General features: G+C 56.1%; 1 protein-coding gene across 2 annotated transcripts; it reads right to left on the reverse strand.

Moving 5' to 3' along the window:
- Positions 1-25,613: 25,613 nt before the first annotated feature.
- Positions 25,614-117,356, reverse strand: NUP210 (nucleoporin 210). Of its 2 annotated transcripts, none has more exons than XM_027523923.1 (40): positions 115,948-117,356; positions 101,472-101,608; positions 99,452-99,583; positions 95,109-95,205; positions 90,772-90,922; positions 88,087-88,219; positions 82,349-82,507; positions 81,727-81,795; positions 80,574-80,680; positions 79,518-79,658; positions 78,568-78,705; positions 77,458-77,613; positions 75,534-75,732; positions 72,034-72,179; positions 69,557-69,778; positions 68,892-69,065; positions 65,742-65,934; positions 65,155-65,261; positions 64,486-64,590; positions 64,295-64,396; positions 55,997-56,125; positions 53,761-53,888; positions 53,527-53,662; positions 51,942-52,004; positions 51,606-51,785; positions 49,824-49,904; positions 47,935-48,066; positions 46,148-46,306; positions 43,092-43,183; positions 41,206-41,380; positions 39,241-39,416; positions 37,031-37,251; positions 35,719-35,855; positions 33,634-33,757; positions 32,165-32,311; positions 30,463-30,713; positions 29,011-29,227; positions 28,348-28,443; positions 28,183-28,266; positions 25,614-26,990 (listed from the first exon to the last, which is right to left on the reverse strand). In XM_027523923.1, the coding sequence occupies exons 1-40, from the start codon at positions 116,118-116,120 to the stop codon at positions 26,890-26,892; spliced, it is 5,670 nt and encodes a 1,889-aa protein (XP_027379724.1). In that variant the 5' UTR covers positions 116,121-117,356; the 3' UTR covers positions 25,614-26,889. The 2 variants fall into 2 exon arrangements, with proteins under 2 accessions (XP_027379724.1, XP_027379723.1); XM_027523922.1 differs by having other exon boundaries at positions 65,712-65,934.
- Positions 117,357-141,794: the final 24,438 nt, after the last annotated feature.

Consider the following 141,794-nt stretch of genomic DNA (forward strand, 5'->3'; position numbering starts at 1 on the left):
GGTACCCAAGGCTGACGGGTGCCTGCAGACCCGAGCAGGGCTTAGCAGCTGAGGCGTCATCATGGGGCCGCCCAGAGGGTCCCTATGAGGCTGGGGAACGTGGATTGCAGAAGGTGTTTAATAACCTCAAGGCTGCGGCTCTTCACTCAGTAAAGCATAAGCACTCAGCATCCCTAATAACTGGTGTGGCATCGCCCGTCAACACGGCACTCCTGGAAGAGCAGGATTCGGACACTGAAGGTCCATGGCCTTGGGGATTCCTAGCAAGGCCGTCGCTCTGGGAAGCTTGCTCTGAAGTCAGGGCAGTATCCGCTGCAGCCTGACCTGTGTCTGCATGGTGGTGGGGCGCGGGGTGGCGGAAGATTCGAGGCCCCTTGATTTCCCGGCTGCCTCGCGACCTCCTCTGTGGCTTCTGCTCCGTTTCAGTGAGGTCAGCTCGCGTCCCCCTCCCAGAGCCTGCCCGACACCCGGCCGGTCACTTTGTTCCTGCTGCTCTGTGGCCAATTACACAGATGACACCCTGACTCTCTCAGAACGGTGCCCTCCCCAAGTCGGGCAAAGCTTGGCTCTTTCTTACAAAAGCAGAAATCAGGGAACAACAACAAAAAAAAAACCCAAGATCAGCTGTCAAAACAATGTCATCGACAAAGCAGCTGACAAGCAGCCACACCGCTGACCAAAACTGCCCCTGACCCCAGACTCCTGAGTGCAAACCTCACAGGCACAGCCCTGAGACCTCCGCAGACTCGGAGGCCTGAACCAGATTTATCTCAGGACTTATCCTCCAGGCTGTAACAGAATCACTGGCTTAGTGTGTCAGACGGCCGGGAGACAGCGTCAGAGAAGCATCTCCTTGTTTCTGTGGACTTGACCATCTGCCTGAGAAAGAACGGCTCGCCCCGCTCCCCAGGACGTGACCACGTGTTCTTCAGCCGGACTGAGGCCCTGCAGGCACAGAGCAGCCCGTTCCCAGCGGGGGGACGTCCTCCCCAGCACCAGCTACTCGGCTAGGAGAACAAGAGCATCATTGACCGAGAACGGGAGCCCAGTATCTCCCTTGGCCGCCCCCTCCGCCCTTGCAGATCTTCCTGCCTGTGTGAGGCCCCAGAGGTAGAATCAGAGGCGGCCGGGACCTCCGACCCTGCGGCCCGGGTCTGGGGTTCCCCAGCCACTCTGAAGATAAATGTGCTCTCGGAGGCTCCCAGCCAGGACCCGCCCTGTAAGGTGCTCGGGTCCCCGCCTCCAGCCCACCCCTTATCACTGGTCACCCTCGAGCGTCACCCCTTCCCTCTCCCCCGAAATTGATGCGCCCTAGTCATGGTTAATGTCAGCACAGACCGGAGGAGCGCCTGTTTGGAAAGTCAGCAGAGACTGAATGCCATTGGAAACCTCCCCCGGAGTGAGTCACCAGCTTGCAGCTCCAGAGAAACGTCCTCTCTGGTGAGCTGACAGCCCTCGAGGGCTGGAGGGGACGCAGGCGCCGAGGGAGGCGGCTCCATCGGGCCTCCCAGCCTTGTCAGGCCAAGGCTGACTTCTGCCAGAAACTCAGGAGCAGAGGCTGGGAGGCAGCGTCCCATGCCACCCTGGGCCCCTCCGCACGGCAGCCTTGGGCTATGCTGCAGACCCCGCCTGGGTATCAAGGGCCCAGGAGGCAGGACAAGCGCCATGCACGCTGGGCCTCCTCCAGCGCTGCGGGCTGGGAGTCACGCAGGACCATGGAAAGATGTCTGATCACGGGGGAGCGTGAAGGGCAGGTGTGGGCGGCGGGGTGAGAGCAGGGTCCCCAACTCCTGGCTCCACACTGGACAGGCGGGAGGGCCAGAGCCGGTCCCGGGACCTCTCTGAGCATCAGTCTCTGCATCCGTGAAACGGGAGAGGCCACCGTCCCCGCCTTGTGGGAGCGCTGGACCCACAAAAGGAGCTGGTAAACGCGAAGACCCGGAGCAGGGTGGGCGCCTGGGGTGCCCTCGTGGACGCCGCGGCGACGCCCGCACCGGCTTCCCCCGCGTCCGGGTCCGCATGTTCATCGGCACAGCTGTACCCACGAAAGCCCACACTGACTTTCTAATGGAGAACACACGGATCCTAATCAAGCCCCCCGTGTTCAGCAGGATCTACCGAGCATCTATAATGAGCCCGAATTCCTGGAGGGTTGGGAGGGGCCGGTTCTAGAAACATTAGGATGGAGCTGACTGAACACTGGATGTGAATTTTGATGTCACCAAAAACAAGCAGTGAGACGCCCAACGGAACCAAAGGCATCCCATTCCTTCCCTGTTATTACCCTGTTTTCCTCAAAGCTGAGAGACTCATGAGGTCAACCTTCAGCAGAGATGGAACGAGGACTTCCTGAGAAAGGGGTTAAAGGTCTCTGGGTGGAAAGGTTTCCCCCACACCCAGGAACTCCCCCGAGGACTGCCTGGGGGAGGCGGTCCAGAGACGACCGGCGTCCAGTGTGAGCCTGTCCCGCAGCCTCCCACTGTTCATTCCCCAGCAGGACGCTGCGCCTGCCAGGCAGGTGGGGCACCCTGTCCAGCAGCCAAGGGGCCAGGGGTTGCTGACTCAAGCCAGGCCCAGCCAAGCCTGCCTGCTCACTGGACCCTCAACCTCAGGGGCCCCGGTCTGCAGGTGGGGGGCAGGGCTGGGAGACACTGGGGGTACTACCGCTGCAGAAGGTGCAGCAAGTCCCCCAGCAGGAAGCAGTCTCGACGGTGTGCACTTGCACTGCCCGTCGGCTCGGGCCAGCCAGGCACAGACCTCCTGGTCTCTACCCCAGGGAGCCGACCCCCACCCCGCCCCACCTTCTGGACCATGTCCTCCAGGGTGCTGTGCCCCACTCCACATGCCCCAGAGGTCTCACCCGCCGACCTGTGCTCACCTGGCCCCCCAAAACGAGAACCTGCCTGACAAGGAAAGAGTGTGCCGTGCATTAAGCACCTACTGTGTACGGTTCCTGCACACCCTTTATCTTCTCTTTATCCTTAGAGCCTGGTGGCAGCTGAGTCACCCCTGTTTCTGTGAATTAAACACCCCGAAGCTAAGAGAGGAGACCTGTCCCGCAGCCCCTGGGGCCTGACTGCCTGCCCACGCTGAGTACCTCCTGGTTGCCTTCTCCGCTCTCCGTTTTGGGTCACCAGCACATCACCAATGGCTCCGCATCCAGTAGGTGCTGAATAAAAGCCAGTTGCTCTCAGGGGGTTGGTTACCCCCTTGCTCCTTAGGCATAAATCACCTTTCTCCACGGATGGGCAGGGGCCCCTCAAATCTGAGCTGGAAAAGCAGCCCACAGCTCACTCCCCCCACACTGCAGGGGCCGGAATACACCCTCCAGAAGGGAGAAGGCACGTATGTGCCACCAGCCCAGGGCACGGGCCCCGTGGAGGGAGAGGGGCTCCGGCGCCCTCTCTCCTCAAAGACTGGGGAGAGACACGGTCAGGGAAGTAGGCCCCCAGTCCTGTCAATACGCTCGAGCCTCCCAGCCTGACTCCTTACTCCTCACGTGTGGCCCCAAAGCCACAGCACCCCCACCCCCAGGAGTCTGTGAGACCCTCGGGCCCTCCAGCTGCCCCGCCCCCAGACCCACTGGTCAGCATCTGCTGCTTAGCACCATCGCCAGGCCCCTGTGCGCACCTTCCGCCCGAGACGCTCCCCTCCACCCAGAACTCGGTGTTGCCACCGTTTCTCTTGAAAAAGATGCGACCACAGGCTCTGAAGCCACGCTGGGGACTCGTGACCCAAGCCCCACCTCAGCACCCCCAGCTCCCTCCCTCCGAACCCGCCGCCCACACCAGCACTGGGGGTGGGGGTCCCCAAGCAGGCTCGCAGCATCCTCCGGCCACACCTGGTCACTGGAAGTGACTGTGAAGGGGAAGAAGGAGCGCTTGGACGCTGCCACGAGGCACCTGCCAACATTGCGCGGGCGGCCGGGCTGCGTGGCCCCGGGGCCCTGCCTGCCAAGCTGCTGGCGGCTTCCTCTGGGCCCGGCTCTTCCATGAGTCCCTGCCTTGGGGGGGTCAGGGCTCAGGCCCTGCAGCCAGCACCAGGCAACCACAGAAGAGACGGAGGGACAGAGGGCATCTCAGAGATGCTGGAGAGCCAGGGGCAGAAATACAGAAGCGGCGTGGGGGGTCTCTTCCTTCTCCAGTGACCCCGGCTGAGAGCTGTTCCATCCTGCCTCTGCCCTCCCAGCACACAAACAGAAAGAAGAAGTTTGCCACTGGCCTGGCACCACAGAGCCACCGGGCTCACCCGCGCCTTGACCCACCCAGGCACCCCTCCTCCTCCAGGGCCCACTAGAGCCAGGATCACGGCCGGGTACCACGCAGGAATCCGGGCCGCAGGGAGGCTTCTCTGTCCCCTGACTACAGCCTGCACAGCCCGGCCAGGGGCAGAGGCACACGGGGTCTCAGGTGACCAGAGGACCAGATAGCCACACCTGGATGCCTGGGAATCAGTAGCCCCTCCCCCGAAGGACTTTGGAGTCAGGATAACTCTCCCCTCATCATTTCTGCCCACCCCTAACCTCCCAGAAAACCTCCCCTGAAGCTGCGTACCATGGGCATTCCAACCCCTACCCCAAAACCCACGCAAACAGTTTCTCCTCCGCCCCAGTCCGTGGTGTGTGGGCCAGGCGGTCCCAAAGACACGGGGACCAAGGGGTTAGACAGGGCGCAAAGCACGCAGGAACCCCACCCCCAGGAACCCCGAGCCCCAGCGACCCCGAGCCCCGCGCTCCCCGCCTCGCCCAGATGGGCATCAGGACTTGTGCGGAGCGCGGCCGCGCACACGACTTCAGACCCACGGGAGGCAAACGCGCGGCAGGGACTCCGGGCCCCGCGCGGCCAGGCTGTCCTGCCCCATCCCGTCTCCGGCTTAATCCTCGCTCTGAAATAGCCCCGGGTAATCCCAGGGCCGGGCGGGTATTAACCAGGAGCCGCGAAGGAAGACACGGAGGCGTCCCGAGGGAGGAGGGCTCGGCGCGTCCTGGGCTGGAGGCAGCAGAGAGTCCCTCCCCGAGGGAAGCTACCCGCGAGGGACCCAGGCCCGTTCGAGGGCGGGATCTGCGCCTGCGGCGCCCCCGCGCTCCGGGCCTGGGGTCTCCGGGTCAGGGGTTCCGGACTCGCCACCCAAAGCCCCCGGAGCGCCCGGACAGCCCTCTGTGGCGAGACCATCCCGCATCCGAGCTCCCGGGTCGCTGGAACCCGAGTCCCGAGCCGGCCGTCCGTGGAGAGCCGGGCGCGCGGGAGCGCCGGACAGCGCCCCGGAGCCCCTTTCCCTGGGAGCTCAATCCCGCAGAGACCGCGTCCCAGGGCGGGCCGCGACCCCGCCAGGGGTACCCCGAGGTGCCCCCCGGCCGGGCACCCTCCACGCCGAGCCCTGAGGGGCCCCCGGGGGCCCCCAAGAAGTTCGCGCGCCCCCGACACGCCCGCCGCCCCCGGTCCCCACTTACTTGTCGCGGTGGCCGCCGAGCTCCGGGGCGGCGCCGAGCGGCTGCGGGCCGGGGCCGGGGTCGGGGCGGTGGGCGCACGCGGCCAGGTGTCGCCGGTGCCGCTCCAGCAGGCCGGCGTTCTCGCGGCTCAGCCGCGCCACTTGGCGCTCCAGCTCCTCGATGCGCCGCCGCCGGCGCGCCAGCAGCTCTTGCTGCGCCGCGACGATCCGGGTCAGCTCCTGCAGGTACTCGGCCGCCTGGCCGGGGGGCTCGGCGGCGCTCGCCATGGTCCCCGCCTCAGGCGCGCGGGCGGCGGGGCGGCGGCGGCGGCGCGGCCGTGGCTGCGCGGCGGGGACGGCGGCTCTGCGCGGCGCGGCGCGGCGCGGGGCTCGGCCCGGGGGGCGCGGCGCGCGGGGCCCAGCGCGGCCCCGCCTCGGCGCCCGGCTCCCGCCTCCGCCCGCGCCCGCCCCGGGCGCCTCCGCGCCGCCCGCGGCCCCGCGGCCGCACCGGAGCGGACAGGGCTCGGAGCTGCGGCCGCCGCGGGCGGGCGAGGAGTTTGCAAAGTGCCGGCTGCGGCGCGGGCGGAGCGGGAGCCCGCGCCCGGCGGCCGGCGCGGGAGGAGCGGGCGGGAGGCGGCGGCGGCGGCGGCGGAGGGAGGGCGCCGCCTGCCGGCCCTGCGTCCCGCGCCCGCCGCCGCCGGGGTGCGACTCGCGCCTCCTCGCCGCCGCCTCGGTCGCTCTGAGATGCTAGTCTCACCAAGAAATTCGGCAACACAGACGTTCCTACATATTGTCAGCCGACGACTGGGCTGTGAATAGCAAAATAAGGAGCTCAGAAGCACTCTGGCATTTTTTACCAAGTGTGATAAAAACGCGGGGTTCGTTCTGTTGCCCAAGCACGACAAGTTTCCTAGGCCGTCCGTTGTCCTGGACGGCTCTAGGCGGCTGGCGGCCCCGAGGCCTCCACGATGCGGCTGTGGATCAACTCCCAAGGCCCGGGCAGGGACCTTGCTTCACACCCCGGGTCTGGTGTGCCGGGCCTGCAGTCCCAAGACCCGCTGTTACCGCGGCCCTGAGCCTTTCAGCGGTTCCTTTCGTCTCTGAGCCTCAGGTTGCCCAGCGATAGTATTTTCTATTTCTTGACTTTTAATAACCTTCTATCATTTTCATGCTCTAAATTTCCTTAGGACTAACCTTGTTCTTTTCCTGCCTTCGGGGGAGTTTAGTTCTTTCCACTGTTTGTTTTCTGGCAAATGTTATAAATTTGCCTCTGGGTAAAGCTTTAGCTACATCTCATGACTTTCTAAAAACCTTGTAATAATGTACATTTTGATGGTATAGTGTGTCTGTTAAGGCTGGCGTCACACTGGCTTCGATAAAACTTGGTTTCCCACACCCACGATTGTTGACACCCCTTTACCTGGAGGAGATGATGGGCCCCACCTAGAGAGACCCCTGACCCTCCAGGGCCCTAAGGCCTCCTTGGGTGGCCCCTCGGCATGGCCTGTGAAAGACAGAATGGCAGGAGGAGCTGTTTCGAGGTCCTCAAACTCACCAAGTGCTTTTCCTAGGTTACTTGTGATGTTGTAGAAATACTGTCTTTATAAATCCTGTAATTATTTTCTCTAGGGCAAAATTACATCCTGCTTGTGTGTGTAAATGTGTTTATCATTTCAGTTTATATTTTGAAAATATACCAACATCTTTGCAAGCCGGTTCTATAATATTTCCTCCCTTTATAAAGATACCAGGAGCTTTCCCAAAAGGGATACGACCTTGGCATCTAGTGAGTTCTTTGGGAGACCTGACCCTCGGGCCACACATATAGGGGTCTCTGCCAGTTTGGGAATGAAGGAAACTCAGGTGTAAATCCTGGGGCACTTGAGTGAGGAGTGGGGGTGGGGAAAAGCTGATGGGGGGGTGAGGAGCAGCTTCCCACATCCCCCCACCCAACCGCCATATCCTGTCCCCACCCCCACCCCAGCACCCTCTTGCAACAGTTCTGGGTTGAAGCTGACCTCATGGTTCTATCTCCATGCTGCCTCCCCCTGGGCCCCCCAGATGCAGCGAGCTAACTGACCTCCCTCTGCATGAAGGACGAGACTCTGGACTGTTAGCCACCCAGACGTCCTTTACAGTCTCCCCACGCAAGCCGATGATGTCAGAGCATTGATGGGCAAGGTGGCAGATGGTGGAGAGAGAGAGGTAACCCAGGGTGCTTTAACACACCTGCAAAATGAAGCAGCGAACACACACACAGGTCATCCCGTTGTGACACTGCCTCTCATCTGGATCCCCGCAGGGGACAACAAAGGAGGTCTGTGTGTGGACGCCGCGGCAGCTGACAAGACCCCGCCCCAGGACGGGGCTCTCACCCGCCACCCACCAGACACGTCGGCATCTGACAGCTCAGCAGTGTTCCTCTTTGGATACTGCCCCGTGCCCACGGACTCGACCGCATCCAAAGCTACGCCCCTGCTTCCCTGAGGCTGTGACTGGTCCACGCAGGGGCTCAAGAGCCCAGCGCCTTTGTCCAAACTCGGCCAGCTCTGCAGGGTGGTCCCAGCTCCAGAGCCGCTGATGGGACTCGCGGAGGCCTCTGCTGGGACAGGCCCGTCGGCCGGCCCTCCTGCTGCCTGGGCCTGGTGCTGGTCCTGAGAGCTCGGCCAGCAAGCCTCCTGCACCAGCCTCACATCCCCACCTCTCCCGACCCTGTGTCACCCACATGAACATCCCCTTGCTTTGTGTGGGGAGATTCTAAACCTGAAAAGCCAGTGATAGGCTTTTCCAGGGTTATCATTACCTGAATACAAGGCCAAGGGGCAGAAAAAAAAAACAAAACATATTACTATTAGCTGTAAAGAAAAGAGAGGTAACAGAAGTTTGGAGGAGAGAGGGGAAGGAGAGGCATGTTATAATCATCTATTAGCTTTTACTGTCATTATCCACATTCAGCTTCTCAGTGAGACCATCTATCTTTTAAATATCACCCTTTGTTGCAGAATCCTCATTTTTCTCCGTAAAAACCCTCCTGAGAGCTCTCTGACTCACCGTTACAACTTGGCCTGGTGCCTCCTTGGCCTGCTATGTGGCTATCGTCGGCGATTTCTTGGCACTTCCCTCCTGGATTGGGTCCATGCTTTCTTGGATTTTATGAATTCTCTTTCTTGGATTAATTTTGTATTTTGCTGTGAACGTCCTCTAGCAATTCTCCCAGAGACAGCCTGTGGTAAGGTCTCAGAGTCCTTGGGTGTCTGAAATGATATATTTTGCCCTCGCACTCAGTTGACAGTTTTTCTGGGTATAGAATTCTAAGTTAAAATCAATTTCCTCAGAACTTGGAAAGGTTTCTACCATTTTCCTCTATCATTTAGTGCTGCTGCTGATGCTAATCTGATTCCTCTCCCTTTGAGGAAGAAATTCTCCTGGAGGGGGGTGGTACTGCCCCCAATCACAACTTTTGGAAATCTGGTGGGGGGGTCTTTTGATCATCACAGTGACTGGGTTCACTCTGGTATTCAGTGCAGTAAAGTTTCATCTAACGAAAGCTGCTCCATTCAAATTGCCAAAAAGAGCAAAGTTGGAGGGGCACGCTGAATGAGCTCAAGCTTCACTGTGAGGCGACAGCGATCAGAGCAAGCGGCCCCGGGCAAAGCTGGACAAAAAGGCCAACAGAAGAGAGGAGAGGGTGAAAAGAGACCCCCACACATGTGGTCAACTGGTCTTAACAAAGATACCAAGAAGCCTAATAAGGGGAAGGATAGTCTTCCAACAAATACTGCGGGCACAATTGGATATCCACATGCAAAAAAATGAAAGCTCACACTTGCAGCATCTACAAAAATTAACTGGGGACAGAGCATGAACCTAAATGTGAGACTTAAGTATATATACCTTCTAGGGAAAAAGACCCAGGAGAAAGTCATAATGGCCTTGAGTTTGGCAAAGATTTCTTAAGTATGACACCAAAAGCATGAACTCTAAAAGAATAAAAAGCAAGACATTGGACTTCATCATGATGGAAAAAAAAAGAAACACTGTTAACGGTCTTTCCCATCTTTTGATTGGACTGTTTGTTTTCCTGATATCGAGTTGCCTATTTACGATGGAATATTACTGAGCCATAAAAAGAACAAATTTGAGGTGGATTGTTCCAGTGAGGGGGATGAGCCTAGAGCCTGTTATACAGAGTGAAGTAAGTCAGAAAGAGAAAGACAGAGTATATTAATGCATATATGTGGTATCTAGAGAAACGGTATTGATGAGCCTATTTACAGGGCAGGAGTGGAGACAGACGTGGCAACCGCTCGTGCACTCTGGGGAGGGAGAGGGTGGGGCGAGTGGGGAGCGCGGCGACAGCACGTACGCACAGCACGTACGCACAGCACGTACGCACAGCACGTACGCACAGCACGTACGCACAGCACTTACGCACGTACGCACAGCACGTACGCACGTACGCACAGCACGTACGCACAGCACGTACGCACGTACGCACACCACGTACGCACAGCACTTGTGGGGCGGAGAGCTGGTGGGAAGGTGCTCTGTGATGACCCGGAGGGGAGGGATGGCGGAGGTGGGGAGGCTCACGAGGGAAGGGGAACGTGTGTAGTTGAGGCTGATTCGAGTTGTTGTGTGGCAGAAACCAATGCAACATTGTAAAAAAAAAAAAATTTTTTTTAAAGACACTTAAGGGGACGTTCCTGGCAGTTCAGTAGTGAGAGGCCTCCTCGCCTCCACTGCAGGAGGTTCGGGTCTGGTCCCTGGTCAGGGAACTAAGAGCCCACATGCTGTGTGAAGAGCCCTGCATCCTGGTAGACGTGCCTCAGGTCATGGCGATGGGCCCGGCTCCCAGTCACCGCCCTGGGTGGGGACGTGTTGGTTAGCACTGCGCCTTCTCTGACCTGGAGTCAGAGTCGGTCAGTCAGGGCCCCCCGGCTGTAGTCCTGCTGCTTCTCAGTCCTCACCTGGCACCACAGAACTAACCGCTGCTGGCTCTTCAAGACTGCTTTCCCTTGGAGTTTCCTTTGAAAAGGAAATCCTCTACTTAAACAAAAAAAAAACACTGTTAAGAAAAAGAAAAGTATGGGAACAAATATTCACAAAATGTACATTCAACAAAGAACTTGTGAGTAGACTGTATAAAGAACGCTTACAACTTAATAATAAGACAAACAACCCAATTAAAAATGGGGAAAAGATTTGAACAGACATTTTACCAAAGAAGATATATTAATGGCAAATAACCACACAAAAATATGCTCAGCTTCATTACTTGCTCGGGACATGCAAATCAAAATCATAATGACTTATCTATGAAACCAAAACCATCAGGAGGGCTTCCCAGGTGTGACAGTGGTAAAGAACCCACCTGCCAATTCTTCAAAGGACAAGAAATTGTCAAATCAGTCAAGAAATTGAAATGACAACCCTCCGAACAGAAGAAAATTTTTGTGAGTCATACATTTGATGAGACTTTTGTTTCTAGAATAAGTAACTTTCTTCACTCAACAATCTAAAAAGACAACCCAGTGTAAAATGGGCAAAAGCTCTAAATAGACATTTCTCAAAAAAATATAATAAGCACATGAAAAGATGCTTGACATCATTAGTGATCAGGGAAATGCAAATCGAAACCAAGCTGACATACCACTTCACCCTTACTAGGTTAGCTAAAATTAAAAATACAGAAAATAATAAGCGTTGGCAAGGATGTTGAGAAAGTGGACGCTCATACATAGCTGGGGGGAATCTAAAATAGTACAGCTGCTTTGCGAAATAGCCTGGCAGTTCCTCAGACATTTAAGCACTTATATGATCCAGAAATTCTATTCCTAGATGTATAGCCAAGAGAATTGAAAACATACATCCTCGCAAAAACTTGTACACAAATGTCATAACAGCATTGAGCAAAAATATGGAAACAAGTCTCCATCAACTGACTGATACAAAGCGGTCTATCCACACAATGAATACCTCAGTTCAGTTCAGTCGCTCAGTCGTGTCCGACGCTTTGCGACCCCATGAATCGCAGCACGCCAGGCCTCCCTGTCAATCACCAACTCCAGAGTTCACTCAGACTCACGTCCATCAAGTCAGTGATGCCATCCAGCCATCTCATTCTCTGTCGTCCCCTTCTCCTCCTGCCTCCAATCCCTCCCAGCATCAGGGTCTTTTCAAATGAGTCAGTTCTTCGCATTAGGTGGTCAAAGTATTGGAGTTTCAGCTTCAGTCCTTCCAATGAATATTCGGGACTGATTTCCTTTAAGATGGACTGGTTGGATCTCCTTGCAGTCCAAGGGACTCTCAAGAGTCTTCTCCAACACCACAGTTCAAAAGCATCAATTCTTCGGCGCTCAGCCGTCTTCACAGTCCAACTCTCACATCCATACACGACCACAGGAAAAACCACAGCCTTGACTAGACGGACCTCTGTTGACAAAGTAATGAATATTTACTTGTTAATAAAAAAAGAATACAATACTGACACCTGCTATATGGACGAACCCTGAAAACATGATGCTAAGTAGAAGAAGCCAGTCACAAAGGACCAGCTATTGCAGGGCTCCATTTACACGAAAGGTCCAGAATGGATAAATCCACAGAGAGAGAAATCGGCCAGCAGCAGCTGAGGGGAGGGGCTGGGTGACCGGTGGGTAGATGAAGATTTCTTTATGGGGTAATGAAAATACTCCAAAATTGATGGTAAAACTCTGTGAATGTGCTGAAAAGCATTGACTCGTACACTTTAAAAGGGAGAATTGTATAGTGTGTTAATTATGTCTCACTGAAGCTATTAAAAGGAAAAACACTCCACCATATCTGGTAGCACGGCTTTAATTAAGGAGTCTGACCGCTCTTCCCGAGTCTTATCTGAAGCGGGGCGATGCGGGTGGGTGGCCGGGAGGTGGGTAACCAGCTTCTCCAGGCTCAGCATGCAGCCCCGCTAGGAGCTCCCCACCCCGCTGGGTTGGGGCCTCTCTCGAGGCTCTTCCTGCTGCTGTGTTTCAAAGACAGTCTTCAGTTTGATGGAGCTCCGGGACGACATGCACTAAGCCTGTCACGGCTGGGGTGGCAGCGACACACACGCCTCGGAGAACGCGCTCCTCTGAAGACAGCTGGGACTCGAACCCTCCTCCACTCTCACACGCACAATTCCAAACTCAGGGGTTTGTCCCACAGTAAACCCACTCACGAGCTCCAAGGCATCATGGACAGTGCCTTTCATGGAATGTCTGTGGCCTCAACCAAGGCTGTTCTCTACGGATCAGCAAGGGTGACCTTCAGGATAAAGGAAGTGATGAGGGTCAGGCACACGGCAGGCATGGGTTTCTCCCAGCAGCGCCAAAACACAAAGGAGCGTGCAGAAGCGTGCGCTTGAATTTGTATAGACTCTTTCCACAAGGATGCGCTCCAGATAATGCCAAAGGTAGGCACTGCTGGATTTTTTATACCTCCTCACGTATATTTTACCTTTTATATAACGACATCATCCTAGGGGTGGAGAGAAGGCTGACTCTATAGCCTTTTGTACAGTTCAGATATTGTCTTCCATGCATGTATCACCTTTTCAAAGTATAGCCATAATAATAAGGAACAAAGAATCTCCAGGCCCTGTTTCCTCTGCACGGCTCTCCACGGCTCGCCTGGATGCCTTCTGATCCCCGAACCACCCCCCTGCCAGGAACTGCCACCAAGAGGCGCTCAGCAAGCATCTGATGAATGAGTGGCAGAGAGAGGCAGCCCCCACCCCAAACCAGCACAGCGGTTCTCCCCGGAGCATGTGGGCAGGAGGGCGTGCCCCACCAGGGCTCGGTGCAGCTCTTAGACACCCCGAACCCACTGGCAAGAAGCAGGCACCAGTCAACCACAGGGAGGGCTCTCCCCTCTCTCCCCTGCACATACTCACCTCTGACTCTGCCTTCAGACTCCAGCTCACTGGCTCTTTGTTGAAGAAGTACAGACAAGCGGTGAACCGTACAGACAGACAGACAAAAAATGGCAGAAAGAGCCAGGACTTAGAACTCCTGCTTGGCCGCCCACTTACTGATAAGCCCTGGACCACCGTCTTCGGCTGTTGAGCGTCACTTAACTCATCCATGAATGGAAGGATGAATCCTTTCCAGGCAGCTCTAAGGATAAATAAAGGTCATACGCGGAAACAGAGACAGTGCTGCGGCCCCTCCCCCATTCCCTAATCCCTGCCTCGGGGATTTATCAGCTTTCACAAAGACCAGGCTGGAACAGAGACACTGTTAAACGATAAACATTATTAGAAAACTAAGTATGTGTGTTGAAAATATACAGTTATTCATTAGGCAAACAGAGACAGAAGGCATAATTTTCAAAGCAGTTGAGGGGGGGAAATGAAATAGATACTTTGATCAATTTAAAAATGTAACACAATGAAATCATGATGAATTAAAATAAGATGGCCAAGTAAGTCTAAACAAACAGTACAATAAAGGTTAATGTCTTCCACTCTCCTATCAAAAGGCAGAGACTCGGGCGGGAGGGTGCTTACCTGGTGGTTCAGTGGGTAAGACTCCAAGCTTCCACTGCAGGGGGCGTGGGTTTGATCCCTGGTCCAGGAAATAAGGTCCTACACAATGTATGGCGTGGCCAAAAAATAATAAAAAGGGCAGAGACTCAAACAGGACTCCCAGGAGATCCAGGAGCACAAGTTTACGAGAGTTAAGGTGTCTCAGGAGCCCCCTGGGGATTGGAGTCTCTGCTGACCACCTCCCCGCCACCTCACCTGTCCTGATGCTCCACGTTGCTAATCCTCAGAGATGGCCATCAAGCCCCTCTCTTTCTGAGTAGCTGAGGAGCAATTTGTGGTTCTTCTAGATAAAGCTGCTTGGTGATTAAAGTCACCGTATCAATCACCTTGTTTCTGCAAATCAGGAAGGATCCTCATTCCTCGGTCATCTCACCTTGCAGGAGCAGGTGGCTGGTCTGGAGTTGGTCCTGCAACATTGCTCCTTGCAGTGACTCAGAGCACCTGTGCACAACTGCCACGGAACTGAAGCCCTTCCCCGCATTTCTCACCCCCAGTGCCAGGCTCCTGGTGCCTGCGTGCACAGAACTGAATATCAGGACGTGGGCCTGCTCCTCCACATGCCTTTGGTCCACTGTCTGCGGGACCTGTATGGCAGACGTTGACCTGCCCTTTAAAGAAGGGGAAGACCATCAGAAAAAGGAGTCTTTAGCGTTAGATCCTTAGCACTGGACCTTGTCTGCATTAGCAATCCTTATCAGGAATGGGACAGCCCAGAGAGGTGGACTGACTTGTCTGAGGAGACACAGCAGAGGGTGAGCTGGTTGGATGGCATCACCAACTCTGTGGACGTGAATCTGAGCAAACCGGGAGACAGTGAAGGACAGTGGAGCCTGGCGTGCTGCAGTCCACGGGGTCGCAAAGAGCCAGACACAACTTAGCCCCTGAACAGCACACGGCATGCTAACTGCAGCCCAACCCCATGGAACCCTCAATTTGGCCATTCAGATGCGGCCTTCATGATGGCCACCATTAAAGAGTCTACAAATATTAAGTGCTACACTGTTCGTGGGAATAGCCACTGTGGAAAATGGTACGGAGGTTTCTCAGAAAACTAAAAACAGCGTTTCCAATTAACCCAGCAATCGTGATCCTAGACATATATCCAGAAAAAACTACAATCTGAAAAGATACATACATATACAGATGCACCCCTATGTTCACAGCTGCGCTGTTTACAACAGCCAGAACACGGAAACAAGCTAAATGTCCGTGGAATGGATAAAGAAGATGTGACATGTGTACACACACACATACATGCAATCGAATGATACTCAGCCACCAGAAAATGAAGTAATGCCCCAGAGATGATCATACTAAGCAAAGCAAATCAGACAGGAGAAAGACACACGCCACATGGTATCAGCACATGCGGAGTTTAACGCACAACACACATGAGCCTGTCTGTGAAACAGCAGCAGACGCGGACGCGGTGAACAGACGCGCGGCTGCCGAGGGGAGAAGAGGGAGGGATCGGGAGCTCGGGATTCGCAGAGGCAAACTGTTATACACGGCACAGATAAACACCACGGCCTCCTGCCGAGCGCAGGGACCCATTCAATATCCTGTGATGATGCCTAACAGGAAAGAATATGAGAAAGAATATATATGTATGGATGACTGAAGCATTTGCTGTACAGAAGAAATTAACATAAAACACTGTGAATCAACTATACTCCAATAAAAAATGTTTAATGCTGCCTTCATGAATTTTGCTGTTACTGGGTATACATGAAACACGTATTTAATTTTTTTCTTTACTGTTTTAAACAAAAATACTTTTAGGGGCGTTCCCTGGTGGCCTCGTGGTGAGGATTTGGTTCGTTCACTACAGAGGCCTGGGCCTCCCTGCAGTAAAGACCACATCTGCCAGTGCAGGAGACTCGGGAGATGTGAATCTGATCCTGGGTCAGGAAGATCCCCCGGAGCAGGAAACGGCAACCCACTGCAGTATTCCTGCCCAGGAAGTCCCATGGACAGAGGAGCCCGGTGGCCCACAGTCCAGGGGGTCGAAAAGAGTCTGACACGACAGAGCGCACACCCAGCGGGGCGTTGAAGACCCGTCAGCAGCTCCTTCACACTGTCAGGACTGAAGGGTAACGGGCCTGCCCCCAGGGTGAGTGATGCGCTTCGGCCCACACCTCCTCGGGCAGGCCAGGACCCCCCAGGGCTGTCCGCACCTCCCAGCCTCTGCCTTTCCACCTGTAAAGTGGGCATAGGAACAGCTGCTGATGCTGGCGCCCCCGGCAGTCAATGGCCCTGTGAGGGCGGCAGGGACTCTCACCCCCTGTCTCTGAAGGAAGCGGGAGGGCTCTGACAAGCCTCCGCGTGGGAGGATGCGCCCAGGTGGTCACCGCATCCACCGTCCCCCTTACAGACAGGCTGAAGGGGGCACTGCAGCCCCGAGACAAGGCCACCTGCTTAGCCACGGGGCAGAGCATCGGTAGCCGGGAGGCTGTCGGGAGCCCAGCAAAGTTTTGCAGATGGGGGTCGGGGGGTGGAGGACAGAGGAAAAGACATACTAACATGTCAAAATGAATAAATGTTCAATTAAGTGTCCACAGAACAGAACCTCAGTCGACTAGTCCACAGCATCTCCACTCATTGCCGTGTCGTTATATAGAAATTCTATTTAATGAGGCACGTGGGTGCCTTTTAATCTGTTTGCTGTGACGTGGAGTGGAGGCGCCCACACAAGGCCTAGGGCGAGGCTTAAAATAGCCCAGCCACGAGAAGGAGGGGGTGGCCAAAGTGCCCTCACTCATTCATTCTTTCTTTCATTCATTCATTCAGCAAGTGCTGAGCCCCGGGGGGCCGGCAGAGCCCGCGTGAGGGACCCAGACGCCGCCTCTGGGAGCCTCTCCTACAGCTGACTCTGCCCCCATCCGTCCCCCGAGGCCCGCAGGGAGCAGTGCAGGCCTGACGTCACGGACTCTCGCCGCCAGCTGCAGAGCAGTGTGCACACCCAGCCCCACCTCCTGACCCCCCGTGCCCCTCCTGGGCACACAGCATCCCCTGAGACCCTCTCCCGGCTCCTCGTGAATGCACACGTGGTGGAAGCCCCTTCCAGAGGGCTGCAAGGAAGCCCGTTACAGATTCCTAGGGCTCCGACTGCATCTGTAATTAGGAGAACACAGTGGTTCTAATTTTAACATCACTCCCACTACTCCGACCGCCTCCCCTCCCTGTCGTTTCTGGGAGGGATGCAGCCTGAGATCTAGTCTGTGACTTGCGATGAGTCATCTTTTGGAGAATTCTCCATACAGCGAGTGGCCCAAACCTCTTGTTCCGGGGTCCCTGACAGGCACCTTCCCCACTGAGCTGCAAGCCCACCCATTTTAGTGCCTGGGCCAGCATGCAGGTTGGAGCCCTCGGCCCTGTTAACCCTGATCCTTAGAAAGAAATCCAACCACTTCCCCAGGCCAGCCAAGCCTCCATCAGGCTGATGAATCACTACCCCCCCACACAGCTCCTCCCCCGAGCATAGGACTGCCAGATAAAATAGAGGTTCCCAGTAAAATCGGAATTTCAGATAACAACAAGTGACTTAGGCAACGTTTGGAATACACTTATATTAAAAAATCCTTTTAACCAAACCAGTCAATCCTAAAGGAAATCAATCCTGAATATTCATTGGAAGGATTGATGCTGAAGCTCCAATACTTTGGCCACCTGGTGCGAAGAGCTGACTCATTGGAAAAGACCCTGATGCTGGGAAAGATCGAAGGCAGGAGGAGAAGGGGACGACAGAGGGATGAGCTGGTTGGATGTCTTCATTGACTCAATGGACATGAGTTTGAGCAAACTCTGGGACATAGTGAACAACAGGGAGGCCGGGCGTGCCGCAGTCCATGGGGTCACACAGAGTCGGACACGACTGAGCAACTGGACAACAACAGCAAAAATCTTTTGCTGTTCAGGTCTTTAACTGGGTGCCCTGCATCCTCGTTGGCTAAAACCTGGGACCCGACTCCAGCCACGGGGCCCCTGCTCTGTCCCACAGTCAGGCCCAGAGCGCTCCTACCTCAGGGCCTCTGCACACGCTGTTCCTCCGGCCGGAACACTCCTTCCCTGTCTCTGCCGATTCCTTGGCTCTGAGATCTCGACTCAAACGTCGCTGCAGAAAAGTCTTCTCTGACCACCAAACGGAAGCAGGGTCCCCTCCGCCATCATCCTGTCCCCTCCCATCTTGTCTGGTATTTCTCGGGGTACTTACCACTATCTCTGCAACCGTGTTATCTGTTTATGCTTTTTCCGTCTCCCCCACTACAGTGCCAGCTCAACGACAGAAGCCAAGCCTGCCAGGCAGAGGGCCAGGCACATGCCTGTCTGTTGGCTGTTGAATATTCACAAGCAGCCCTGCAGGAGAGGGCGGCCCTCACCGCCGCTGAGGAAGCCGAGGCTCGAGGCAGTGGGCCACCTGGCCTTGGGCTCCAGCTGGCCGCTTACACGCCAGGAACGCTTCCCAGTACTTTCCATGGATTCCCTCATTTAATCTCACATCCTCTCGAACGATGGAAGCACCTCTGTGGGCTCCATTTGCGGGGTAAGGAAACGGAGGCACAGATCGGATTGCTCGCAGTAAAACAGCACGTGGGAAGTGGAGTCAGAATCTGGACCCAGGCTTTCTGACTTCAGAGCCCGCTCCTAGAAAACAGTGGCCTGGTCCAGCCTTTGACTTCACTCGCTTCAATGTTACAGCAGACCCACAGAAGCCCTGTCCGAGCCACACCACCTCAGCCCCCTCCTGACCTCGGTGATGCTCTTCCCTGGAACCGCCGCTGTCTGTTCAACGCAGACACACGGACACACCCACCCCCCACCTCCTGGTTCCCTCTGGTCATCTTTGCAAGGGCTGTCCCCTCCTCTTGGCGACCCTTGCCAGATTAGGAGTTTGGGATTAACATTGAATCCAGGGAACTCGACTCAACGTTCTGCAATACTCTACATGGAAAAAGAATCCGAAAAAGAGTGGGTATGTGTGTAACTGAATCACTGTGCTGTACACCTGAAGCCAACATAACATTGTAAATCAACTAAACGCCAATATAAAATAAAGTTAAAAACAAAACCCTTGGGAAGAAAGCAGGGCAAATTGAAAGCAAATCGAGTCAGCAATCAGCAGAGGGGCTACAGGTGAGGCTGCGGTGTTTGGCACTTTAATGAACTCTGATTACCCTGTAATTAGAGAAGTGCACGAGTCACCCGGGGGGCTTGTTGAACTGCAGGCCCTGACGCAGCAGGGCTGGGGTGCAGCCTGAGAGCCCACATTTTCTCACAGGCTCCTGGGGGGCACCCACGCTGTCCATCTGAGGACCAGAGTCTGAGCAGCGAGGCTGTAGGGTGTTGCGGGAGAAGGATGGGGAGGAAGAGGAGAAGGATGGAAAGTGGGGGGAGGCCGGGGGGGTGGGGTGGGGAGGAGGAGGGGGATGGGGAGGGGTGCAGGAGGAGAAGAGGAAGAAGGGAAACTGCAGAAGAGAGGAGAGCCCTGCCCTGGAGCAGGGAGTCAGGCCGGCAGAGAAGGCAGACGACAAGAGCAGCAGGGCAGGCTGACGGATCAGCCCAGGCTGCCGGGAGCATCGCCCCACTTGGGGTGGGAGGAGCCGAGGCAGCTCAGGTGTTCTGAGTCGGGCAGGAACGCGGAGCGGCTGGCACTGCCCTTCAGGGCCTCACTGTGCCATGCCATGCCGGTTAAATCAGGCCACCGTTGGCAGAGGAACCGGCCCGCTGGGCTGCCCAGCGCACCGCCCCCCGCCACCGCTGGGGCCTCTGCAGTTCCGTCTCCCACCTGCCAAGAGCAGGGCGGCCCCAGGGTGGCAGCTGTGCTCCCTGGGGATGCGGCTGCGGTGGGCAGGCGGGCAGGCAGGGCCCAGGCCTGGGGTCTGCTCCCTTGCTGGACCCACAGGCTTTTGGAGCTGGGGCATCTAATCAAAGCCGAGGGGGATGCTGAGGCCCAGGGAGGGGAAGGTCCTGGCTGGACAGTCAGGACCGGAAGTCTGGGGGAGCCTGGCTAAAGGGCCAAGGGGCAGAGGTGAGGTGAGGGCACGTGTTTCCCCCAAACACGTCCCGTCCACTCTCCTTGGGCGGAGCAGTCATCCTGCCAACTGTCCCCGGGGGACTCCACTCACACATACAGTGACCCCAGGGTGCCCCTCCGAGCAGCCGCTGGCCACAACACGCCCACTCAGGCACCTGCCATACGAGGGGCAGGCTCCCCACCGCATACAGCGGGGCTCGCAGCTCTAGGCATGCTCCCTCAGAGCCTCTCGATAAAACTCAGTGCCCGCAGGCTTTCCAAGGTGACACCTGTGGTCTTTCATCCTTGGTTTAAAGGTGTACTTTTATGAGTAGGACACAGAACATAGTAAGCACTTTACAGGTTGAGATACAATGAGGATTGACCCATAATCAGAACATTTTATACCATGACTTGATATAATAGCTTTCAACTGTCATATGAAATAAGCTACTCAGAATCTGAAATTATGTGAAATTGTACTGAAAGTGGGCTTCATCCGTTTTGTCACTCAAAAAGTGAGAAACTTAAAAAAAGTAAGAGTCCAGTTAGATTGGGAAGAATTAACTTAAGAAGTTAATTAACTGACTTCTCTCCAGGTCCTGAATTCAGAACATCTCAACCCAGCCATGCACGCCCCTGGGGAATGCCACAGGCCTGGGGGACGCAGGAGGCCTTGTTTGAATGCACTGGCCCATCACCCCAAATCGGCACTTCCCTGCACCCCCTAGTTTGGGAGCCGAGAGCTTTTTATACCCAGAACAATAGGCCATAACTCTGTCCCAAATGGGTGAGGATATGAATCCAGGCCCCAGCGTTCCTTCCCACTGCTCAACACTGCCCTCAGAGGACGCTGGGAGTTTCCGATATGCCTGGTCACTCAGCCATGTCCGACTCTTTGCGATCCTTTGGATTATAGCCCGCCAGGCCCCTCTGTCCATGGAATTCTCCAGGTAAGAACACTGGAGTGGGTTGCCATTTCCTATCCCAAAAGCAGCTTGTGACCTGCGGCTCATACCAGCCCCTCTGACGATGTACCACGCCTGGTTCTGACTACCCTCCTCCTAGGAGCCTCCTCCAACCCAGCTGCGTCCCTCCCCTGAGGCTGCCGCACGCCCACCCACAGGAGTAGCTCTGCGCCTTGCTGGGTCTCCCCCTGCCCCACCGAGAGAAGCCTTGTCTGACTCATCCCTCCAACTCCCACCCTCCCAGCTCCTGGGGAAGCAGAGCGTTGACAAAGGCTGCCAGAATCTCCTGGAGGTGGTAACAGCACCTTACCCCTCCCGGCTCAGGGAACAAAATTACCAGCTTGACAGCCGACAGGAGTCTGCCTCCAACTTGGGCGCCTTGATCATTTTCCTTTGATTTAGACCATGAGCTCCTGTTCTCCTCCCCCACAGGGGGGCGAATGGCGTTTCTGTGGTTCCTGAAAATAAAGTATTATGTTTACACAAACACCCTACCTCTGTCTATCAATGCCCTCCACCTGGACCCAGTGGGCAGTAGGGGCAGGAAGTGGGGCCTACATCTTCTGCATTTGAAGATGCTTCGGTCCCAAACCTATACTTTTGAAGAAAAAAAAAAAAGACACACTCCAGCACACAAAACATCCTTCATCCAGTGCCTCTGTCTTTGTCAGCTGCCAAAGAGAAGCTGATCCTTTCACGTCTGGTTATGAGTGAGCTAAAACTAGTCCTTTCCTGCCTCTGAAATGAGTGGCTTGGGAGTAGGTTAGTGGGAAAGGTGGGACTCCTCACTTCTGTTGATACCGGCTGACGGGCCGTGGCTGCCAGAACGCTGGACTGTAGGGAGTCCAAGGCGGAGTCCTGCCTGAGCAAGAAAGAGAGTTCTGGGAGTGATCAGCAACGTCTGCCAGGGACACAAGAAGGGGCTGGGGGCAGGCACGTGCCAGAATGCTTACTGTTTATGGAGAAACTCAGAGACTGAAAGCTGGTGCCCTGAGAGCAGGTTTCTTTGGCCCCCACAAGTTGGTTTTTCTAAAAAATACATATATATTTAAACGTTATTACCAATATGTATACACTGGAAGGTTTTACCTCCCCCGAGCTGGAATTTCAGAGTCTCTAGAAAACCAGAAGAACGGGCCTGCAGGGCTCTGCTCCCACCTGGCAGGTGAGCCCAGTGGGCAAGGCCATCCACCCTCAGCCCCGCAGTCTCGGGGCCACGTGCTGGGCTGTCCCGTGGTTTGTGAGCCTGCACCTGCCTGTGATTTGACTCCATCGGCCTGGTGAGCGGCAGCAGGGACTCCGGCGGGGAAGCTTTCACGGGGCCCCCAGGAGAGCGAGGACGGTTGCCTCCAACCCCCAGGGAGACGAAGCTAGAGCAGCTCACAGTTACTGAGCGCCACGCGCTTGCTCGCCAGCACGCTGGGGGGCCAGCAGAGCAGCTCCTGGAAGCCACACAGCGCATCTGCCGCTTTGCAGATGGGGGCACTGAGGCTCCGGGAGGTGACAGGGCGTCCTCAAGGCCATGGCCGCCCGCTGGTGAGCGGCAGAGGCAGGCAGCCTGCGGTGGCCGGGCCTGTGCCTCGGGCCCTGGGCTGCTGCCCTTGGCCTCCCGACACGCCCCGCTCCGTGGAGAAGGACCCAAGGGGCAAGCCACCGCCACCCCGAGGCGACGGTCCCTGGGAACCACGGAGCAATGGGAACACGGGCTGCCACCTCCCAGTGCTTGCAGTCGTCTCCACTTGCTTTCAGCAAATACTCCCCACGTGAAAGCGGTCACCTCATGAGTCTGCTGATGAAATCCTCCCCGCGGGAGTTTCTGTGCACCACTCAACATACAGCATAAAACCCAACAAGAGAACAGACGATCCCCAAACGCACGGTTCTGGCTTTGTTTCCTTCCCGTCTCTCTCTTTAACTGAGATCGCTCACCTCATGTGACATTAAAATTGGGGCTCCAGACGGGCTCCTTGAGGGTTAGTCGTGGGGGAAAGGCCCCCGCCATCCACCAATGAGTCCTTGTGTCCTGGGTGGCTACTCCGGGTGGAGGAGGAGCAACCTTGACCATCAGAAGGGCCTGGTGTACTAACCAGGGGGGGGGCCCCCGCTAGTCCCTTCCTGTCTCTGGACCTCAGTTTTCCCATCTGCACGATAAGGCAGTTGAACAAGAAAAAGTACAACCCATGATTGTTCTCTGTTAATGCCCTTGACTCTCGACCCCTCCTCTCACACGGTGACTTTGCAGCGCCCCCCAGCCAAGGTAGCCTGTCCCCGAGCCTTGATTCTAGATTCAGATTCATGACTCGCTTTGTTCAAGAGGCTGGAGAGCAGCGGCTCGCAGCCCAGCCCCGGGGGTGCTGTGTGCCCCCACCTCCTCTCCTGGTCCTGGTCGTCACCTGGCCCACTGGGGTGATGAGAGAACAGAAGCCCAAGGAGGAGAAAACCAGAGCTCCGGGGAGGAGCGCCCTGCGTGGTTAGCCTCCACAGCACATGCCTGAGTGCCTGGTCGGGGCGCTGACGCGGGGCACGCTTCCCACTCCTGTCAAGGCCACCAGGAAGGCCTGTCAAGCTCCAGGCAGAGCCCAGGAGCGAACGGGCTGAGGGGAGGGGTCCAAGGCTGCAGCCGCGTCACTCAGACTCTGAGACAAGCGGCAGAAAGCCGCCCCTCAGGGTTCGGCCAGAAGGGAATTCATGCCGTGCTCTGTAGCAGGTCACCTACTGCTGAGTAGTGCTCCTGACAAACCGTCCCCAGCGTCGGTGAGCTTGTAACTGCCGTCACTCACGCCCAGGGCCAGGCGGCCGGGGGTAGGGATGCATGTCTCTGGTGCCCTGGGCCCCCCTGTGATTCTGTCAACGGCAGAAGCACACGGAGGGTCAGGGGAACTGGTGAGGCCTCTAAGCCCAGGCTCTGAATGGACACGTGGTCACCTCCACCCACATGGCCAAAGCAAGTCACATGACCTCCACGGCGGCGGGGTCACGCGTTCAGCCTCGGGGGAGGTGCAGGGAGGCGGAGGGCTGGGAGGAACGTGCAGCCCACGTACCACCTGTTACCCTGGTGCCACCGCGGGCTGGCGGGTAGGGAGGCCCCCAGGTGTTAGGAAGGCTGCTCTGCAGACGGGGGAACACGAGCCCCCTCCCACCGCAGACGGTGGGCCTGCACCTCAGCCACCTCATCTGTAAACCCCGTGCCTTTCCCACCCACCTGGACGCCCAGGCTGTGGTGTGTCTCAGAGCTGGTGTCTCAGACCTTGAGATGTAACATGTCTAATACGGCCCCCTCCCCGCCCCCAACACACACAGACACAGAGAAACAGGAGGAGACAGAGAGAAACAGAGTTATTTTTTTGGCCAAACTTAGGAATTCTAGAGGGGAAAAAAACCCTATATGCAATACTATATTTTTAGCACGAAATGGTGCTGAAAGCATTTTTTGGCACCCTTGAGAGAGTGCAAGTTGCTTGGTTAGCTCGGGAACAGAAAACGGAGGCAAGTCACCGGGTTTTGTCAACGCCCTCGCCTCCGGCCGCGTCTGGCTGTTTCCAGTAGCACGTGCTTTAAGATGACGGTGACGTCCGGGGAGAAGAAAGCCCAGACCTCTCGGCCGTAGGCCCGGGTGTCCATCCAGCTCTGTCAGGGGTCAGAGTGCCTGAGATGAGCAAAGGGAGGAAGACGCAGCGATCAGGGAGGAGACCAGCTGGGAGCTCTGTCAGGGGTCAGAGTGCCTGAGATGAGCAAAGGGAGGAAGACGCAGTGATCAGGGAGGAGACCAGCTGGGCAGACCCTGACACCTCTCCATTTTCATCTGAAAGAAGTTGAGGGGGTCAACATCCAGACCTCCAGTCAACCCTGAAGGAATACCATACATGATCATTTCCTGAAGGAACAATCATCCGTGGCCCTCACCTCCAGGGGCTGGGAAGGGCCATGGACACAGACTCTGGCCAACAGGTAAGGTGGGAGCTGTTTGCTGAGGAGCCTTCCACAAGAGAAGCCTTCAGTCCTTAGAAAGAGACAGGGAGGGTTTGTCTCTGTGCTGCTTCTTCTGGACGCTGCCATGTCCAGTCGTGATGTGACACCTGGATCCTGGCGGCCACCTTGTGCCACTGAGGGCCGTGCCTGAGGGCTGTGCTGACTTGTACTGAGTGCTGCGTGCCAGGTGGGCCCTGTGCTGAGCATGTGTGCGTGTGTGAGTCACTCAATTGTGTCCAACTCTTTGCAACCCCATAGACTGTAGCCCGCCAACCTCCCCTGTCCATGGGATTCTCTGGACGATCTCTCTAGAGGAGATTCTCCATTCTCCTCTGTCCTGGGTCTCCCACATTGCAGGCACCTTCTTTACCGTCTGAGCCACCAGGGGCATATGGTATCATTACATGCTTTCTAGGTATTCCTGTGGACCAGACTGTGGAGACACACCAGGTCTGCTCCCATCCTCGAGGCTGGACCAGCCAGGGTGGGGCAGTGGGGTTGATGATGGTCACAGAGATCCCTCAGAGGGGAGGGAGGCCTGGGTGTGCAGCCAGAGAAGAGGCCCATAGAACAGACCCGCTCCCCACATTCACACAACGGGAAGTGGCAATGCCAGCCTGGGTGGGCTCCGGGCAGGACGCAGGGGACTCCGGTAATAATCACACTCGTGTTAAGAAATTAAATCGAGCTTTATTAAATAAACCAAGTAGAAATGTGCCTATTTACATCCAAGTTGTCAGTTTGAGCTCAAGTAATATGCCAAGGCACAATTCTTCCTGTCTCTAGCTTTAAAAAAATAAATTGCATGGTCCAGCCCCGAAGGACTGAGGCAGATTCAGGCATACGGCTCAGGTTCAAAGCTGGAGGCCCCACGGCAGGGTCCACGCACGCCGGGCTCTGGGGCTTCCTGGGGGCGGCCCGGCTCCCTGGCCACGGGAGGGCTGCGTCCTGGAGGTCTCAGCTGCCGCATGGACGAGGGCTGGGTGGGAGGCTGTTTTCCGAGCTGCCTCTTCCCTGGCCCGTCTGGGGAGCTGCCTTGAGGGAGCCTGTCCCGCAGGGCGGTGGAGGCTCAGATCGGCAAGGTGCTTCGTACAGAAGGAGGGGCGGAGAACGCGGGCCTGTGCGTGGGCCGAGGACTGAGCACACGGGCGGTGCCTGGCTCCAGGTCAAGGACGCCTCCCTGATTCCGACTCTGAAGCCCCTGTGCTGATAGTGAAGCCGGGACAGGCAGGTCGGGCTGTCCCCTGGGGCGGAGGCCAAGTTCACCGCCGGGGAAAACAAAGAACCACAGAGGACACTGTCCGTTCACAGCGGCCCTCGGTGGGGGCAGGAGGAAAGGCTCCCAGCTCCGGGAGTTTCAGGAGCCCCTGAGGCTGATCTGGGCGCCCTGGCCCAGCCCTGAGGCTCCTCGTGTAGCCCTGGGGTGGCCCCGGTCACTCGCGACCATTTGCTCCAATCATTTCCCAGTAGGAGCCGGACGGGGGAAATGTCGGGTTTCCAGAGAGAAAAGAACTGACACAAATAAAAAACATCACTGACAAAGTCCTTTCCCTGAGAACACTGCTGTCACAGCATCTACAGAGCCCTGGTCCACAGACGGCCGCCTGCTCTAAGTCCTGAGAACGGTGCGATTCTAGAGACTCCAAAATAATAAAAGCTGCGTGTGCTTCAAGAAACCCCAGACAACAGGTCGAGGAGGGAGCCAAAGTCTTCGCCTCTGCAAGACTCAGTAAAACAAAACAATAAAAACAAAACAAAACAAAAACCCCAAACAACAAACTTAAGTTCCTACATGTAAGACTGAGCTCGTGGGCACAGCCTAGACTCCAGTTACGGCAGGGGCGGTGCTGATGGTGGCAGTGGCGGCCGGGGCCAGGGCTCGCTCCAGGCTGGACCCGGCAGGCCTATCCCCGGGGGCGGTGGGGCCCAGGGTCTCGGCCCGCTGCCTAGTGGGACGGGTACCATGGGCTCCACAGCCCTGAGGCGGGGCTGGTTCGGCGGGCAGGAGGGAGTGCATTGAAAGGTGGTGGCGATGAGGCAGCAAAATCTAGGTGGGAAGAGAGACGCTGTCAGCTGAAGGGAGACCTCGACGCCCCTGGATCCCGCAGGCCCACGCCAGACGATGGTCAGGAAGCGGCCCAGGCTCCCAGGCTGGTAGGCGGGGTCCACAGGGGCCTGCCGAGCTGCACAGGCAGAGGCCTGGGCCACAGCCTGACCTCCCAGAGCGCACAGCCTGCCGGGCAGAGACTCAGAATCCCAGGACCAGGTCCCATCCGGGGGCACTCGGGGAAAGGGGCCTGTCCATCTGGGCAGTGAAAGCTATAGGAACAGACTCCAAAGTGTGTGGGTGGAAGGGTCTGGGGTGCTCAGGAGGCAAGGCGAAGCCCCCGGCACGACTTCCGCAAAACAGGGAGGCGTGTGCTGGGGGATGCGGGTTGCAGGGCGAGCGCCCACTGCAGGACAGCTGATCAACAGGACAACGACAGTAAGTAACAGGACGACTCTGTGGTCAGAGTCGACACAGGGAAGCGAGCTGCTGAGCAGTCCACGGCCTCCCCTGGGTGTCACAGGCCTGAGAGCTAGCCTGGTCAAGGGCTGTGATTCTGGGGTCCAGGACACGTGGAAGGTCTGGTTACCCAGCAACGTGCATCTATACAGAAAGCTGTGTCCTCTTCCAAAAAACTCACAGGCCCCTTGAAGCCAGGCCATGCCCCGTGTAGGTCAGTAGACACCCCCTCAAGGGTTCTTTGTGTAGAGGAGGGAACCCTTAAAAGGGAATAGGGAGACACAGGGCCGCCATGTACAGCGGTGCAGGTTGCACACTGCATAGCCCCAGGGGACGCCACTCACGGGGTCACCAGGGCCTCAGGACCGCAGAGACAGCTGGACTATGAAGAGGAGTGAGTCATGCGATTCTTCTCTGAGCATCATCTCCTCGAGACCGCCCAAACCCTCACCTCTGAGTCAGCCCATCCGCCCCTTGCTGAGAGCCCTAGGAAGCGGCGCCAGTGTGCTCCGGCAGACCCAGGGTCCCTGGCCCCAGCCCCTCTGCCTTGCCTGGTCTGCCCCAGGGAAAGCTCTCCTTGCCCAGGACTGACGTCCACCAGCTCCCGTTCCCCGGCCAGCGCCCGGACCTGCCCTCTGGGGCTCACACCCCAGCTGCAACTCACACCCGGGGCAGGGCCTCGTGAGACCCGGGGTCCCCCACCCCTGGACCGCTCCGCGGGGCAGCTACTCACAGTGAGGGCTGTGCTGAGGGCTGGCTCTCGGGGAGAGGGCTGGCGTGGCAGGGGGCTCCTGGGGCGCGCAGACTGCGTGGTAGGCTGAGAGAGGCACGGGCGGCTATTAGAGTGGGGGTGGGGACGGCAGGGCAGATGGAGGGGGACGCGGAGCGCCCAGCTCACCTATGATCGTGGCCGCCGTCCCGGCCAGCAGGGCGAAGAGCGTGAAGAACATGGCCTGGTAGGAGTCCAGGACGCGCTGGAAGAGCCCGGTGCCGTCTGCAGCCCAGGACACAGTCACCAATGAGCCCACAGAGCCCCGAGTGCTGTGCCCGCACTCTGGGGGAGGGGCCGGGCCTGAGCCCAGTCAGCCCAGGGCCCGCCCCGTCCATCTCCTGAGCCCACCCCCTGGGCCCGGGGCCCGCCCCATCCATCTCCTGAGCCCACCCCCTGGGCCCAGGGCCTACCCCGTCCATCTCCTGAACCCACCCCCTGGGCCCAGGGCCTGCCCCGTCCATCTCTGGCTGCTTGACCCCCCCCAGGCTGGGCCCAGGACCCTGCCTCCTGGAGCAGGGAGGAGGCTCAGCTTCCGCCCCTTCAGGGGCATGCTGCCCCGAAAGCCAAGGCCGTGCTCAAGGGGTACAATTCAGTCACGTTTAACAAGACCTCCGGCTGCCCTGTGAGCGCAGATGGGGGTGAGGGGAGTGAAGCCCGCCTGCCAGTGACTCGGTCACTCGCTCCGGGGGGCACGTGCGTTTCTGCTCCTCCCGCCCCCAGATTCCCGGTTCCGCTCCTGGCTGGACCACGCTGGCCGCCCTCCCCCCGGGGCCCTGTGCCGTGACTCACGAGCACCCGGGCCTCGGCGGTCCATTACGAAGGCCACGGTGACTGGGATGGTGACAGCCTGGTCAGTGCTGGGGCTGGAGAAGGTCAGGGTGGTGGACAGAGGGCCCTGGCTGCCGGCCGCGGGGTCGGAGATGCCGACTGTGTAGGTGACGAAGCTCGGCAGCCCCAGCGACTTCTCCTTCACGAAGGCCAGCACAGCTGGGGACCCCGACTTCACCTGGGAGAGACATCAGAGCTGAGGATGTGAACGCCGGCTCAGTTGTGTCTGACTCTCCGTGACCCTGGGGGCTGTAGCCCACCAGGCTCCTCTGTCCATGGGATTCTCCAGGCAAGAATACTGGAGTGGGTTGCCATGCCCTCCTGCAGGGGATCTTCCCGACCTAGGGATCGAACCTGCATCTCTTGCATCTCATGCATTGGCAGGTGGGTTCTTTACCACTGCGCCACCTGGGGAGCCCCAGGGCTGAGGGGTGCACCCCCACTTCTTCCTGACACTCATGGTGCCCTGCTAGCTGGGCATATCCAGCCGACAGGCACGCAACCAACAGAGTCAGAGGAGCACGCTGTCTAGGCCGGGTGTTTTTTAAAAGGACAAATCAGTACCACGGAATTCTAATCAACAGCTCCTTTTAAATAACGCTGCGCTACGTGAGCCATCCCCAAACTCGCTTCCCGAGGGGGCAGCCGGAGCTCTGTCATTGGGCTGTCAGATGCCAGCAGCCCAGCCCAGGGCCCGGCAGGTGCTCCCCCGTCAGCAGCCAATTCATCTCTGCCTCACTCTGCAGCCAAGGCTGCTGCAGCGAGACCAGAGAAGGCCGAGGAGATGCCGGCGAGCCCTGCACACGGCGCCCCGAGCTCCTCCACCCTGCCGGGCCCTGGAACCCCTGTCCTACACCACCCTTCGGCACACAGGGTGGCCCAGGCCCAGAGCTGGGGACCCGCTGTCGGCAGGCGTGCAGGATCTGCGATAGGTGAGGGCTCAGCTGCTCGCCCTGCTCTCGGTCACCACGCGTCCTGCCCTGAACTCACTCGTGGACACGTGACGTGCTTACTAGCACGTGCTGCAGAGGAAAGGAGCAGCCACACCCCTCACACAATCATACGAGCCGACAGACAGGCCCGGAAAGACAGAGGCAGGAGAAGAGGGGGCGACAGAGGAGGAGGTGGTCGGATGGCATCACTGACTCAATGGACATGACTTTGAGCAAGCTCTGGGAGACAGTGAAGGACAGGGAAGCCTGGCGTGCTGCGGACCACAGGGTCACTGAGTCGGATACGACTTAATAACTGAACAACAATAGACAGGGATTCTGCTCTGGGGAAAAAGAACGGTCAAGATCATTCAGCTCTGTGCTCATTTCCAGGAGAGGCGGCCCAGGACTTCACGGCTGCAGCTGGTCCTGCCCGCCTCCCCCTCCCAGGGGCCTTGGCTCCCGCCTGCTCAGGGCTCACCTCCAGGTGCTCCAGAACCTCCATGGCGCCAAAGACCTTCACCTCGGAGCTGGTGTAGTGGTTGCTCAGGAGGATTTCGGCCTGGTCGGCGTAAAGCCCCGGGCTGAAGGGCACCTCGGCCCCGACCTGCTCCGCCGGGGAGGGGCTGCCTGGGAGGCTCGCTGTGACCAGCAGCGCCGTCCGCTTCAGGCTGAGGTGCTTCAGCTGCCGCTCCGTCAGCGGGAGCATCGTCACGGAGCACAGGTACCGGCCTGCAGAGACAGGGCCACCGTTCCGCCCGGGCCCCTCCCCACCCAGGCCCTGCCGCCGCCCCTTCCCCCTGGAGGCGCCCGGGTAAGGCATGCCGTCCTCCAGGGGCCTCCTGGGAAGGCCCTCTTCAGTGTCCCCGCCCGCCCTGGGCCCCCTTTCTGGGCCCAGAGCTCTCGAGTATCCTGGAATCCTCCGTTCACGGACTCCCCTGGGGCAGGAACGCCAGGTCCATGTGTGAGTCTCGGGGCCCCACCAGGCTGGCTCAGGGCGGGGGTGAGGGACGGGTGAACCAACACCATGGCCCAGCGCTGGCCCCACGCCCGGCAGGGCTGACCCCTCCACAGCTGGCACCCCAGGTGCTGCAGGAGGTCCCACGGCCGCCTGGCTGGGACTGTTTGGGGTCCACGCCTGGCCCACAGCAGGTTCCTGGGCTGAGTGGCCACTGCTGAGGGGGCCTTGGGAGGCTTGGTGAGCGGGGACCAGGGCGCCTGGGATGGTTCACCCCGTGCTCCTGCCAGCCAGGAGCCTCGAGGCCAGTCCCTTCCTTTCCTCCTCCCCCACTGCCACCAGCTGGGAGCCCCCAGCAAGTCGGCATCCTGGCTGACTCTTTGTCCTTCAAGTCGGGGTAACACTGACCCCGTGTGGGGCCATGCAGGTGAATCCACAGGGCCTGGGACAGCTGAGGGCCTACTCTGTGCTAGGCCTGACTCGGTCCTGCACACAGCACGCCCACAGGTGCACCCTGGATCCCAGACGGCAGCCAGAGGGACAGACACGGAGTGGACAGAGGAGGGCCTCGCCTCGGCCTGCAGCCACACTCGCTGGGTGACGCCGGGCCGTGCGTCCTCAGGAAGAGCTGAGCGACGCACTGCACGCCTGGCCACAGAGACTCTCACGACAACACTGACTCGAGCCGGGCGCCGAGCAGGCTCGTCACGGGGACCCTCCTGAGCTGTCGCTTGCTCCCATGATGGCGGCCCTCCTCTCAGAGCCACCCCATGGGGCCGGCCGCCAACTCCCCGGCTCCGGTCAGCAGGTCTGTGGAGCAGCTCCACTCCAGAAACGCCCAGGACTCTAAGAGTGAATAAAGGCCCTGCCTCTGCGGAGCCCCCTGCCAGAGCCTCATCATGCTGGCGGTGCAGGGCACCACCCTTCCTTCCCAGGTCTTGAAGGCAGCAGCCCCCAAGCTCTGAGCTGAGAAGACCAGGAAAGGCCTTGGACCAGGTTTCTCAGCTAGGAAGCGCGTCCTCTCCCCGGGTGGAGGCAGCCACTGGGGGAGGAACGCGAACCCTCCCGGAGGTCGCAGTGACCCAGACGCCAGGATGACCACATTCGTCCCCAGGACAGGCTCCTGACAGACACGAGCCCCACAGAGAGACCGCCATCGTGAGCCAGACACACCACAGACACACCCAGCGTGCAGGTCATGTCCCCTCCAGACCCACAGGCTCACCCAGGGCGGCGTCAAACTCGGGCTCCGCGGTAAAGACCTCTCGTGCCGGGAAGTCGAAGACGTCCTGCTTGAACTGCAGCTGGCAGCCGAGGAGGGCTTCTGGGCGCAGGGCCGCGATGCCTTCCGCCTGGCCGGGGGAGCACTCGCCTGCACACGGGGGAGCAGTGAGAGGTGCCACACGCAGGCCCCCGGCCCCCGCCTCAGCCCTAGCCTGCAGAGCCCAGCACAGGACGCCAGAGCAGACCACGCGGGGGCCGGCTGCTCCGAGAACCAGACCTGCGCCACAGCCCTCTTGACGACCACAGCTTATGGAGGCTGAGGGAACGGGCCATGTCAGCATTTGCTCAGAGCCTGCATCCAGAGAGCGTCCAGAGGCTGGGCAGCTGGGTCTGCCCCTGGCAGCACGTGTGCGTGTACATGTGCTCAGCCGTGTCTGACTCTCTGCGACCCCGTGGACTGTAGCCCACCAGGCTCCTCTGTCCATGGGGATTCTCCAGGCAAGAACATTGGAGTGGGTTGCCAAGCCCTCCTCCAGGGGATCTTTTGGATCCAGGAATCGAACACTCGACTCCTGAGTTTCCTGCATTGACAGGCGGGTTCTTTACCACTGAGCCACCAGGGGAAATGGGCAATTCACCCCTGGACACCGGTTCCCCACTGGCACCCTGAGCGCTGTTCCTGCCCAGGTGCCTTGGAGTGGGGAGAGGCCGCCACGACGCAGCAAAGCTGCCGCAGATCGACAGCACTGGCGTTTAATTCTACTGGTTAAGTGGTGTTTTGCTGTGTTTTTTTTTTTTTTAAACAACCTGTATGGATGCACTTGGGTTTCCCTGGTACTCAGCTGGTAAAGAATCCGCCTGCAATGCAGGAGACCCAGGTTCGATCCCTGGGTCAGGAAGATCCGCTGGAGAAGGGAAAGGCTACCCACTCCAGTATTCTTGCCTGGAGACTCCCATGGACAGAGGAGCCTGGCGGGCTACAGTCCACGGGGTCGCACAGTTGGACGCGACGGAGCGACTGAGACAGCACAGCCTGTGGACACACTTACTTCCGGCAGCTGCTGTCCAGGACTGTCGTGGGCAGGGGAAGAGGTTGACTATTCCATGCAGGACTCGAATTACGAAAATCAGAATGAACAGCGAGGCCGGCTAGGCCAGCTTTTCAGGGCTGTGTGGTGGCAGGGGGCGGCTTTCTCTAGTTGGGTGCCCGGGGCTGACATTGCATCGCCAAGCCCAAAAACAGGCAGTTTCTCAGCACTGGGCCTTCAGAAACATCTCTCACGGCTTCTGCCTTGGAGGACTCGAATTTCTAAAGAGCTGGAGGGGGGGTTAAATGGGCCAGCCAGGGTTAAATGCCCTCTCAGGAGATGGGGAGGCGAGTCTGAGCAGGAAGGACACAGAATCCAATCTGAAGGGCCCACTCCCCAGCCCGGCAGGGCCCCCCAGGCCTCCTAGCCCCTCACTCCCTACCTCTCAGGTTGGAGCTCCGGTCTCCCACTGTGACCATCACTTTGAAGGCTGAGACCTTCTGGAAGCTGCCCTGGACAGGGCGGGCGTACCGGGCCACAATCCTCTGAGGCAGGCTGACCACGATCTGGGGAGGAAGCCATGGTGGGTCGTTGAGTGCCCGGGAGCAAGTACCGCCCTTTCCATGGTACAGGGGGCAAGGCTGAGGCTCCGTGGCCACGTGATTTGCGTGGATGGGGCAGAGCTGGGCTAGACCCCATGGTGGCTGGACGCCCCCATGGAACCAGCTGCCTCTCCCAGCATGGGGCAGGGTCGATGTCAGGCCTGAAATCACGTGGCCTCTTCTCTGAACGTCAGCTCAGTTAATTAATCTTTCAGCGAAGAGAGAAGGACCTGTTTTACTTCAGTGCCATTCATTCAAGAAGAACCAGCCTGACCAAATGCAGGCTCACACAGGCATTTTGAGGGGTGGTCTCTCCCCGCTCACCCCTCCCATGCAACGCCTCCTCCCCCGCCCCGGGGAGAGGCCCCAGACCCAGCTCCACTGCTCCTGCTCCGGGAGGCCCTGTTTGTTCCCACCGCCTCTAGGGCTGCAGACCCCCCACGCCCCCACCCTTCGCCGTCTCCAGCGTTCAGCCCTGGAGCTCCTAACACAGCTGCCCAGCTGCGTGGTCCCCAGCTCCGCTGAGAGGAGCCACAGCCACCTCAAACCCCCATCACCCGCCCCCAGCTCCGCCCTTCCTCCCTGCTCCCCTCTTTGCTCCCCTCTCATCGCCCAGGCCAGACCCTGACACTCACTCCCAAGGCTTCCTCCTCCTAAATGGTCGCCGAGCTCCGATGACCCTCCCTCCTGAGTGTCTCCAAATCCTTAGTCTGCCCCACCTAGGGGCCCCAGGCCTCACTGCCCCCTCCCTCGGTCTCCTGGACTGGGCCAGGTACCAGGCAATCTTTCCAAATGTACCTCTCATCGAAATCACTCTTTGCCTTAAAAAAATTCTCTGATGAATCCCTACTGCATCTGGCCTAAGTTACAACGTCCTTACCCTGAACAGCAGCAGCTCATGTCTGTCCTAAGGGCTTCACACCCGTGAACGACTCATTTATTCCACACAACAATGTCAGCCCCGCTTTGCCAGTAAGAAAACTGAGGCACAGAGAGGTTAAAGGACAACCCGAGGTCACACTGCCTGTCCGTGTCCAGCCGGGATTTGAACCCACACAGCCTGGCCCCAGAGCCCGCACACCTAACCACGCTAGGAGCTACCTGGAATTGAACGCATGTTCTGATGGACAGGGAGGCCTGGCGTGCTGCAGTCCGTGGGGTCACAGAGTCGGACACGACTGAGCGGCTGAATTGAGCTATGATCCGATCGCAACGTCAGCCTCTGCTGCCCCAGAGCTGGCTCTCAAAGCCTGCACACGTTTGCTGGGTGGTGCCCTGCTTTGCCAGCCCCGCCCCTGCCCCCACCGCCCAAGCCTGTCCAGCTGACCCCCGGGGCTTCTCGGGGTGGGGGGCACCGCTCTGTCGGTCACACGGTGCCTCTGTCTGCACTAGCTCGCCCCAGCAGCAGCGCTGAACACGCCTGCTATTAGGTCACACTGCTGGGTTCCACGGAGCACACGCTGCTTGGAGAATGAGACAGACGCGTGGAAAGCAGCCAGACTCTGCTCATTGATTCATTCTCGGCTGGAGATAGACAGGAGAGAGAGCGGTCTTGTTCGCCTCCACAAAGACTCCAAAGGTGACTCGCTGGGGGAGGCTGGCTTTGCTGGTGATGCCAAATGGCTGCACAGGGCCGCCCACGGCCGCCACGCCCGGGGGGACACCCACGAGGACAGTCCTGCCCACGGGGCTCCGTCAAGGTGGCGTGGGCGCGGGGATGCCTCCAAGAGGCTGCCTCTGTCCTCCCACCGCTGTGGACGGGGGTGCCAGCAGCCTGTGAGGAGGGGCCGGCCCCCCACCAGGCTCGTGACCCCCAGCCAATTGCCTCGCGAGGCGCTGGAGCTTCTTACATGAAGAAGAGAAGCAGTCAGCAGGGAAGATGAGCTCTCCACCCCCCGGGAGTCAAATGTGTGCCCAAGGCCCACCTCCTTGTAGGTCCTCAGGTGCCCGGAGACTTCATAGTAGACAGTCACGGAGCCTGGCTGCCAGGCCACGGCCACGCCTGTCTTGGGGTCGACGTGGAGGATGCTGCTGGCTGACGAGCTCCAGGTCCCGGGGACTCCTGGGAGGGGAAACTGCGCGTGACCTCTTTCCCACACCTCACACTCCAGTCGTTCCCGTCGCGTCTGTCTCACCGGGCAGCGTCCCCGCTGCCCCAAGCCTGCCCCCACCCCCCCAGCTCCTGGCCACGCCACCTGCTCCCCGAGTGCCACCCCGCAGGAGCATGCCACCTGCTCCTGCCCAGTGCCTCCCCGCCGGGAACCTCACGGTCATTTCCCATTCTGGGATGACCCAGGCACTGGTCCTCCAGGGCCGGCCCCCTGCGTGCCATCCCCCAGCATCACCCCCGCCCAGCCACCCTGCTACGCAATCCTTTTTACACAAACAGAGCAGGTGGCAGACTCTGAGCCGTCACTAGACCGCGGTCCTTAGTGAAAAGCCAACCTCGTTACATAATAAACACGATGAGAACATTCAACAACCACCTTCTATTTGCGGCAAATAATATTTGCTTTTCCTTAAAGGCAGTGTGTAACTTCGTTTTAAAATGAGTTTGTTGTTATCGTTGTGGCTCAGACGGTAAAGCATCTGCCTACAATGCAGGAGACCTGGGTTCAATCCCTGGGTCGGGAAGATGCCCTGGAGAAGGAAATGGCAATCCACTCCAGTACCATTGCCTGGAAAATCCCATGGACAGAGGAGCCTGGTAGGCTACAGTCCATGGGGTTGCAAAGAGTCAGACACGACTGAGCGACTTCACTTTCATTGACTCTTTTGCAACCCCCTGGCCCATAGCCCGCCAGGCTCCTCTGTCCATAGGAGTCTCCAGGCAAGAACACTGGAGTGGGTGGCCATGCCCTCCTCCAGGGGATCTTCCCAACTCAGGGATGGAACCCAAGTCTCCTGCATTGCAGGCGAATTCTTTACCATCTGAGCCACCAGGTCCCTGTAAAGGGCCAGACGGTAATATTTGGGGTTGGACATGTCTGTCTCTGACGCTGCCACTCAGCACACAGATGAAAACGGCTGCTGACACGGGGAGCTGGAGTGCAGCCGAGCACCACTTATAGCCCAGTGCAGGGAGAGGCCGCGGGCTGGCTCCGGTCGGGACAGCAGTTTTCCGACGCCTGCTCCAAAACCTCACCAAGCTCCACATGCACACCGGCCCCGGGGGCAGAGCAGCCCTTCCCGCCTCCCAACCCAAGACACGCGTCCCTCGGCTGGAACCCCTCGTACCTTCTGGGCTGACGAGGGCCGTGGCCAGACAGAGTACATCCCCCACCACCACCGCCCCGGACAGGTCGGGAGAGATGGCCTGCAGGACGGGCAGCGGGACGAAGTCGGAGAGGCCGCCGTGCGCCGCGTCCCACGCCCTGAGCAGCGTCAGGCCCACGCTGACCGTGCGGATCACGCAGGTGTTGTTGGCGACGCCCTTCCCAATCTGCACGAACTCGTCCCTGCAGCACGGGAGACGTGGCTCTAAGTCTCGGGAGCGGCCCCAGCTCCCAAGGAGGGTCTGGCACAGGTTCCCGGCTGGGCCCCGCGCCTGCCCACTGCGCCCTGATGCCACCTGGCTCAGGTTCACAGAGCAGCTGTTCTAGGTGAGGGGCCTCGGGCCATACCAACTAGACTCCCCCACCACCCACGGCCCAGACAGGACGCCCTGCTTCAGCACCCCCACGTCCCACGGGGAAGCCGAGGCCCAGAGCAGGTGATGAGGCTGTGCTCCCAGCCCGCCCGAGCAGGGAGCCAGGATACTCTGGGGCCACGGGCAGCCCTCAAACAAGTAACTGGGACAAGGGCATGGCCCCTGCCCACCTGCTTTCTCATCTGCTGAGTGGGGCTGACCATGTACCCACATCACAGGCTTGACGTGAACAGCAAACCCGGTCAGCAGCTGGAAAGAGCTAAGGTCAGCGCCAGGCGTGTGGGTACACCCGGGCACTCGGGAACGACAGCCCCTGCGGGCTGGGAGGGACGGCTGGGCTGAGCAAGCGGAGGGTCAGGGCCCCAGCTCCATGGCCTCCCTCCCCACGCCCCCGCCTCCCGAGCCCTGAGCGCTCTCTTGGAGACGGATGAGCCAGCCACGGAAGGGCCCATGTGACTTCCACAGGGGAGTTGGGGCCTGGACGAGGGGCGGCCTGTGCCCCAGACCTGCAGATGCCCTGCTGTGTGCACGGAGCACCCCACAGTCCAAAGGCCCTCGTGACCACAGCCTCAGCTGGTGGCCCCGAGGACGAGGCCACTTTCCCACACGACAGGTGTAGATATGGCAGCCTGGAGGGGTGACCCATCCATCCAGGCTCACAGGCCCCAGAGAGGGCAGAGCCAGGCTTGACTCAGGCCCAACTCCAGACCCTGCTCTCCCATTGCCTGGGCCCAGGTGTGCTCAGCGCAGGGCACATGTCTGCTCCAGGGCCCGCGGGAAGCCCAGGCTGAAGTGGTCACCAGCCCCTGGTATTGACCTGCTGTGCCCGGAGAGGACACGCTGGAGCCCTGCTGCCTCCTTCCGGGTCTGAGGCTCCTCTCAGCTCCTCCTGGCTTGGCCTACATCCCCTGGGATGGTGGTCCTCAGCCTTGACAATCACCTGAAGGCCTTGTTACACCCAAGTGTCCTGAGAACGTGCATTAAGGGTTCCCGGGCAACGGCGATGCTGCCGTGTGGGGACCACACTTTGAGAACTTCTGCTCCAGTGCACTCACAGGTGGGCAGGTCTAGCCTGGGGCCACAGCTCTCTTTCCTGGAGACCACTCCCCTCCCCCTCATATTTGGCCTGAGGCTGCAGTTTTATTCCGGAAGTGTCAGCCGAAAAGAACTGCCCTTGCAGCGCAAATGGAACCTGGTATTCAAACCCTGCTCTCTGGCTGTGTGGCCTGAGACACGAGGCCTGACCTCTCTGGGCCTCTACAAATGGGCAGCAGTGAGGAGTCAGCAAGACGGCACGTAGGCAGGCCTGCACACAGCAGAGGCCAGTGACCATCGGACCCCGTCCTGGCCGACCCGAGCGTTGGAAGGCATGCGCCTTCTCCGATCGGCTTTTGCAGAGGGAGCAGCGAGCGCTGCGCGTCCACTGACTGCAGGGCCAGGGCTGTCTGCATCTCCCCTGCAGCCCAGCTCCCACAAAGGCTTAGCAAAAACCTCCAGCCACAAACCCCAACCTCTGGGCTCCGCTTCCTGGGCATTAGGGGACGTCCCTGCCGAATGACTGTGTCTCATAATAAAGACTCTCGGTAACGGCCCCTCATGCCCGCTGCCTGGCCGAGCCTGGTGCTTCTCCTGGGGTCTGAGAGTGGGGTGAACGCCCTGCTCTTGGGAACCATGAGTGACGAACTCATCTTTCAGCAGCGCTGGCTTCTCTGCGTGGTCATCAGTCACTGTGTGAGTCAGATCTGGATCTGATGGAGACGTGACTCCACGTGGGGAATGCGGGGGGTCAACCGCCTACCTGTTGGTTGCAAAGTTGAGGACGGAGTTGTGAGCGTGGAAGACGTCTCCGGAGTTGTCGTGGAAGTGGACAGTGAAGGTCACGGTCACGCCCAGGGGCAGGGCCACCAGGGCCTCCTTGTTCTGAGTGTGCAGGGCAGGGCTCATGGAGATCCTCAGGTAGGAAACAGGGGACACCTGGGGACAGCAAGCAGCCGCGGTGACAACTGTACCAGGGGCGCCCCCAAGAGTCCCCCAGGACGGGCGCCCACTCCAGCTGCTCCCCAGCACATGACGCCTGGGGGCGAGACCGACTTGGGGTCTTGGAGAGACTGGCCCAGCCCAGATGCTGGCCCTCCTCCTCCCTGCGGTGGCTGGCCTCATTCCGAGGAAATCTAACCCACAAGAGTCAGAGTCCACGACTGTGAAAAATTAGATCATTATTCATGTTGCAAAAACATTCCCTGGGCTTTGAATGCTGGGCTGCGTCGGAGGACCTGGCTCTCCAGGCATTTAAAGTAGAAACAATGTCCGCTCGGACGGCGGTGGTATCTGGGGTTCACTGCATGCTGCCGAGGTGCCTGGAGGTGCTCCAGGGAAAGCGGGGATGGGAAAGGAAGGGACGACAGCTTTCGGGAGCCTGGGAACCCAAGGTCCTTAGAGAGCCACCTTGGTTCTCTGTCTCCAGTAAAATCCATCGTGGCCAAAACGCCAGCCCCTCAAAGACCCCACTTCCAGGGATGGGCACACAGCTGGCACTCAGTACCATCTGGTGACCCGAGACGCGTCCTGTCACTTTCGGTCACTTGGAAACTAGGGTTGGGGTTCCCTGCTAGACGCCCATCTTGAAACAAAAAGATACTAATAAGCAAAGACGCCCAGGACCCAAGCAGAGCCTAAATATTAATATTCAAGAGGTCATGTATTTGCTCTGTCAGCGAGGATTACACTGTGGTTGTGATGAGATGTGCAAAGAAAATTCTGTTCAGGATAAACCCGGGGACCCTATCCAGGGGCCTCCCAAGGAGAACATCCCGTCTTCAGGAGCAGAGAGGCAGGGGACATACGGGCATGCTGGGCATGGTGGCAGGGGTGGGGGGACCAGGGGGCACCATCCCGGGGCAGGCCGACATGGGCTGGAGCCCAGAGCCTGACTCCCAGCCCCTGGCGGCCTTGGCGACTCGACTGCCTCGCCTGTGAGATGGGCCCCCTCACCCTCCAGGTGCTGTCTGTAACCGAGTGCTTTCTGGGCCAGGACAGCACATGCTGAGTTCATTGCGCTTAGGTGTCTGCTGATCCAGGCACTGATGGCCAGTCAGGACACCGGGGTGCCAGTCCTGCAAACCTCATACGGCTCTGGGCCACAGTTATTCATCTATGAAATGAGCTCATTGATATCAATCATGTCCAAGGATCTCTGCTCTGATACCCAGGAGATGCTTCAGCTTTTCACCTATTACTGCTGTTCAGTCACTCAGTCGTGTCCAAATCTCTGCAACCCCGTGGACTGCAGCATGTTAGGCTTCTGTGTCCTTCACCATCTCCCAGAGTTTGCTCAAACTCATGTCCATTGAGTCGGTGATGCCATCCAACCACCTCATCCTCTGTCGTCACCTTCTCCTCGTGCCTTCAATCTTTCCTAGCATCAGGGTCTTTTCCAATGAGTCAGCTCTTTGCATCAGGTGGCCAAAGTATTGGAGCTTCAGCTTCAGCATCAGTCCTTCCAATGAATATTCAGGACTGATTTCCTTTAGGATGGACTGGTTGGATCTCCTTGCAGTCCAAGGGACTCTCAAGAGTCTTCTCCAACACCACAGTTCAAAAAAATCAGTTCTTTGGTGCTCAGCCTTCTTTATAGTCTCACCTAGGACCTTTAATAGTTTCTTACAATTTCTTGGCTAGAAGGTGAGTATCTTTACTCGCACACCTGCGCGGGGAAAACAGTACTGCTACTCTTATTCCAAGAAGGAGGCAGACGAGATCCTACCTTGACAGCAACAATGATGGTCTGGTTGGCCCCGAAAGCTTCTTGGGCAGTCACTTCGACCATGGACGTGCCGATCACGGACCCCGACGCCAGGAAGCCCTTCTCGTCAACATGCACGACGGGAACCTTCTCTGGCCCGTCCAGGACACGGTAGCTCAAAGAGGCAGCGCCATCCCTTGGGAAAACGAAACACACCCATGCTCGCAGACAACAGCGGCAAGATGGCTGCTGCTCAAGGAGAGAAAGCAGCACAATCCTGGCCTCACGACGCACCAGGCCGCCATGCACAGCCTGTTGCAGCTCACTGGCCACCGATGGGAAACCTCATTTGGAAAACCAAGGGTTCCCAGTAGGGCAGCACCTTCCACAGCCAGTCGGCAGGAAGCATGTGAGAGCTGAGGGTCTCATGAGCCACACAGACGCTTGCAGTCAAAAGATCCTTCCATTTTAAGGCTTCCCTGGTGGCTCAGTAGATAAAAATCTCCCTGCCAGTGCAGGGGACACGGGTTCTAGGCTGGTCCGGGAAGATTCCACGTGCCACGGACCAACTAAGCTTGCGCACCATGACTACTGAGCTTGCGCTCTACAGCCTGTGAGCCGCAACTACCGAAGCCTAGAGCCTGTGCTCTGCAACGAGGGAGGCCACCGACATGGGAAGCCTGCGGGCTCTGAGCCGGATGGAGCCCAGAGGCAGTCCCAATGGCCCACCAGCAACTGTGCATCTTCAGACACACAAATCCCCTCTCCCAGCCTCGGCTTGCTCAGCTGTGAAACGGGAGCGACGGCCTGGCCCCGTCCCACTTCCGCCAATAACTGGATAAAAACAGGCCGTTGCTGTAATAAGAATGTGGTTCGGAAAACTACTGATAACGTGTACCAGAGAGGAGACAAATGACGCAGTCTCTTTTGCTCTTTTACATATTCATGATGTTACAAAGAGAGGAAGGAAAGAAGAGCTCCCAGGCCCGCCCTCCAGTCACCCTCTGCGCCGCAGCCCCACAAATCCTCCGCAGATGACTCTTTAAGCAAATGTCACCGCTTCTGCCTCAAATTCCTGCCCCCTCCATCAACGCCCTCCTCTTAACCTGCAGGACTCATGCGCATCCTGTGAGACCCGACTCCTGCATGTCCACGGGGGCCGTGCCTCCCCAGAATCCTGGCACGGAGGCCCTCCTTTGGGCTGCGGCTTCATTCCATTACAAGCCTTCTCACACGACACTCCCCTCTCCCCCACCAGACTCCTCCAGGGCACCGCTGTCATCCGACTGGGATCCAGAGTCCAGCTCAGAGCCGGGCGCTGACACTTTTGGCTGTGTGCCCACCGTATGTGGGTGTGTGGGTGTGTGTGTGTGTGTGTGTGTGTGTTTCTCCAACGTCCTTGCAATTCCCGACTTTGCAACTGCAGTTCACACACAAAGCACTACCGTGGAACACAAGGCAGGAGTCTGGTGTGCCTGCAGGCTTCAGAACTCGCTTCTCAGCCTTCACAGGCGTCTCAGCAACCCAGGAGGGCCCGAGATCTGCATTTTTCATGTGCCCCCTCCCCCCAGCTGATGTCCCAATTCCCAGACTACACTGAGTGGCAAGTCTTAAAGACACGGGGCATTTGAGAGACTGAACCCCTCCAAGCTGGCACTTTCCCGCCTTTGAAGAACTGGATTTGTGCAGAAAGCATGAGACGGTCTGGGCCGTGGGGAGGAGGAGAAGGGCCCAAGGGGAGATGCTGCAGACAAGCACGGGCCATCTCCGCGGCCGGGAGGAGGAGGAGGACGGCAGGGAGGTGCGGCTGGCCCTTGGCACTCACAGCTCCTGCCGACGTTGACAAATGAGCCGTCGGACGTGAGCGCAGCCTCGCAACCCACATGGAGCCGCGCCGAGTCACGTACCTGTTTGTCTGAAGCTTGATGAATGAGTTCGGTGACATGAGCACGTGTTCCGCTTCTACTTCAGGGCTCAGCAGCCGCAGCTTTTCAAACACCTGGGGGAGAGGGCGATTTCTGCTCTCCCTTGATCCCCGGAACCACGTGCAGAGTTGGTGTGCCTCTCGTGGGTCGAGAGACCCGGGTGCCACCCCGCTAGGAGCTCGGGTGCGGCGGCGAGCGCTGAGGGCATGCTGGGCAGGAGCAGCAGGTGCTCTGGGGAGGCCCCCGGGGCTCTTCGTGGGGCGAGGGCTGTGATCCCCCAAGCTCTCAGGGTGTGCGTGTAAAAGGCACACTCAGCGATGGGGTCTAGGGTCCTGCTTGGTGACACTGCCAGGCTGGGGAGGCTCTGCCTGAATTCTCCTTCCCCCAGCCAGACATGCTCTCCACGTCGGCCCCTCCCACAACGACCCCCCAGGCACCCCCCTCAGCCCCACCTCACACCCTCTCTGCCTGTCAGGCTCCTGCTGAATCTCACAGAACCGGGACAGGGTGCCTGGTGACCTCCGGCCAGTGGCTGATACAGCTGACAATGTCGGGGGGATCTGACCCTGCCCCTCCCTGGCAGCCCCCAGCCCATGAGGCAGCCCTCCCCCAGGGACTCCAGACCGCTCTCTGCACGCAGCCCACTGTGCCCACACCCTTCCAAGGCCCTCTCTCTGAGGACTCTCGGGCTGCTGGCACCCCTGACACCGAGCCTGGGTGCTGAGCACACCTTGGGGCTCCCCGCTGGCTTCTGATACGATCAGGCCAGCTGGACGCTCCGAGGGCCTGTGCCTAAAACCGAACGGGTGATTTCTGAAGAGGAAACTGGCCTACGTCCCCTCCCTCCCAGCAGCTGCTCTGACCACACACTCAGGTGCGGCTTCCTCATCAGTAAAAAGGGTCCTGAGGGAAGCATCCTTGGCGCGCTCACCTCCCAGAGCTGGGGACGTGCAGGACACTACGGAGAGGCAGGGCTCCCTACACGGGGCATGGTCTTGGGGGCTGGACCAGGTTCCAGAGCCAGGTGAGCCCATCCGCTGGGCCGACGGCTCCCAGAGTGAAGCTGCCTCACTGGCTGTGCATCACACAGGAAACACACGCCCAGGCAGGCCCCTCCCACTGCTCCGGGCAGGTAACCCCTGAGGTCCCCCCGACACAGCGCTGAAGGCACAACGGGGCCTTCCTCTCCTGCCCCGTGACCTGCTGAGGAGCGTCAGTGCCAGCAGCACGGGGCACGGCCTGGGGTCAGGGCGACGAGGGGGCCTGGGGGCTGTGACCTGGGGGCTCAGCTCTATCAGTGAGAGGCTGTCTCATCTCCTGCCGGTTTGGCCGGTGGCATCACCCAATGTCTCCAGGACGAGCCGCACACTGGGCTTTTAGACAAAATCTTCCTATTTTTCAACATTGGCAACAAATAAAAGACTGTTTCGAAGTACTGAGTGAGCCAAATAAAACACCTCTGTGGGCTGGATCCAGCGTCTCTGAGTTTCCGATGCGCTTGAAAGTTACCTGCTGTCAGCCAGGGAAACCGAGGCGCAGAGCTGCTAAATGACCCGACTGAGGCAACAGAATTCGGAAGATGCAAAGCCCTGTCTCTAATTCCAGGACAGGGTCAGAGCTCGCTTCACTTTGTCTTCAGCTGGGAAGAACATCTGCTTCTGTGTGTGTTTGTGTGTGTGTGTGTGAGTCTCTGTGTGTGTGTGTATGTATGTGTGTTTCTGTGTGTATTTGTGTGTGTCTGTGTGTGTATATGCGTCTCTGTGTGTGAGTCTGTGTGTGTGTGCGTGTCTCTGTCTATGTGTGTCTGTGTCTGTGTGTGTGTGTGTGTGCGTGTATGTATCTGTATCTGTGTGTGTGTGTGTGTGTGTGTGAGTCTGTGTACGCACATGCAGGCAGGAGTCGGGGGCGGGGGCTGGGCAGACAGGCATTTCTCTCTGAAATGTGTTCCTTCACCCTGCGTGGGGTATGTGCCTGACCTAGAATTGGCTTGCTTCCTCTTGAAGAGGGGGTTTGAAACTGTCTTTCCTCATGATATCTAGGAGTCACTTTCAGTCTTTCTCTGCAATTTAGGGGGACCCAGATATAACATTTAAGGGCTTCCTGGATGACTCAAGTGATAAAGAATCTGCCTGTGATGCAGGAGACCTGGGTTCGATCCCTGGGTCAGGAAGATTTCGTGAAGGAGGAAATGGCAACCTATTCCAGTGTTCTTGTCTGGAGAAGTCCATGGACAGAGGAGCCTGGCGGGCTACGGCCCATGGCATTGCAAAGAGTCAGACACGACTGAGCACATACGCACGAGGTCAGGACATTACTGAGTCTCACATCAGCAGAAGAGGGTCCCTCAGGCTAAATGTGCTCAGGCCAGTGGGGCTGGAGAGAGCCGTGGGCCAGGCCCTGGGTGGACAGGTCCACCCTGCCGCTGCCCCCTCGAGGGGCTCTGAGCAGGCTGGCTGCCCCCGTCCTGAGGCTCGGGTCCCATCTATGAACAATGGGGTCACACCCTGTCTCCTGGGGCACAGCTCTTGAGGCCTCCTGGGACCCTCCACTGCCTGCTCCCTGTGACCCCCCTGCCCTGGGGGTGTTTGCCTCCATCTTGTCCTCCACGAGTGCTTGTGAAATATAGGCAATTAGATGCGTGTCCGGCCCAGATTTTCCAGCCTCTTCCCCCCAGAAGGCACCTGACTCCCAGCTCAGAGTCAGCTCCTGCTCTGGAAGTGCATCGAGCTACTGTAGACCTCCAGGCCTCTGCATGCACGGGCCAAGTCCCCCACCTGCCCCTGCCAGGCCCTCCCAGCCCCAAACGCCTCCCCTCGACGAAGCCCAGGGTCACCCCAGCCCTGGACTCCCACAGCACCTTGGAGCCCCAGCTCAGGCCCTGCCAGCCTCACCACAGCTCCCCGCAGGCCGAGCACCCCCCAGGGCTGGTCCCCAGCCCCCAGCACCCTCCACGTGTCCCTACAAGCCCTGGGGGAGCAGTGCTCTGGGCTGGCCAGCACTCCCCCGCTGACAGCAACTCCTGTCTGCCCAACCCTCACCTGGATCTGGATCTCATCAGAGAGCTCTTTGGCGAGGCCCAGCAGCTGCCCGGCAGTGGGGTCCAGGGCCTTGACCACCACCCTCAGCCCGGTGCGGCCCTTCGCCCGGCCGAGCACGTTCATGGCAAAGTTGTACTGCGACGGCAGCCGGAGCGACGCCTGCGACAGACAGAACCGAACGTCCGGAGGGGGCCCGGGCCCGGCTCCCACACAGGGCAGGCACCCCAGATCCCGAGCCACCCGCCCCTGTCACCCTGCTGCCCTCTCGCCCCGGTGGGGGCCTGCCAACCCTGGCACACGCGTGGGGCACTCCACGCTGCGATTCACACCGTTCCCAGGGCCCGCGGGAGAGGTGCGCCCCGCCAGTGTCCTCACGCAAGACTTAGAGCCTTGGCCGCGGGGCTCAGGGCGGATCACCCCGACGACTTGGGCTTGGGGTGCTGCCCACAGAGCCCTTGTTATGGGGTATTTGTGAAGAAGTCACATGCCTGGGTACCATGGGGATGGTCTGGGGACAGGATCTGGTTCCATGGGGACAGGGGACCGGGGGTACTCATCTTGCACTGTATGAGCTTCAGGCAGCCTCTAACAGACCCCATCCCCCGTCTGACTCCCTCTCCAGGCCCCCACTGTCCACAAACAAGACAAGGAGGGACCCCGGGAAGCAGCCGCACTCAGGCCCCGTGTGACCGAGGCCCACCTGGGGTTACTGCCTGGAGTCACAGGGCCAGTACCCGCTGCACAGCCCACTGACCAGGTCACCTGGGCGTGTCCACCCTCCCTACGCACGGCCTTCAGCTCACATGCACGGGGCAGTGTGTCTCTCCAGCACCTCCCAGCACAGACCTGGGGAGGGGCCAGGGCCCCCCTAGGGAGCCTAAGGGGACGGGGTAGGGCCCTGGGACAAGCCTGGAGAAAACTCCAGGGCTGGCAGAGGCAGGTGACATCTTAGAAAGGGGGTCAGACACTACAGACTGGGGACCCCCACCAGGACCCCATGACGTTCTGGGGCCTAGTGACTTTGCCCCTTCCACGCGCAGGTTGCCTCTAAGCCCCTGGGTGGTGCGGCTGGTCAGCAAGAATGAGCTTAAGAGGAAAAGGCTGCAGCCTGTCCTGGGACCCACGAGAGGGGAGCTGAAGGCCGGGTTCCTGGACACACGAAGGGCTGGAGGGGGCAGGGACCCCAGGGAGGGACAGGGTGGCTGCAGACCAGGAAGCCTCACGAGGGCCTGACGGGCAGTCATCTGGGATGGAGGGCGGGGTCTCGGGTGGAGGGGTGGGGGTGACGGGCTGTCATGTGGGATGGAGAGTGGGGTCTCGGGGGGGGGGGGTGACGGGCTGTCATCTGGGATGGAGGGTGGGGTCTCGGGGGGGGGGGTGACGGGCTGTCATCTGGGATGGAGCGCGGGGTCTCGGGGGGCGGGGTGAGAACCCTCCCACCTCACGTCATCTGGGATGGAGGGCGGGGTCTCGGGTGGAGGGGTGGGGGTGACGGGCTGTCATCTGGGATGGAGGGTGGGGTCTCGGGGGGGTGACGGGCTGTCACCTGGGATGGAGCGCGGGGTCTCGGGGGGCGGGGTGAGAACCCTCCCACCTCACGTCATCTGGGATGGAGGGCGGGGTCTCGGGTGGAGGGGTGGGGGTGACAGGCTGTCATCTGGGATGGAGGGCGGGGTCTCGGGGGGGGTGACGGGCTGTCATCCGGGGTGGAGGGCGGGGTCTCGGGGCGGGGGCCAGTGAGAACCCTCCCGCCTCAGGTCAGGGTCTCCGGGGCGGGGGGTGAGTACCTCGTGGTGCCGCCCGCGGACATCCAGGACGTCTCGCTTGGTGACAGACCAGTGGAAGGTCAGGCCCGGCACGGCGTTGCCAAAGGAGAAAGGGTTCTGGTTGTTGGTGATCCCGGTGACGTAGACGGGCATCTGCAGGGAGAAGCCAGGCCCGTGACCACCCGCGTCCCATGGCCGGAGCCCCCGGACGCCCTGAGACACAGCCTGCAGTGCCCCCCAGGGCCCGCTGCCGCCCTGTCTCCTGAAGGCAAGGGGGGCCTCGATCAAGTCCTCCCAAGTCGGCGGCCGGCCCGGCACAGCGCCAGCCCCTCCCGCCCGTCCTTCCGGGGCCGAGGGACCCCGTTCCTGAATAGCCGCCTAGAGCTCTGAGGGGCCTGCAGCCCCCCGGCAGCCCGGCTCACCCTGTTCCCGTCCCTCTCAGTCTAGTGGGGGCCCTGCTCACAGCGGTGGGCTCGGTCTCCCACACTCTGGATTTACCAAGCGCTGATCCGAGGGCAAACGGACATGGAGGCACCACAGCAAGGGGCTGGGGTGGAGCTGAGTCCAACTGCGGGTCAGCGCCCAGTCCCAACGCTCACTGGCTGTGTGGCCTCAGCAGACGCCCTAAGCCTGCCACGTGTGCACCTCCTCGTCTGTGATGCGGAGATGACCCCGGAGCCACCCCCGGGGTAATGCACTCCACGCGGACTACGACATACAAAGCACGAAAAAGGTGCATGCCATCCAAACGCCAGCTGCTGGGAGGCACCAGGTGCTATTCCAGGTGAACAAGGCGACAGACCGGCACAGACACGGGCGTCACCCCCGCAGGACTGCAGGGGTGGGCGCCACACGTGCGGGAGCTGGCGCCGGGGAAGAAGGACAGGGAGCCTGGGCAACGCAGCAGGAGAGGCGGGAATGGAGCTGGACCCAGAGAGTGAACAGGGTCAAGGGGCTGCAGAATCGCCCCAGCAGAGGAAACAGCGTCCTGGGAACAGCTCCCCCAGGCTCATCCTGAACCAGGTCTCAGAGCCTGACACCTGCTGGAGGCTGCTCCGAGGACACAGACAGGAGGGGCTGGAGAGGTTCCGCCTCACATGGGTCCCCGCCCCCATCCCTGAGATGGGAACCTCCCTGGTCCCGCCCCCATCCCTGTGAAGGGAACCTCCCTGGGTCCCCCCCTCATCCCTGTGATGGAAACCTCACCTGGGTCCCCCCCTTCATCCCTGTGAAGGGAACCTCCCTGGGTCCCCCCTTCATCCCTGTGATGGAAACCTCACCTGGGTCCCCCCCTTCATCCCTGTGATGGGAACCTCACCTGGGTCCCCCCCTTCATCCCTGTGATGGGAACCTCCCTGGGTCCCCCCCTCATCCCTGTGAGGGAACCTCCCTGGGTCCCCCCCTCATCCCTGTGATGGGAACCTCACCTGGGTCCCCCCCCTCATCCCTGTGATGGGAACCTCACCTGGGTCTCCCCGCCTTCATCCCTGTGATGGGAACCTCACCTGGGTCCCCCCGCCTTCATCCCTGTGATGGGAACCTCACCTGGGTCCCCCCCCTTCATCCCTGTGATGGGAACCTCCCCGGGTCCCCACCTCATCCCTATGATGGGAACCTCACCTGGGTCTCCCCCCTCATCCCTGTGATGGGAACCTCCCTGGGTACCCCCCCTCATCCCTGTGATGGGAACCTCACCTGGGTACCCCCCATCCCTGTGATGGGAACCTCCCTGGGTCCCCCCCTCATCCCTGTGATGGGAACCTCCTTGGGTCCCCCCCTCATCCCTGTGATGGGAACCTCACCTGGGTACCCCCTATCCCTGTGATGGGAACCTCCCTGGGTCCCCCCCTCATCCCTGTGATGGGAACCTCCCTGGGTCCCTGTCCTCATCCCTGTGATGGGAACCTCACCTGGGTCCCTGTCCTCATCCTTGTGATGGGCGCGCGGATCCTCACAGCCTGGAGCAGCAGCACCTCCACCTCCACAAGATCCTGGAAAGACGGCTTTGGGGCTCAAGCCGGCAGGGCTCAGGGGCTACATGCCAACAATGGGTCCCTGCCCGAAACTCCCATTTCTGAGGCTGCAAACCCTTTCTGTAGAGAGGAACGAAGTAGGCCCTCCCTGGTACTTAATTTTACTCTCAACACGCCTGGTACTTTCTTGTTTTTATAAAATTGATAGACTTGGAGTATTCACCCTGTGACTCAAAAGGACTTTGCGGTGTGACCAGGATACTTGGGGAGACACTGGAACTGCTGGGAAGGGCGTGAATCAATGAATTCCGGGCTGGGTAAAGGTCAGTCCCACCCACTCCAGGGGGTCCCAGCACACAGAGCTGTGTGCTTAGACGCTCTGAACTCAGCAGGGCTCCTGGACCACTGTCAGGGACCCAGTTTCTGTCCACAGTCACATCACCCAGAAGGAAACACTCTCTTAGAGCTGGGGCTCCCGCATGGCCAGGCCACCAAGTCGCTGCTCCTCCAAGTCACTGCTGGCCGCGGACATGGGGCAGAATCCAAGCAGCTTGAGCCCTTCCCAGGAGGGGACACGCTGTGCTCTGTCCTTCCCAGAGGCCCACAGAAGTGCCCACTCCAGGAAAGAAGGGAAAGAGCAGACCGAGACAACCCCCACCACCTGCTTGGGGCCAGAGCCACCACATGAGGTTACGGGGCAGGGGGGCAGGATGGGGGCCCCTCCTGGGTGAGGCCCTCCTGACTCGGCCTCCAGCATCTCTACTGACCCAGAAAAGCTGCTAGGAAATGTCCCCAACTCCGGAAAGGAGGCCTAGGGATAATTTAACCTCTAGCTGAGCAGATACTAGCGGCTGACTCAGGTTTTCTTCTCCTAGAAATATCAACCCAGGTCTGAAATACTACTGGTGCCCAGTTACCCAGGTTTATGGCAGCCAAGCCAGCATGTGCCTCTAAAAACACACACCATAAGCTCCCCAGTGCCCACAGCATCCCAACTCTACTGGGAGAATGTCTGCAAGCCCTGCTGGAAATGAATGAACTAAAGGCGGGAGGGCTCTGACGTGGGCAACACCAGCTCAGGCCTAGAACAGCTGTGGATGGCCGTGGGTGAGCTGCGCCCAGGCAGAGCAGAGAGTCCTGAGAGGAGCCACGGAGGCACGGAAAACAGGGTCTGCCGTCACAACCGCTACACCACCCTGCACTGCAATGTCCCCAAGGCGGGAGAGCTTGGGGCCCCATCCCTTAAGGAGCCAAGAGATCAGCTGGCAAAGAATCCGCCTGCAACGCAGGAGGCCCCGGCTCAATTCCTGGGTCAGGAAGATGTGCTAGAGAAGGGATAGGCTACCCACTCCAGTATTCTTGGGCTTCCCTGGTGGCTCAGCTGGTAAAGAGTCCGCCTGCAATGTGGGAGACCCGGGTCCGATCCCTAGGTCAGGAAGATCCCCTGCAGAAGGGAACAGCAACCCACTCCAGTATTCTGGTCTGGATAACTCCATGGACTGTATAGTCCACGGGGCCGCAGGGAGTCGGACATGACCGATGGCTTTCACTTTCAGGGACCCTCAGTCTGGAGAAGGGCAACCATGGGGGTGCAAGTGCAGGTCTGGCCTGGTGAGAGGGGAGGGTGACAGGCAGGTGCCTCGGGCCCCGAGGGCAGAGCAGGACCCTGGGAGAGGGGTGGTCCTCAGGTCCTGGGGAGCGGAGCGCCCCCGCCGTTACCTGAGACACGACGACCAGCTTGCCGGTCTCGGCGTCCACAGCCTGCACGACCCCCGACACGGCGCCATGGCCCACCGCGAGGCCCCGCACCAGCCCGGCGCCGCTCACCAGCGCCACGCTCTCGTTGCTCATGGAGAAGAGGATGTTGGACTGGGGCTGGGGGCCACCCTCGGAGGTGATCTGGAGGAGGAGGCAGCAGGACCCATCAGCCAGCTCCCCCGGGTGCCCACACCCCACCCTCCGGGGCTGGGGCACCGACACCCCGGAACACCCCTGCACAGCCCGCTCTGAAGCCCCAGGTGGTGGTGGGGGTAGGGCGTGGCCTTGAACTCCTACCTGCATCGTGGCCCCAATAATCAGCGTCACCTTCCTGGGGATCAGCCTAAACGGGGGGAAGACCTGGGCGTGGAGACACAATAGGGAAACAGGCCGTTGTGTTCCAGGCTCACATGGCTGGGCGCGGTCACCCTTCAACTCCAGGGATGCGGGAACATGGTGCACAGACTCCTGCCTCTGAAGGGGGCCAACAAGGGCCTGGGGTCCCGGCCAGCCCTGGGGGAGACCTCATGCACCCTTGGCCTGAGGCTCCAGGGCTCTCAGGGGCGTGTTCTGCCCTGGTGGGGTCGGCAGAAACGCCTGCTCCCCGGCCCGCCTGGGACCTGCCCATCAGAGGTGGGTCTTGCCGTGTGTTTCAGCAAATCCCCAAGACAGTCTGGCCCATGCCCAGGTTTCCAACCCTCTGCCTTCGAGGTTCCCCAGCTTCCCTTTGGAAGGCTGACTCTTGCAGTTTCCAGATTTCTACTGAATAATCACCTAGAATAGTTCTCTACTCCCGTCGTCTGCGTGTTTTCCAGATGAGGAAAGGGGGCTCGGGGGGGTAGGGCGAGGAGGCCCTGTCTCTGCGGCAGGGCAAAGCCCCTGCATCCTCCTCCTACAACCCCACAGTCCCCGCTTTGCCTAAAGACACTCCAGTCAGCCCAGGGGTGACATGTGCGTGAGGCGTGGTCTCCGAAGGGCTGCCCTGAGTATAGGCGCAGAGGGCTGCCTTCTCACCCGGAGGAGAAGGGTGCACCTCCATCCTGAAGCCCCACCCACACCCGCCGGCACGAAGCGCCCCAGCCCGCGAGGCTGAGCCCGCAGCGGACGCGGCAGGAGCAGCGTGCTGCCACCGATCGATAAGCTCCGACACGACTTCCCGGCCCTGGCGGCCGTGGGCTCCTGTCTCAGCCTAACGCCCTGGGGGCACCAGGTCCCAGCCGAGCCCAGGTGGGCCCCGAGCTCCCTCACCCAGAGCTGCTGCCCCAGGGGCTCCCACGAAGAGCCGGCTACCTCCAGGGCCCCGCCACCAGCGTGTGCTTCTACACTCGAGTCCAGACCCACCCGCTCCCCCCACCACTCCCCCGTCTGTGACAAGTCACTCTCCTCCTCTGAGCCACACCAGGCCCCCTGAGTCCCAGAGACAGTGAAGTGACCCAGCCCCCTCACTCCTGGGCTCCCAGATCCCCAGGACCAGGGAAGGCCCCCTTCCAATCAGAGGACCCTGGAGAGCAGTTTAATATGGCCTCTCCACGTGGGGCCTTCCCTGGTGGCTTGGATACTAAATAATCTGCCTGCAATGCGGGAGACCCAGGTTCCATCCCTGGGCCAGAAAGAGCCCCTGGAGAAGGGAATGGCTTCCCACTCTAATATCACTGCCTGGAGAATTCCATGGACAGAGGAGCCTGGCGGGCTACAGTCCAGGGGGTCAGTTGCAGAGGCAGACACAGCTGAGCAACTAACACTTTCCCTTTCCACGGGGCTACCTGGGCTGCCCCTAAAGTCCAAGCCGATCACAAAAAATGCCATATCCCACCCCCACAGGACCCTGACGTGCCCCAGGGGCTGGGCCGGGCCCACGAGGCGTGAGGAGGAGCAGCTCTACCTCAATCTGCTGTGGGGCTGAGTTGATTCTCTGTCCGGCCTTGTCGGTCACGGTTGCAGTGAGGCTGGTCTGGCCGATAGCCACGCCGTGGACGCGGAAGGAGGCGGTGTAGTCGTCTGGGGCCTCATTGAGCGCCCTGGAGCAGAGGGAGGGGCTGGGACCTCTCCCCCAGGCAGACCCGTTGCCGCTGCCCCCAGATGCCCTCCTCCGACCCCTGACCCCATAAGAACTCACACCAATGTGACGATCTGGGAGGCTGCCCGGAGTTTCAGGTCCATGAAGGCCAAGTACTTGGCCAGGAAAGGCTTCTTGTGGAAGTCCAGCACGCGGACGTGCGCCTTGACCGTCTTCCCGATCTCCACCTACATCGTGGGGGCAGAGACTCCGGGTTGGCGTCGGATGACCAATGCCACCACCTGTGGTGCCCCACAGCTCTCTGCCAAAGCATCCGAAAGCTCACACCCAGAGGCCCACGGTGACCTCCAGACTCTCAGCCTACCAACAAGCGGAACTGTTGACATGCTCTCCGTGTTCAGGGGGCCTCGAGGGGATACTCCGGTGCTCTGCCCGAAGCATAAATGTGACATAACGGTCACATCCCACTCTGAGAGAACTAACGTCTGGGAGAGGAATAAATGAGGATGGGATTAATAGATACACATGACTACATATAAAGCAGATAAACAACAAGGATCTACCAATAGCACATATCTTACAATAACCTATAATGGAAACGAATATATATACGGGCTTCCCTGGTAGCTCAGCTAGTAAAGAATCTGCCTGCAATGCAGGAGACTCCGGTATGATTCCTGGGTTGGGAAGATCCCCTAGAAAAACTACCCACTCCAGTATCCTTGGGCTTCCCTGGTGGCTCAGACAGTAAAGAATCGCCTACACCGCGGGAGACCTGGGTTTGATCCCTGGGTTTGATCCCTGGGTCGGAAAGATCCCCTGGAGGAGGGCACAGCAACCCACTCCAGTACTCTTGCCTGGAGAATTCCATGGACAGAGGAGCCTGGCAGGTTACAGTCCATGGGGTCACAAAGAGTAGGACACAACTAAAGTGATTAAGAAAAGTTATGACCAACCTAGACAGTATATTAAAAAGCAGAGAAATTACTTTGCCAACAAAGGTCCGTCTAGTCAAGGCTATGGTTTTTCCAGTGGTCATGTATGGATGTGAGAGTTGGACTGTAAAGAAAGCTGAGTGATGAAGAATTGATGTTTTTGAACTGTGGGGTTGGAGAAGACTCTTGAGAGTCTCTTGCACTGCAAGGAGATCCAACCAGTCCATCCTAAAGGAGGTCAGTCCTGAATATTCATTGGAAGAACTGATGCTGAAGCTGAAACTCCAATGCTTTGGCCACCTGATGCACAGAGCTGACTCATTTGAAAAGAACCTGATGCTGGGAAAGACTGAAGGCAGGAGAAGGGGACGACAGAGGATGAGGTGGTTGGATGGCATCACTGACTCAATGGACATGAATTTGAGTAAACTCCTGGAGTTGGCGATGGGCAGGGAGGCCTGGCATGCTGCAGTTCATGGGGTCGCAAAGAGTCAGATACAACTGAGCAACTGAACTGAAGTGAAGCGACTAAGCACAGCATATGTGTCTATAAATGTGTATAAGACGGAATCACTTTGCTGTACGCCTGAAACTAACACAGCACCGCAAATCAACTCTACTTCAGTAAGAAAAAGAACTAAGGACCTAGTTAGAGAGCTAATCCACAGCTTCGGATAGCAACAGGCATACAGTGAGGGTTTAATAAGTGCTCAGCAGTTCACACCTGGCAGCACAGACTGCACACGGCGAAAGCTCTGGGAAACATGTGTCAGAGGTGCTCAGTGAAAGAACACAAGTCTAGAAGCAGCTCACCAGCGGAAACGAGACCAGAGAAGGCATACCCGAGGCTGAGAGAACAGTGACTTTGAAGGAGTCCAAGCTGCGTGAATGCCCCTTCTAATGACCAACCCTTCTTTCCCTTGGGAAGACCAGACCCTGAAAGCATTCCTCTGGAAACTGCTGCAGTCACTTCGTGTATTTGAGTTACATAAAATCCCTCTCCACATTAGAGAAAAGCCTAGATCTATTATGTATTCATTTTGCAGAAGCACTTGGCGTTAGGACGCTTTATTCACCTGCCACTGAATCTCTGAGAATCCAACAAGTACAGACAGGGGAGAAAATTCAAGCTCTGGCTGGTTAGTCACCTGCAGCAGCCAGAGAATAGGAATCCCTAGGCCGGGGCTAACGTGAGGACAACTTCCAGGGGGATTTACTGCCAGTGTCGACCGAGATGAAGATGGACGCCCCCAGAGGCCGCCTTGCGCTGAGCCCAGGATGCCAGGTGAGACAGTACTCCAAGGGGTGGGGAGATGCGAGGAAAGCACCCCCCACAGCCCCACTGTGCTCTTGGCTCCTGTGCAGCTAAAGAGGGAGTGTACGGGGAGGCTGACACTGACCTTGTCCACCACGCGGATGTACAGCTCCTGAATGTCCGAGACGTAGACGTCGGCCTTCGCGGGGGCAGGGAACGCTAAGCACAGGTCGTGGATCATGATGGTGGAGGTGCCGGGGAGCAGAGGGTGGACCTGCAAGGCGGGAGTGGGGTGCGGTCACACAGCCGCTCAGGGCCGCGGCCTCTCGCCTGCTCGGAAAACGCAAACCCAAAGGCAGCCCTGCCCACCCCTCACCGTGAGCCCCCACTGCCAGCCGGGCAACGGGCTTAGGATGAAATATGTTAGTGCCGGGATAGATTTCAAGGAGCATTTATTGCAACCTGGCACAAATTACAGAGAAGAAATGGAAGCTGCTCCAAGGCAGGGTGGTCAGAGCTCGGCGGAGAGAGGATTCACACCCAGGATCCCATATCGCTTGTCCAGGCCACCTGCTGCAACTTCCATCAGAGCAGAGCATCCTGTGGGGTCTCCTCTGATGCTGGCAGGGTGTGAGGCGGCTGCTTTCCACATGAAGCCCTCACTGAGGAATCCTAATCTGGACCCACAGACTCTCAGGACCTGGGAATAGGCCACAGAGGCCACCGCATGTTCACTGTGAGCGCCTTGAATCTCACCCATCTCCACATTTGTCTCTACCTCTGCTGTGTTTGAGGGCTCCCCTGGAGGCTCAGACAGTGAAGAATCTGCTGCAATGTGGGAGACCCAGGTTTTGATCCCTGGGTCAGGAAGATCCCCTGGAGAAGGGCATGGCAATCCACTCCAGTATTCTCGCCTGCAGAATCCCATGGACAGAGGAGCCTGGTGGGCTGCAGTCCATGGGGTGGCAAAGAGTCAGATGTGACCAAGCGACTCACACTTTGACACACTTTCCCTATATTTGACGTAGAGCCTGTGTAAAATGTTCAGAGTGAATGAACTCATCTGCGCTCCTGTCTTCCAAGCTTTCCTTGCCAAAGACCCTCTTTAAAGACCCTCTTGCCAAAGACCTTCTTCTCTCTCTACTTCCTTCCAGGGATCCCACTTTCAGAACCCCTCCCCAGACAGCCTGCATCATCACCACTTTCTCACACGGCAGGTGGGCTTGCCGTGATTTGTTGCATTGCTTAGATGTGCCTCTCTGCTGGGTGGTCTGGGGCTGGGTTGGGTGGAGGCGCGTCGCGGACCCAGCGGGGGGCCCGTGGTGCCTCCCACCTCTATGTCGCCCGGCTCTGCTGCCTGCATTTTCCGGCCTACATTCACCAGGGGTAGGGGTGGGTACAGAGAACGGTTGCGTGTTGGCAAAGCTACAGTTTTAATGTCAAGAACATGTGGGGGGAAAAATGTCAGGAGACAACCAAATAGGTTAAAAGCCTTCAAAGGCCACCCAGAGTGAGTTTTATGTTCTAGGAGAACCTGGTGTATCTGGCCCCTGCCCAGGGCTCTGACGTCACCACAAACCACGTTCCCCCACGGCCGTCACCCTCCGGCCAGCTGGTGCCCGCCTGCCCCTCTCAGGGCTGCACGATCCACCCCTGAAATCTGGGCTCTTCGCCCCCCGCGTCCACCTGCTGGCTCCCTCTGAGCCTCAGCCCCGTCCCAAGGTCCCTCTCTGGCCAAGTCTCCCCCGGTCCAGGTGGGAACCTTCGCCCCCCTGCTCACTTCTCCTGGGGCAGCTCTGCCGCTCCCACCTGGTCAGCACCCCAAGGCTGCGGCGGCACCTACCGCCGCCTCAGGGCCGCGCCTCGAGTCCGGCCTAGCCCCGCAGCGTGTATGTACACTGAGATCCAGGGTCACCGCTGCGAGGCGCTGGTTAACCTACGGAGACATGCTTCCACCAGCTCGGCTTTGGTCCTGCCTTCATCGAGACCAGAATTCAGAAAGAAGTCTGCAAACCCCAGGGACCCTCATCCATCTGGGAAGTGCTGATTCTAGTCCACGCCCGCCCAGTGGACATACAAAGAGACAGGCTCACCCAGGGTAGGAACCCAGCCTCAAAGGGGCGGCGCTGGGGAGGGAGCACAGTGCCTTCTCCCACCCTCGGCCACGCCCGAGAGCCTGACGCCACCAGCAGCCAGAGGGAGCTGTAGGGCAGGGGGCTGGGCCGGACAAGGCCAGGCTGACTGTGCCTGCAGCGCTGGGCTCAGGGGCTCAGGGGCACAAACACAGGTGAAGGATGCTCAGGACGCTTCCCGTAAGGACCCAGGTCGCTCAATAAAAATCCCAGAGCGGAAACCCCACCGGCACCCCGAACAACGACCAAGCCAGCCTGACATCGAATACACTGAAGACAGTGGGTCAGGGCCACGGGTTTCCAGTTCTGTGGTGGACGAGTCCCCAAAGAGAACCCACTTAAAAATCCCAGGAAGACGCAGGGGCTCTGACCTGATCCCCCTGCAAACGTCACCGCCGTCGGGAGCGGCACGTCACTCAGGAGGCAGAGAAATGATGGCTCGCTGCACCCACGGGGAGAGACCTGTGAAGTGGGGGTGGGTGTGCAGGGGAGGTGTTTTTGTCTCTCCTTCAAAAGAGCCATTTTGCACGTTTTACCCAAAGGTAACTGACAGTGAGGAAATCGGTTTCTCTCCCACTTGATTTCCCAGCAGCTGGACGTCCAGGCACCTCCCGGGTGACAGGGCGGAGGACGGCAGCCCACAGAGAGACCACACGGCCCACCGGGCCGCCCACACGTCAGCCCTGCCAGCTCACCCAATGGTGAACGGTGCCCCACGGGTGAGCCCGCCTGCCGCTCTGGAGACAAACTGCTCTGGAGGAGGCGAGGGGGCAGGCTGATGGGTGGCATGGGGTGGGGTGGGGGGTCCTGTCCCCACGCCCACTGTGCAAGCATCACCACCTGCTTCTCCAGGTTCCAGACCCACTTGCCTCTTGAAGGACGTGCAGGGGGGACGCGTGTGCAGGAGGGGAGGTGAGCGAATCCACCCCCAGAACCGATTCTCCTTCCTCAGGGGTGACACTGCCCCCTGAGAGCTCTGAGGAAGCCCTGTCATCTCTCTGGAGCTGGGGACACGTCACTGCTCATTAAGACGCTGCCGTGGAGCCAGGGGCAGCGCTGCTCGGGACCTCTACCCACGCCCGCCAGGCCCCGAGGTGCCAATGCGTCCTCACGGCTTCACGCTTCCCAGGCCCATCACACGTCACGCTTGTCCCTTGACAAGCAGCATCTGTAGATGAGTGAGGACTCTGTGGATATCTCTGCATGTCACCGGTACCATCAGCTTGTCTCCCATGTGTGCCCAGCAACGTCTCGTGGTGGCCAGGCCCACGCCAGAGGTGAGGATTGTGCCCCCCGCAGATACGGACCCCCTTGAGGCTGGTGGGGGGTGGCCAGGGTCACACTGAGGTGAGAAATGCCATCCAAGGGGCCCTGCCCAGCCCCGAGGCTTCCTACAGGGCCAGGCTGGGGACTGGTTCCTCTGCCCTCTGTCCCCTCCCAGGAAAAAGGTGGGACACATCTGAGTTCATGTTGCACAGCTGCCACCTACCACCCATCCGTCTCAAGGAAGGACCCCCGCCCCCCGCCTCCCGCTGCACTGAAGCACCTCCTCAGACGTACAGCATCACGGGGACCAGCCCACAGCCCAGGACCCAGGAGAGGGGTCGGCTCCTAAGAGCAGGGCCCCTGGTTGACTGCTCCCTGCTGAGTCGCCAGAGCCTGGCCTGGGCTGGCGCATGACGGGAGCCCGCCTTTGCAGAGTGACTGCTGGATGAAAGGCCTGAGTGCTAGGCTCCTTCCCACTGCCCTTAGAATTACTACACGGCTTCTGCAAGGAAGCATGTGAGCTGTAAAGAGGTGATGAGAAGAAAGAAACCTGAGTTTAAGTCAGGTAAACCCTCCCGTGCGTAAGCCAGCCGAGAAGGAAACAGAGGTGCCTGGCAGAGGGTGTGGGGCCGTGTAAGCCTCTGCAGCTCTGGGACCGTCGTGTGGGCACCATCGCCCCACAGCAGCCCAGGTGCGCCCGCGACAGGCCCCCGCCCGGAGACGCACAGAAGCTGACACATACCCACGAGCCATTCTTGCCTCTGAATGGGCCTCGATAGCGAAAGAAAGAAACATTTCCTCTGAGCTAATTGAAGAACTGTTGTGGGCTTCCTTGTCTCTGTGATTAAGGGAAATGAGAATGCTGCTAATTAGCAGCTGGGAGATGCCGCAGAAATGTGTGAATGTCCTTCAGAAGGAGCGCTCTGAGACGCCGCAAGGACCCGTCATCAGCTGGCAACACTCCGTGAAAAATCCCTCGTTCCCTTGGTGGAGGAGGCAAAGGAATCGGCGTCCGATTGCATCTGGAGCCACAGGGGCATCTGCAGGCCGAGGTTGGGGGAAGCAGAGACCCCCGGGGCCGAGGCCCCTCCGGGACACCTTCCGGGCAAACACGATCCTGGCGGGGCCTGCCTCGTCGGGCGCTGCTGGCATGCCCCACACACGGTACTAGACGGGTCACGGGGTCGTGTCTGCAGCAGGGATCAGCCTCTCTCAGCAAGAGCCACGGAAGATGAGATGTGGGCGAAGGCTTGTCCACCACGCGGAGAAAGAACTGCTCCGGCCTTTTGTTGTTCAGTCACCAAGTCGTGCCTGACTCTTGTGACCCCACGGACTGCAGCATGCGAGGTGTCGTGTCCCCCACCGTCTCTCGGGGTTTGCCCAAATTCATGGCCATTGCATCGGTGATGCCATCCAACAATCTCACCCTCTGTCGCCCTCTTCTCCTCCTGCCCTCAATCCTTCCCAGCATCAGGGTTTTTTCCAGTAAGTCGGCTGTTCACATCAAGTGGTCAACATATTGGAGCTTCAGCTTTAGCTTCAGTCCTTCCAGTGAGTATTCGGGGTTGATTTCCTTTAAGACTGACTGGTTTGATCTCCTTGCAGTTCAAGGGACTCCTCACTGTAGCTGTAGCTCAAGCTCTCTGGGATCATCTATAAACGGGGACATCATGCCTGCCTTGGCAGTGACAAACCTGAAGTCTGCTGCCTATAGGGACCGTACACCGTAGGACATCACAGGACTGAGCAGGGGTTCGTAGTTCTGGGAAGACTTGACTCTGATGCTGTAATCCTGTCTTGAGTCTTTCAGACAAGCGTGCCAGCTTGAATGCCTCCCTGGACAGGGAGCTCAGTATCTGAAGCAGCAGCCTAGTCCATCACAGATTCTTAGAGGCTCTTGTTCCTGGAGGAAAGGTCTGTCCCTGGCCCCTGGGCTGCCCTCAGGGCTCACTCAAAATGTATGGTGCGAGGTTAACTGTGAGTAAAAACGAGTTCAAGTTTTCTTGGCACAGCACACATTTTTCTGAACTGGACACATCCCTCTTCTAGATAACAAGGGAGTTATTTTTAATCTCCAGAGATAAAGCAAAGCAAGGCATATTTCAAGCAGTTGGAATCATTTACAATTTGAGGTTTTCCTTTCAGTGGGAAGGATCTGATGGTGACCACTCATTTACACGGAAGAGGAATGGGCAGGGGGTTATCCTCTCTTGGACGAAAGGAATAACAATGCCTCGGGGGAGCTCCCTATGATCTCAGGCATCCAGCTGCCCCCAGACTCCCTCTAACAACACACGCTCATCCACAGGTGCCAAGGGACGGCTTTTTCTTCCTCTGATTTACGGCGATAAACCCAAGAGGCCCTGACATCTGCAATTCTGCCTCTGAGAAAAACAGGTATGTTATGACATGCCTCCTCGCGCTTCGCCGAGGGGCTCCACAAGCGAGCTAAAGACCAAGGTTGCCCACTGGGGGAAGGTAAGAAAATGTCAGAAAAACAATGTAACAAAAAAACCATCCTCCTAGAAACTCGCATGCTACCAAACTGACTCAAAAAGAAACAGACAGTCTGAACAGACCAATAAGAGGTGAAGAGATCGAATTCCTATAAAAAAAACCTCCCATGTGGAAAGCCCGCGACAGCCTCCCATGTGGAAAGCCCGCGACAGCCTCCCATGTGGAAAGCCCGTGACAACCTGGCTTCACTGGTTAACTCCACCAAACATTCAAGAGTTTGGTAGAATTGTTACCAAATTACTTGTTACCAATTCTACACAGACTCTTCCAAAAATTAGAAGAGGGAACGCTTCAGAGTCATTCCATGAGGCTGACATCCTGATACCCAAACCAGACAAAGACACCACCAAAAACCACAAACCAGTGTCTCTCGGGAATATGAACATACACTCAATCAAATGCCAGCAAAGTGCCTCTAGTTACACATAAAAAGAATCACATATCATGGTCAAGTAGCATTCATCCCACAACGCAAGGCTGGTTTGATATCTGAAAGCCAATTAATGTATTACATCATATCAACAGAATAAAAAAGAAAAGCCCACACGATTATTTCAAGAAACACAGAAAAAACATTGGACAAAATCGAAGATCCCACAGGCTGAGGGGCAACGAAGCCTGTGTGCACAACTACTGAGCCTGTGCTCCAGAGCCAGGAGGGCAGCTCCTGAGCCCACGTGCCCCAGAACCTGTGCCCCAGAGCCAGGAGGGCAGCTCCTGAGCCCGCGTGCCCCACAGCCTGTGCTCTGCAACAGGAGAAGCCCCTGAGAGGAGGAGCACATGCACGGCAACCAGAGAGTAGCCCCCACTTGCCGCAACTAGAGAAAGCCCAAGTGCAGCAACAAAGACACAATAAATTTAAAAATCCAACAATTTCCATGTGTGTATTTGTGTGGAAGAACAGGGAGGTGATTATTATGGTGTTTTGTTTTTTTTTGAGGTGATAAAATACTCTAAAACTGACTTCGGTGATGTTGCCTTTATTTACAAATACACTAAAACCCACTGAATTGTGACTTTAAGTCGTGAATTGTATGGTATGTGAATTACAGCTCAATAAAGCTGCTACTAAAAACACTAAAGACTGAGGAGGGGTCACAGCCATCGCTGAGCCAGTCTCTGCTCCCTAGTTTGCCGCAGTCCGCACCGTGCCCTAATCACCTCCAACACTACAGCTAAGCATCTGGGGTCGGCCAGCCCAGCTCCTCCCAGCGTGCCCCTTGCATCCTGCTCACCCGCCTCACTTACTCAACACCCGTTCCACTTCAGAAGCAACTGATGTCTTGCATCAAGACAGTCATCGGAGGCAGAAAGTCAGAGAAAGGGACCTGCAGGGAGCTACGGCTGAGAGAGCGGGGTGTCCAGCTAAGGCACGAATGTACTGCCTAGCCGAGGGCAAGGCGCCGGGCTCTGTTTCTGAAGGAGCTGGTGGGCCAGGTCTCTGTGAAGGCTAGGTCCGAGGGCAGCCTTGCCCAGAATGCGTGTTTCGTGCGCTTGCCAGTGGCGAGGGCTCCCCGCACAGACGGGCAGTGCCAAAAGCAAGTGCAGAAGACTGCAGGCGAACCCGCCTCAACCCCCACCGCACGCCAAGCACCGAGTGCCCGTCCTCTCGAGTGCGGGGCCAAGGCTTGCTTGGCGCTGGGGTGACTGTAAAACTCCTTCAACGCCTGGCAACCAGCCTGCACCAGGGGATGCAGGTCGCAGGCTCTGAGTGCAAAGCTCACAGCAGAGCTGCGATGCCAGGATCCCGTCCAGGGTCATGGTCGCGACTCACAGCAGGGGTTTGACACACTCCGTCCTGACGGTTTCCTTTCAGACACAGTTCAGTTTTCGCGACCGTATAACTCACTGTGCTGATACACAGACAGTTAGGACATTGGGTTGGTCAGCCTTTACTCTCTGTCATAACCAAAGGAAGACCTTTTATTTTTTGTATTTTTTGGCTTCACCACGTGGCATGCAGGAACCTGTGCCCCCTGCGTTGGAAGCATGGGGTCTTAACCACTGGACTGCCAAGGAAGCCCCATAGGGTGACTTTTTAAAAATAAAAAAAAAATTTAAGCAACTCAAACACCCCACAGGAGAGAATGCCTGAGTACAAATGATTGCCAGAAAATCACCATCATCATCATCACCATCCAGCCTACAGAGCGATATGGAGAAAGAGAAAACTTGAATTAAAGCCCTGAAGAGCGTGGAAGGCTCAGTTCTTCTGTGGTCACGGCTGGGTGGAAGTCAGGGAAAGAACGTGGAGAAACGGAAAAAGCCGATGTGTCCGTCAAGGCCACAGTCCTTCGGGTTCTTACAGTGTGGCTCACGTGATGATATTTCCATCTTACCCGAAAGGCCGACCGAAAGGAAACCATTAGGTAGCTAACAGCGTGGGCAGCTTGTGGAGACTCGGTCCGGACCACAAAGGCAGCTCGCGGGTGTCTGCTGTGACCCCTGGGAGGCGCTGAAGACCCTGCGCTGTGACCGACGTGACCCGCCGCTGACGGCACAGGCGGGCGGGCGGAGCCCACACTCACCGTGGCGACACCCCGGGCCTCCTGGTAGGCCACCCTGACCACGTCGGCGCTGCTGGTGTTGAGGAAGAAGTAGCCAGAGCCTTCTCGGACATGCAGCTCCGCCTGCGGGAGGGGCCGGGCTGGGGTCAGAGGTGAGGGGTCCTCAGGGGTCGCGATGGGGGGCGGTGGGGTGGGGAAGGGGGTGGCCGTACCTGCACATCTGGGTGGTTGTAGATGGTCAGTTCTTCCGGGCTGACCCTCACGTCCTCAACCAGCATGAGTTCAATGGAGACCGACACAGGCGTGAGGGGGTCGTGCTAAAGGCGCAAGGCCACGCGGTCAGAGCCAGGGGGCCAAGGGCCACACCGGCCCATGGCGCCCCCCACGGAAGAGCAGCCCCAGGCACTGGCATCACACCGGGACCCCGCTGTCTCGGGGACACAAGCCCAGCAACACCCGTCGAGCTTTGAGCCGCGTCCCTGTGAGGCCTCCCCTAGTCCTGCCAAATCAGCCACCCCCTGACCTGCCAGGCCGCAGGCTGGACTCCCCCCATGTGCCCCAGGGAAGTGGGGCAGTGTTCCACGCAGTGGGGGCTGTGGGCTGAAAGGGACGGGGCTGAACCACCCGGGCACGCTCGGCAGGGGCTGTGAGGCGGGCGGCAGGCGGGGAAGAGTCTAGATGGGCGAGCCCCCCTGCCTTTCAGCTGGACCCCCCCACCCCCGCCGTCACCAGACTGCAGGGAGCACAGGAGGGGAGACTGAGGCATGAGGGCCAGTGAGGAGGCGCCCCCCGTCAGTGGGCCAGCCTCAGGACCCCGGGAGCACTGGGCAGAGCGTGGGGGAAGCGGGAGGACGGCCCGCCCCGGGGGCCCCAGTCGGTACCGGCTGCTTCACTCTGGCCAGGTCCAGGTGGGGCTGCTGGTAGCCAGTGGCGGTGGCAGAGATGGCCGTGGTGCCCGAGGCCTGGTGAACCGAAATGGCCTGCAGGCCTGAGAGCGAGAGGGAAGCCGACTGTGACGAAGACCCGCCTTCCCTGTACCTGGTATGCAGCTTGAAGTCTCCCACCGCCCTGAAACTGGAGGACGGGGCATACCGTGTGCACCTCTAAGAGCTGAGGGGACCTGAGCAAGCTTCCTAGAGCTGCTCAGAGGAGCTGGAGGGGATGGCTCAGGTCCTGGCCGCTGAGGGTCTCCAACACAGCGTCAGGGTGTCTCAGAGCTCGGAGCAGCCGGGTCTGGGCTCCAGCCCGGTCTGTGCACAAGCTGGGCCTTGAGCTCGGCCACCATGTGCCCTGAGCTGCTCCCCACCTCCCACCCAGAGTCCGTTTCTCCCTCGCAGATGTGTGAGGACTAAAGAGGAGTCCTGACGCTCCCCGGGCGTCAGTCCTGGACAGAGGGGGTCCCGGCCCCCCACCCACAGCTGTCCGCCCCTCTCTGCACCCAGCTCGCCGGTCGGGGGCTGCCGTTCACCATGCAGCTTCCTCTGGCCGCTCCCGTCGTCCTGGGACACCAGCTGCAGGGGCGGGGCAGGCTCGATGCTGGCCAGCAACGGCCTGCTGGACTCCCACTGGATGCTCAGCGAGCTGAAGTTGTCGAACCTGCGGCCCTGCTGGTCGTAGGCGGCCAGGTCCAGCAGCGGGCTGCGGTGGCTGGAGACCGGAACCTGCAAGAAGCCAAGCTCACCCACGGGCCACACCCCGGGCTGGGCAGGCCTGTCCCTGCCACACAGCGCACCGTGTGGGCTCACGGGGGTCCTGGTGAGCTTCTGGGGGTGACTCGCTAAGGGATGCTTGCTACGGCTGCTGTCAAGGTGGCCTTCACAGTCCTACACAACCAGGCCTCCAATTCCAGCCCATGCTCTCGACGGGGACCTTGGTGACGTCTGGAAACATTTTTGGTTGTCACGACTGGTTGCCAGTAGGGGGCGCTACTGGCATCCGGGGGTAGAGGTCAGGGTGCTGCCTAGCACACAGGACAGCCCCCCAAAAAGAAAGGATCCGCCCCGAAGGGTCGGCAGTGCCGAGGCTGGGGACCAGGCGTCACGCACACTTGCAGGTTCCCTGGTCCTGTGATGGCAAGAGCACCCCCAAATTCACGAACAGGGAGGCCGAGGCGGCTCAGAGATGCTGAGTCACTCGCCCACGGTCACACAGGTTCTGGGGTGGACCGTCTGGTCTGAGTTTAAAGCCCATGGGCCTCCCTGGACGCTGTGCAGCCTCTCCCCCGCTGTGCAGGAGTCGGGCAGTGGCTCCATCCGAGCCCCGGCTCGGCGCTCCCGGCCGACGCCCAGCTCAGAAGCCCGGGGTCAGGCTGGAGCGCGGCCCCCATCTGTCACTGTGGCAGGTCAGCCCCGTTTCAGCGCCTGGTCACCAGTGATTTACTCTGCAAACACGTAAGGGCGGCCTCTGGCTCCAGAGGGGCATAAAGCGAAACTGACCCGGCACCGGCATACATGGCAGGGATCTATCCTCCCCAGGTCCCTGCGAGACCACAAATCACAGGGGCCCTGTCTGCCTGGCTGCAGACTCTGCAGTCCCAGGGAGGCTGGATCTCCGGGCAGTTCTCTGTTCAAGCAAGATCTACGACACACGAAAGCCCACGCAGAGCCGTGCTCGCTGCCCTGTCGCCATCTTTCAACCAAGGGACAGCCCTGGGCGGACCCTGAGGTCACTGCTGACCGACGGCCAGACACAGCCCTCTTGGTGAGCAGCCAGCGCTTATGGATAGGACGGATGCACGGGGATCTGATTATCTTATTCTCTGAAACTGAGGCGGTCTGGCCAGCCTGGCGGGGCACGAGCCGGAGGGAGGGGGCTTTGGAGGGATATCCGCTGTCCACGCCTGACTCCTCCCAGCCCTGTCCACCACGCCTGGGTTTGGGGTCCCCAGGCACGTGAGTCTGCAGAGTAAGAGCAGAGGGTGGCAGGGACACGAGCCTAGAGGGGTGGGGGTCCCCCGCCTCCCAGCCTGAGCCGGGCCCCGCTCTAGAACTTCAGAGAGAGAGACGAGCACAGGCGCAGCTCGGACGCGCCGAGCCTCGCGGCATCTGTGTTTTCAGAGGTCAGTGGCCTGGAGGTCGGGGCAGCCCTCTCTGCCTCGCGGAATCTGTTTTCAGAGGTCAGTGGCTTGGTGGTCAGGGCAGCCCTCTCTGCCTCGCGGCATCTGTGTTTTCAGAGGTCAGTGGCCTGGAGGTTGGGGCAGCCCTGCGGAGAGCAAGCCTGTCAGGGCCAGTTGTCCAGCTGCGTTTGTTCGCTTTGCGTCTCCGGGTCACATTTTGGAAACTCTCCCAGTGCTTCAGGCTTTTTCATCATTACTGTCTGTATCTGTTAGGGCGTCTGTGGTCAGGGGCCTTTGAAATTACTACCACAACTCACTTCTGAAGGCTCAGATGGTGGTCAGCGTTGTTTAGCAATGAAGTACTTTTAAATTAAGGTCTGTACGTGGTTTTCCTTAGCCGTAACACCACTGCACACTTGACAGACTCCAGGATAATATAAACATAACTTTTAAATGCACTGGAGAACCAGGAAGTTCACGTGACTCGTTTTCTCACAACATTCAAGCTGTATCGGGGGGTCTAGAACCAGACCGAGGCTATCTCTGAGGTCTGCCTTCCTGCAAATTCTACAGCGTTAGGATGTCAGGTGCCTGGGGGCAGGGGTCGGGGAGGAGGAGCAAACCAGAGGGGGAAACGCTGGGGACGCCCGTTGTTACCCTTGTTTCGATCCTCTGTCATTGCGACCCCATGGACGGCAGTCCCCCAGGCTCCTCTGTCCATGGGATTCTCCAGGCAAGAATACTGGAGTGGCTTGCCATTTCCTTCTCCAGGGGATCTTCCCGACCCAGGGATCAAATCTGCATCTCCTGCAGATCCTGCATTGCAGGCAGATTTTTTACCACTGGGCCACCAGGGAAGCCCGGGGACACACATTAGATAGGGTCTAAGGCTGAGGAAGGCCCTCCCAGGAGGTAATGTGTGAGTGAAGAGCTGAGGGAGGCAGGAGAGGGCCTGGGCGTTCAGAAGGAGACCATTCCAGTCAGGGAAGAGCAAGCCAGACCACGGGGCTACCCCAGCTCCGAGAGGGGACGGAGGTGGGGCGGGGAAGGTGATGGGCGGTCCCAGGGCCTGCGGGCCTCAGGAGGCAGGGGTATGACTCTAGCTCTCGCTCTGGGCGCACAGGAAGCCGCAGCAGGACGGAAGCAGGGAGCAAGGTGAGGTGCCTAAGACACCCTCTGAGCGCCGACGTGAGTGCAGCTCCCCTCATGCCTTTAGTAGCCCTGGAGGCCACTGTCACCGCACATCACTCAAAGGAGGCGGACACACACGAGTCAGATTGGGGCTGGGCCTGCCGCCCTGAGCGCCGCCCAGCTCCGGCCTCACAGTGGACCCAGCGGGCCGGGTCTTCCCAGAGCCCGGACTTACATACGTCGCTCTTACCACAGGGGATGAGAACAGCGGCTGAGTCTGGCGTTGGAGAGGTTCCCTTTCTCCTGACAGTGCCACAGCACAGGCCCCTGGCACCCCACGGCACCCCCAGACAAGCACCCGCCGGGCAGGACGGGTGTGCCGACGAGGGAGGGGCAGCACCGGCCGTTGCCTGGCCCTCGGAGGCCACTCACCACCTGCTTGTTCTGCTGCAGCAGCGGGCAGGACAGGTCCAGCTGGGGGCTGGCGTAGACAGGCGTCAGCGTGAGCCGGGAGGGTGGCGCGCACACGAACTTCACCACGGCGGGCTCCAGCGCCGGGAAGGGGTTGGTGACGCTGGGCTTGTTCCCCACCGTGAGGGCGATGACCTAGCGGGGGGGAAGACGCATCGCACACCCAGGCTGAGTCCCCACTCCACTGGGAGCCCTGGACTCACAGTGCTGTTCTGCGGAATGGGGATGGCGGTGATAACCCACCCCAAGGGCTTACAACAGTCCAGGGATACGTGGATGGGAGACGGACGGACCTTCCAGCAGGGGCCCTGGAGCCCCCTACAAACAGGACAGAACCGGGCCTGCTCCAAGAGGAGGGTCAGGGGATGCCGTGCAGCTTCCCAGGACTGGCCAGCACGTATCAGGGTCCTGCCCCCTGCTCGGCCTGCCTGGTGTTCAGTCAGTCACCCCCTGCCCTGATCCTCAGTCTGCCTGCCTGTGGAATGGGTACAAAGGCCACAGCTGTGTCTTAGGACTATCTTGAGGATTAAGACAAAACGAGGGTGCGAGGCACAGCAGGGCGCTCGGGGACATGACTGTCCACCCCTCCTCTGGCCAGGGTCGGCCTGGGGGGGCTGCCTTCTCACCTGTTCACCCAAGACCTGGCAAGTCACGAGGATCCAGTGTTGCTGATAGTTCCGGGAGGCAGGGGGCCCAAAGAGGGCCAGGCTGATGCTGTCCGCATCCTCTGAGGTGACGTTGCGGAAGAACTTGGAAGGCTCCAGGACCCAGGGTCCGGGACCACCCTCAAAGAGCATCTCCTTCGAGGAGCCAAGGGTCACCAAGGCGACAGAGGAGGGGTCCACAGCCTGTGGGAGAAAGCAGCAGAGTCTGCGTGTCTCCGGGAGGAGCAGGCCCGCCGGGCGGGGGGCTGGCGTGTCTCCGGGAGGAGCAGGCCCGCCGGGCGGGGGGCTGGCGTGTCTCCAGGAGGAGCAGGCCCGCCGGGCGGGGGGCTGGCCTGTCTCCTGGAGGAGCAGGCCCGCCGGGCGGGGAGCTCACTCTCTGGTCCTTGCCCTACGTGGTGCTCTCCGTCCTGCCAGGAGGATCTGTTTGGGTGTCTGTCTCCCCTCCTGGCTTACGGGCTCCAATAAAGGAAGGGCATGTCTGTTTCCCCTCGTATCTGTAGCGTGATCTCAACCACGTGAGAAACGAAACACCATGTAGAAAAAAGTAAAATATTTTAAGAAGAGCAGATCACAACTACACTGGATACTATTTCTCTGCCGTCTCATCAGCAAAAATCAAAAGTCTGAGTACACACACTGCTGATGAGTCTGTAGCAACACATGCATGTCATTTATTTTTTCTTTGGCTGTGCCAGGCCTTGGCTGCAGCATGTGGGGTCTTTAGCTGTGGCACATGGGATCCAGTTCTCCAACCAGGGATCAAACCCAGGGATCGATGTCCTGCGTTGGGAGCAGAGTGTTCCCCACCAGGTAAGTCCTAAACACATACTCTCTTATAAAAGGAAGCTGTTTTCTTGAGATATGATTGACATATAACCTTCTATGAGCTTTGGTTGTGCAGGACAGTGATTTGATGTTTGCACAGATTGTCAAAGATCACCGCAGTACGTCAACAGCTGTCACCACACAAAGTTACTAATGTTTTTTTCTCGTGAGGAGAAGAATTTTTAAGATCTACTCTCTCAGCAACTTTCAAGTACAGTATCATTGAGAAATGTGTTCTCATATCCTGCTGGGGAAGATACGGAAATGGCACAACCCCAACAGGGAAATTCAGCAATGTCTGCCACAGTCACAGGCCTGTTCATCCCCTGTCTAAGCAGCATCCCTTCTAGGAATGGACTCAGAAGATAGGGCTCCATGAATACACGAACTGCAGGCACAGAACTGCGTTATTTTTAAGAGGGGAAAGCGTGAGAACAGCCCAAACAGCCGTCAGCAAGGTGATAAACTGGTCTATCTTTATGACCGAATAGCAAGCAAAGCCCTTCCCGTGTGTATGTGAAGAGATCTGCAGTCACCTTCTTTGTTTTTCAAGTAAAGGAGCAAGGTGCAGGACAGGGTATAGAGGATGGTACCTCTGAGGACAAGAGGAGCGGGCAAAAAGAAAACCCATGTGACTATGTGTGGTGATGGGTGTTAAGTAGACTCGTTATGGTGATGGTTTCACAGTACAGACAAGTTTCAAGTCACTGAGCTGCGCTAATGAAACCACAGAACATTATCTCTCTATTACATCCCAGCAAGAAATCCAAACAACACTGGGCTGCTGTCTGCCCTGCATCAGACACTGTGCCCGGGGCCAGGGGTTCAGAGATGATGGTTTCTAATGTCCCTGAGCTTGCTCCTGGTGGGGCAGGGGAGAAGGAAACACACCCCAAACCGACAGGCCCAGAGGCACAGACGCACCCTGCTAGGGTCTCTGTGAGGCTGCACGACCCCACGTGAGAGGAAGGGCCAGGCCCTTCTCGCCCACACGTTAACTACTAACCCTACTGAGCATTTGCCACCTCCCAGGCACGGTGCTCAGCCCATCTGGTTTTGCTCAAATCCTCCTCCTCACTATAACCCTGTCGGCAGGTGCTGCATTAACCCCATTTTACAGGCAAGGAATCTGAGGCCCTGAGAAATTAAACCAAAGTTGCAGAGTTGCTGTGGGACCTGGATTCAGGCTCGGGAGTTGGTGTCACAGCAAAGGCAGCGTGCTCTGCGCGGGAACATGCTTCACGCCTTCTGCACGCGTGTGCACAGGGGACTCTGGCGTCAGGTGAGGGGCACGTCCAGGCTGGCCCCAGAGCCCCGAGGCCCCAGGACCCATACCATGCGCCAGGGCCACTGTCCCCACTGCAGGGCCCTCTGGAGACCCTGCGGGGTAACTCCAGAGTGAGCCTGGAGCCCCCCGTTTGGATCCCTGTGGGGTCACTTCATCCACACGGATGTCAGCACTCACCGTCCGCCCTCAGGCAGGCCCTGCTCTGCTACAGGCTCCCGAATCCTGACTGAAAAGCACCTCTGGAGCTGCTCTGATTTAACGCACATTTGCCAGAGCGGACGGGTAATTCTTGCCGGGGAGGAGGAGGGCGGGGCCTGGGGCTCACCTTGAGGGGCAGGTAGGCGGCGATGGTGACGCGAGCACTCAGATGCACGTGGCCGTGCCTGTAGCTGACGAGCAGCGCGGTGTAGCCCTGGGCCTCCGCCCTCACCGTGACGCCGCTGCAGTGGTCAGGCCCCGGCCGCAGCCTGCCTGCAACGGGAGCAGCAGAGGTCAGCGAGCACGCGCCTGTCAGGGGAGACCCGACGGGCTGACGCCCTCTTTCACGCCGGGCTTGATACGAGTCCAATTTTTTTAACTTACCATTTTCAAGTATAATTATCATACCCCAAAGCATTAGCATGTTGTAAGCATACAGCTCACCATTATTCCCTGCAGACTGAACACGCCCTGTTTCTAGGACTGAGATCAGGTATCAGCATGACCCGCACCTCCCCGTGCCCCTCCCCAGAGGAAAACCTAACCACTTCTAAGAGCAGAGCCGAATCCTGCTGGCCTTGGAACTCAAACAAAGGGAACTGCCGGGCAGAAGTCCTTGGTAACTGGCTCTCTCCCGCTCAGTACTGGCGGTATCAGAGTATTTTGGGGGCTCTCTGTTCTATTTCACCAGTCTCTAAGTCTGTGCAACCGCCACTCTGATTCAATTATTGTAACTTATAATAAGGACTTTCCCAGGTGGCTCAGTGGTAAAGAATCCACCTGCCAAGCAGGAGATGCAGGTTTGATCCCTGGGTTGGGAAGATCCCTTGGAGAAGGAAATGACAACCCATTCCAGGGTTCTTGCCTGGGAAATGCCATAGAAAACGGAGCCTGGCGGGCTACAGTCCACAGGGTCACAAAGAGTCGGATACGACTCAGCAACGGATCAACAGCAACCTGAAGTAAGTCCTGAAAAAGGGAAGAATGAGATCTCCCAGTTTCTTCTTTTTCAGCATCGCGTTGGCTATTCTGGATCTTTCGGATTCCACACAAATACTATTTCTCCACATTCATTTTACTCCTGAGAGGCCTTTTTGGTGGAATCTTTAGGGTTTTCACATATTAAGTCATTTGCAAACAGATAAGCTTATCCCTTCCTTTCCAGTTCGGGTGTCTTTTATTTGCTTTTCTTGCCTAATAGCTCTGGCCAGGACTTCTGCTACTGCGTTGACCTTGTCTTCCAGATCTTAGGGTAAACGTTTTCAGCCATTTGCCTGGAGGATGATGTCAGTTATGAGTTTTCATATACGGCTTTTATTAAGTTCGTGGAGTTTCCTTCTATTTCCGGTTTGTAGGCCGATTTTATCAGAAAAAGGTTTTGAGATTTGTCCACTGATCTCTCTGCCTCCGCTGAGATAGCGGCGCGGTTTTCTTCCTCGATTTTGCTACCGTGGTGCATCATGTTATCGTTAGACCGCTGAGACACTGCATTCCAGGAGTACATGCCCCCTGGTGCTGGCGTTTAACCCTTCTAACATGCCGTTGGCCATGTGGGGCCACGAGGGCTCACTGAGCTGCCACGAGCATGTGCGGCATTTCTCTGGGGATGCATTTCAGCGTTTCTATTGGCATCCCACAGAGAGAGGGATTTCTTCTCTGGTCCTTAATGCCTGGGAGTGTCTATGCTCAGCTTCATCACTTTCGCCAACCATCCTTCACCAAGTGGCTGTGTTGACTCACTGACATCCCCGCCAATCCGCGGTATTTTCCACCTGTTTGAAAAAAAAGCCATTCTGGTGGTATTTTAGTTTTCCCCCCAAACATTTAGAAAGAATGATGTGATGAAGCTGCACACCCAGCCCCCTAGATCCCACAGCGAACATTCATTTCTGCTCCTCTGGCTGCCTGTCTACCCACCAACAGTCCGTCCCATACCGTATGCGTCTAGAAGTGAGCCTCAAGCATCAGTGTGTTTCATCCTGAACGCTTCGCACACACGCAATAACCACAGGTCAGTGCTTCTTTAGGGCTCTTTTTTCCCCTGAGGTGGATGTACACACGAGGAGGCGCACAGATCTGGAGTAGAGCCGTCGGCGGTTCTGACGAAGGCAGCGCTGGGCCCAGGACCGTGGACCCCAGCCCGTCCTTCCTCCTCAGTGCCCTGGAGCTCGTGGCTGCAGCACTCCAGGATGCATGGGGGCGGGACGGGGCAGCGGGCCCCTCTCCTGCCATCAGGAGGACGGGCCTCTTTCTTCTGTGCTGATGTTTTGTTGTTGGTATTCAGCCGCTCAGTCACCCAGCTGTTTGTGACCCCATGGACTATAGCCCGCCAGGCTCCTCTATCCACCGGATTCTCCAGGCAAGAACACAGGAGCGGGTTGCCGTTTCCCCCTCCAGGGATGAAATCCAGGCCTCCTGCATCTCCTGTTTTGGCAACCAGATCCTGTACCGCTGAGCCACCTGGGAAGGCCGTGCTGATGTCTGCTGCTTCTCTGAAGACACAGGACCCATAAGGCCTGGTTTCCCCTGGACAGTCTGAGAAGATGCAGCCACAGCTATGTGAACAGGGTGATGGCCCGGGATGTGCCACGACATCTGAGCAGCTTTGCCTTCAAACAGCCCCGTGAATGACCACAAGCATGGTGGCCCAACGGGAAGCCAACAAACACCTCTGCCTGTCAAGCTTCCTGATCCCTGCCAGGGTCCAGGGCTCACTCCTCTGCTCAGAAACCAGCGGTGGCCCCCAGCTCTGGCCACTTTGAGGTCCACGTGCCCCAAAGCCCCAGTGATGCAGGGTTTGACAGGTTCCGCAGCCTCAGGCCACCGTGTGTGCACGCGGCCCACAGGTGTGCCCATGAGCTCTGCTCCCCACCCCTCTCACCCTGCCTGGGCTGTACTCACCATCAGTCCTTGGTTAGCATCACCCGCAAGCCTAAGGGACCCCGTGGGCCGACTCCCCCGGGGGGCCCTGTTTCCCGGGCACTAAGGCTCTGGGTGAGGGCGGCACACACCCAGCCTTGCATTCCACCCTGAGGACCTGGCTTTGGGCCCTCGGGGGACCCTGGGCAGTGACACGGCCTCGGTCTCTTTGTCCAACACGCGGCCTGACCACAGCCCCTCTTCCCACAGAGGCTCTGAGTCTGTGAGGTCATGCACGCCAAGGGCACGCACCACACCGGCAGGGCTGACACTCCAAAACTGAGTGCCACCACCACCGTCACCACCGACTTCACCACCCAGCCCTGCAGGGGCCTGGCTCCAACGGCCCTGGAGGGGCAGACCGTGGCGTCACAGAGGTGTCGCGATTCTGTCATCAGAACCGCTATGGACAGTGTATTCCAAGCAGCTGCCACATTCCAGGGGCTGCGACAGGCACCACGACACACAAGTCTCCTTAGGATGACGCCCATTTTACAGACGTGGAGACTGAGGCTCCGAGCAACACACGGGCCTCACAGCAGAAAGGTGCAGAGCAGACCATAGCTGGGGGTGGACAGGGGACAAACGCCATTTCTCAACCCCTCTGCTGGCTCAGTTCCCGATTTAGGAATCTGGGCAACCCACGCTGAGAACTCAGGTCATCGGTGGTGACCCCGCCAGTTGGCGCCGCTCACAGCGCTGCATTACCTGGGAGCGGCTGGAACACGCCCTGGTTCTCCACCTCCACCACCAAGTCGAAGTGGGAGCAGTCGCTCAGGGTGACCACGTCATCGGCCCCACCCGGCATGAGGCCATGGATCCTGAGGGGCAGCTCCAGGCTCTGGCCCACACGGGCCTCCACTGGGCACGGGCCGAACTCCATGCCGCTGGGCTCGATCACATACACCTGCAGGACAGGGTGGGGGTGTGGTCAGCCGGGCTCAATCACGTACACCTGCAGGACAGGGTGGGGGTGTGGTCAGCCGGCTACACAGAGGAGGAAGAGCCGCTGCTCAGCTTTCCTGATTCCTGCATGTGGGCACTCAGGACCCGCTGGTGAGAAGCCTGAGCTTGGTGGACACGACACTTTATGCAGGGGGCAGAGAGACATTCAGGGCAGAGATGCAGAGGCTTCCCTGGGAAGGTGACATATGAGCTTGACCTGGGAGTGTGTCAGAGACGGCCAGACCCAGTCTGGCTGAAGAGAGGGTCTGTGCAAAAGCCCTGAGGCATTTACAGCTCAGCGCATCAAAGGGAGGTAAAGAAGAGGGGAGCGCAGAGTGAGAGGCATCACCAGCGTCAACACCCAACAAAACTGCCCACACGCCAAGCTCCGTTCCAAGAGCCGGACGAAAGCACCCCATCCTCTCAGCCTCCTTGGCAACAAGGTCACCAGTGTCTCTGCCCAACAAGGAACCTGCTGTGGGGGTTGAGAGCCTGCCTGGCTGCAGCAGGGTCAGTCTGGGCCAGGCAGGCAGCCCCGGAAGCCAGACTCCGACCACTGCGCACACTGCTGGGCTGCGAGTGGGCTCTGGGCTCCGCGGGGGTGGGCGGGGCAGGTTCACCGAGATGAATCAGCCTGCGGCCACAGATCATCCAAACACTTGGAAGTGATGCTACAGTTAAGTTGTCTCGGCTACAACCCTCCTTACATGAGAGTTAGGGCTTCCCAGGAGGTGCTAGTGCAGGAGACATAAGAGACACAGGTTTGATCACTGGGTCGGGAAGATTCCCCTGGAGGAAGGCACGGCAACCCACTGCAGTATTCTTGCCTGGAGAAACCCTTGGACAGAGGAGTCTGGCTGGCTACAGTCCATGGGGTCACAAAGAGTTGGACACAATAGAAATGACTTAGCACGCTCATGAGATTTAGATGGATCTTTAGGTAGGTGTGTGCGGATCGAAATAAAAAGACGAGGACGACCTGTGCGTTAATGTCCCAAATAGTGTAGAAGGTTGGGGCTGGACACGCTACGTACGGAGCTTCCATTCTGGCCCTAAGTGGAGTCATAAAAGCAGCTGAGGTCAGGGTCAGGCGGTCAAGAAAGAGCCGGGGTCAGGAGGCCACCAGGCGGGGCTGTCCAGGCGGTCATGCCCACCTTTGGCCGTCGCTTGGGACGTCACTTGGGACGGACGCCAGGCGTAGGGTACCTGTCGGGGGGACTCCTAACTTGGATCTGAACAGGGATCAGAGGAAAGGAGCAGGCCAGTCTTGGGTCTGGGGGCTTCCTCTCCCTATGAATTTACAGCCCAGCACCCAGCAGCCTTTCTGAAGCAGAGTCCTAGCTTTCGGGTCGGAGGGTCTTCTAGAACGACTGCTTTGAGTGTTTCATGTTTCTGAATCCTCTGACCTCCCTTTGGGATCCTGGCGGTCCCACCCCTGCCCGGTGTGGGATGGGATGGCTGTCTCCTGGGTCTGTCCATGACCTCAGGGGCCAGTCTGGACCTGACCCCTGACCCCCCTCACCAGAATCCCAGCCAAGGTCAAGACTGATGACTAAAGGGTGCTTCTGAATTAAGCCAGAGGCTGGTTAAGATGGCGGCCCGATCACTCCCCAAGCCGCCCTGCGGCCGCCCTGACACAGGCCTCACCTTCGTCTCTCCAGGGCGGCCGCCCTGACCTGGGCCTCACCTTCATCTCGCCAAAATGCAGCGGGTTCTGCACGTCGTGTGCCTGGATCACACTGACCCCCGTGTCGCTGCCTGTGGTCATCACACCCTTGACAGTGACCGTGGCCACCACAGAACTCGAGGAGGACCAGCTGAAGTTCCCGCTGCCGCCCTGGGCCTGGGGAGGGAAGGCATCATCGGGTCAGCCCGCCTGCCCTGCCCCTCCATCCCTCTCCCTCTCACACCCTCGCTCACACGCGTTGGCATCACGTCACCACGTGGAGACACAAGGCATCAGCCAACGTCCAGCTGGCACCACGCCCACCCCTTGTTCTCCCCGCCTGTCTCCTTCTGGTCCTCGTATTCCACGGACCTCTGACTGACACACACGTGTATGCACACGTCCCTGAGAGTGGCCCCAGGACCCAGGGGCACCTCCTGAGCTCAGGCTGCAGTGGGAAGACCCCAGCCACAGGGTCGTGACGTCCCTGCCCCTCCTGCACAGACCCTGCCCGCTCCAGTCATCTGCTGTGAAGTCAAGGACAGCCCAGCGGCCTCCGCATCAGGGGCCACCACCCCCGAACCCTAGAGGGGCCGGGAAGGTGACACAGCTGCGGGAAGGGACAGCGGGTCCCAGGCACACAAGGACACTGTCCACACTGCCGGGAGACAGCGGGATGGACGGAGCGCGGCCCCCACGAGCCCCAGCCCGAAGGGCCCTGGGCCCTGCCACTGACGCTGGGGGGACTTGTGAACTTCAGAGACCAAGAACACCAGATGTGCGGCAGAGTTGGAGACGTCTCCCCCGCCAATTCCAAGGTTTTCTCTCAAGATATTTACACTGCTCCCAGAAAGCAATTATTTTTACAAAAAATAAAAACCACATGTGAAAGTTAAATGCATGCTTAGGACTTTCTTCATCGTGTTTTCTTTTCTATTTTTCAAGGTTTTTTCCTAATTACCAAAATACCCTGCTGTGATAAAAAACCTTGGAAGATACAGAAAGCATAAAGACTTTGATTTCAAATTCTTTCAACCAATAGAAGGTAATTTAACAGAAACAGAATGGAGTTAGAGCCCCAACACATGGAAACACCCAAAGAAAGTCACCCAGATGGGGTCTCCAAGTTACCTTTATCGTGTACTGATAGGCGCCTGCCTTTGGTTGCCATGGAAACGTCAAGATGCTCGGATGAAGGGTGATGGGGCTGTGGATTTCCACCTCCTGCTGGTTCCACACAGGCACCCGTAATGTGTGGACCCCTCCATCCTGCAAGGGGGCGAGGGAGCCACACGCCAGCATGACAACCAGACCCCGTCCCCTCAGACTGTGGGGGAGTGGGAAGGAAGATGCCGGGTACCCTGCAGCCTTCTTCGTCTCCATGGAGACGGCTTTCGGTGGCTCTTCAACAGCCACTCGAGTCAGCACTGCTTGGCTGCATCCTCGTGGCACATCCCATGGGCAGGCTGGTCGTGGTTATCCCCACTTTAAGGATGGGGAAACCGAGGCATGGGACATGAAAGCCACTTTCCAGAGCCTCCAAAGGAGAACCGGCCGCTTCGGTAGGAATCTCTGCCTGGTCCCCAGGCCACAGCGGCCTCCACTAGGCCTCTACTAGGTGTAGTAGGGAGATGAGAGTCCCAGCACCAAGCTTCCAATCAGTGGAATCTGCTCCCACTGAAACCGACTGGCCTTTCAAAAACGGGTGAGAATTTTAAAACTCTGAAGGACCCCAAACAGCCAAAGAAACACTCGTGGGTCCCCGTCAGTGCACAGCTGGACACACGGGCCCCAACAAGCGTTTCTGAACCCAGTCCTAGAGGCGAGGGCTTGCTTTTTCAGGAGTCAGCAAGGCTCAGATGAAGGGGGCTCTGGTCCACGACAAGGACAGAGGACAGGGGACAGGAAAAAGCCAAAGCCCCTACGCCTGATGCCACCGGGAGCCTAGAGTAGGAAGGACCCCCACGGCACCCGTGACAGCACTGAATCTTGGGGCCCCGACTCCTCCGGCTCATGTCCACCCTGGGTTGGCATTTCTGCCTGCAGAGGGCCCGGGGTGGCCCAGGGAGGTGCCAACTTGCCTGGTCCACCACAGAGGTGAGGGCCGCCTCGATGACCGTCTGGCCCCGCTCTGTCGCCCTGACATGATGGTACGACCCATTCTGGGAAGAAGCCAGCACCTCAAAGAACTCCACAGGTAACATAGTTTCGATGCGGATGTTCTGGAAGGCAACACAGGATGGGGAGAGGAGATTCAGGGACAACTCGGGAAGTCAGGACGCGGGAAAGAAGCCACGTGGCCCCCAGAGAGCAGTCGGGCCAGACTGATGAGCCGCACGAAGCCCGGGATCTGAGCTCTGAGCCCCGAGCCTCAGCCCCTCCGTACATGACCCAATGAGCCGGTGCTCAGGAGCACAGAGCCACAGTGGCTCTCAGACCCCGTGGTCCCAACAAGGAAACCACCCAATATAAAGAACAACAACGGAATCCCTTAGAGGTAACATCCCCCCAAGACGGTGATGGAGTGAGTCTAGTAACACAAGGAAGGTGGTGGCTTCTGCCAAGTAGGCCAAAGGGAAACCTCAGGGCCCACAAGGAAGGTCTGGATATTCTCAGGATCCTGGGAATTGCTCACAAAGGAACGAATGCGACCAAGACGCCTCTCCGTCTGCCTGTTTGTGTGAAGCTCTTTCCAGAACCAGGAAGCTACTGAGCTTGGTCTTAGTCGAGGGGCCTTTGGACAGTTCACAGGCATTTCTGGCCCTGAGCCGCTGTAGGGCCGGGAAGGATAGATTCTCAGTGGTGAGGTCCCTGGGCTAACAAGGAGGGAGCAGGAGGGCAGATGGTAGACGCCACACACGCCACCATCACCGCCTCTGTGACCCTGCTGCTGCGGCCTCCTCTCCCCGCTCCAACCCTGATGGGAGTGCGGCCTTAGGGTGCAGACTCACAGGCTCACAGGGCCCTGAGATGCCCGAGGTGCCCATGACAGGGTTTCCTAGGGATCCAGCAGTACTGTAAGAAGCCCCCCAACTCAGCCCGCCTGCTAGGGGGCCCTATGATTTGAGGCGGCTCTTCAGGCACCTTCTCCAGGAGATGTACCCCTGCACCCCCAACCAGGCCCGAAGGGGACTCACATCCGACAGGTAGACCTTGTTGCCAGACTTGTCAAGCACTTCGACGGTGATTTCGTACAGACGGCCAGTCTCGAGCACCCACCTGCCACCAGGGTGGACTGTGAACCCTACGGAAGAGGCAGGTGCACAGAGTCTCAGCACTGGAGTCACAGGGGCCTGCAGCTCAGGAGGAGGGCAAACCAGGCCCCGTGAGCACCGGGGCCACAGCCGCTCTGCTACACGCCTCCCGGGGAGGGACCAGTGCCCGTGATTGGCAGATCTAATGCCCACAGCAGCCCTGAGCCCTCAGAACCCGAGCTGACCTCAGATGCCCCTGGACCAAACCTGAACATTCGCTCCTGGTGGCTCCAGGGCCCTCAAACTCGACCTTATCCATGGTGGGCCCAGCTCTGACCCACAGTAGGTCTGCACTCTGAGTGCACAGTAGGTCTGCACTCTGAGTCCACAGTAGGTCTGCACTCTGAATCCACAGTAGGTCTACACCCTTAATCCACAGTAGGTCTACACTGAGTGCACAGTAGGTGTACACTCTGATTTCACAGTGAGTCTGCACTCTGAATACACAGTAGGTTTACACTCTAATTGCACAGTGAGTCTGCACTCTCTGAATCCACAGAGTCTGCACTCAGAGTGCACAGTAGGTCTCCACTCTGGGTGCACAGTAGGTCTGCACTCTGAATCCACAGTAGGTCTGCACCCTGAATCCACTGTAGGTCTACACTCTGAGCACTGCCCTTGGGCAGCCCCTGGGCCCTGGCTATGCTCCTCTGGGTCCTCTGTGGCTGGGAATTCCTCCCCTCCTCTCTAGGCCTCCAGCCTTCCCCTCTTTCCCTCCAAGACATCTCGCCAGCGTCCGCAGCCATGGTGCGGTCTGTGCAGAGCCCAGGTATAAAGCCAGGAGACAGAGCCCTGCCCACTCTACTCTGTCCTGCTTCTCTCCCTGAAGAGCTGGCTACCTGCTGGAATTTGGCCCAGGCTCCCTCCGCTTGTCCTGTACACAGACGGGGGAAGGACGGGGGTCAGGGTGGGAGCTGATGTCCCAGGCCTCCCAGCTCGCAGATCTGGCCAAAGTGAGGCCATTTTCTGGGGGGCTGTTGCTTTTATCTGACTCTACCTCCTGTAATCCCAGACAACCCAGGACGCGCACACTCACCGAGGTACCCAGGCTCCACCACGTAGATTGTGCTGTTGGGTAACCGGGAAGCTCCCTGCATGCGGATGCCTGGATTTTGAGTTAAGGAGCACTGAACAGGCCGGCAGGCTTCGGTTTGGCTCCTGCGGCTCCGTCATTGTCAACATCACACAGGCAGAAGCAAGGATGGAAGGCCCCCCGACCGAGGCCTGCAGAACACAGGTCTTTTCCAGGATCGGCGGCCACAGGGCACTTCCTCCACTCCCAAGGGGGCCTCTACAGGGACCCTGGAGACCGCCTGGGGCACGTGAACCAGGCCGGGACGCGTGACAGCCCACACGCTGGTGGGGACAGCCTAGACCAGGCCCCTAGGATGAGACCAGAGAACGTTCCAGAGGCGGGGAGGGGGGCTCAGCCCCAGCCACCGCCTCCACCTCGGCGCCTCTCCAAGGAGCCCTGCACGGAGCTGAGCCGTTCTGCTCAGACACGGTGCTATTTTGGTCCTTTCTGATTTTCAGACCTTGAGGGGAAACAGGGCTATTTTTAGCCTCGCCAAGGTTTCAGGGAGAAAAGTGACTTGACTTCCAAACAGCACGTCTGTGCAAGACACACAGGTGTGGCGCGCCATCCGGGAAAAGGATACTCCTGTGGCCGAGGACAAGGCTACTCTGTCCCAGCTGCACGGCGGTGACCATCGACGTGTCCTGGGCCAGGACCGCCACAGGCCGGCCCGGGTCTCCCTGTGGGTCCCAGACGTTGTTCAGAAGCTGCAGCTCGTACTGATCGGAGGGCATCGAGAGTTCTGGCCACCCAGAAACAGGGATGAGCAAAGCGGGCGGAGAGAGCCAAGACAGGAAACGGTAAAAGTCAACATCATTCTCCCCCACCCCCACCCCCACCCCCGCAATCCCTGGACCCTGCAGTCAGTACAGCTGCTTGATTTTTTTTTTTTTTTTGCCTAATTTTTTTCAACACTTTCCATTTTAATAGTATTCTGCATGCCTGTGGACAAAGCTGACACTCTCCATGAATCTTCAGAGGCAATCAGTTTTCTATGGATGCCATGAGCAGCTTTTTTTTTCTTTTTTTAAATTAAGCACAGCCTCTGACTCAAACTGCCAGCGTCTGGCAGGATACCAACATCAGAGCCTTTTCTGCTTGTCAGGGAAGTAAGTGACGCTGCTTCTGCACTGAGGGGCCCAGGGCAGGGCTCACTGGACCTGGCCATCTTCCGGAGATCTGCAAAGAGATGCTTGTCTGTGGTGCCCCATTGGGTTTCAAGAGATGGGTCTATAATTTGTAAAGAATTCTCTCTCTTGCTGTCCTGACCATCCATTGGTGTTCTTCTCTGTGTCCCGTTGTGGAAGAGAACTCACCCAATCTGGGCCAGGATGGAAAACAGTTTCCCTGGGAAATAATGGGTCCTACAAACCCATAACCTCGGGGTCTAACCTTCACGTGCACCTCACCCTTTTCATCCCACGACGCCCCTGAAACCCTCACGTGAGCACTGGGGGACCTGCAGAAATCAAGACTGGAAGCTTGCTAGGGGCCCCTCAGTGGCGGGCAGCAGACCCGGGAGGCAGACCACAGGGAGCAGGACCCCGCGACATGCCCTCTCCCCCATCTAGAGGACTTCCTATCAGATAGCCCACTCCCCCAGCCTGTGTGTGAGGCCGCGCTCCAGCCCTCCAGAGAGGGACCACAGTCAGCTTCCCCGCTCACCACCGCGTCCCAGGCGGGGGCTGCCCCAGGAGGCGCCCAGAACAAGGATCCGAGAGGCGTTTCAACCAGAACAACCTTCAGAACTCCCAGGAATTCTGAAGGGGGCGGGGGTGGGCAACGTGCCCATCTCCTGCCCTGGGGTACCAGCTGTGTGTTCCAATAAGTCCCCAGGAATCTGCCCTGGAGCAGAGTGTTCTCAAAGCGTGTTCCCTGGATCATCAGCATCACCTGGGAAGCTGCAAATAATTGGCCCCATCCCAGGCCTACTGAACCAAACTCAGGGAGCAGGGAGGAGTGGGGGGCCAGGCAGGGAGGAGACTGCAGGGGAGGGACCAGCACAGGCCTGGCAGGGGATTCTGACAGGCCTGGAACAGAGAAGCCCTTCCGGTCCACACGGCCCACTTCCGGTCCACACGGCCCACTTCCGGTCCACACGGCCCACTTCCGGTCCACAAGGCCCACTTCCGGTTCACAAGGCCCACTTCCGGTCCACACGGCCCACTTCCGGCCCATACGGCCCACTTCCGGTCCACACGGCCCACTTCCGGTCCACACGGCCCACTTCCGGTCCACAAGGCCCACTTCCGGTTCACAAGGCCCACTTCCGGTCCACACGGCCCACTTCCGGTCCACAAGGCCCACTTCCGGTTCACAAGGCCCACTTCCGGTCCACACGGCCCACTTCCGGCCCATACGGCCCACTTCCGGTCCACACGGCCCACTTCCGGTCCACACGGCCCACTTCCGGTCCACACGGCCCAGCGGTGGCCGAGAGGCTTGCAAACGACACACCCAGGGATCAGACCACAGCCGCCGTGCGTGGAGGGCTGCTGCTGCTGTTCAGTCACTCAGTCGTGTCCGACTCTTCTGTGACCCCATACACTATAGCCTGCCAGACCCCTCTACCCATGGGCTTCCCCAGGCAAGAATACTGGAGTGGGCTGTCATTTCCTCCTTCAGGGGATCTTCCCGATCCAGGGATCAAACCCATGTCACCCGCATCAAGCAGGCAGATTCTTTCCCACTGAGCCACCAGGGAAGCCCCGCATCGAGGAAGCATCATAACAGAAGAATAAGGCAACGCTGCTCCCTGAGCAGCATCACTTGGGGCTACTTTAGAAGAACCAGTGTCCTCCCTTGTTTAAGGTTCTCCAAACGAAAAAGGCCCTTTTTGGGAAATAAATAAACTGGCTCTGGAAGGATCTTGCACAACAAGATGTAACCTTATTTACAAAGCCCTAAGACAACGAAAATAAGGGGCTTGCCTGGTGACCCTCTTCAGCACCTCCTCTACCACAGGACCTTGCTACTCGTCAGAGCTCCTGAGCAGGGAAGGCTTTGCGGACGTGAAAGGTGCCTGTCCGTCCACAGGCGGAGGAGGTGGCTCCTGGGCCCCAGCCCAGCCCAGCTACCACTGCCGAGGGCATGAGGCCAGCCCCAAGGGTGCCGTTCCATGGCCAGGAGGGCAGCCGGGCTCTGACCCCCCTCAACCCTGGCTGATCCTCCAGACGTGCTTCTGATCGCCGGAACCTCCACCCCCACCCCGTGTAGGCTGCAGGGATGACCACGGAGCTCCTGGGGAGGTGGGTCTGAGCCCAGGACGAGGAGAAGCACAGGGCTCTGCCTCTGAGCCCAGCCCTGCAGGCAGCCCAGTGTACACTCGCTCTGGGCAGCCACAGCTCAGGGTGCACTGGATCCTTTAATAGCTGCGTCTTGGACTCAGGAACCCCTGCTCCACGCCCATCCATCTTTCAACCTCAGCCCAATTTACCCCAGGAATTTCCAGCAGTGCTGTCACCGAGGTCTCCTCAGACACCCCGTTCCTCAGCCAGCACGTGTCCCCACGTCTTGTTCTCATGATTGGTTACTGCGCCAGGCGAGCCTGCGACACCAGCATCCCACACGGAGGACCAAGCAGGGCCCCACAGACACCCCTCTTCCGGGCCCCTCGCCCCCTTCACCTGCCGCACTGCAGGCCGTCACTGGAGCCCCAGGTGAGTGGGCCCTGGGCCGCCCCCCAACCACTGAGGTCCCCCCAACAGTGCCCACAGACAGAGCAGGGGCTCCATAAACAAATGGGCTCATGAGAAAGCAAGCCGCCACTCAGCAGAGAAGGGAACGGCCACCCACTCCAGGATTCTCACCTGGAGAGCCCCAGGGATACAGCGTGAGGTCGCAAAGAGTCAGACGTGACTGAGCGACTAACACCCTCGCTTACACTGTCACTTAACGGAAGGCAGGCGGACGTCAGGAAATGAAAATAAGAAAGAAAAGGAGGGACATTACATTTTGAAGGAAGAAAGACTGAGAGAAAACCTGAAGAACGGATTTGGGGTAACTGCCCTCTGGGTGTCAGTCTCTGAGCCTTCTGCAGGACACCATACAAGACTGGGGCTCGCCAAAATCCAGGTCCCCTGTCACGACGCCGTCCCCAACTTCCCTGTCTGGCAGCCCATTAAAAATGACAGCAATGTGAATTCTATGTCAATTAAAAACAACCCATCCAAAAACAAAAAAATGGACAATGCGTTTCCACCCAGATGTCTTGTTCACAGTGGCCCGGTGCTGGCTCCTCCCCATCTGTTCTCCCCTAGCATCTGTCTGGAAGGCACGCCAGCCCGGGCGCCCGGTGCCATCAGTCATGCAGGTGTGTTTATTTTTAGAGGCATTTTCCATCTCATTACCCTACAGATGCAAGGAAGGCAGCTTAACTACTTCCTCTCCGGGGCTCACTTTCCCGAGTTCCATTCTTTGATTGCTACCGGAGGTCAGTGACCAAGCCCCAAAGTCCTCTGGGTGTCTTGGGATGCGCTGTCCGTCAGACACTGAAGGGTAAGCTGTGAAGTCTGCTTTATTAAATCTCCCCCAACCTCCCTGGTGGGGGCACGCCTCTCCACCCTCATCCACCCTGCGAAGAGGCCGCCCGCCCTGCCACGGGAGGACAGAGAGCCGTCGTCGTGCGCCCCCAGGGCCGGGATGCCCCGAGCCTGCCGGCGTGGTATTACAGGCGAGGGCCTGGCAGCCCTGTGACTATCGCGTGTCTGTGCCTCGGCTTCCTCATCCGTACAACAGGGTAGTATTGAAGCCCCGTCACAGCGCTGTTGGGTCATAACGTGACGAGCAGGGCACCGAGGAAACGCCCACCACGGTCAGATGTCTCCAGACCGCCCCCGTCCGGTCACAAGCTGCTTCTCAACAGCATGCAGGGGAGGAGGCATTGTCAGGAAGCCCCCCAGTGCCCTCTGGCCTTTCGACCTGTTCCCACCGCGGTCCCCCTGAGCACTCAGGGGCAGGATCCCAAGAACTCCACCCCTGAGCCATCTCCCCTTCAAGAGTCTCCGAAGGCCACACCTGGGTCCTAAATCTGGGGAGCACGCCAGCCTCGGGCCAGGACCCCGCCCAGCTTTGTACACACCCCGCCTCCACACTGACACACGCAGAAGAGCCAGACGCTGAGCGCCCAGTGCTCGGGGATGCTCAGGACCCCCAGTCTCCTGCCCTTCAGCAGGGCACCCTGAGTGGGAGGGAGCTGGACCCAGAGGCCTCCCCAGGCCTGCAGCGCCGGCCACACGGTAATGACGGATGACCCACCACCCTGATCTGCAGACCCAGCTGCGGAACAGGCCCAGGCTGCTCCAACGCTGGAGCGCTACACGCTTCTTAACTGCTGCCCTGCCTCACAGGCAGGAAGCCAGCAACTGGGGGAGGCGCTGCCCGGACACGCCTCGCAGCCCGCAGGCCTCGAATGGGACACTCTCGTCCCCACGAGCCTGGACGCCCTGGGCTGATCATGAAACATGTATAAACTAAACAAAATGATGATGGTGGTGATGATAATTCTTAGCAGGCTTGGTGATGCATTAGGAACACTCACCACTAAGAACACATCACAAGTACACAGCGCTTTAGAGTTTCCGAAACAAATCCACAATAATTCTCCCATCGTGCCCTCAACACAGGCAGAAAGGCCCTGAGGGCTCCAGCAGAGACACTGAGCCCTAAAGCGGGGCAGTGCCTCGTCCAGGCCGCCCAGAAGTCAGCGCCAGGCCAGGAACAAAACCCAGTCCAGCGGAAGCTCGTGGCTTCTGACATTTTTCAAACAGGGATATAAGCCCCCAAGGACTGAAAGCAGGATCTCAAGGAGATGTTTGTTCAGCTCTGCTCACAGAGGTACTATTTTAATAGCCAAGAGGCAGAAGAAACCAAGTGCCCATCAAGCATGAATGTCCAAAATGTGGTCTATATAGACAGTAGACCAGTACTCAGCCTGAGAAGGAGGGACATTGCGACGCCTGCCACAATCCAGACAGACCGTGAGGATGCTCTGCTCGGTGAGATAAGCCGGCCACAGAAAGACAGACACTACACGACTCTACTTACATGAGGTCCCAAGAGCAGTCGGGTTCATGGAAACGGAAAGCTCGAGGGTGCTTGTCAGGGGCTGGAGAAGGGGGCTGGGGAGTTAGTGCTTAACGGGCTCAGGGGAAGACGAGGAAGTTCTGGAGATGACGGTGGCGATGGCTGTACAACAATCTCTCGATAAATGTAATCATCGTCACTAAAATGCACACTTAAAAAGTAGCTAAAACAGCAACGTCATGCCTATTTCACCGCGATAACACGGCCGCCTGAGCGCGGCGCTGAGCGGGGACCCACCTGTGATTTTCCCTTGCCTGATCTTCTGCACCCTGTAGCGGATAGACGTCCCCACCAAGAGGTAGACGTCATAAGCCGGGTTCAGAAGGATGTTCTCCAAGATCAGCAGCCTGACCTCCGCGGGGTGGACGTTCTAGTGTGAGGAAGAGACAGAAGGGGAGGTGAGCCCAAGTGGGGGTCGGTGTGGGCGAGAGACAGAACCTCTAGGGCTTTTCAGTCTGTTCACTGAAGGCAGCTGAGGCTGAGAAACCCAGGCATCACCTTGGGATGCCCCAAGCCCCAGGGGGCCCTGTGGGAGCGGGGCAGGCGATCAGAGGTCATTGCCAAAATACCCCGAGCACAGCACTTTACAGGGCGTAGCCTTCAGGTCAGTTTTAAATAGTAAGAAGTACACAGAAGAACGAGGACCAGGAGCGATGGCCATGGAGACAGAGGCGCCAGGGGCCCCGGGGCTCCACGCAAGAGCCCCAAAGGCCAGGGAGGTGGGGAGCCCGCTCGCACACCCGAGGAGGAACAGCTGTGTTCTGACAAGCGCCCCCTGTTCAGGCCACCCCCCTCCAGCCCACCTCTCATCCCCACCCAGACTCCCTCCTCAGGGAGCATCATGACAGACTCTGAAGTCAGGGCAGACCACCTGCATGGAGTCCGGGGCGCCCCCGGGTGATCAGACTCTATGGGGCCTGCACCTTCCGCTGTCTTGGAGCTGCTCGTCACCCTGCAAGTTGGGGAAAATGGAGGGCAGAGCAAGGGATCCTTGTCCACAGAAATGGCAGACATGTGTTCCCTGGAGGACAAGCAGTGGTCATCCCTGGATGCAGGCCCGTTCTGCGTCTGTCTGTAGATCTCTTTGGGTTTTCTACTGAACCAGCTCTGACATGTTACATGCATCCTCGCTTAAGAGGAAGTCAAGATTCCTGTTGAGGTTCCTGCATCATTCCCGGTGAGGATGTAGGAAGACCCTGCGCTCACCCCCTCCCACGGACACACTGCATCTACAGCTACATATGCAACAATTTCCTCTTAAAAAAACCCTAAAAACTGGCAAAGCAACCGCTTCACACAGGACAAATAGCAGGGAAATCACATCAAAGCGACTAGGATCCCGGGACAATCTCATCATAAACCTCACCGCTCGTAGAGACCACATTCACAGGGAACCCAAACCCGAGGCTTCTCCCTGAGGAGGGAAGGGTTCGTATCTCACATCAGGCTCCCCACCTTTTAAGACCAGCGCCTGAGAGATGAGCCTCCAAAACATGTGGTCTTAAAGACCTGAGTCGGGGGCTTCCCTGGTGGCTCAGTGGTAAGGAATCTGCCAGAATCTGCAGGAGACACGGGTTGGATCCCTGATCCGGGACTACCCCACACGCCATGGAGCCACCAAGCCCGGGCACCACAGCCACTGAGCCTGTGCTCTAGAGCCGGGGAGTGGCAGCTCCTGAAGCTCACACACCTCCAGCCCGTGCTCTGCAGAGAGAGAAGCCACCTCAGTGAGAAGCCTGCGCACTGCAAGCAGGCACTAGCCCCCGATCTCTGCAACTAGAGAAAAGCCCACACAGCAGTGAGACCAGCACAGCCAAAAATCAATACATGCAGTTATGGAAAAAAAAAGACCAGAAGGGCTGTGGGGACTGGCAGACGTCCCTGAAGGGCCCGGCTGTGCAGAAACCTACTGCCCCGGGCCCAGAGCAGGGACAGCCCTGTGCTCAGGGAATTCCCTGGTGGTCCAGTGGGTTAGGTCTCAGCACTTTGGCTGTCGAGGGCATGGGTTCCATCCCTGGTTAGGGAGCTAAGATCCCACAAGCCGTGTGGTGGGACCAAAATATCAGAAAGGAAGGAAGAAAAGAAGAAGAAAGGAAGAAAGAAGATGCTCAGATGTGACGTGACAGAGACTCATCGCCCACTGGACTCGTTCCCGCCAGCAGACCCTCGCTCGGCCATGCCCAGGAGCTCAGACCCGCCCCCCGGTGGCCCAGTTCTCATATCTCCACCCGGCTTTGTAGCTACCACCCAGGAAACACGCCAGATCACCGCATGCTGGGGGCTGAGGTGGGGGTGCTGCGCTCCTGGGTCCCACGGGACTGTTACAATTGGAGAGACCATTCCTGGCAGGACCCCAGCCCAGGGCATGCACAGACAGCAGACCGACATGCCCAGCCTTCCTGGGAAAGTGGCCGGTCGGCCTGCCCAGAGGGGCCCCCAGAGAGCTCTCGGGGTGGGGGGCGGCACCGCCACACCCCAGCCTCAGTCGAGCCCACCTGACTCTTACAGAAAGCGGGGAGCACCCACCTCTGGGCCCGACTTTGGCAGCTGCTGCCGGACAACACGTCTCCACGCCCAGCTCTGGTGCCCAGACACGGGCTCTCGGGTTCCACGGGACCGGAATCAGCCAAGAAATTTCTTAACCAGCTACCACCCCCAGCGCTCAGCAGGAGGCAGCACACCCCGGAAGCTGACCTTTCTGGAAAGCAGCCAGCGGTTGGGGCTCAAGGCCGGGGCACAGGGTGAAATGGAGGGACCGCCTTGGGGGTGCAGCGGTGCCGGCGCCGGCTCCCCGGCCACCTGGTCCCAAGCACGGCTCACAGCAGACCCTGGTCCCCACACGGCATCTCCTCTCCGCCTGTGGACACGCCAGGGGCCCGTGCGTCCAGATGCCGCCCCGGAGCCAGGGCCGCCCAAGCCCACCTTGTACACGGTCTCCTGGATGCGCGCCTTGAGCTTGGAGCTGCCGGTCTTCAGCCCAGACACCAGGATGGTGTCGCCCTGCTTGGCCGCCTTCTCCATCTCTGAGATGTACGAGGGGGGTATGTAGGTGGACTCCAGGAATGTCAGGATGCTGGAAAAGGAGCGTGTGCTCAGCTATGACATGTGGAACCAGGAACCTCACACATTTCCTCTAAATGCCTCCTCTAAGTGCCTCCTCCACGTGCTGCCAGGCGCCACAGAAATGACCCAGTGGGTGTTGCCTAGAAAACCGTTCCCAGAATGTCGTGCCTCAGAACTTCCAGCGTCCCCGGAAACACCTGGGCTCTCAGTCCCTGGCCTGGCCCTTGGTCTGCACCTGGGAACCTGCATTTTATAAACATCCAGCTGTGATTATGATCAAAGGCAGCACTGAAATTTGAGGACTGCCCACTTAGCTGAGGGCTTCCCTGGTGGCTCACACGGTAAAGAATCTGTCCGAAATGCAGGAGACTTGGGTTTGATCCCTGTGTTGGGAAGATCCCCTTGAGGAGGGCATAGCAACCCCACTCCCGTATTCTTGCCTGGAGAATCCCATGGACAGAGGAGCCTGGCAACCTACAGTCCACGGAGTTGCAAAGAGTTAGACACGACTGAGCGACTTTCACTCACTCAGTCAACTTTATGAAAAGCTTTGGTCTCACGGACGTGAAAGGTGAGCCCCGGGACCAGAGGCCCAGCCTGGGCTCCCCACTAGTCCCCGTCTCCTCTCCCCGGCCAGCTCCTGCGTCTGGGAAACAGTTCCGCGATGACCCCTCAAGTGTCAGGAACAAGGGATCACGTTGCATCCTACCCTGGCCCTATGGTTAGACTGTGGGAAGAAGGGAGGGAGAATTTGGGATGGAGTGGGACGCCAGAGCGCAGGCTGGTGAGTGGGGCCAGCCTGAGTCTTTCCCGACAGCCTGAGATCTATAAATAAGCCCCCCATCCCGCCCGAACGGGAGCAGTCAGACACGTTCATTCTCCCCAAGGTCTGCCGAGTGCTGCGGTGATTCATTTCCTCGTCGTTTCACGAGGTACTACGTGCTGAAATTCTTTTTCTTTGCATACAGAAGAGCTTTGGTTCTTTTTTTATTTATCATTTTTTATTTTTCAGAGGGTAATTACTTAACAATATTGTGATGGTTTTCACCATACATCCACATGAATCAGCCATAGGTATACATACGCCCCCCTCCCCACCCCGCCCCTCTAGGCTGTCACAGAGCACCACGTCTGGGTTCCCTGCATCTGACGTCATGACTGCCACTGGCTATCTACTTTACGTATGGTAATGTACATGCTAAGTCACTTCAGTAGTGTCCTTTTTGTGACTTTGCGGCTCTATGGACTGTAGCCCACCAGGCGCCTCTGTCCATGGGATTCTGCAGACAAGAATACTGGAGGGGGTTGTCCTCTCCTCCTCCAGGGGATCTTCCCCACCCAGGGATCGAACCTGCGTCTCTGACATCTCCTGCACTGGCAGGCGGGTTCTTTGCCTCTAGTGCCACCTGGGAAGCCAAAGAATGCTGGAGGGGTTGCCACGTCCTTCTGCAGGGGATCTTCCCGACCCAGGGGCGGAATCCGGGGCTCCTGCATCGCAGGCGGACTCTTTACAGCCTGAGCCACCAGCTGCGTCTGCGTATGTCTCAGTGCTCTTCTCTCACACCGTCCCACCCTCCTCTTCTCCCCGTGCCCACAAGTCTGTTGTTCGTGTTTGTCTCCTTTCTGTCCTGCATGTAGGATCATCAGTAGCATCTTTCTAGATTCTACATACGTGTGTTCATAGACGATATTCGTCTTTCTCTTCCTGAGTCACTTCACTCTGTATAATAGGCTCTAGGTTCATCCACCTCATTAGAACTGACTCAAATGCGTCCCTTTCTACAGCTGAGTAATATTCCCTTGTGTGTATGTACCACAACTTCCTTATCCATTCCTCTGGCGATGGACATCTAGCTTGCTTCTATGTCCTACTTATTGTAAATAATCGCATGCTGAATTGAATAAAAGTTCAGGACACTCTGGTTCCAACTCTCAGCACTCCTGGACTGGGGTCAGCACTCGGCTCACATCCAGTGCTGCCAGGGGCCGCTGTCAGGGCAGAAAACAGGGCTGGTGGAGGGGGGCAGGCAGCCAGCAAATCCTGAACACCTAGTGTGTGCTGGGCCTGGTGACAGGCTCTCATCCCATCAACGTGCTCCCCACGTGGCACCCCTGGAGGCAGGCACGGTGACGCCTCCATCCGCTGGAGGAGGAAGGTGGTGCTCAGGTGGTCACAGTCCTTGAGGATGGCCACAGGCAGGACACGGCAAGGCCAGGACTGGGCGCCAGGTCTCTCTGACCTAACACCTGCACCCTGGGCTTACAAGACAGAGGGAGTTCCAGAGCTCATCATTCAGGAGATGGAGGCTGACGGCCCAGCCCCCAAAGAGCTCTGAGCCAGGAGGGCAACTGGCTTACACGGTGTCAGGGTGTGAGGGTGTCTGCTGTGGAAATGGCCGTGAGCTGAGCCCCAGTGCTTCCTGGAGCCCTGAGCTGGACTTTTGAAAGTGTAAATAAGAGGTCAGACTCATAACTCCCCATAAAAAAAGTTATTAATTGCAAGGGGGTAGAACCTGGCAGACACCACCCTCCCCGAGGGATGACAGAAAACAAAGTCAGTGCTGCATTATGATAAGATGCAGTGAGAATGTGGAATCTCGCCTCTGGTGATGTTCCTGCAAAGATGCAGAGCTCTGGGTCTAATCAGAGGGAACGTCAGATAAACGTGGAGTGGGGGAAGTTCTACAAAACATCTAGACTGCCATCTCCACGAGTCCCACCTCCCAGGAGTCAAGGAGGGACCAGGAAACTGGACCAAGTCCCCAGGCTGACGGAGACGAGGAGACACAGGACAGCTTGAGGCAGGGGGCCCTGGGCTGCGTGTTTTGCTACAAGCGGGATAAACTGGCAAAACTCGAATGAGGTCAGGCATCAGTGTTAACGCCCCAACCGTGATGACTGTCTCGTCCATATGCAGGAAAACGTCCCAAGAGGTGGAAAATGCACACTGGAATAATCGGGGTCACAGCCCCCGGGCTGGCTGCTTGCTCTCAGATAGTTTGGGGAATCCACTTCCTGTACTGACTTGCAACTTTTCTGCAGGCTGAAAATCGCTGCAAATCTTTAAAAAGTCAGTCTTCCTCCCCCAAAACTGTATTTAACACAGCACAACGCAAGGCAGCATTTTGTTGTTGTTTAATCACTCAGCCGTGTCCAGCTCTTTGTGACCCCACGGACTGCATCACACCAGGCTCCTCTCTCCAAGGACTCTTCAGGCAAGAATACTGGAGTGGGTTGCCATTTCCTCCTCCAGGGGATCTTCCTGACCCAGGGATCGAACCCATGTCTATGCGTCTCCTGCACTGGCAGGCGGGTTCTTTACCACTGAGCCAGCTCCTATCAGGGGATATTAGCCCAGACTCCGGGAGCGCATGAGTGCCGGCCAGCAGAACCTTCCGCTGAGCCACCTCCTATCAGGCGATATTAGCCCAGACTCCGGGAGCGCACGAGTGCTGGCCAGCAGAACCTTCCGCTGATGGAAACGCCTTGTCCGCCCTGTCCAGTGCGGGCAACACCGGCCACACAGCTAACGAGCACCTGGTGGGGTCAGTGTATTGGGGACCGGAACCCCCCGTCTTCCCTGGTGTAAGTGTGAACGGCCAGGGTGGGGCCAGTGGCCGCCACGTGGCACGGTGAGGATTCCCACAGACCAGAGCAGTTCAAGTCCAGCTCCACCCCTTACCAATCCGAGGCGAGCAGACAGAGGAACATAAGCCACACGGCTGTTGGGAGGACCGGCCAAGTCAAGATGGGGAGCAAGTCCATCTCACAAGGCGTCCGTCTGTCTGCAGTACTGGCCCCCACGCCTCCTGCCCCGCCGGGCGCTGGCACAGGCGGCCTCCCGTGCCTGGAGGCTGTCACAGCTGGAGGGACCTCCCAGCCGGGACTGTTACCCACTCACCCCACCCTGGGGCCCCTCCCTACCCCTCCGGCACCCCATGACAGCTCCAGTTATCAGGATGAACTTTCTCTGCTGCAGCTGGACAGACCAGCGCCCTGGACAACGGCCCCCAGAACACACCCCGGGACAAGGCCCCCGCTCAGCTGCGCGAGCTGACCACTTTGATCAGTCCCAGGCCACATCGGCCAGCAGCCTGGGAACCATCCTGGGCTCCTCGCTGACGGGGCTGCTAACGGTGACCATGAGGGTGAAAGCCCCCAGCCCACCCTCCCTCCCACCTCCCTCCGCCTCTTACCGGAGCGCGTTGTGGGTGTCTGAGTAGCCATCAGCCTCTGTGTCCTTCACGATCGTCCAGTCAAAGACCAGCCCGGCCAGCGTGCTGAACGTGTTTCCTGCAGGAGTGGAGCAGGGGGTGGGGGGGCGCACCCGAGTTAACCCCCCGGGGCCAAGGGGAGGGGCGGTGGACTCGGCACCACCCCCCACGGAGGAGGGGGCACCACCTCCAGCCTCCCTTCTGGAGGGGAAACCGAGGCGTAAGGGATCAGGGTCACGTGAGTGAGCGGGGCTGCACCCCGTGAGCCCAAGTCTCCCGGGGACACACTGTCCTGCCTGTGCGCCCACCACCCCTCGAGTGGGTAAGCGCTTTTCAGCCTAGACAGCGGCTCCTGAGACTGTGAGTCAGCCCCCCGTCCCCTCCCCATGCTGGGAGAGGAACCCCGGCCGTCTGGTGTCACGTGCCCATCCTGTCTCCTCCCCGAGACGCCGAGACCCCCGGTCCCAGGTGGAGCAGGTGGGCCTCACACAGCTGGCCTCCGCTCTGAAGTCCTGACTGCCGTCGGCACGCCTTGGGCCAGACGTGAGAACAGGCGGAGCCCAGCACGTGAGTGGGCGATGCTCTCTGGAGGAGCAGGACCCAGGCCGGGTCTGAAACCCTCTGCAAACACCTTCTCAAGGTGAGGGCAACACCTAGTTCTGCTGCACAGACTCAGAAGTGGGGCGGGAGACGAAACCTGCGGCCAAAGGCCTGGCCTGCCCCGAGCCGCGGTCGCCTTTTCCCGGGTGATTTTGATCTTGCCCCCTTCCACTGGTTCCCATCATTTCAAATGAAGAAGCGCAACATATGTATCCAAGTTCACAAGTCCGCAGATCCGGTGGCCTGGCCCTTCTTCCTCTAGTGGCCGGCAGCTGGCCCAGCCCCTCCGCTGGCTTGCCACACGCCCCAGCACGCGCTACTGCCTCTCCCGCTCCACCTCAATCATCTCTGGATATTCCCCACCCGGCCAGCCCCCAAACAGAGCCTCGGGGGCCTCGAAAAGCTCTTTCTATGGTGCGAAGACCAAGGCATTTGGAGTCAGACAGGCCTGAGGGTCTGCCCCAGCCCACCTCCGAGGTCTAGAGCTGTGTAGAAGGCTGAGAGGAGACGGCCTGCTGAGGACAAGGAGACAGAGGCTGGGGCAGGCCTCCCAGGGTCACTTAACCTGGAATTTGGCGACAGGAAATCCCTGTCTTCATCCATGTCAGTGGCTACGCTTGGAGCTCTGTTTTTCAGCATCAAAATCCCTTCCCACCTGCATGTTCAGATGTGAAGCGAGGGACGACTATGGGACCGTTCCTAGAGCAGAAAGCATCCTTTGGCTTCTGAAGTTTCGCCCACGTTGGGAGGTGCACACGCAGGTCAGTGCCTGGTTTGCAGGGCCCTGGTTCACTCGGGGCCCTCATCCCAAAGGGAAGGCACCAGGAGGCAAGTCAGACTTGGGGCAGTTAGAAGGAGGCAGAGGCAGCCCCAGACACAGGGTCAGATGAAGAGGCTCCCTTGAAGGGCACAGATACCCCAACGTGAGTGCAGACCCTCAGGGGCACGCAGAGTCCCTGCCCTGCAACTCGGGTTACACACGGACATGCCAGCTACCGGGGTCCCCCCCCCCTGCCAGCTGCTGAACCAACATGCTGCGTCCTGGCTGAGCAGTCCCCAGGAAATGGAGTCAGCATTTCCCCTTCCCGGCCCCCCGACCCCCATGCTAAACCTCTAAAGCTGTGCCCAGATGTGCTCAGAAGCCGGGAGAGGCCAGGTGAGAGGCTCACTCTGGCCAAAACGCAGCCGCTGGACCGGACGGTCCTGGGACAGTAAAGGCCTTAGCTGTGCTCCACCGGAGACACCCTGGCGTGCCCGCGCCCAGCCCAGGGGGATGGAAGGTGGCCGTCGTCATGGGACAAGGACCACGAAGGAGAGGCCCAGCAGGACTCAGGACACCAGGGCACAGGGCACAGGAGGCAGGGCACCCCGGGAGCAGGGAGGGGGCAGGGAAGCGGCATCTCAAGTCCCCGAGGCTCCAAGTCCCAGCGGACCCCACTCACTACACACAAGCGTGAAAAGAGGGGCGTTAAAATTTCAAGACGGCAGCAGTGGAGCGTTAAATCAAGCCCGGGGCCCTGTGGCACACACGGCCCTGCGTGGAGCTGGCCCTGACGTCTGGGAGACGGAAGGAAGCCACAGGAGACAGCAAGCGGTCTCAGCACGACTTCTCAGAGCGGACAGCGAGCAAGGGCACCTGCCCGCAGCACAGGCTGCAGGACCCACACGGTCAGCCGGAGTTTGCAGGCTTGGGCGCTTGTCTGTTTCAAAAGTGTCTATTAGCCCTACTGTGTGCCAAGTGCTCACAGGAACGAAGAAATGCCAGGACCCCGTCTCTGGAGCTGCACCCCCCGCCCTGGTCTCAGGAGGGCAGCTGGAAAACGCTACGCAAACATTAATGAACATTCGCTGGACCAAAGTCCAGCGCCAAACAGGGAATGGCGTGATCCCGACCCTGTCCAGAGGCAGAGAGAAAGGCGCCCGCACCCCAAGGCCGGGCCGGGGAGCGCTGGGTGTCTCACAGGGGAGGGACTCACCCCACCCCAGGAGCCCCAGGACAGGATACCACGGGAGGCGGGGGTGCGGGCTGTGACCCGAAGGGCTCGGCCTCTGAAAGCAGAGATCCAGAAGCAGATGGGAAGTGCTCTGAGCAGAGCCTGGGTGTCAGGACGGGGGTGGGGCGTCTGGGGGACCAGAGCCGCCCAGCGCTGCCCAGGCACCAGCTGCTGGGAAAGATTAGAAAACCATGAACCCAGGACAGGCACCCTGCAGACCGCCTCAGGCCAAAAAATTAGACCCCAGACCCTGGCGCAGACCCCAGCACCCAGGAAAAACTCAGCAGGAGACGGCATGCGGCCTCTCCAGTTTCAGTCTCAAGGATGAAACAGGGTCCCGGCCTGGCAGACCCCACACCTCTCGAGGCTCAAGCATCACAGCTTCTAAGAAACTCTCCTGACCTGTGATCTCCACGCCCCGCCTCTGAGCTCCCTGGGGTTGCTCCCCAACCTGTGGACCCTTCACCCTTTGCCCCCCGTGTGATTACAAACAGCGCCTGCTGGGGTGCAGGTGGGGCCTGACCTACATGTGGACCCCCAGCCTGAGATGCTCCCCCAGCCCGGCTGTACCCCAGTACCTGGCAGAACTCCAGAGGCAGAACCCACCCCACTGATACCTAGCGGACTGAGCACCCACTGCACACCAGGCGGGGCGGGACCCTTCACCTCTGCTCACCAACGAGGGGAGCATCACTATGTCAGTCTCGCCAATCAGAGGGCAGTTCAGAGAAGGTGGGCAGCTCACCAGGTGAATGATGCAGAGAGGAAAGACGGCTTGGAGACACTCCAAAACAGGACTCTGACCCCAAAGGACATTTGGCAATGGCTGGGAGAGAGCCTTGGTTGTCACAGCTCAGGGGTGCCCCTGGCATCCAGGGCAGAGACCAGGGATGCTGCTGACCACCTGCCGTGTCCTGGGCAGCCCCCACCACAAAGGATTATCTGCCCCAAATATCAACCCCACGAGCCCGAGAAACCGCGATCTGGAAAAGTGTTTCTAAAAGCAGGGGCTAGAGCAATCAGGGGAGATTTCAAAGACAAGATGAGACTTGACTTGGACTGCAAGTTTTAGAAGCTCCTTTGTTGAAAAGATGTCTTTGAGCCTGACCTACTTTCTTCAACAAAACCTCCACCTACAAATACTCCCTTTGTTCCCTGACTAAGAGGTCGGGCTAGAGCCGGGGCAGTCTGCCACCCAGCAAAACAGACATTGTGAGAAGAATCCCAGCCCAGAATAAGTCAGTGCTCTCTTACAAACGGAAAGACGGTGCATGGGGCTGGCAGCATAGATGCACTGCCCACAGCACACACACGCGCGTGCACACACACACACACACGCACACACACACACACGTGCGTGCACACACACACACACGCGCGCGTGTGTGCACACACACACAATCTGCAGTCTGGACCAGGAAGCCCAGCCCAGCCCTCGAGGCCTCTGCGGGTCACGGCGCTGACCCTGCAAGCCGCTCTCAGCTCCCACCGCTGCCCAGACGATGCTGTTGCTTCCCAAAGATACGCTGCACCCCCTGGGTCCCTCTAGGCGCAGGGCCGACCTCCAGGCCCTGTGGAGTCGTGGCCGTGGCCTTGCTGCCTCCAGGGGCCTGGTGTCAATTCAGAGGCACTCCCAACCTGTAGCCGATCACCCTCCTAGCCAGAGCAGCCCCCCTCCAAGGGGAGAGCCGACCACAGGCAAAGGGAGGGCAGACAGCCCAGTGGCCTCACCTTCTGAGTCCAGGGCCTGGATCTTCAGCTCCAGCGGGGCGTCCTCCAGGTAGAGCTCTCGGGTGGTGGAGACGATCTGAATGCCGTGGATGAGGTCCACGATGGCGTCGCAACGCAGGACCTGGCCAGTGGCTGCAGGCAGGAGTGCGTGGTCAGGCAGTGGGGGGCCCACACCCCGTCCAGCGCCTCGTAGGGTGGGTGGTCTCACGCTTTGGCAAAGACTGGGGGTGACCAACGACCCCAAAAAAACAGGGCTGGAAGAACCAAGTCACCCTTAGGAGGCTCACTCGGCCTGAGAGTAGCCCAGACCAGGAAGTAAGGGCTTTGCGGGCACATTCATTGTCCGTCTTGTACTTTTCCACCCTGGGCACCAGCATTTAAAGCTGCAGCAAGGGGCTTCCCTGGCGGCTCAGTGGTCAAGAATCCGCCTGCCAATGCAGGAGACACAAGTTCGATCCCTGGTCCAGGAAGATCCCACGTGCCGCGGGGCCACTAAGCTCAGGAGCCACCATGACTGAGCTCACGCGCCCTGGAGCCCGAGCTCAACAACAGAGAAGCCACCGCACCGAGAGGCCAGGAGCAGAGTGACCAGAGGGCAGCCACTGCCCGCCGCAGCTGGACAAAAGGCCGACCGAGGCCCAGCGCAGCCCAGAATAAATGAGCGAGCACATGGGTTTTTAACATTGTGGCAAAACAGTTCCTAGACTTCCTAGTCTTGCTCAGCTGAGCAAGACTCAGCTGAGCTCAGCTGAGCTCACTGAGCTCCCCGACAAGGGCTCTGGTATGACGAGTTCGCACCCAAAAGGACGACGGTGCTCTGAACGCCTGTCCCCGCCCTGAGATCAGGAACTACACCCAGAGCTTGTGCATCTGCGAGTGTGTACACCGTTTCCGCGTAACACTATCAAATGTGTGCTAAGTCGCTTCAGTCGCGTCCGACTCTTTGCGATCCCATGGACTGTGGCCCGCCAGGCTCGCCTGTCCGTGGGACCCTCCAGGCAAGAACACTGGAGTGGGCGGCCATGCCCTTCTCGCTCTACTGTAAAAGAGTGTGTGCACACCCACAGAGGCTTTTTTACTTGCTCCATCAATAAGACACATAAATGGCGTTACCTGGAGAATTCTCTAGGGCAGAAGCATAACAACGTGATAAAAAGTCATTCCGACTGTTCTCCAGGCATCATATAAAACTACCTGTACACGCTTAACTTTCTGAGAAGGTCATTCAGCCTCATTATCTAAAGCCTTAACAATATTTACATAGGCTGTGACCCTGTAAAGCTGGGACTCCATCCTTGGCAGGAAATCACCTGAAAGAACCCAGAATCGTTGTCTTGTGTAACGTGAGTTTCTTATGTAACACAAAACAAACATCAGAAAACAGTCTGGATATCCAGTACGGGGAAGGCTCGATACTCAGCCATTAAAACTAATCCTACAACAAAATGGGAACCTTTTCATGCCATCTTAGGCGGGGGAAGCACAATGGAAAATTCACTGCTTTCTGAGCGCTCTTTGCGGCCCCATGGACTGCAGCCCGCCAGGCCCCTCTGTCCATGGGATTCTCCAGGCAAGAATCCTGGAGTGGGGTGCCAATTCCTTCTCCAGGGGATCTTCCCAACACAGGGATCAAACTGTTACATCTCCGGCAGTGGAGGGCAGGTTCCCAGCGCGCCCTGGGAAGCCCCTTATGACCATAATATGGTAAATTAAAGATGGGGAAGTGAACGCTGCACAAATCTCTTCATTTTGAATCATTAAGAGTTATTTTAGTAACAAATAACAACTTAGAATGGAAGCCCCCCTCCACAGGCGGGAAGCGGGACACGTCCCTGGCAGGAAGGGAGCGGGCTGGGTGCTGCTCACTTGGTGACCCCCACCCACTCTGCAGGCGTCCTGCGACCCAACAAGTGAAGAGGAAGTGTGCCCGACCACGGCTCCACAGCCCCAGCGGCCCGGGGTCTCAGTAGGGTGCTCCCACCTCCCCATCCCCGCCAGGGCCAGGCCCGGAAGCCCTTACCGATGTCCTCTGCGAAGATGATGCTGGTCAGGCGGGCGGGCTGGGACAGGCGGGCCTGCACCACCGCCCTCCGGGAGCACTGCTGCTCGTCCAGGCCCAGAGGCTCGATGCTGGCCACCTCCGGCCGGGTTGACGACCTGAAGCGGGAAGACAAGAGCACACTCCCTGGAGCCGCTGGAGAGGCAGGGCTGCAACCCGAAGCCAGAGCCACAGCCTCCGTCTGCCCCAGACTCACAGGAGAGAGGGGCCAGGTTCTGCCAGCTTCAGACTCGGGTGAGCTGGGCGGCCAAGCCCCTCTGCTGGGAACAGGCTCCGCCCGCCCCAAGCTCATCCCACAGGAGACGGGACACTTGGAAACACCCCTACGGTCAACAGTCCTGAGAGGATAATTCCCTGGAACTGGAAATAACTGTGCCTACAGCCCTCAGGGAGGAGGACAGGCCAGGTACCCGCTGATCTCTAGGCTGGGTCGGGCACACGGCAGCTTCCCAGATGGTCATCTCCATCCCCAACAAGCTCTGCAAACCCAGAGCCTGCCCACGGGAACCAAGACAACAGGCACGACAGCCCAGCACACTCAGGGCCAAGGTTACGTGAAGGTGGGCAGAAGGGTAGGTAAACATTCAGACGGACGGATCCGCAGAATCCGTGACTTCCCACGGAGACTCGGGGCCTTGGAGTAACCGGCTGAAGGGACAGCGTGATGAGCAGGCACCCAGGGTTAGCGTGAGGTTTCTCATCTGAGACCTGGTGTAGCAGCAGTTTCCAGGGGAGTGAGATGCAGAGAGTGGGGAGGAGCAGAGTGGACGCTGCAGTACCGGGTGAGCACGGCCACTCGGGAGGTCAGGACGTTGATGCTGAGGTCAGGTGCTGAGGTTGGGAAGATGGGGATGCTGAGGTAGAGGAGACGGGGTGCTGAGCTCAGGGACACGGGGTGCAGAGGGCAAGCAGGCATTGGAGGCCACAGGAAGGAGCTAAGATTTATTCTGAGGACGATGACCAGCCCCTGGGCCATCTTGAGCAGGTGAACATTCTAATCTGATCCCCACTTTTCAGAGCACAGTCAGGACTGCCCTCCGTGTGCTCCAGGCGGGGAGGCCCCAGGGAAGGGCACCCATGGTCCCCAGGGCTGCGTGCAGCACCATGGTGCCCAGCAGGGAGTGGGCACTCCCGAGGCATGGCTGCCGCCCCTGCCCTGGGCTTTCACTGCCTGCAGCCTCAGTGTCCTGTGTTACTCAGAAGGAAACTTGTACAGTCTGCTGTTAAAAGGCAATGGTGTGAAATATACCCAACAGGCGTCTCCAAGTCGATGCAAGCCTCTCCAAGCTCAGCACGGATGCTCAGACAGCGCGAACACCCAGCACACAGCAGGATGTAGCAGCACCTCTGAGAATGAACCTCACCCCAGGCTGAGGGAGACGAACGTCTAAGCTCCCAGGGAAATGCATCTGTGGTCCCCGCACTAAGGGACATCCCCTGAGAAGAGTGCATTTCAGAGACCAACGGAGACAACAAACATTGAGCCCCGACAGGGAGAAGCGAGCAGGTCCTGGGCACAGCCTCGCCCCACACCACAGAACTGCAGAAGCTCTGTTGTTCCAAGTGATTTCAAAGGGCATCAGACCTCCCCACACGTGCACAGAGACACACAAAACTGATGAGGAAATTAACACCACATTGTAAATCAACTATACTTCACTTTGAAAAAAAAAATCTGACATGGAAACAAGAACAGGAAACACGCAGAGATCAGATCTGAGACCAAGGAGACAAATGTGACGGAGGGCGCAGCTTGGATCCAGGGGACCCAGGGGTAAAGAAGGAAGCTCAGTGGACACCCTGACGCAACCCAAGCCAGCTAGACTCTAGTTAACTCAAGTACCAGGGCTACTGTTTCCCTTTCTCAACAATCCTGGTCCTGAAGGATGGTAACTGTAGGCGAAGCTGGGTGAAGGTACAGAGGAACTCTCTGCATTATCTTTGTAACTTTCCTGTAAATCTAAAATTGCTCCAAACTTAAAAAAATTGTTCAACGACAAGGGGAGTGAGGGATGAATAGGCTGAGCACAGAGAATTTTTAGGGCAGCAAAACTATTCTGTATGATCCTCCTCTGATGATACAGTCGCACACGTTTGGCTGGCTACAATGAATCGGTGCCGACTGTGGACAGTAACGGCACACAGACGCTGATTGTAATAAGGTGTCCCTGCAGGTACAGCTTCCCAAGCGGCGCCAGTGATAAAGAATCTGCCTGCTGTGCAGGAGACCTGGGCTTGATCCCTGGGTCGGGACGATCCCCTGGAGAAGGGCATGGCTACGCGTAACTCCAGTATCTTGCCTGAGAAATTCCATGGGCAGTGGAGCCTGGTGGGCTGCAGTTCATGGGGTCGCAAAGCATCAGTCACGACAGAACACGCGTGTGCACACACACACACACACGCAGGCTCATCAGTTGAGACAAATGCACCATCTGGTGGGGGATGTTGATGGTGGTGGATGCTGGCGGGGGAGGGGGTATATACAGGAAACTGCTGTAATTTGGGCTCAATTTTTTTAATAAACCTAAAACTGCTCTTTTTAAGAGTCTGTTTAAAAAAAGTAAGACTGCTCATCGTCTTCTGCTTCTAACTTTGAGAAACAACGTGGGATGCCTCTTGTTCAGTGGCCCCGGGAGCCAGGAATCTGCACTATAAATCCCTCCCCAACCCCGAATCTCAGGCTCCTCAAGAACAGGAATGACAAGCTCTTTCCGCACTCCCTCAGGGCGGTGAATTAATCTCACTCTCCCAGTAAAGAAGTCAACGCAGATAAGAGCAGGCTGCCCTCATTTAAGTCCAAGAGGCCTGAAGTCCTCCTCCCACACCCAGGCCCTCCATGAGTGGCCCCTGAGATGCCTGCAGCCCCCTGAGCCTGGCCGGGAGCACCCCACCCCTCATCCAGGGCCCCCAGGGCTGCGGGGCTCCGCTAGGTACAGGGACAGCCCTGAGCTGCCCTGTCCAACAGAAATACACAGCAAATCACATTTAAAATGTCCTCGTTGCCTTACTAAAAAGCAATAGGGAGGGAGTCCCCAGGCCCAGTGGTTAAGACTCTGCACTTCCACTGCAGGGGGTGAGAGTTTGATCACTGGTTGATCTTAATTTTAATGACACATATTATTTCACCCCAAACATCCCAATCATCCTTATGACCCGGGGGCCCCTGCATTTTGGACATAGTGAATGGCCCCGGGGCAGGCCTTCAGGGGGAGGAGAGCCCTGCAGATGGTGTCCAATCCCAGCCTGGCTCCCTGGGCTCTTAAAGAAGCCCCTCCTCTTCACACTAACGGTGGTGCAGCCTGGAGATAACACAGAGCAGCCAGTGCAGCTACCCACCCCCCACACACAGGGGAGCTCAGGGCAAGGGAGCCACGGTCCACCCTCACAGGGAGCTGGGGTGCTGGAAAACACATCCCTCACCACCACCCCCTCTCACCCGGCTCTAAGACCCCACATCTGAAGCTGGCGGGCTCATCCCAACCACCTAGAGGGCTTAAGACAGGCTGGAGGCGTGTCTGTGTCCCCCGCAGAGGGTTATTCTCGGTTACCCTGGAGGATGCTTGGAGGCCCGTGTGCTCTGGCTGTGCCTTTAAGAGCAGAGAGCCCAGCAGGGGCCTGGTGTCGGGTGTCCCTGTCACAGACGGCTGGTGTGAGTCAGTGGAAAAAGCACTTTAGAAGGTGCTCGTCAGGGATTCGAAAGGGAAGGGGACCCCTGGAACCCAAATTCAGAGTGGGGATTGCGGGCGGGGATGAAAACTAGGAGCGGGAGCAAAGGGGGCTGCAGCTGCACCCAGAACGTCTCCTTACCGGAAAAAGCCAAACTAGCCAAACACACAAACTGCTGACGAGGCCCAATCTGACCTAGGAATATGGTGTTCACTGTGTTACTCTCTGTTCTTTTCTGTATTACTCTAACTTCTGAATAACAGTATTTCCCCGTCAACGTTAGACGTAACCTAGAGAGCTGCCGTGCCCTCGTTTTACGGAGGAGTGAAGTGTTGCCGTGAAAGTGTCAGTCGCTCAGTCGTGACCCTTTGTGACCCCACGGACTGTAGCCCGCCAGGCTCCTCTGTCCACGGGATTCTCCAGGCAAGAATCCTGGAGTGGGGTGCCATTGCCTCCTCCAGGGGATCTTCCCCACCCAGGGGTCCAACCCAGGTCTCCCGCGTTGCAGGCGGATTCTTTACCATCTGAGCCTCTATAGCCCCCGGAGAGAAGACGGGCTGGTTAGGGCCCCTCTGAGGCGGATTCTTTACCATCTGAGCCTCTATAGCCCCCGGAGAGAAGACGGGCTGGTTAGGGCCTCTCTGAGGACCAGAGAGGGTCAGGACACAGGGTCCAAATGCAAACGTGGATGTTTCCTGCCGTTCGAATCACGTCTCAGTCCCTCAGAAGTGTCGTGTCTGCGTCTCAGAGCTCTGGGTCACCCTGAGAGCTGCCCACAGAGGAGGCTGGCTCCCTCCTGGGCTGCGAAGGGAAGAGCTGACCATGTGTGTGCAGTTCTGGAAAGCTGCTGCCTCCGGGACCTGGCAAGAGAAGAATCACCTCCTCCACACAGGGAGGACGGGCCATCCTTCACAGACACGACGGTTAATCGCCCGACAGCCCGAGCCAGGCAGAGAGAGTGGAGATAAGGGGGGATGACAGGCAGGAGCCCCTTGCATGTGGCAAACGCAGAGATATCCAGACACGGTTCTTTTAAAAACCACAAGTGTGCTGGGGGCGTGCGGGGCTCATTTCACGTGTCAGTCTGGCCAGGACATGAGGTGCCCAGCTACTGGGTCAGACATTATTCTGGGTGTGTCTGAGGGTGTTTGGGGATGAGATTAGCACTTAAACCAGTAGACCAGTAAATGAAATTACGCTCCCCAGTGTGGGTGGGTGTCACCCACTCAGTTGAGGTCTGACTAGAACAAAAAGCCCGAGCTCGTCTATGCTGAGTCACTTCAGTCGTGTCCGACTCTTTGTGACCCTGTGGACTATAGCCCGCCAGGCTCCTCCATCCAGGGGATTCTCCAGGCAAGAATACTGGAGTGGGTTGCCGTGCCCTCCTCCAGGGGATCTTCCCGACCCGGGGATCGAACCCACGTCTCTACGTGTCCTGCTTTGGCAGGCGGGTTCTTTACCACTAGCGCCATCTGGGAAGCCACATATATATCTCCTATTAATTGTGGGTCTCTGGGGAACCTGACCAATATAGGGAGGGCATAGAAGATAATGAAAGGCATTGTCTACCCTGTGTTAAGCCCAGAGCTAAATCCTTCGATCCGTCAGATTACTTAACCCTCCAGCAGACACGTGTGGATAAAGCCAAACTGAGACTCAGAGAGGTTGAGTAATTTCCCCAAAGCACACAGCCATGAGTGGCAGGGCCAGGGGTCATAGCTATGTCCATGTGAGCCCAGATCAGACAGTCCTCACACCACACGAGTGCTTTCCCCAGAAACACACGGCACCACAGAGCAGCGAGGCCCAGATGAACTATGTTTGGATTGAGTCTTTGTGTCTTTTAATTAGCACACATTCATCTTTACTGTTTCAGGAAAAACAACTGTATCAAACGTATGAGCTCCTAAGTGTTAATACGGAGGAGCATCTCCAGTGTTCACAAAGGTAGTCATTTTGAAGGAAACAGTTCTAGTACAGGCAGGACATTAAAGAACCAACGCGGGACAGCAGCTGAGTGGCTGCAGTTTGGGGAGGAAATACCAGCGTGCATTCCTGGGGCAGCTGTGAGGGGCGGGGTCTCCAGGGTATCTCAGACAAGGACCGAGTAGCCTCCACAAGGCTGGCCGGAGCGCTAACAACCAGACTGTGCCCACGCTGCTTGCGGAGGACCCAGGCGAGGAAGGCACGGCAAGAGGGAAAGACACCATGTGGGCCGCAACGGCTTCCCCGGCCTGAGCCTTGCGGGCTCAGACCTGGCCGGGCACTTGACAGAGAAGACAGGGTCCGGTGGGGCAGAGGGCTGAGAGGCCCACGTGGGAACTGGCCCCAACAGCCAGGTCATTTGGATACAGCCTCGTGTTTGCCAAAGAAGCAGGTTCAGGCTCAACGGCTTTTCTGCACAAGAGCCTTCCTCTGCCCCCAGTTTTTCTGTTTGCTGTTTTAATTATTTAAATTTCTCTATTTATTTTATGTTGGCTGCAGGTCCTTCGTTGCAGCCTGCGGGCACTTCTCTAGCTGCGGCCCACAGACGCAGTTGACCCGTGGCGCGTAGCGCCTTAGTTCTCTAAGCAGGTACTCACACCCACGTCGCCTGCACTGGAAGGCAGATGCGTAACCACTGGACGACCAGGGAAGGCCCTGCCCCAATTTAAACGCACTGATGCCGCTGCTCAGAAAGGAGGAGAGCTGCTTCAGCCTGTCCATCCGTCATTCCGTGCATCTTAGCCAGAGGTCAGCAGGCCTGCCCACCCTCCCTGCTCACCCTCCCTGCTCACTCACTCGCCCCAAGGCCCGCAGGAGGAGCTGGAAGGCCCTCCCCAGGCCCCAGGCACAGGCGGTGCTGGCAAGACGGCCCTTTTCTCTGCTGAGAAGGTGAAGGCCTAGGACAGCAGGGCGCTGCCACACACCAGCTGTGTGACCTTGAACAAACAAGTCAACCTCTCTGGGCCTCTGTTTCTGCATCTGTACAATGGGAAGAAAAATGATACCTGCTGCAAAGGGTTGGGGTGGATTAGATAGGATGATAGACACCTTATCACAGGGCCTCGCAGAGTAAGCTCTCAAACTCAGGAACCAGGAGCAGGTGCCCAAATGAAGCGCTTGTGGCCCTGAGGTGTTTGGCGAGATTCCAACCACAAGAACTTTTGATTTTTAGAGGGAGGAAGAGAACAGGGGTCTTTCTAGATTCTGATCACTGATGCCTGACCTGTCCATCCACTTCCCTGAGTGAAGCCTGACCCTGATCCCGGCTGGCAGGGCCCCACCACCAACCACACACAGACATCCTCAGAAAGACCGCAAACATTCGGGTCAGAGGTGGGTTTCCCGGCTGGCGGGAGCCTGAGGCTTGACTTCTGCTCCAAAGTGCTCCTTCCCCCCAGTTCCCCTCCCCCCGCCATCCCTGAGCTTATGCTGACCCCACAGCCGGTTCTCCGTGGGGTCCCTAATGAACTCCTTCATTCATTCACGAATCCATATTTATTGGGTTTTGTGCAATGTTCCAGGTACTGCCGAGGCACTGGGAACACAGCAAAGTACCAGCTAAACATTAACCCCCTGCTTCACGGAGCTTACTTTTTGGGAGGAGGAGGAAAGAACAGACAAATGAGTGCGAGAAGGTGAGCTCTCAACCAGGGCTGTGGACACACAGGAGGGAAGGGCTGTGGCTTCCACCCAGGGCTGAAGGGAGCCTCGCTCAGGCGGGATGCGTGAGCAGGAGGGGCCACCACCAGGTCCCTGAATAACCGCAAGAAGGGTATTCCGGCAAAAGCACAGGAGAGCACAAAGGCCCCGAGACCACGGCAGGCATGACCCTCCTCCCCGTCAGACTCCCTTGGAGACCGAGCGGAAAGACAGAGTCCACGGCGTGCTCATTTCTTGCCCCCGTTGCACGCAGCTAAGACCCTGGTGCCAGTTTTTACAGATGCCCTTTAACAGGTCGACGGGCTTCCCTGGAGGCTCAGATGGTAAAGAATCTGCCTGCATTGCGGGAGACCTGGGTTCAATCCCTAGGTCAGGAAGATCCCCTGGAGAAGGAAATGGCAACTCAGTCCAGTATTCTTGCCTGGACAATTCTACAGAGAGAGAGCCTGGTGGGCTACAGTCCATGGGGTCGCAAAGATTTGGACACGACTGAGAAACTAACACTTTCATTTCATTTTGTTATGGAGTCTCTTCTACTCCAAATTTGCCGCATTTTCTATCATAAGTGACTCTTGAATGCTCTGCACATATTGAGACCATTATATGGCTTTTCTTCTTCATTTGGCTGATAGAAGAATTGTTTATTGTCGGTCAAGCAATTACACTGATTGGTTAGTATTAAACCAACCTTGCATTCCTGGGAACCAGCCCCAGTTGGTCATAATACATTACTCTTTTTATATTTTTCTGGATTTGATTTGCTATTTTGTTAAGGAATCTTGAACTCTGGGTCTGTGAATTTCTTTGTCTTGTAATATTTGTGCCTGGTTTGCAATCAATGTAATGTTGGCCTCATAAAAATAAGCTAGGAAATGACTGTTCTTTCTCTCTTTCCTGAAAGAGTTTATAAAGGATTTGTACTATTTCCTCCTTAAATGTTTCACAGAATTTACAAGTGAGGCAACTCGGGCTTGCAGTTTTCTTTCTGAGAAGGTCTATGACTATAAACTTAATTTTCCCAAATATCCTAAGTGGACAAGGTGTTCTGAGAACCCTCCCCCAAGTCCTGCACAGGAGCGGGGCGGGGCAACCCACGGCTGGGGGAGCCTGGGGTGCAGTGCTGATGGCCTGCGGCAGTGTTGCTTCTTTTCCTCCAGAATTTCTCACCCACATTCCAGCAAGACCACCCCCGCCCCCTGCCAGATCACAGCAGCTCCCGTCAAGGGCCCCAGCTGAGCAAACCCAGGATATACATGCCATCCCCACCCCCCCCCACACACACACACACAGAGCCGGGTAAACGTGCACACGTGGTGTCATTCCTGCAGGGGACCCGTGTTGGGTTTTGGCTGCCCAGCCTCCGCCCCCTCCTCAGTAACAGCACCCAGCTTTTCTGTGGGTGCTGCTCTTCTCCACCCTCAGACCATGAGGTTCCGGGTACCCATGCTCCTGGGACACTGGGAGGCCTGGTCAGTCAGCACTGTGAACCCTGAGCTGGAGGGGTCCAGACCCAGGGTGTGCCTCACCAGCCCCCATGGGGTTTGCAGGGCTGGAACTGCTGTCTAGGGAGCCCGAGGCAGAGGTCCAGACCTAGGACCTCAGACCAGGCTCTGCTGACCTCACTGAGCCCTGTGTGCAGCCTGAAATAAACTCTGCCAAAACAGTGTTTATTTAAACTTTACATAACTTCAAAGTTTATTTAAACTTTATTTAAACTATCGTAGTTTGAGTTTCCTGTCACATGCAGGCAACTCAGAAGAGTCTGCTGCTGCTACTGCTAAGTCACTTCAGTCGTGTCCGACTCTGTGCGACCCCATAGACGGCAGCCCAGCAGGCTCCCCTGTCCCTGGGATTCTCCAGGCAAGAACACTGGAGTGGGTTGCCATTTCCTTCTCCAATGCATGAAAGGGAAAAGTGAAAGTGAAGTCGCTCAGTCGCGTCCGACTCTTAGCGACCCCGTGGACTGCAGCCCACCAGGCTCCTCCGTCCATGGGATTTTACAGGCAAGAGGACTGGAGTGGGGTGCAGTTGCCTTCTCAGAAGAGTCTAGCCAAGTGAAACCCCGATTGAATTCTTCAAGACATGTTGTCTCATTTCATTCAAACTATTGGTACTATATTTTTTAAAAAAGAAAAAAAATGTCATTTATTATGTGCTTATTATGTGTCAGGCACAGAACAAAACACAGCACAAATATTTTATTTGCCTCCCAACAATCCAACTGAAACTTCCATATGATACCCATGGAAACAACAGCATGGATGGGATGTAACTTGCCCAAGGATACATTCCTAGAAACACCTCAGTGAGGCTGGTCTCTAGACCCCTCATCTGGACACCTCCCTCCCCTCTTGTGATAAATGCACCCAGATTGTTCAAGACAGAGCCAGCAGACTCCCTCTACCTGTAGTTGGACACAGGAGCGTCCATCCTGACAGACCTCAGTGAAAAACGACTCCATGTCCTCAATTACCCCGACCCCACTTACATCCTTAATCCTGCTTCTCAGTGTGCTGTCCACTTTCCGAAAACCCTCCTGAAGGAACCTGAGTAAAACAGCCATTGATGAAAAGGCCTGGCACATTTCCTGGGCATCCCAGGACTGAGAAGGCACAAGTCTGTGACTTGTCTTTTGTTTTTTGAAGTGGGCCTTTTTTTTCTCCCCAGTCTTTATTGAACTTGTTACAACATTACTTCTGTTTTATGTTTTGGGGCATTTTTGGCCAGGAGGCATGTGGGATCCTAGCTCCCCAACCAGGGATCAACCCCACACCCCCTGCATTGGGAAGCAAAGTCTTAACCACTGGACCGTGGGGAAGTCCCTGTGACCTGGCTTTGAACTTGGCTCTGCTCAGTTCCCTATTTGTGCAGTGGGTGGTCACTCTTGAGGTGTTTTGTTTTCAGGATTGAGTGGAGAGTAACACGCAAAATATGCAAAGGAATGAGCAGAAAAGCTGGTTCTGCTCTTTGGCTGCCTCGGCCGCCCCCACCTGCAGTATTCAAGCCCCTGCCTTCGGACCTGGGTGTCTGGCCGCCCACTCACTGTGGCGGCTGCCTGGACGCTGGCGCCTTCCCCAGTTTGCAGCCCCTCTCTTTCTACATCCAGTTATATCCAAGTTACCCTCCTATCATTATCCTACTTTAAAAAAAAATTTGATTCTTCTTTATTGAAAATTTACTTTAAAAGTTTTAAAGTACCACGCCCTTTAGGCCACGCCCTGAGGCATGTGGGATCTTGGTTCCCCCAACCAGGGATCTAACCCACACCCTGCAGTGAAAGTGCAAGTCCTAACCACTGGACCAGCAGGGAGGTCCTGCAGAAGTACTTAAAGAGGAAACTGTCTATCACCAGTGTAAACAGAAAGCCTATATGGTTTGCCATCCATCTGAAGCAACATAAAAACAAACATCAGTCCAAACACTGTTGCTACTTCCAGAGATGGGGTGAGGAAGGAAACAGGCTGATATCACCTGGTGTTAAGGAGACAGACTGTGGAAGTCAGGGCTGGAGGGGGAGAGGAGCGTTAGCAGACCGGGACTCAGTCTCAGTTTGGGAAGATGAAAAAGTTCTGGAGATGATGGCGGAGACGGCTGCTCAACAACATGAATGTAGCTGATGTCACTGAGCTGGACACTCAAAGACGGTTACTTTAATATGTGTATTTCACCAATTTTAAAAAAAAAAAAAAAAGAAAGAAAAAATAGAAACATGTTGGTGCCAGAAATGAAATTTATCTTCAGGGTGTCTAACCGGACATGGGAACCCAAGGACAGGGGAGGTCAGGAGTGGAAAAAGGAGAAGTGATGGTTTTGCAAAGAAGAGGTGGGTGGGGGCAGAGGAAGACACAGCCCCCCTCCACCCACTGCCTAACCGTCCCCCCAACACACACACACACAAACACACACACACACACACACACACACACGGAGGCAGAGCTCACAGGGCGGAAGTCACCACAAGAGCAGAGGGGGGTGAGGGTCAGGGACAGGAAGGGAAGCAGGTCCACTCGGTAAACACACTTGCCGTCACCTCCTTCTGTGGGTGCGGGAGGGGGGACCCGAGCACCCATGGGGGGGCCAGGACCCGTGGGCCGGGTTGGGTGGGAGGGCCACAGCCAGGGTCACCAGCTCAGCAACCCACTCCAGTACTCTTGCCTGGGAAATCCCATGGGCAGAGGAGCCTGGCACGCTACAGTCCATGGAGTCATAAACAGCTGGACACAACTCTCCGACTGAGCAAGCACCCAAGCAATAACATGAAATATCAAAAAAGAATCAGGAACTTGTCACAAAACCAGCAATACTGGTGTGACGGGAGGGGTTCAGTCAGGTCTGGCCAATTAGCCAGAGGCTGCACATCCCCAAAGAGCGTGGGTCAGAAGGCACCACTCCCTGTCCCCTGTCCCCTTCTGTGGGCTCTCGCTCGATGGAAACCACCACTCAGTCCCCCAGAGCACCTCCCTCCCGAGGCTTGCACTGACATGTGAACAGTTTTGACTTGATAATCTCTACAGTTCTCCTCACCTTAAAATTGCCTGAGTATTTGATGCTCTAAAATCAAGAAACAGGAAAAGTAAACTTAAAGCCTCTGGCTCAGGTATGCAATGATCCAGAAAACTGGGAGCTGGGCTGAAAATTCAAAGGCTGAGCAAAAACTCCCCCAGGGTCCAGGGGCGTTCTCACGTTCTCTGTTCTCCACCTCACAGACTTCACAGTGACCTCCTTGGTGAAGAAGAAGGCGGATAGAAAGCTTGCCTGCACACCCACTCTTAAAAGTTCCAGAAGAGACTCTTCAAAAACTAAAAACAACACCTGACTGGACTAGGAAGAGTGGACTGAAAATAAACATTTCCAACGCTTGAAGAACAAGATTTTCCCGTGACGTTAAGGGAGAAATCACAGCACCAAACACCTCCGAGACACTTAAGCAGTCTCACATTTGCTAAAAAAACTATGGATCAGATTCAAAACAAGTTATAAGGTACTTAGCATTCCTCTGATGCATCAGAGAGTAGGAATTTTGTTGCTGCTGTTTTCCCCCTTTCTCCTAAGAAGCTAGATAGGTAAATTAAAATCCATCAGTTTTTCCAAAAAAAGCAGTTAGGGGGAAAAAAAAAACAAAACAGTTGTTACTTCAAAAACAAAAAACACAGCTCTAGAATCTCAGGAAGTAGCACACAAGGACATCCAAGGGGGTTCGTTTGAAGCCAGCTGTTTGTAATAGTCGGCTTCCTTTTCCTTGCCCCCATATCAAGACAAGAGACATCCTCAACCAGAGAATGAGCACAGTCTCAGGCCAAGTCTGGCCTGACAGCTGATCCCCCAACACCAGTCAGAGCCCTGGACAAGGATGTAGAGAACTTAGAGCGAAGATCAGCCTCTGATACCAAGCCAGAAACACGACCCACCAGGTGCAGCAGGCACTAGCCCGAAAATGCATTTGGCTAACCTGGACTGTCGTTTCAGGAGACCTTCAGAAAACAAACAGGCACTAGTAATGCATGCACGGGGGCTCCGTGGGTAAAGAATCTGCCTGCAATGCAGGAGATGCAAGAGATGCTGGTTCAAGCCCTGGGTTGGGAAGATCCCCTGGAGGAGGGTTTGGCAACCCACTTGAGCCTTGCTGCCTGGAGAATGCCATGGACAGAGGCGCCTGGCGTGCTACAGTCCATGGGGTTGCAAAGAGTCGGAGACGACTCAAGTGACTCAGGAGAAAGCAGTCGGAGCCCCAGCAGCATGCTCTGTCGATGTGCACGCACTACTGGCCCCACAGACTTAACACACGCTGGACTCTGTAATGCGATCACACCTGTTACAGTCTAGCCTGGAAACAGGCAACCAAAGGAAGGAGCAGGGTGTAGCAGTGGGCGGCACCCCTCCCTTTCATCTCCAGCAAGGTGGCAGGGAGGTGTGGTAGAGCCTCGGCCACACCCAGCACTCAGCACCCCGCTAGGAATAGGAGTGGAGGCCACTTCAGGCCGCCTTCTTCTCCATCCGCCTTCTTCTCCATCCGAGGGATGGAGCGGCTGGACCGCATCACCCAACCACCTTGGGGTGAGGCGGACCCCTCGTCTCATTAGATCCTGGGGTTCCCAGATCACACCCCCCACAAGGTGCAGAATTCCTGAGCCCCCAGCAAGCTAGGAATCCAGGCCAACCCTGCTCTGTGGGCAACCTGGGGTGAATCACCAATCATTCCTTTGCATCTTTCATCTGTAATGTAGGTGTAAGTGTTAGTCACTAAGTCCTGCCTGAGTCTTTGTGACCCCATGGACTGTAGCCCGCCAGGCTCCTCTGTCCATGGCATTCTCCAGGCAAGAATACTGGACTGTGTTGCCATTTCTTTCTCCAATGTAGGTGTATCGTGTGTTAAAAACCAAGGGTTTGTCCGAAAGATCTCTCATCAAAGGCTTACATTCCTTCCCAAGACGCTGCACTGCTGACTCAACTCCCACGCACACCTTCCCCGCTTGCCCACAAGCCAGGTTCCCACACCAGTCCGGCGCCAGGAACGAGTCACCAGACAAACTCCAGCGAGCTGCCTGGGTCCCCAACCCAGGGCTCTGCAGGGCGCCAACTACCCCTCCCCGAGCCTGAAGGAGAACGGGGTGCGACCACGTGGACGCGCATCCCGGGCCGGCAGCTCTCCTCTGCGACCCTCTCCACCAGCAGAGGGTCCCTCCGGAAGGCCCGGACCGACAGGCCTTCGGAGACCCTCAGCAGCGCCCGCCAGACGCCCTCCGCGAGTCCAGCCTACCGCTGGGCTCCCGGCCGCACCCCCGCGCCCCGGCAGGCCCCCTCCTGCCCGAGCGCGCCGAGGCCCGGGCGGCGCCATGCGCAGTGGCGGCGACCCGCGCGCACGCCGCCGGGTCACGAGTGGCCAGTAGCCGGGGCAGTGGCCGATCGGCCGCCAACCCAGGGCCCGAGAGCGCGCGCCGGCGCACCTGCTGCGCGGGCCTGCGGGGGAGCGCGGCTCCCCGCCTCCCGGCGCCGGCCCGGCCCGAAGGCCGCGCGCCGCAGGCCCCGCCGGACCTGCCCGGGGCCGCGGCCATCTCCCCCGCCCGCGCACCTGCAGCGCGCCCGCCCGGCCGCCCGCGTCCAAGGCCCGCGCCGGGCCGCGCCTCACCAGCGGTAGCAGCCCTCCGAGGCCTCCAGCGTGAAGTTCACGCGCGTGGCCCGCGTGAAGGGCAGCAGCACCTTGGGGATGTTGAGCTTGGCCGCCAGCGCGCCGGGGCCCAGCGCCAGCAGCCCCGAGAGCAGGAGCAGCAGCGGCCGCAGCGCCCGGCCCCCAGCCGCCATCCTAGCCGCGCTTCACCTCTCGCGACCCGGTGCCCGGCGGCCCGCGCGCTCCCCTCGCGCCCTCCGTCCCCGGTCGCGCGCGCCCGGCCGGCAGGTGATAAGCGCGGGAGGGAGTGGGGCGGGGCGAGGGCCGCGGCCCTAGGCCACTTCCTGGGCCCTGGCGGGACCTGAGCGCGGGAACTGAAGGGGCCGGGCTCCCAGCCCCAGCCCCGGGCCCTGCGGGGCGGAGCGAGGGGCTGGGGCGCGCGCCGGGGCCCCGCGGTGGGTGGGTGAGTGGGATGGGGCGTGCGCCCGAGTCACCGCGGGCAGGGTGAATACGGCGCCGGCCTGCAGGCCACCCCTCGACCACGCGGGAAGCGCTGCACGGTTTCCTGGCCTCCACGTTCAGACCCCTGGTTTCAGACTCCTCTCTGCCACCTGCAGCCGTTCACTGGGCCCCGTGCAGCGCCTCTGGCCAGTGAGCCTGGCCAAGGCCCGACAAACAAGTCAGCTGGGCTCTTGAGACCTCGAGCTGGGTCAGAGGAGACCCCCATCAACACGCGAAGGAACAGGCTCCCAGGAAATCCGGAATGTGTACGCATCCTGGCCTAGGCATCCAAAAGAGGCGCCCAGTTCCGCAAGTATAAGCCACCTGCCGAAGTCCTGGACGCTTCTACCTCCTCCCAGGGAGGCACTGTGACCCCCAGTTCTCGAGGAGAAACAAGGTGAGTTGGCCTGAAGGCCGCTCAGCCACGAAGGACAGCGCCGAGGCTCTCAGACCCCAAAGCCCAGTTCTCTGCGCTGCACCCACTCTCTTCCTTCCGGAAGCCACGGGGAGGTTACTCCAAGGGCAGATTTAGGGGCCGACACCGCCAGCGCACATCCTGCCGCTCCTCTGCCCTCAACCGCGCAAGGGAGGGAACGCTCAGCGTCAGTGAATTCTGGGCGCAGAAGTCTGCGATCTTAAATTCAATCTACGGGTTGTGCTCTGGGTTTGTAGTTAGTTGTCTTTGTCCTGACTTACAGGAGGAGAGGGCTCAGCATGTACCCTACTCCCAGTTAAGATGCTAATCTGCTGCGCTGCGGGGAGGCCCCAGCCTATGGGAGGTCAGGAAAGGGCGGAGCAAGTGCTCAGGGGCCCCTAGTGTGAAGGGTCCAGGAAGTGTGCCCTGAATTGTAACCTGGGAGGCCCCTTGATCCCCTGGAGGAGGGCATGGCTACCCACTCCAGTATTCTTGCCTGGAGAATCCCATGGACAGAGGAGCCTGGTGGGCTGCAGCCCGTGGGGTTGCAAAGAGTCAGACAGGACTGAGCGACAAACCCTTGGCCTTTTCAGGCCCCTTGATGACCCTGTCTGAGGGTGGAGGGAGAGGCTGAACTTCAGTTCTGCTGGGAAAGGCTTCTAGGAGGAGGCGGCCCCTGTGTTGGGCAAAGACATCTCACTGGGTCTCAGAGAGGCCCCGATGGCCTAAGCCTGTTCCTCAGGGACCAGCCAGCTTTGCAACAGTAGGGAGGGGTGTTTGGGGATCACCCTCAAAGCCTTTCCTGGCGGCTCAGATGGTAAAGAGCCTGCCTGCCGTGTGGAAGACCCAGGTTCGATCCCTGGGTCCAGAAGATCCCCTGGAGAAGGACATGGCAACCCACTCCAGTATTCTTACCAGGAGAATCCCGTGCATGGAGGAACCTGGCTGGCTACAGTCCATGGGATCACAAAGAGTGGGACTCGACTGAGCTATTTCACTTTCACTTCCACTCAAGGCCTAAAGGCCCAGAGATCTCTGTGAGCTGGGCTCTTCCCTGTGTGAAGCCAAGGGCTCTGGGAGGGGAAATTCCAGTGGGCTCTCTTATGTAAAGAAATAAGAGTTGTATGAAAAAAACAGCCCGAGAGTGGGTATCTGTCAGGAATTCTTAGTGTTCTTGTTTGCATATTTTATTGATTCGTTTTTTAGTAAATAACGGATGGTTTAAGCTAAAAAGGCTGAAAAGAGCTCATAGTAAAAGTGACTCCCCCCTTCTCCCCCTCACCCAGCTCCTTTCCCAGAGGCAATCAGTGTTTTCTATTTGGGTATGCTTCCAGACAGATTTTATGCATACGTAAGCAAATACATGCGTGTATACATTTGAAATTCATGATATAACTCGTCATGTTCCAATCTGCCCACTTAAATTGGCAAACCAGGAGCCTTGCCCAGCAGGTAAGTAAATACAAGGGACTCGGCGGGCCATCAGGGATCTTAAGCCCCTCTGGCCCATCGGAAGCATGAGTCCCTGTGTGAAAGGACCCCCCTTTCCAGATCTTCTGATTATTGAGGAGAAATCAGTGATGTCGGTTCGTAGATAAAACATCTTGACTGTGAGTGAATGTAATTTATCTTGGACATTTATCCCAGGAAAATGAAAGCTAAAGCCCATATATACAAAAGCCCACACATACAGTGTTCAAGGCAGCTTTATTCTGACCAACCCAACACTGAAGACAGCATAGGAGTCCTTCCACTGGTGATGGTTAAACAGACTGGTCAATCGACCCCATGAAATGCTACTTGGCAACAAAGGAAAACAACTGATACACTTGGTAACTCGAATTGGAAGGAAATTATGCTAAGTGGAAAAAAGCCAATCACAAAAGGTTACATATGGCATAATTCCATTCATATAACATTCTTTCAAATGGAAAAATTGTAGAACTGGAGAACAGGTGAGTGCTTGACAGGGGTGAGAGCCAGACAGCGGAGGGGTAGGTGGTGATGCGGCTGTAAAATATGAAATCTTTGTGGGGATGGACATGCGTCTTGACTGTGAAAAAGTGAATGTGTTAGTCGCTCAGCTGTGTCTGACTCTACGACCCCATGGATTGTAGCCCACTGGGCTTGAAGCCCATGGGATTCTCAAAGGCAAGAATACTGGAGTAGGTTGCCATCCCATCTCCAGAGGATCTTCCCAACCCAGGAATTGTAGCTGGGTCTCCTGCATCGCAGGGTAAACCCTGGTTACAATATGTCCTGTGGGTTTTTTTCTAATTGACACATACTTGATTTATTGATACAGTGTTGTCTTAGTTTCAGGTATACAGCAAAATGATTCATTTATTTGTTTTTCAAATTCTTTTCCATTATAAATTATTACCAGATACTGAGAGAGTTCCGTGTGTGTCCTATGGTTCTGTAAGAAGTCGCCGTGGGCGGGGTGGGGGGTGGGGACTGGGAAGAGGGTGCGCAGGATCTCTCTGTCTTAAACATGTCTCTCTCTGTGTCTTGAAACTGCATGGGAAGGACTTTCCTGGGGGTCCAGGGGCTAAGACTCCAGGCTTCCAATGCAGGGACCCGGGTTCCATCCCTGGTCAGGGAACTAGATCCCACATGACACAGCCAAGACCCAGCACAGCCAAATACATAAATAAACACTAAAAAAAGGAGTTGCCTGTGAAGCTATAATTACCCAAAAAGAAAAAAGTTAATTAAGCAAGCGTACAAACAGGCCTAACAAAATACTCTGGGTAGACACAGCTTGTTGACCACCCGTACGCTTACTTTAAGGCAGTCAGGAGATTTCCCCTGAGGAAACCAGCCAACGGGAAGCAACAAAATGACGGACAGAACATTTCCCTTCGCTCTTTCTTTTGCCCTTAGCCCTGCCCACCCCAGCCCCGCCCAGCTGCCCACGAACCTGGTAAGGGGCGGCGTCTGGGTCCCAGACTCTAAGCAGCACCTGCCCTCTGTGTGTGGGCTGTGTGCGCGCCCTGCCTCTCGGTACCTTCTCTGGGAATCGAGTGCTTTATCTGAGTTTCAGGGGCATAGGGGGCCTGGCCTGAGCAGGCCATGCTGCCCCAGGCACAGAGAGCCCCGGGGAAGGAAGGGACCCCACGTTTGTCTGCCCGATAAATAAAATGAGATAGGACAGTGACTTCTCTCAGTATGCACCATGCCTGTCGTCTCCTACCACTCGGAAAAAATTTGCAGAGCTGAGGACCACCGGTACTGGTATTTCCTATTTGTCTTCAAACCAAAGCTTCACACTTATTTAAGAAGGAGACTTTGTCAGTTTTGTAAATAGGAACGCAGCATCAGTTGCTCAAATAGTAGCCATAAAATAAATACGAGACAATAGGATGCCATGATTCTACCAGGAGACACTGCTTGCAGAGCCCAAGGCCCACGCTCTCTGTTCCTGGGCAGAGGACCAAGCCCCGGCCAACAAGGACCTTTCTCCAGGAGCGAATGAGGGTCGAGAGGGGATTTCAAAGGCCAGCAACCTGCTTATACTGGCATGCTGTCATATTAGAATCTATCTCCCACCTTTTTGCAACAAATACATTTTTTAAATGGTGCAGTGGAGAGGCTCAAGCATTCACAGCAGTTGCCAGAAGAGCATAATGAAGCCCCTGGCGGGACCATCCACCCCCACTACCCTGGCCATGGCCAGCCTCGCTCCTTCTGCACCTAACCCCAGCCCCTCCCCGTCTCATTTTGAAACAAATCCGGACATCTTACCATTTCATCTGCATTTCAGTGTGCGTATCGCTAAAAGATAAGAACCCTTTTACATGTACACGATAACCACAAAACTATCACATCTAAAAAACGACCCGTAATTCCTCAGTCATAAAATATCCAATCAGAGTTCAAACTTCCAACTGTCATAGTTTGTTTGTTTTTTCACAGTTTGTACTTTCAGAATCCATCCAAGTAAGGTTCACATGTTGCAAGGGGCAGAAATGAGCTTTTAATCTGCAGGTTCCCCGTCCGGCTCTCTCTGCCTCCAGGCATTGTCTGTGTTCCTCTTGCGATAACAGTTCTTCTTTAGAGCACTCTCACTCACACCTGCCCACCCCCATGCCATCCACCTGTGGGACCTGCCTGGCAGCAGTGGTCCTCCTGCAGCATGAGGCCACAGCTAGCTTCTGGTCATGGTCCCTGAGGATTTAGGAAAAAGGTGGGGGGTCCCCACTGTGGGCCTTTAGCACCGTCTCTGAGCTGGAAACCTCAGCATTTACGGAAATAAAAAATAAGAAAAAGGCTGGCCGCAATGGAACAGCTTCAACCCTGGCAAAATGCTTTCTAAAACTTCAAGGGAATGGCACCGTTTAATTAAGCAGAAATTGCAGCTTTTTACCAGTGCTCAGACATGCTGCCTGCTCACGGGATCTAGTTGTGATTTGTGCATTCATGCTCACGAGGGACGGTTTTCTCCCACTTGCCACTTCCATCCCCTGCCAGATCAGGGAATGCCCGGGCCAGTCCTCTGTCCCTGGGCCACCGAAGCCCTCATGCTCACCCCCTGCTCTCTTCTTCCCCGAAGACCTCACTGTGGGACAGTGGAGGCAGGAAAAGCTGGCTGAAGCGCCACACTGTCAAGCCCCTCAGAAGCACTGGCATGCGTGCTAACCCAGCCACCAAGCCTGACGCCAGCAGCCCTGGAGGGACACACAGGGGCTCTCGACCTCACCAGGCCGCCGAAAACTGGAGGAGGGGGGACATCCCTGGTGGGCCACTGGCCAAGACTCCGTGCTTCCAAAGTAGGGGCCCTGGCTTTGATCCTTGGTCAGGGAACTAGATGCCACACTCCACAACTGAGAGCTTGCATGCCACAACGAAGGTGGAAGATTCTGCACAGTCAAATAAATAAATCTGAAAAATACTGGAGGAGAGTATGTCCCAACCCTGGCTTCCCAGATGGGCCCTGCCCACCACCAGGCAGCGGACGCTGGTTACCAGAGTGGTCGACACAGACCACAGTACACGCCTGCCTGGCCCACCCTGCAGAGCCCCCCAGATGCCTTTGGCAGAAGAGTCTAAACTCCTCCGTGATCTTCAGGCCCCTCCGGGTATATCTGCTTCCCACACAGCATCACCTCTTCCATCCACCTCTAAGGCCCTCTCCTCCAGTCTGGACACACCTGGCTACTTCAACCTCTTAGGGGCGAACATTTTTTTCTAACACTCTTTTATAAGACAAAATTATTTTTTTTATTTTTTTAATTAAAAAATATTTTTATTTTTTATTAAAAATTAAATATTACAGCCCCAAAGGAAAAGGTAATAGATTATTCTTTTTAATTATATTAGTATTTTTTTTAAAAACATACATATCTGCCCATTGCAGTAATAAATAACATCAGGGTGTACGGGTCCATTTACTAAATCAGAATGCAATTAAAAAGAAATTTGCAGTTTCGGGGGGCTTCCCTGGTGACTCAGTGGTGAGGATTCCACCTGCCAATGCAGGAGACACAGGTTCCATCCCTGACATGGGACAATCCCACACGCCGCAGGACATCTAAGCCAGTTCACCACTGTTGAGCCTGAGCTCTAGAGTCTGAGACCTCCAGCTACTGAAGCCCGCAAGCCCTAGAGCCTGGTCTCTGCAACGAGAAGCCACCACAATCAGAAGCCTGCACACCACAGCTACAGAGTAGCCCCCGCTCACCGCAACCAGAGACAAGCCCGTGAAGCAAGGAAGACCCAGCATAGCCAAAAACACATAAATCAATAAAATTATTTTAAAAAATCATTAAGATGATAAACTTTACATGAACTTTACCACAACAACAAAAAAACTATTAAAAAAAAAAAAAAAAAACCCTTAACAGTAGCCACAGTAACTCTTTGGAACTTAAACCTACAAAGGCTTTCAGGTATCTGTGTATTTCATCCCTGTGTGATGAATTAGAAACATACGGTATGTCTTTCATCACTGACATTAATATTGCCTGTGCATGGTGGTTACAGAAACCAGACAAACTTCAGTCCATCTTATTACTGTCTTCATCATCTCTGGACAATGCACCTTCATGCTGTGGGCAGCCCCCAGCCCATCCTCGGGCACAGCTTACTCTGAGGCCTGTGCGTATGCTGCTCGGATGCCTTCCCTGCTCCCTTTTGGCTTCGTGGCCCTGAGAAGGTAATTGGTTACACCTTCATTGATAACATGGCATTCCTCATGGTCTGCAAGGCACAGAGATTCCATTGATAGGACATGTAGCCTTAGGACAGGGCTTAGGACACTATGTAGTAATTGACTAATTACTTTCTCCACAAGGAGGACATTCCTCTTCCTCAGACAGAAAACACTACCCAGATTTCTTTCCTTCAAATTGTTTCCCAATATTTAACAATCAGGTTTTTTTTTTTTACATAAAATCTAGCTTTATAATTTCTTTCAAAACATCAGAAGTTTAAAAAAATATATCAGAAGTGCTGGCAACACAGGACTCATCTTTCCACAGGGTAATGACCTGCCAGAGACAAGTGGCCAACATCTTTTGAAAGAAGGATTCAACCTCCCCAGTCTGCCACAGTCCCCACCACTCCCTACTCATCCCAGTGAGCTTTACATTATACATAAATAAAAATTCAAACCCAGGAAACAAGATACATTAGGAAACTTTCGTTTCACCCAGACTTGCAAATGCAGTGCTCAGGAGGAACTTTGGGTTTTCCCGTAACTTTCCATACGTTCACTGCGAAGAAGCTACAGTCAGTCAGCCTTGCAGCAGGCCTCGAAGCAGTCTGCCCTCGGGCCCAGACGCCTGTCAGAGCAAGGATGACTTCCTGTGTGAAGCTGCGCTCTCCCTCCCGGCCCATCCAGCAGGGCACTTGTTATCTTTTCGGGGAACAGCCAGGCAGCTTTAGCTCAACTGTTTGGGGGTTCTTTTTGTTTCTTGTTTTGTTTTTGTAACTCTTGCCCTGGGCATGTGGGATTTTAGTTTCATGACCAGGGATCGAACCCATGCCCCCTGCAGTGGAAGCACAGAGTCTTAACCACTGGACCGACAGGAAGTCCCTAAACTGCTGACAACATCACAATATTTACATCACAAAGGTGCACGTTAGAATGTGTCAAATCGTACTGTCCTGTAAGTCAGAACGTGACTTGAGTGAATAATTTAGCTTTTGCATCCAATAGAAACTTTGATGAACTCAGTTTAAGTAGCTGGTGGGAGTGGGGGGTGCGGTTCTTTGCTCCCATTTTTACTCCGTGGGCCCAGAATGCTTTCTGCAGGACTGAGAAAGGCAGTGTCTATCAGGGAGGGGAAATTTCCCTCTTCCCCCATTGAGTTCCTGTGGCTGAGCTAATAATAAAATGGACATAAGACACATAAGTAAATAAATTTTAATTTGTGCTCATAGAGGTTTCATAAATGGGACCTAAGAGGTGGCCAAAGCAAGCAGCTTGTATATTTTTTTAGAGAAAGAATAAATTTGAGAGGAATTGACAGGAAAAAGGAAATGAGGCTTTGGGAACTCTAATCAGATTTGGGCCTTGGGGTGGTAAATTAAAGAAGTAACAGGTGTTTATATAGACTCTCCGCCATGGCTCCCCTATTTCTGGCAATAAGGGTTCCTTCCATTTCCAGACGCAGGCAGTGACCCTTTTACAGGACAGATTTATTTCCTGCTTTCTGGAAGGCAGAGAGGAGGGTCACAGGTTCCCTCTTGTATTAACATCTATCTCAAGTATTAGTCTCTCAGTTGTGTCCAACTCTTTGTGACCCTAAGGACTGTAGCCCTCCAAGCTCCTCAGTCCATGGAATTCTCCAGGCAAGAATACTGCAGTGGGTATCCATTCCTTCTCCAGGGGGTCTTCCTGACCCAGAGATTGAACCTGGATCTCCTGCATTGCAGGCAGATTCTTTACCATCTGAGCCACCAGCGAAGCCCTAAGTAATTTTAATTCAAAATAACCAGTGTGCCATTAAGGCATATTTGGGGATGGGCTGACCTGGCAGAAACAATCTTTACTTGAGACTTCTTACTTTCTCTCCTACCATTTTTATCTCAGGGCAAAAAGAGAAGTTTGTGAGAATAAATTCAACTTCTCTACCAGCTGAAAATTAGAACTACTTGAATATGGTGTTAGAGTCAGTTTGTGGAGAGCTAAAGAAATCATTCAGAAAACGAAGGTCATGGCATCTGGTCCCATCACTTCATGGGAAATAGATGGGGAAACAGTGGAAACAGTGGCAGACTTTATTTTTGGGGGCTCCAAAATCACTGCAGATGGTGACTGCAGCCATGAAATTAAAAGACGCTTACTCCTTGGAAGAAAAGTTATGACCAACCTAGACAACATATTAAAAAGCAGAGACATTACTTTGCCAACAAAGGTCCATCTAGTAAAGGCTATGGTTTTTCCAATGGTCATGTATGGATGTGAGAGTTGGACTGTGAAGAAGGCTGAGCACCGAAGAATTGATGCTTTTGAACTGTGGTGTTGGAGAAGACTCCTGAGAGTCCCTTGGACTGCAAGGAGATCCAACCAGTCCATTTTGAAGGAGATCAGCCCTGGGATTTCTTTGGAGGGAATGATGCTAAAGCTGAAACTCCAGTACTTTGGCTACCTCATGCGAAGAGTTGACTCATTGGAAAAGACTCTGATGCTGGGAGGGATTGGGGGCAGGAGGAGAAGGGGATGACAGAGGATGAGAGGGCTGGATGGCATCACTGACTTGATGGACCTGAGTCTGAATGGACTCCGGGAGTTGGTGATGGACAGGGAGGCCTGGTGTGTGCGATTCATGGGGTCACGAAGAGTCGGACATGACTGAGCGACTGAACTGAACTGAACTGAACTGAAAGAAATCATACTGAGAAGATAAACATACAAACAGAGAATTCTCAGGAGAGAAAGTCCCAATGACCAATACACAGAAGAAGATCTGCCCATTCCTTGAGTCCAGGGAAAGGCAAAATAAAAAAGGAATGAGCTGTCTTTTCTCACTGATCAGATCAGCCAAACTTTTAAAGTCTGACTCTATCAAGTCTGAGCAAAGACAGGGGAAATGAAGTCTCTTGCACTGTCGGCGGAGGTGTAAATTGCTTCAGCCAATTGGAGGAGATTTTCAGTACATGTGTCTGCAAGTCCTTATTGAAAATCTGAGACCAGATATGTTTCAGAATTTTTAAAATAATGTTTATTTATTTATGTGTTTATTTTCGGCTGTGCTGGTCTTTGTTGCTGTGTGCGCCTTTCTCTAGTTGTGGCCAGAGAGGGCTGCTCTCTAGTTGCAGCAGGCGGGCTTCTCGTTGTGGCAGCTTCTCTTGCTGCCCGAGCTGTAGGCCACAAGGGGTTCAGCAGCTGCAGCCCCTGGGCTCCAGGGCACAGGCTCCGTAGCTGCGGCCCACGGGCTCCGCTGCCCCGACGCACGTGGGCTCTTCCTGCACCAGGAACCAGTCCCGTGTCCTTGCGCTGGCAGCTGGCTTCTTTACCACTGAGCCACCAGGGAAGCTCCTGTTTCAGAATCTTTTTGCTTTTCATTTAGTTTGAAAAGTCAAAGTGCAGAAACCCATTTTGCATCACCACTCCCAGTGAATTCAGGAACAGCACCTCCTGTCCACACTTTGTTCTTAAATGAAACATCAGTGTTCACACGGAATGGGCAGAAGACTTTAAACAGTCTCAACCAAGTATGCCAGTTTTCCCTGCAAAGGACTTTGATGAGAACGTACGGGGAAAGTGATATTAGAGGTTTTGGGGTTTGTTTTTTATTTCAGAATGGTGGGGAGGGATCTTGGATCTGTATTTAGTAAGCCTGAACACAGACACAGTTCAAGACCTAGCAATTCATCTCATAAATATGTACCTTAGAATATGAGATTTGAACTTTTTTTCTCAATTAAAAAAAGTTTTGAAGCATAGTTGATTACAATGTTGTGTTAATTTCTGCTGTGCAGCAAAGTGACTCAGTTATGAATAGACACAGTCTTTTATGTATTCTTTCCCGTTGTGGGGTATTACAGGACGTCGAATGTAGCTCCCTGTGCTATACAGCAGGGCTTTGTTCTTTATCCATCCTGTATATAACAGGTTGCACCTACTAATAGAATTTGAACTTTTCTGAGTGCAACCCACAGTATGAGAGACACCAGTCAGAGCCTTCCCTGGTTGTCCAGTGGTTAGGGCTCCGCGCTTCCACCGCCGGGGGCATGGGTTCACTCCCTGCTCAGGGCACTAATATTCCACATGCTGCTCAGTGCAGTTAAAAAAACAAAACAACAAACCACGTGTGACCCATTTCACAATACTCTGTGTGAGTGAAACCAAAGTTTCATGAAACAGCATTTACCTTCCTGCAGGTGACCATTCTGATATCTTCTGCTTTGTATTTCATCGTTTGGGTGTTTAATATGTGCCAGACATAGTTCTAAGCCTTTTCCCCTATATTTCATTCTTTCAGAAGTTCTTGGATAACAACTCAATGATAAAAAAAGCCAAATAACCGAATTTTAAAAATGAGCAAAGGGCCTGAATAGGTATTTTTCTGAAGAAGATACATAAACAGCCAATGGGAAAATGTCCAGCGTTATTAGCCACCAGGGAAATGTCAGTCAAAACCACAACAGATAGCATTTCACGTCAACTGGGGTGGCCGTGATAACCAAAAATGAGAAATACCAAGTGTTGGTGAGCGTGTGGGAACTGGAACCACAGGGAAGGAAAAACTTCCCCTGCCACGTTAGGGTCAGTAATGGGGGCAGATTAGCAAGAAGATAGACAATTAGGTACTGGAAGTTCACAGGAAAACATAACCTCTAAAGAGCTGAAGACTTAATAGGGGAGAAGGATACGGGGAAATGCTTCTGTGGAATAACAAATGGGTTTCCAGAGGAGCAAACGGGAAATAAGAAAGCCTGTGATGGCAGGCGGTGCTAGCGGTGAAGTACCCACCTGCCAATGAAGGAGATGCAGGTTCGATCCCTGGCGTGGGAAGGGATGGAGGTGGGCGTGGCAACCCACTCCAGTCTTCTTGCCTGGGAAATCTCACAGACAGAGGAGCCTGGCGGCTACAAGTCCATAGGGTCGCAAAGAGTCAGACACAGCTGAAGCAACTTGGCACAACACACAAGCAGCTACGAGGGTCTTCCAGGCTCTTCTTTCTGGCCCTAGAGAGGAGGTTTATGGCATCCTCACTACAGAAGTTTCCACCTTTAATCGAATGAAGGAAGCTCTGAAAAGGCTCTTCTTGCAACTGTGAATCTCAAATCTCTTTCCTTTAAAATGATCTTTCTTTCAACTCTGGAGGCCTCATTGGGCCCCCAAAGGACCCTCACTCAGGGCTGATGGGAATGCAAAATGGTTTGGACACTTTGGAAAAGAGCCTGGCAGTTCCTGAAAAATTAAGCATAGAGCTGCCCTGTTGTTGAAAGTGAACGTCGCTCAGTCGTGTCAGATTCTTTGTGATCCCATGGACTACACAGCCCATGGAGTTCTCCAGGCCAGAATACTGGAGTGGGTAGCTTTTGCCTTCTCCAGGGGATCTTCCCAACCCAGGGGTTGAATCCACGTCTCCTGTGTTGCAGGCACTTTTTTTACCAGCGGAGCCACAGGGGAAACCCCCGTGGTTGTTCAGTCGCTCAGTCGTGTCCGACTCTTTGTGACCCCATGCACTGCAGCACGCCAGGCTTTCCTGTCCTTCACCGTCTTCCAGAGTTTTCTTAAACTCACGTCCATTGAGTTGATGATGCTATCTAACCGTCTCATCCTCTGCCGCGCCCTTCTTTTGCCTTCAATCTTTCCCTGCATCAGGGTCTTTTCCAATGAGTTGCCTATGATCCAACAATTCTGCTCCTAGGTATATACCCAAAAAGAAATGGAAACATTCCTCTACACAAAAACTTGTATACAGGCATTCATTAAATTATTCACAGTAACCAAAAAGGGGGAACAACCCAACTGTCCATCAACTGAGGAGCGGGTAGGCGAGTGTGGTCTGTCACACAGTGGAACACTATCCAACAACAAAAAGGAAGCAAGTGCTGAGACGCGCTACAGTGAATGCACCTGGAAGGCGTTGTGGTCAGCGAGAGAAGCCCGTCGCAAAACGCCACATACCGCATTATCCCGTTCATGCGAAGTGTCCAGAATTTACAGAAGCAGAAACATAGGTGAGTGGTGGCCTGGCAGTGGGAGCGTGGGTGGAGAGCAGAAATGGGGGATGGCTGCTAATGGTCCAAAGGTTTGTTTGAGGGGTTCTGAGAATGTTCTAAAATTAGAGGGGGGTTTGGGATTTCCCTGGGCTTTCCTGGTGGCTCAGACAGTAAAGACTCTGCCTGAAATGCAGGAGACCCCGGTTCAACCCCTGGGTCGGGAAGATGCCATGGAGAAGGAAATGGCAAACCACTCCCGTATTCTTGCTTGGAGAAATCCATGGACAGAGAAGCCTGGCGGACTACAGTTCATGGCGTCACAAAGAGTAGGTCACGACTGAGTGACTAACACACACTTGAGACTTCCCTGGGGGTCCAGTGGTTAAGACTCTACACTCCCAATGCAAGGGACATTGATTTGATCCCTGGTTGGGGAATAAGATCACCACACTGAGTGGCCAAAAACTAAATAAATAAAATTAAAACATTGTGACGGTTGTACAACTCCGAAATACCACAAAACACTGAACTGTAAATGCATGAGTTTTTACGACATGCAAACTGTATCTCGATAAAGCTGTAAAAGAAAGTTTGGTTGAAATCCAGGGCACCCTATGTCCCCTTTCTGATGTCTATGTCAGAAGCTTTGCCTGTGCTTTTTACACTTTAATAAAACTCTGCTACAAACACACACACACACATAAAATTCTAGTTGAAATCCCTTACATTCATCTCTCACCCACTTATAGGCTATGACCCACAGTGAGACGAAATGGCTACAGAGAAAGTCTCACGTGTACAAGCAGATGTGAAGAAGGATATTTATTGCAAGGCTTTTTTTTTGTGAATGTAAATAAATTGGAAGTGTCTCTAATTTCACTCTTGGGATAAAATACTGTACAACCATTAAAAAGGATGACCCAGACCTACAGACTGACAGCTTGAGATCACATCACAGCATTGCATGAAGCAGGCACGCTGTCAGGGAACACTGGGGCTTTCTGTTCTCAGGAATGTTCTTTTTCTTCACCTGACTGACGGTCCCATGGGTGTGCACTTTGCACCCTTTTGTGAAACTGAACACGTTTCTGTATCTGCATAATTTATAAATAACTTAATTTTTAAAAAAAAGAAAATGCGGAATGTTATGTACAGCTTGATGGTATTTATGTATAAATTTTACAAACATGCCAATCAACAGCCTTGCATCCATCCATGCCTGGTCAGGAATTTAGAAGTTGTTCAAGCTATATTGAGCAGAAAGGTATTTAATGTAAATAACTGCTTTCAAGTGTGTTGAAGGGGATGAACAATAGGAAATAGTACTCACACATCAGGAGGCTGTCTCTGCCCCTGGACTGACGTCAAGAATGCACAGGTACCGCTCACCCGCCAGAAGCCCTGCCCTCGACCATGAGCTCAGGGGCCCAGGGTCCTTCTCCTGCCACAGCTGAAAGCACCATCAGCCTGCAGAGCTGGCACAGAAAGGAGGACAGCTTCTTTCTCTCTCCTCCCTTACAATCTCCAAATGCAGAAACAGGGGGTTGGGCAGATGGCTTGGAAGCTTCCAGCCCCACAGGTTAAGCAGAGAGCAGGCAAAGACGGAACAGGGCTGACATACTTACAGGAAGGATTCCCACCCAAGTCACGGCAGTGATCAGAGCCAGCTTTTTGTTGCTGTTGCTGTTCAGTCGCTCAGCCGTGTCTGATTCTTTGCAACCCCATGGACTGCAGCACACCAGGCTTCCCCGTCCTTCACTATCTCCATGAGTTTGCTCAAACTTATGCCCATTGAGTTGGTGATGCCATGCTACCATCTCAGCCTCTGACTTCTCCTCTCCTCTTGCTCTCAATCTTTCCCAGCATTAGGGACTTTTGCAATAAGCAGCTCTTCACATCAGGTAGCCCAAGTATTGGAGCTTCAGCTTCAGCAACACTCCTCCCAGTGAATATCCAGGGTTGATTTCCTTTAGGACTAACTGATTTGAGCTCCTTGATTCCCACCCAAGTCATGATAGTAATCAGAGTCAACTTTATAACAGTTTATGTCTTTAATTTTAAAAGTTAAATAAATATGAGTGATTGTTGATTATGACTTTGGAGACCATAGGCACTTATTTTATTATTATGCATATTTTTCTACATCTCCTTAAATTCTAAGAGTCTAATATATTCTAAAAATCTAACTTCTAAAAATTCAGTCAAAAAAGAACTTAATGAAAAAGAGAATATACCAAAATGCTAATGATTTTTCTGGTTAGGGTGGTAACCTAGGGAATTTTTACCTTTTGTTTTAAATTTTTGAAGTATTATTTGACACCTGTATTAAATTTATAGCGAAACATTATAGTAGGGATGGTCTTGACTTTTGCCTAATTTTACATGAGTGTAATAGTTTGGAGGAAACACCATGTCAAGAACATCATTTTAAGCTCTTGTAACTATATGAAAGATTAGCTTGAGACATCTGTTGGTGCAGACAGCATCCTTTCAAAAGGAAAGAAAACAATGACAAAGTCAGTGGATTGCTTCTTCATTCAGCTTGTTGAGAAGCCTGGGACGAGCCTCTCTGAAGACTGACTGGGACACAGAGGTGGATAAAACAATGTGTCAGCCTGTCTGCAGGGCACTACTGTGACTTATAAGGGGCTTCCCAGGTGGTATTAATGGTGAAGCGTCCCCTGCCAACGCAGGAGAGGCAAGAGCTGAGAGTCCGATGACCCCCGGGTCGGGAGGATCTCCTGATGTAGGAAATGGCAACCCACTCCAATATTCTCACCTGGGAAATCCGCTGGACAGAGGAGCCTGGCGGGCTGCAGTCCATGGTGCCACAGATGGCAGAGCACATGCGTATTTGCTCATCAGATGATGAAAATACATTTCTCACAGACAACCGGTCTTCAGCCACAGTCTCTGGCTCAAAGCTTCCTAAACCCTTGGAACTTCCTGGGACATGAGAGCAGTAAGAACACCATCTGTCATAACATGTGGTTTCTTAACTTCAGCTTCAGAGCCATAAAGGTGAAGTAGGCGTCCTGTTATTTATAACAAGCCCCTTTCCACCTCCACTGGGCTTCTGTTGACGAGGTGACTTGGGCAAGCATCTAAGGATGCGGCTGGTCATCAGGGGAACCAAGTTTGAGCGGAGGGGAGAGGACTGATTTCGGGGAGGGGAGATGGGCTGGGGGTGAGCAGCTGGCCAGTGGTCAGTGATGTGATCAGTCATGCCTATGTGAGGAAGCCGGAAAAAAAACCTAAAAGCAGGAGGTTCAAGCTTCCAGGATGGGGAACCGGAACTTATCTCCATGTCACCGTACTTTGGGGATTTTTATGTAGGCCTCATCCTGTAGGTATGATTCACCATTAAGTGAATCTCCAGCCTCTCTCCCCCCTTCCCAGAGGTTAGGGGCTAAGGCTGAACGATCTAAGCTTCTAATCCTGGCTTGGTCTTTCTGGAGACCAGCCCCCATCTTGAAGCCATCCAGGAGCCCACCAAGTATTGCCTCAATATAACAGAAGACACTCCTAAAATTACCAAAAAAAAAAAAAAAAATTTAGAAAGGAACTTTCCGGGGGTCCAGTGGTTAAGACTCCGTGCTTGCAATAGAGGGGGCCCAGGTTCACTATTCCTGGTCAGGGAACTAAGATCCTGCACGCGGTACAGCGCAGCCGAAACACAACGACAACAAAAAAAGTCACTCCTATCATCCAGGAAATCCCAAGGGGTTTAGGAGCTCTGCCTGAGGGTCCCAGGTCAAAGACCAGTATCAGAACAGACAGTGTTCCTAGAGCTAGACAAGTAAAACCAACCCGGTTTCACAGATCTGAAAACGGAGCAAGACCAGTGGCTTCCGAGAAGGCACATGACCCCTTGGCAGGTAGAACAGGACTTCAAACTTAGTTCTTCTGACATCCAGGTCAGGGCTAAAGATATCCCCAATGACATACATATGTTTTAAATCAGAATTCTCTTCCTGTTTGCACTCTCACTTTGAGTGTGAGATGTCCACGTGAACAGGAACTGGACCCATATGCGTTCTCTCTTCCACACTAATTAGCTTCACTTCGCTTTTGCTCAGGTCAGCTCATGGACACACAGAGAAGAGGATATTAGTCATTAAAAAGGATTTTAAAGGAGCCTCTGTGAAGGGCTCTGCTGTTCTCCAAAGCCAGTTTCTGCTCCCAGAGGCGGGATGAGACAACTGTCTGTCACAGAACTGTGTGTGTCTTTCAGCAAAAATGGGCTGCACTTGGATGCTGAAGAGCTGACATCCTAAGAAACCTGGGCTTCTGAGATCAGGGTCTTTTCCTCCCAGACAGGAGAAAATGACACCCCGTGTGCACCTCAGCGGTCAACTTTCCAGATGCCGTTGTCAGCTGTGGTCTTTCCACCCTCACTAAACACCAAAGCACAGGGCAGAGCAGCTGGGAGAGTGCCTTCAGGAGACCCAGCACGTGCACGCTTTAATGACTGTTCCCGTCTTACACGCAAGGACACTGACTCGCAGAGGCCGTGAGGTGCCCGAGACCCCACAGGGCCTGGCCAAGACCCTGGCCCCAGAGCACGTTCCTGTACTTGGGGGCTGGGATCGAGGTGAGGTTAGAACGCGCCATACGTCCAAGGGCAACAGTGTTTTGCTTGTTGGGTTATTTCTTTAAAAAAAAAAACCTGACCTTATTTATTTTTTGAAGTACAGTTGATTTACAAGGTTTTGCTGCTGCTGCTGCCAAGTCGCTTCAGTCGTGTCCGACTCTGTGCGACCCCAGAGACGGCAGCCCACCAGGCTCCCCATCCCTGGGATTCTCCAGGCAAGAACACTGGAGTGGGTTGCCGTTTCCTTCTCCAATGCATGAAAGTGAAAAGTGAGAGTGAAGTTGCTCAGTTGTGTCCAACCTTCGCAACCCCATGGACCACAGCCTACCAGGCTCCTCTGTCCATGGGATTTTCCAGGCAAGAGGACTGGAGTGGGTTACATATATATATATATATATATATCTTTAGATTCTTTTCCATTATAGGTTTTATAAGATATTGAATATAGTTCTCTGTGCTTTGCAGAAGGACCTTGTTGTTTATTTTATACATAATAATTATTTCTTTCCAGACAGGGAAATGGATCATGTTCCTGCTTAAAATATCTTCATGATCTTTAGACCAATGGCCAGGAAATTGTGAATAATAATCATTTTTTAAAGAACCATGATAGATTAGGCAGAACGCAGTAGTTTCTTAAAGACTGGCCATGAAATTCCGGTTCGAACATGATTGATAGGTTTCACCTGTAAGCGGAGACAAGCCGTAGCACCTCCAGGGATGAAGGATTCATCACCACCTGAATCAGCTGCTTGTTCCTCTGCCCCATGTCAACCCAGGGTCTACCTGCCCACAGCTTCCTTCCACCCCTCGGCCTAAACTCTGCCGCCCTCCCTCCCTGTCTATCCTCTGCACGCCGGACATAGGCCCACGGCAGGAGGGGACTCCAAGACACAGCTTAGCTTGAGGGTGAGGACTCGACCCCAACCCAAGCTTGGCTGTCTGCACACCTGCCCTGGCTCCTCCACCACGGATGGGCCTTGGTCAAGTAACCTCGACTTCCGTCCTGTCCTGAGAGAACTGATTATGGACCTTCGTCCTCTCCTGACTCAACTGCTTAGACTGTATTAAGAAGGGTCGTCCAGAGAACCAGAACAGAATGTGCACATGTGTGTACATAAACACGTATGTACATTTCAAGAGATTTATTATAAGGAATGATTCACACAGTTGAGGAGGCTTGCAAATCTCAACATCTGTGGTTTGCAAGCCAGAGACTCAGAAGGGCCGATGCTGCGGTCCAGTCCAAGTTTGAAGATCAGAGAACTGGAAGAACCAAAGGGGCAAGTTCCAGCCCAAGGGCAGGAAAGGACCCAAGTCCCAGCTCAGAACTCAGGTCACAAAATTCCCTCTTACTCAAGCTTTTTTTTCCACTTGGGTCTTCAGTTAATTAGACTATATTCGGGATGGCAATTCAGTGAACTCAGTCTACTGATTCAGACGTTAATCCCACCCACAGATGTCTTCACAGACACACCCAGAACACTGTTTGACCACATGTCTGGGCACCCCCAGACCCAGTCGAGCTGGCGAATAAAACTTAATCTGCTAAGTTCCTCCAAGCACTGGTTCTGGACTACCCACAAATTCTGACATGCTGTGTTTTCACTCCCATTCAATTCAAAATATTTTGAAACTTCCCTTGTTTTGTTTTTTGAGGGCACACTCAGCCAAGTCCAACTCTTAAGACTCCTTGGACTGTAGACCACCAGGCTCCTCTGTCCATAGGATTTCCCAGGCAAGAATACTGGAGTGGGCTGCCATTCCCTTCTCCAGAGGGTCTTCTCAACCCAGGGATCAAATTTGAGTCTCCTGCATTGGCAGGAAAATTCTTTACCGCTGAGTCACTTGAGAAGTGGTTTGATTTTTAATTTTCTTTTTAATTAAAAAAAATTTTTTCACTGCACCCCATGGCATGTGGGACCTTATTTCTCCGACCATGGATGAAACCTGCCCCCTGCACTTGAAGGCAAAGCCTTAAATCACTGGACCACCGGGGAACTCCCTAATTAAAAAAAAAATTAGAATGTGGTAAATACACATAACAGATATTATCTTCTCAACCGTCTTTAAGTGCCTAGTTCGCTGCATTAAGTACATTCACATTGCTGTGCGACCACCACTACCATCATCTCCAGAGCTCCTTTCATCTTATCAGACTGAAGTGTGTCCCCAGTAAACACTAACCCTCCATTCCTCTCTCCCTGAGCCCCTGGCAACTACCTGTCTACATTCTATCGCTATGAATCTGACCACTCTGGGTACCACACGTAGGTGGAATCATGCAGTACTTGTCTTTTTGTGACAGGCTAGTCACTGAGCATAATGTGGTCACACACATCAGAGTTTCCTTCCTTTTTAAGGCTCAATGCTCTGTTGTCTGCAGAGACCACAGTTGGTTTGTCCATGGCCTGCTGATGGACGCCTCAGTTGCTTCTACATCTGTAGCTATTGTGAACGGTACTACTGTGCACATATTTGTAAAAACACCTCTGAAGACCCTGCATTCAGTTGTTGGGAGGTACATGCAGAGGTGGAATTGCTGCATCATATGGTAATTCCGTGTTCAATTTTTGAGAAACTATCACGCTGATTTCCACAGTGGCCACACCATTTGACCTTCCCACCAACAAGGCACAAAAGCTCCGATTTCTCTACACCCTTGCCAACACTTGCTATCTTCTGGATTTTTAAAAAATAGCATCCATTCTAATAGTTGTCAAAAATAACTTATCTTCCCTGGTAGCTCAGCTGGTAAAGAATCCACCAGCAATGATGGAGACCGGGGTTCGATCCCTGTGTTGGGAAGATCCCCTGGAGAAGGGAGTGGCTACCCACTCCAGTATTCTGGCCTGGAGAGTCCATGGGGGTGCAAAGAGTCAGACACGACTGAGTCACTTTCACACTTTGAGTTATTTCATGGTCCCGAGTGTGGACTATGTGCCGTGTATATTTCATGACTACTTGAAAGGGACGTGTATTCTGCAAGAGTTCAGTGTAATAGTCCTTAAATATCAACTAGGACACTTTGTTGATAGTGTTGCTTAAATATTCTATATCCTTACTGATGTTTCAATTATTTTTTTGTCTACTGAAGGAGGTGTTAAAATATTCAATATTACAAACAGCTTTAAGCTAATAAATTTGACAACCTACATGAAAGTAACAAATTCCTTGAGAATCACAACTCAGTGAAAGGGATACAAAAACGACATAAAAAATCTGAATGATCCCTTAACTTAAAAAAAATAAATGTGCAATAAAAAACTTTCCCACAAGGAAAAATCCAGGTCAAGATGGCTTCTCTGGGGACAGTCCGGCACACATTTATGGAAGAAATAAGGCAAATTCACACCTTCTCTTCCAGAATATAGAGGAAGTGAACACGCTTCTCTACTCCTTTTAGTGGGCTGACGAAGCTATACAAGCAGAGAAAAGTGAAGATCAATATCTCTCTTAGACACAAAAATCTTAACAAAATATTGGAAAAGAGAATCCTGTAATATATAAAAATATACTACATTATGACCAGGAAAACTTGTCCCAGGAATGTGAGATTTGTTTAGCACCCAAAACTCAATCAGGAGACTCCCCTGGTGGTCTACTGGCTAAGGCTCCATGCTGCCAACGCAGGGGGCCCAGGTTTGATCCCTGGTCAGGGAACTAGATCCTACACGCCACAGCTAAGACTTGGTGCAGCCAAACAAATAAACATAAAAACAGTCAGTAAATGTCATCACAGTAAGGAGGTAAAAGGCAAAAATCATATACCATCTCACTAAGGCAGAAAAATCAGTTGAGGACATTCAACACCCACTCATGATAACAGCTTTCAATGAAATAAGAAGAAAACTAATAAACGGCATCTATGAAATAGACATAGTTACTGAACTGCTTAATAATGAAACGTGGAAAACTTTTCTTCACATCAGCCAGGAGGCAAGAATGTCTAATCTCACCACGCTGATTCAACATTCTATTGGAAGTTCTAGCCAGTTCAGCACGTAAGAGAAAAAAATAATACATATTGGAAGGAAAAAATACAGCTGTTTCTATTTGCAGGCAACACCATTCTGCATACAGAAAACCCAAAGAATCATAAAAAGCAAAATCTGCAAAAAACTAGTAAGTGAATTTAACAAGGTTGTAGGTGTTAGGGAGGAGGAAATTTTCCTCTGACCTTCTAGGTTCTTCTGGTTGGTCTAAGCATTAAATTGAATTGAGATGGATTAACAGGCATCTGGTCCCACCACTTCATGGGAAATAGATGGGGAAACAGTGGAAACAGTGTCAGACTTTATTTTTCTGGGCTCCAAAATCACTACAGATGGTGACTGCAGCCATGAAATTAAAAGAGGCTAACTCCTTGGAAGGAAAGTTATGACCAACCTAGATAGCATATTCAAAAACAGAGACATGACTTGGCCAACAAAGATCCGTCTAGTCAAGGCTATGGTTTTTCCTGTGGTCATGTATGGATGTGAGAGTTGGACTGTGAAGAAAGCTGAGCGCCGAAGAATTGATGCTTTTGAACTGTGGTGTTGGAGTAGACTCTTGAGAGTCCCTTGGACTGCAAGGAGATCCAACCAGTCCATTCTGAAGGAGATCAGCCCTGGGATTTCTTTGGAAGGAATGATGCTAAAGCTGAAACTCCAGTACTTTGGCCACCTCATGTGCAGAGCTGACTCATTGGAAAAGACTCTGATGCTGGGAGGGATTGGGGGCAGGAGGAGAAGGGGACGACAGAGGATGAGATGGCTGGATGGCATCGCTGACTCGATGGACGTGAGTCTGAGTGAACTCCGGGAGTTGTTGATGGACAGGGAGGCCTGGCGTGCTGCGATTCATGGGGTCGCAAAGAGTCAGACACGGCTGAGCGACTGATCTTATCTGATCTGAACAGGAGAAAATCAAACAAAAGTTTAATAATATGTATACATGGGAGAGACCCAGGAAAACGAAGTAATTTAGTGAAACGGCTGAAAGCCTCACCTTAAATAGCACCTTCAGCTAAATACAGAGAGGATGCTGGAGGTAGTACTAGGTTTGGGACCTCAGAGGGCAGGAAGGCAATTCACAGAGACAGTGAAAAAACAAATGCCCGGTAAACAAGTGAGCGCTTGATCAGTAGAGGCAAAGCGACACTGAGAGGAACTTGAACCAGCAGACTTTGCTGGGTTCCTGCTTCCTACACACCTAGTTCACGTGATCTGCAGTTATCTGTGGTGGCAGCTCCCTTCCTGGAACAGGACCTTTATCTGTGTTCTTTGAGACAGTGGTGTGTGCGTGTGTGTGTGCAGTCACTCACTCATGTCTGACTCTTTGCAGCCCCATGGTCTGCAGCCCGCCAGGCTCCTCCGTCCATGGGATTCTCCAGGCAAGAATACTGGAGTGGGTTGCCATGCCCTTCTCCCGGGGATCTTCCTGACCCAGAGGTCAAGCCCACACCTCTTGCATTGGCACACAGGTTTCTTACCACTAGTGCCGCCTGGGAAGCCCCTTAGGCAGTTAGGGGAATGTCAAAGATTCTTCCAGAGTCTTTGGGGCCTTTATTTTCAACTCAAAATAATCTGCATGCTAGAGAGATAGTAATACATTTGGGGTTGGCAAATTTTGCTCCTTTACAGAGAATATAAGATCAATATACAAAACCTGGGTTTACATATACTAGAAACAAGGAAAAATATAGAAGGACATTGTTTGTAATATAAGAACATCACATATTTAGAAACTAATAAAATAGATGCAAAATTTCTATATCAAAAAGTATAAAACACCACTGAGAGAAATTTTAAAAGATTTAAATAGAGGGATGGATACACTGTTTTCATGGATTGGAGGATTAAAAATCTGTAAGATGTCCATTTTGGGGGGCTCCAAAATCACTGCAGATGGTGACTGCAGCCATGAAATTAAAAGACACTTACTCCTTGGAAGGACAGTTATGACCAACCTAGACAACATATTAAAAAGCAGAGACATTACTTTGCCAACAAAGGTCCGTCTAGTCAAGGCTATGGTTTTTCCTGCGGTCATGTATGGATGTGAGAGTTGGACTGTGAAGAAGGCTGAGCACCGAAGAATTGATGCTTTTGAACTGTGGTGTTGGAGAAGACTCTTGAGAGTCCCTTGGACTGCAAGGAGATCCAACCAGTGCATCCTAAAGGAGATCAGTCCTGGGTGTTCATTGGAAGGACTAATGCTGAAGCTGAAACTCCAATACTTTGGCCACCTCATGCGAAGAGTTAACTCATTGGAAAAGACTCTGATGCTGAGAGGGATTGGGGGCAGGAGGAGAAGGGGATGACAGAGGATGAGATGGCTGGATGGCATCACTGACTCGATGGACATGAGTGTCAGTGAACTCCGGGAGTTGGTGATGGACAGGGAGGCCTGGCGATTCATGGGGCTGCAAAGAGTCGGACACGACTGAACGACTGAACTGAACTGACTGACTGAAGAGGTCCATCATCCCCAAATTCACCTATAATTTTAACACAAAGCCAAAAAAAAACTCAGCAGACTGTTTAGTAGAAACTGACAAGCTGATCCTCAAATTTATATGAAAATGAAAAGGGTCTCAGTTCAGTTCAGTCATTCAGTCGTGTCCGACTCTTTGCAAACCCATGGACTGCAGCTCACAGGCCTCCCTGTCCATCACCAACTCCCAGAGTCCACCCAAACTCATGTCCATTGAGTCGGTGATGCCATCCAACCATCGCATCCTGTCGTCACCTCTTCCTCCCGCCTTCAATTTTTCCCAGCATCAGGAGAGTCAAAATGATTTTGAAAAAGGACAAAGTTGGAAGACTTACACTTTTTAATTTCAAGACTCGTAAAGTAATCAAACTTTTATGGTACTGACATTTAAGAATAGACAAGCAGATTTATGATACAAAACGTACATGGTCAACTGAATTTTGGCAAAGATGCTAAAGTAATTTAATGGGAAACACAAGCTGTTTTAATGAGTAGTGCACAAAAACATAACAAATAATTTGAGATACAGCCAGAACCATAAATCTTCTAGAAGAAAACATGGGAGAATACCTATACAACCTTGGGGCAGGTAGAGATTTCTAAGTAGCAAAACCATACAAGAAAACAAACAGATAAACTGGACTTCATCAAAATTTTAAATTTCTGCTCATTGAAGACACTGGTAAGACAATGAAAAGACGGCCACAGATTTGGAGAAAATATTTGCAAATATTTTCACAGTGAGATACCTTTAGAAAGCTATTACAAAGGCTAGAATAAAAAAGGTGGATCAAACTGAATGGCGATGAGAATGTGTTGGAATCTGAATCCTCATCCCAAACTGGTGGGAATGTGAAATGGTACAGCCACTTTGGAAATCAGCTCCGCTCTTTTAAAGAAGTGAAACATACACCCAGGATGCGACCAGCCATCTCACTCCTCGGTACTTACCCAGAGAAGCGGAAGGCAATGATGTCTCACAGAGAACTGGACCCAGATGTTCACGGCGGCTCAGGCTGATTTAGCTCCACACTGAAACAAACCCAAATGTCCATCAGCAGGGGGTGGATAAATGCAACTGTGGTATATCCACACAAGGGATGTGTGTTGACAATGAACTGGGCACGGGTGAATTTATCAACAGCAGTGCAGAGTGAGGAGGGAGGGAGACAGAGCAGAGGGAGCTCTGCGTGAGGGATGGTCTGAGGGGGTCTGAGTGAGGGAGCCTCTGAGGGGGGCCTGGGTGGGCGGGGTTCAGGGGAAGCTCCGAGTGAGGGGGGGTCTGAGGGGATCTGAGGGGGATCAGCAGGGATGGGGTTCAGGGGGAGCTCCGAGTGAGGGGGATCTGAGGGGATCTGAGGGGGATCAGCAGGGATGGGGTTCAGGGGGAGCTCCGAGTGAGGGTGGGTCTGAGGGAACTCTTAATCCGAGAGGGTGAGAGGAATCTCTAAAAAAAAAAAAGCTATGCTGATTGCTTTCTCCTTGGAAGAAAAGCTATGACCAACCTAGACAGCATATTAAAAAGCAGAGACCTTACTTTGCCAACAAAGGTCCGTCTAGTCAAGGCTGTGGTTTTTTCAATAGTCATGTATGGATGTGAGAGTTGGGCTATAAAGAAAGCTGGCACCGAAGAATTGATGCTTTTGAACTGTGGCGTTGGAGAAGACTCTTGAGAGTCCCTTAGACTGCAAGGAGATCCAACCAGTCCATCCTAAAGGAAATCAGTCCTGAGAGTTCATTGGAGGGACTGATGGT

The sequence above is a fragment of the Bos indicus x Bos taurus genome, chromosome 22, assembly GCF_003369695.1.
Source record: "Bos indicus x Bos taurus breed Angus x Brahman F1 hybrid chromosome 22, Bos_hybrid_MaternalHap_v2.0, whole genome shotgun sequence".
In the NCBI taxonomy this organism is placed as follows: domain Eukaryota; kingdom Metazoa; phylum Chordata; class Mammalia; order Artiodactyla; family Bovidae; genus Bos; species Bos indicus x Bos taurus.

Coding starts and splice junctions, on each gene's coding strand:
- NUP210 (XM_027523922.1), bottom strand. CDS start 116,120: ATGGCGGCTGGGGGCCGGGCGCTGCGGCCGCTGCTGCTCCTGCTCTCG. Junction 72,180..75,533: donor CGTGTTCCAGCCGCTCCCAG/GTAATGCAGCGC, acceptor CTCCCGTTGCAG/GCAGGCTGCGGCCGGGGCCT. Junction 48,067..49,823: donor GGATGAGGACAGGGACCCAG/GTGAGGTTCCCA, acceptor TTCTCCCTGCAG/ATGCCCGTCTACGTCACCGG.